This window comes from Castor canadensis, chromosome 10, assembly GCF_047511655.1.
Source record: "Castor canadensis chromosome 10, mCasCan1.hap1v2, whole genome shotgun sequence".
In the NCBI taxonomy this organism is placed as follows: Eukaryota; Metazoa; Chordata; class Mammalia; order Rodentia; family Castoridae; genus Castor; species Castor canadensis.
In genome coordinates, this window is record NC_133395.1 from 135,532,798 (window position 1) to 135,654,693 (window position 121,896).

Sequence of the window (121,896 nt, forward strand, 5' to 3'; positions counted from 1 at the left end):
GCACAGTGATATATTCCTATTCATACCCATTGTGACAACACAACCTGGTGGTAGCTCTATCTCCTTGTTTACTTCTTTCTGGTACATACTGCACACCATCATTGAATTAGGTGTTATACAGCACACCTCTGATTGACTCTACCTCCACAACCAGGCTAAGGCCCTTCAATGATTCCCCAATACATTAAGGACCCTTTCAAACTGTTAAGTGTCAACCCTTTAGCAGCTTGCCTGATCTTTAAGCTGTAACTCTCTGTGCTTGCCCTGTATGTTCCTTGTACCTTAGCCACCTGGCTCACTAGTTTACCCCTGCCTTCCCATCCCAACATTTTGCTAATTCCTGGTTTAGAATGAAGTCCTCTGATATTTAAGTCGGATGGATTTCCTCTTCTTTCAAATCCTTTGCATAACTTTTCTCAATACCACAACGCTGAACAGAAAGAATTTACCCCTCCCCTATTCCTATTGATTGTGTATTTTTCTTTTTTGGTATTTCTTCACTGTAATCGTTACAGTATTCTTTTTCCCAACTGTCTAGTGAGCTACTTGATTTTGGCACTGTGCCATCCACACTTGTATCCCACAGAGTAGGCCACAAAAGCAGATACTCAATTTGTTTATGGACTAAGAATAGTTAATTTTTGTTGCATATTATTTCCCAGTTCTATACTAAATATATAAATGCATCAGTTTATTTATTCCTCATGATAACTCTAAGAGATACTGTTTTAACACTGTTTTATGAATCAGGAAACTGAGGTTCTAAAAGGTTCTATACTAATTCGGGGTCACAGACACACAGCTAGTCACATGGCCAACCCAAGATTTGCACAGAAGTTTTCATGACTCTACACTCTCTACTGAATGATGTTGACTCATGGATATTTGGAAGTTTAGCAGAAAAGTTCTGAAAATGCTTGAAATTCTCTTCAATAAAAATGATAAAGACACTTCATTTATAATGAACTTAATTTTCTTTGAGGCAATCTCATACACTGCCAATGAGAATATCCCTGATACAACCCCTTTCCTAACATTTAGGTATTATTTCTGATTTTTTTCAAATCTGTATTCTATTTAATACATTGGAATTTCATTTGAAAGTATGTGGTGGGGAAAAAATTGTATAAGATAGAAACTTAGTTCTCCTTTTGTAAAACGAAATCCAGGGGAAAGTACTATGGCAGGTGTCAGGTGTCAGTTACCAGGATCCCAAGCTCCTTCCATTTTGTTGCTCCCCTGTGCTTTTAGCAGGTTGCCTAATGATCCAAGATGGCTTCTTAAGTTGAATAAGCATGAAAGAGGAAGATAGAAAGAAAAATTTTCCTTTCTCTTAGCAAGGAGACTTCTCAAAAGAATTGTATAATGATTGAGCTTGTATTTCCTTCGTTAAAGATAAACTACATGGCCACATCAACCTGTATTAGGAAGCTGGGAAAATTGTAGCCTTTTAGCTGGCTACACTGTTCCCTGGAATAAATATGAATCTATTGAAGAAGAAGGAAAAAATAGATATTGAGAGGCTACTTGGAATCTCTCCCTTGCATCTAACATAGGATCTCTACTTCTAGAAAAAAAGATATATTTGGAAAAGGTAATTATTGCCATACTACTTGAAACAACCAAACATAAGTAATTCCAAAATCTTTAAGGACTAGGATTAATCAATTATGGTATGCAAATAAAATACACAGTTAAGTGAAAAAACAACTTGGAAAACAGTAGAACTTAACCTAATTTTTAATAAATATATATGTGAATAAAAGTGGTTTGAGGTTTATGTACTTATGTACTGTTTTAAATATTTTTATCAATGAACAGGTTTTACCTTTAGCATGATTTATTTTTAAGTCACAGTTTTATTTAAAGAAGGAAAAAAGTATTCTCAGCTTAGTATGCTTAAATACAATTTTCTTTGGGATTCCTTTTACTTCTGCTTCATTCGTTAACTCAGAACAACAGTTTCATAAAGCTTGCCACCCAGGACTATGAAGGGATGGCTTTTTAATCTTTCCTGCCCCCAGGTGAGTTACTACCCAGGTTAGCCCTGGCCTGTCTCTTCCCATAGACAGCTCTCATCCTTCCCCCTCATTCATGCCAGTGCAGATCCAGGAACTCTTAGATTCACAGTCCCATACTGGAGTTTCATTATCAAAGTAGTTTGGAATGGATTTCCTTTCTAGAAATTTTATAGCCTTTAACAGTGAAAGACTGTTGTAAATCTTCAAGGAAGGAATGTGTACTAATATACAGTGTTCAGAAAGCACTCATCAGAAAGGATACTTTCTTCTTAAAAAAAGATTTCCACAATACATATTGTTCAGTTTTTTTAAATTTGGGCAAAGTACCCAATACACAGAGGCTCTTAATGACCCATTCCTGTCTTAGTCAGCATGAGCTGCTAAAACAAAACATCAAAGACTTTAAACAAAAGAAATTTATCTCTCAGCATTCTGGAAGCTCAGAAAGTCTAAGACAGGGTGGCTGCATGGTTGTTCTTTGGGCTTTAGTAAGGGCTCTCTTCCAGTGACAGACTGCCCCCTTCTGTGTCCTCACATGGTTGAAGGAGCTAACAATGTCCCACCTGGATCTCTTTTATAAGGGCACTTACTCCATCCATGAGGACTCCACCCTCATAACCTAATTACTCCTCAAAGCCCCATATCCTAACCCCATCAATTTGGATTTCAACATTTGAATGTGGAAGAGCAAGACATCCAGACTATGGTATCTATAGACAGCAGCCTTCATTCTGTGTGATTACATAGCCCTTTCTTGGCACACATGCTTGGAGGGAGAAAGGGAGAAAGAGAGAGAGACCAAAAGATAGAGACAGAGACAGTGGGAGAATGAGACAGAGAGAGAGAGCTTGCATGTCTCTTCCTCTTTTTATTATGGCATTAATTCCATCAAGAAAGTCTGACCTCATCACATAATCTAATCCTGTGTGCCTCTCTTAGCCCCACCTCCTTATACTATCTCACCAGGATTTAGGGCTTCATCACATGGACTTTGGTTATACAAAATTCAGTCCATAACACTTCCCCTTTTCCCCTCCCCATGTTTCTGTTACCTAATTCACTTCTTCACTGTTAGAATACAAATCCCTAAATGATAAGGGTTTGTGGATCATTTGCTTTTGACCATAGTCTTTCACTATTAAAACAATGCCTAGACTATAATAGATGGAGTAACACACAGTTTTGAATGAATAAACGGGTGAGATTGATAGTAAAAGTATGTGTTTCTTTAGGATAAGTTGCAAAGTAGAGAAATTCACCACTATTTTCCAAATAGTTGAAAAATTACTGCTTTAAAGTTAATAAATCTAAGAGTTCTTTATTATGAAAGAGGTTTCATAACCAAAAGCACACTTTCAGTAAGGTTTCAGAACCTCAAATGGCCATGATGAAATAAAAACTAGTATCTCCTGTTTGAGTTGAATGCTTATTTCTTATAAGTTCTGCTAAATTTTCACACTGAGATGTACAAAATGAATCACTTCCATTTATATAAAGGTCTTGTCAGAAAACATATATGCATGTTGTTATAGGTGGAACTGAGTGCCCAAAAAAGATAAGTTCATATCCTAACCTCCAATACCTGTAAATGTGACCTTACTTGGAAAAATGGTCTTCACAGATGTAATCAAATTAAGATGAGGTCATATTTGATCAGGGTGGGTCCTTATCCATATGACTGGTATCCTTCAATGAAAAAAGAGATGCAGAAACACAGAGAGAACAGCAGGCAGAGGTTGGGGTGATTCACCTACAAGGCAAGGGACATCAAAGGTTAGGCAGCAACACCACAAGCAAAGAGGATGGCTCTGTCCACAACTTGATTTCAAACTTCTGGTCTCAACTGACTGTAAGAAAATATATTGGGCTTTTTGTTGGGAGGGGTTGTATTTTTATTTTTAGTGGTACTGGGATTTTGGACTCAAGGCCTTATGCTTGCTAGATAGGCACTCTACAACTTGAGCCATGCAGCAGTTCCATATTGTTGTTTTAAGCCACCAAGTTTGTAGTTGTCAGTTAACACAATCCTTGGGAACTAATAAAGATATCTATTACCCCATATATTTTATTTAATTCAATGACTCTAAGACTTGTGACCCCAGGTTCCACTTCTGCAGAGCCTGATTGAGGCTCTGTAGGTAATTCCAATACTCATGGATCACAGAAAAAAATTTACAAAATGCTAATTTAAACTGTCAAGGTGCTTTGCTTTTCCCCTGACTTTAATCAAATCAAGATCTTTCTTTTGTGCTTTTCCCCTAGTAGACTGGGAAACAAAAAACAAGCATGTGTATTTGGTTCAACACTAACTTGAAATGGTCAACAATGATTTTAATGATAAAGCAATGCTAGTGAGTTGACATACTGTGTCCCAAATTGTAGACCAGAGGGATTAGAGTTAGCCAAATGACTTTCCCTTTGAATAGAGAGAATATGGAAATTCCGACAGACCTTTATCTTGTACCAAAACAAGCAGGTGTTGCAACAATACAAATGACATGAGCTGGCAGCAGCATTCCCTTGCCTTCTGTTGGCTCATTGTGAATATTTTAGTGTGTCCACTCAGCTCAGAACACACCTGCAGCACGGCCAGCCAGAGAATGGAGGGACTGGGGTGGGGAGTTGTACTTCTGGAGCAAATTCATCATTTGGAAGCTGGTGGGCTTTGAATGTGTCCTCTAAATTCATGTGTTGGAGACGTAATCTCCAATGCAACCGTGTTGAAAAGTGTGACCTTTAAAAGTTGGCTAGGTTATGAGGGCTATTCCCTTGGTTTTGTTACAGTGAGAGTGGATTTGTTATAGAAAAAAGTCCAGCCTCCTTTCAGTGTTTCTCATGTGTTTTCTTGCCATGTGATGACTTCTGCTGTGTAATGGTTCAATTACAAAGACACTCATCAGAAGAATAGAGATTAACCAGTTCAGGTTGTAATGCATCTATACAAGGAAATGTCACAATTAAATTCCCTTTATAGCTATCTTCTACAAACAAAAAGTGTCTTTTTCTCAAACATGAAAAACAGGAAGGTAAAACAGGTCTTGTCTGGGAGTTGGTCCTGGAGGGAGGAAGAGAATATAAGGAATATGGTAGAAATATTATATACTCATGTATGAAAATGGAAAATGAGACCTGTTGAAACTATTCCAGGAATGGGGGGAATAATGAGAATAAAGGAGAATGATGGAGGGGTGAATTCAAATATGATATATTATAAGAACTATGGTAAATGTCACAACGTACCCCCTGTACAACAATAAACAAAAAGGCCCTAATCAGATACAGTCCCTCTAACTTGGACTTACAAGCTTCCGGAACCATGAACCCAGTTTCAGATATTCTGTAATAGCAGCACAGAGGACTGTCCTCATTAAACTTCCCACTTGTAACTAATAAAATTAACGAAAATCCTAGGAATGTGAGAACCATGTTTAGGCATAACTGGCTAAAGCTCAGTACTGATGGCATCAGAACCTGGATCTGGTACTGAGTGGGTCAGTTAAGACTACCATCTGATCAACAGCCACATCAGTCTGATGGATGAATCACAGGATTTGGGTCAAGGACTCAACCTTAATCATGCCTATAATTGATATGCAACTGCACCCAAGTTATTTAACTTCTCCACACCTGAGCATCTATAAAACAGTGATAATAATTTCCTACTCCCGGGGGTTGTTGGGAGACTGAATAAAGAGTGAATGATGGGCTGGCCAAGTGGCTTAAGTGGTAGAGCACCTGCATGGCAAACACAAGTTTCTGAGTTCAAACCCCAGTATTGCCAAAAAAAGAGTAGATGAAAAATTATCCATAAATACTAGTTAAGATAGGAAGGCATTCATACATACTCTTTGGTCATAGGCTGCACCCTCAGTCCCAAGTGGTTGTTTCACAGTGTGAACTCAAAAGATACCAGGGGAGAGTTTGTGAGGCCTACCTCAACAACCCACCACCATTTCTAGTCAGAACCTAAATAGCTTGAGCTATGTGCACAGCAAGTACATCAGCTAATTTGAGAGTGGGTACCTTGGAAATGTTGTACCCTCATCCAGTGTGACAAAGGGGGTAAATGGTCAGTTAATGGGCACTATTGGTCAAATCGGGAACTCTTTAAAAACAAGGCATAAGTAACTAAAATTTTTATTGTAATTGAATTCTTATTATAACTAAAGATGTAGCAAGTGTTCCCTGGAGGAAACCTCCTTGTGTCAGGCCACAACTCACTCAAAACTCAGAAGCCTGACTAAACTCTTAGGATACCTTCTTCAACAAATGTCACCAACATTTTAAGTAAGACCAACAGCAACTAACAACTACAAAGTTCTTTCTTACGGCAGTCGCTGAACTAAGTGCAGAGTAGACAACACCTTACCTGTACATTTAAGCTTTACGATACCTTGAGAAAATGTCGTATTAGCTCCACTTCACAAATAAGAATGCTGAGGCTCATGAGCACACAGTCAGTGAATAGCAGAGCTTGGATTTAAACTCAAATCTGTCTGATAATGGGGCAAAATTGTTTAACCACAAAACAGAACAAAGAAAGGAAGGGGGGAGTCTCCCCCTTCCTTGGAAACTAATTTTAACAACTGTTGTAATTGTTTGTTTAAGTGACATGTCTGAAGACACAGAGGCACTTAAGTTTCTACTCAGCAGCACAGCAGAAGCAAAAAGACACTAGATTGTTTTGGGCAAGACAAGTGTCAGTGTCATTTTCCTGGTGAAGATATCTGTTAGGACTAGCCTGTTAGGAGGATGATAGCATGATCGGGGATGACAGAAAGAGAAGGAATCAAAAGGAGGGAGTCGTTACCAAATATTAAGCAAACAAGCAATGCTTCCAATCTATTACTTCCTAATATAATATCTGCCTGAGAAAACTTCATCGTGGAATACTGCTAAGACATCACATAGGTGGCAAGCCAAACCTGAGCATTAAGTATTTGATAACACGTGGTGTGCCTCTCCCAATAGAATCAAGTGGATTCTTAGCCCTGCACCACTCTAATAGGTTATACTACTTTGGAAAATATTTGGCTCCTTTAAAAGCAAATTCATATATATATATGATATATATATATATATATCACATGTATCATATCACTTCTTTTCTCCCACATACCAGTAGGATTTGGAGAGGAGATGTGAAGTTAGCATCTTGACTTTAGTAAAGACAGGTTCATTCAGGTCACAGAGCTACTTGTTGATATTAGACCCAGTTGCTTCCTATAAATACTCACCTTGTTAGAAATAAAAGGGTGCAGCAGGAAAAAACTGATCCAAACTAATTATTTTCCACTGATATCCCTCAAAATCAAAACTTCTCTTGAATAATGACCAGTTAGCCATATTTATATGTGGAGATCCTTACCTGAGAGCAAACTATAGAAACAGAAAGTCTCACTTCATTCATTCATTAAATATATGTGTATTGAACACTTGCCATTTCTAACCTATCCATTCTGCACTGTAAAGCATATACTGAGGACAAATTTTCTAAGCCAGGTCCACAACTGACCTATAAGACAGCTACTAACCTCCTGGAAGTACAGACAGACTTTGCGTCATGTGTGTATTTATTTTTTAAAGAATAGGCTCTTAACTTTTATTCATCCTCAAATTTTTACTTTAAAAGTTAATAGCCATGGTTGAAAAGAACCATGATTGAAATCAAAGAATAAACAAGGAGTTATTATCCATGAAGGCCAACCTCCTCCCTCTCCCATTTGTCACCCTGCCCCATCTCTGGTCACATTTTATGTGACAAGCCCCCAGTCACAGCTAGGGTGTAATGATGTGGTATTTGCCGAATACTCTCCAAAGGACTATCCATAAATAATAGTTAATGTTATGATCACTACTACTTAATTTTCAGGTTGCTTCTTCCAATAGTTTCAAAGAAAGACAAATATTTAATTACAAGTCACTGTGTTCCAGGAAAAGAACAGTGCAATGTAGGTCGTTGATTAAGTAGGGAAAGGACTCAGTGCACTGAAGCAACACACTGGCCAGTGAGTTTGAGCTATTATCTGCCTTCCATCTGTCTTTCCTTCTACTCTGTTTCCCTGGCTGCATTTCTTGTTTAGAAATAAAAAACACTCGAAGTTTTTAGTGTTTCTGAGAGCTTTTTAAATGATGATTAATTCTGTAAATTTAAAATGATATTAGCACACCCTGAGGCTAAATGGAACCAAGTGAGTTTTATGAATATAATAAATAAATGAAAATGCATTTTCCACAAAGCTGGGAATAAACACCTAGGAACTAAAACCCTTCTAGGAAATAAGGGAAATTAATGTTTTTCATCATAAGAACTGTGGGCACAATGGACAGATTGCATCCTGAATTGCACAATGCTTGGCTAGATTTTATTCTCCCCTCCATTTGATATACAGAGAGTGAAAAATCCTCTGAAGAATTTAAGCAAGTGCATTCTTTGAAGACTGACTCCAAACACACACACACACATTGTGCACATACACACACCCAATTCTTTTCGCCTTGCCTACACTTTCAGACTGCTTCTCCTAGAAAAGATAACTGATTTTTTTAAAAAATAAATAATTGCACTTATTTTGAGTAGCCTTTTAAAGACAATTTAGTTCTATTCAGTGCAAAAGTATTCGGAAATGGTCTATTTGTTTCCTTGATCCTAGCACACACACTATCAATTCATCTTGTAGTTATGAAAGAAATAAACACCCACAGGACTTCTCTGTTTTCAAAGTCAGGTAGGTGTGTAATAGCTCTAGGGTTTTTTTTTTAGGACATAAAGCGAAAGTGTATCTAGAGAAAGTGCTCCTGTCTTCTGCTGCTCTTACATTCAAAGGAGACACAGTTATTTGGCTTTCCACACATGAGCGTCTCCCTTTGCCCTGGCAGCTCTCTAATAGTGCCTGCAAGGTCCTCAAACATGAAACTCAAATTCTATATAATCCGCTTACAGGGGAAGCAAATTAAAAGCTATTTTCGTAAGTTTTTGAGCCCAACACCCGGTCTCTACCACAAATAGAGTTTGACATTCAGTCCCTCCCTACCCATGACCTGCAGGGACTGAAGCATTCAAGAAGCTTAAAGTTAGCTAAGATAGCCACTCAAGCAATGGACTATGCAGTCCAAATTTAAGACACATTTGCTTAAGTTTCTTAACAGAATCTCTTTTCTATCTTGTGTTGGTAAGTAATTTCCCTGAAAAATCATTAAAGCATTCCAGTTTACTGCATTATCTCAAAACCAGCATAACTTTCAACCTCCCCTCTCTCAGTCATAAAATATTACAAAGTCAAGTCTAAACCCAAAACTAAGCCTGTCTGGAAGCAGGTCTGTTGAGATGCCTTTTTTTTTTTTTTCCTATTGCTGTTAGCACCCGCTCTTTGGAGTAAGGGTGAAGGAAGCCTCACAATGACAGTCTGAAAAAGGTGCAAGTTGTGTTTCTATAAACCAGACCAACCACTCATAAATATGAAAGGAAAGGTATATTCTTTAAGCTTCAGATCCTTCCATTTCTGGCTTTTGTCCATAAAAAGTGGGATGCAGGAAGGGCTTCTTACACCCAGAGAAGCCATTAATCCAGGAATTTCCCTAAACAGAAGTGATTCTCTTCTGCTTTCACCAGGAATTTTGTTTTCATCTTTTATTAAATAATATAAATAAAACAATATAGGCAAATCAAGCACAGTGCATAGTCCATATTAAGTTTGTTACACACATGAACTAAATCTAAATCTTCAACTGCCTGCTGTGTGTCCTCAAATTCTTGGAGCAAAATCTTTTAGCTATTATTCCAAGAATAAGTTGGCTAGACTTACTCTTTCTTTGGGGGAGATGCTCTTTATACTTCCTTGGAAATTTCCCTCCTATAATATCTTTGTAAGATTTTGGGTTTTCTGTTTCCTGGAGCCTCTACTGTCAGGAATCATAGAAGCAGAGAAAAAGAGGAGAGGGCATGAGTAGAAGTTGAAGAATTTGCTCTGCTGATGGGCAGTGGGACACCCAGGTCAATGCGAGGTACTGATCCCAAGCAAAGTCAAGCAACTGCATCACCAGTAGTCTTGTCTTCTTTATAAAGAATAGGAGTCAGTATACTAACCCCCTGGATCATTTAGACAGCCTGATAGAGTCTCTCTTCCCCACAACCCAAAATACCACCTTACATGCTTCCCATTGGATGGAGCATTTCATCCTCACCTGCCTCTCACTTTCAGGGAGCAACAGGCCAAGATAGACATCTGTGATCAATCAGGTATTATCTTCCTCATAAGGCAGTAGGACACCATGCAGCTGTTCCCAGCTGTGGGCTTGCATCTGAGCAGAGAATGACAGTTTATATATCCTTTTTTGTGAGACACTATTTCTCAATCATGCCCCCATATGAAAACAAGCACCTAGTGGGAAAGTGTCAGGAACAAATACTGATAGGATCTATAGGGATGCCCCAACTTTTTGGAATAAGCGCTCATCAGTCCTAGTCTGCCTATGGTCTGAGTTACCTTAAAACACAGAGATCCCCACACCTGGATGACAGGGCTCCTACCCTATTTTTTGTTTGTTTGTTTGTTTATTTGTTTTGTTTTGTTTTTCAGTAGTGGGCCTTATACTTCCCTAGCAAGCTTGAGCCACTTGAGCCACACCTCCAGTCCTTTTTTGCTTCAGTTACTTTTCAGATAGGGTCTCACACTTTTTGCTTGGGCCAGCCTCAAACCATAATCCTCCTACTTCCGCCCCATACATAACTGGGAATACAGATGTGTGCCACCGTGCCCAGCTTGTTCTTTGACTAAGGTTTCGATAACATTGTTGCCCGGACTAACCTCAAACTGCAATCCTCCTATCTCTCCCTCCCAAGAAGCTTGGATTCCAGGCATAAGCCCCCATACCTGGCCTCTTCCCACCCTAGTCTTGCTAAATTATTGAGCCAATGGAGAAGTGGGCATGGCTTGACTCATCAACTCTTTGACCTCCTCAGCCATTAAGCACAGTTTTCTGACCTCTAACCAACAGCTATTTGTTAGTCTTCTCAAATCCCTGCTGAACCCCACAACCCACCTGCTTATTGTGAGGCACAGTTCATGGCTGTGAGGATATAGATTAACTACCTAAGGTCTTCCACTTCTCTCCTATCGACTAGCAGCTGCCTGATTCCATGTGGGTGCTCATTTATTTACACTTTGAGCCACTCATTATTCTTACAAGACTCATATGCTATAGATAATGACACCTTTCTTCTGATCCAGCTCTGAAACCTAGACCCAAAAGAACCTGAAATTTTCATGTTACTGTACTGACAATCAGAAGATCTAAGTTTTAGCCCTAGATTCATTCTTAAATGGTCTTGCCAAGAGTCTCTTGATATGAAATCATTTTCTAAAGTCTACAGCCATATTAGTTTTCTGGGACTGCCATAACCTAGGTAGCTTAGAAAACACAAATTTATTGTCTCTCAGTTGGAGAGGCTAGTAGTCCAAGATCAGGATGTTGACAGAATTGGTTCATTTTGAGTCCTGTGAGGGAAGAATCTGTCCCTAAAATCTCCCCTAACTTCTGGTAGCTTAAGACATTCCTTAGCTTATAGAACACCAACTTTTACCTACGTCTTTTGCCTCATCTTGGCTCTGTGTGTCTGTGTCCACATTTTCCATTTCTTTGAGGATGACAGTCATTCTAGGGTAGTTTGCCTCTACTCCAGTATGACCTCATCTTAAATAATTACAGCTGCAATGACCCTATTTACAAATGAAGTCACATTCTGCAAAACTGGGGGTTGGGATGTCAGCATGTGACTTTTGAGAAGAATACAATTCAATTTATAACAACTGGCATTCCTGTTGTATCTACTTACCAAGATGATGTAAGAGGGGATGGATGCAAAAGCATTTTGGAAACTGTAATGTACTATACCAGTACTAGCAATTATTAGGACTTAAGCACACTTACTTGCTGGAGACTATTTTTTGAGCCTCTCAGTAAATGACCATCATATTGATTTTCCTGCACATAAGAACTGGCTAGAAGTGGCCCTATTACAAATATAAAAGTGTACTTATTTTTCTGCTAGCGCTGGTTCCTTCTTATTTATTGATTTGCATAAAGTACCACTTAATGCTTAAATATTTATGTTATGTGGATTCAGTAATAGCTTAATTTCCACAAAATAAAAAGGTACACTATCTCTTACTGCAGAGTTCTCTTTTTTCCAAGCCATTTGCATTTCCATCTCCCCAAGACCAACCGTATGTGAACGGATTAGCAGCATAGAAACAAAATATACTGCTTGCAGGGAAAAATCTGACTGGTAAAAGAGCATGTACTCAGAAACTAAAACATTTCTGTTGTAGAAGTTTCTTCGAAGCTTAAGTTGGTAGGGGAGCAATTGAAAATCAAATTAGCTGAAATGATAAGGTATTATTTCCCCTAAGGAGGAAAGTGAGAAAGTTTTCTGATTCCATTTGGACGATTGTCCTAAATGTTAGTATTGAGTCTATTTTCTTCCCAGAGGAGGCTGACAATATTCAACAATGGCACTCAGAAAATAGCAACAAAAATTTTTAATACCTTGGAAAATTATTTTTTAATGACACGGTATATTTGTTTCCTTTGGCTGCTACAACAAATTACCATGGCTTAAAACAAGAGGAAATTCCCTCACAGTGCTAGAGCCAATTCTGGCAGATCCACAATCTCTCCTCTAGGGCTTCTAGGAAGAATCTGTTCCTTGTGTCTCCCAGCAACCTGTGACTGCCTCAGCACTCCTGGACGTGTGGCAGCCTCACTCCAGTGTCTGCCCTCTGTCCATCTGTGTCACCTCTTCTGTCTGCATCACTTTGTGACTCCCTCTTGTAAACACATATGATGGCAGCTAGGGCCACATAGAGTAAACCCAAGTAAGCTCCTCAACTCTAAACCCTTAATTTAACCACACCTGCAAACATGTTCCAGAAACTTCACGTGGAAACCTTTTAGGGGGCATTTTTCAACCTGCCACACGTGAGCAGAGAAAAGAAGTCTTCAAGACATATATTTTAGATCATTAGTTTTCAAACTATTTCCAAAAAGCCCCTGGGGCACTGGGGTGGAATAGAGGAGACTGTGGAGAGAGAGGATGTGACTGAGTCCTGAGGCCACGCCCCACCATCAAGAACAGCTCTGCTTTCCTCTATTTTGGAAAATAGGGTCCTGTGAGAAATGCCACTTTAAGGAAGGTTTAAAAACAAGGCTGAAAAGTACTGTTCAAAGTTGGTGATCATTTTTCTTTTTAAAAAATGATTTTTATGACATTATATTCAATTCATAGTGCATATGGGTTAACAGATTGACTTTTAAAGAAATTAGTTGACAAGACATTAAGACACTGATCATGAAACAAGCAACCTCATAAATGAGTCCTTACTTACATTGAGATGCCATTAAAAACACCGTGGAGTTGGTGGCTTTAAAAACAGACATTTATTTTCTTCCTGAGACCAGAGTGCCAGCATGGCTGCGTTTTGGTAAGGGCTCTCTTCCTGATTTGTCGACAGCCATCTTCTGGCTATGTCCTCACATGGAGGAGAAAGGGGGAGAAGCTCTCTGATGTCTCTTATGATAAGGACAGTATTCGTGAGGTGATTCTGAAAATGTTTTTCTGGCTATACATGAAAAAGAATTTTCTTTAAAAAAAAAAAATCAATTCCCATTGTGGGAGATTATGAGTCATAGGTCTGGAAGGAACCGTGGAATTGAGTGTTAAGAGGTCCCCATAATTAGATCTCATCATCAGGATTGGGTATCATATAGCTTCAGGGTCCTCTTTGGCCCCTTCTTGATCAGTTATTTGAAATTGTTGGTAAGAGTAAACGAGTCTTACAGAGACCATTTCTCTGATGGAAACACTTTTTAAGGGATTCTTGGCTGAATGAGTCCACCTACCTGAGGTTCCTAGAATAGTCAAATTCAAAGAGGCCACAGGTAGAATGGTGGCTATAGGAGCTGAGAGGAAGGGAGAATGGGAAGCTCATGTGTAATAGATGTGGAGTTCTGGCTTTGTAAGATGAAAGGAGTCTTGTGGTTAGATAGAGGTGAAGGTAGCACAACCATGTAAGTGTCTTTAATGCCATTAACTGTACAAGTTAAAATGGCCAAACAGTAAAGTTTATGTTATTGTAATTTGTTACAATTTTTAAAAATTTATAAAGCAGTTTCATGAACAGTTTGGTGTTCCACCTTTGAATTCCTACTTGACATTTTAGGATACCCCTTTCCTATACACTTTTGATTCTGACAACCAGCACCCATAGCTTATTTTTGGAGGATTTCCCTCACAAGACTTGAGCCAGTTTATGATCACAAATGCCCAAGAAGTTACCTGTGGACTCATGGTGAGTCCCAGCTCAGCATAGCTTTGGACATATCTTATATTCTATAGTTCCCATGAGAGGCAGGCTAAATGTAGCTTCTAAAAGATTTTATATACGATATCATTTTTTTCTTGGCTTCTGTTGATTTTCTGTTTCCCTGTCATGCTTACTAGTCTCTCCTGTGTGCCCTTCCTCTTAAAAAAGCACTTTCATATGCCCAAGTCAATGGTTCCCATTTGATTGAGTTGGTGAGGACAAATCTATAACAGGACTAAAAATATGATTTTTTACATCAAAAAATATAAAGAATTAGCTGACAGTGTGGTGCAAGCCTATAATCCCAGGACTCCAGAGGCTGAAGCAGGAGAATCATGAGTTTGAGGCCAGTCTGAGCTATACAATGAAATATTGTCTCAAAAAAAAAAAAAAAACCTATAATAATGAAGGCTGATGATGATGAATTGTGTTCTCCCTTCTGGAATTTTTTGAAACTCTTTTTTTACATATACATTAAAAAGCTTTAGGAAGTATATAAAGAAGGCCACAGTGCAGGAAGAAAATAATTCAAACTAGGACAGCCAGGGATAACTGCATGGAGGAAGGGGTTGAGTCTGAAAAGACAGGAAGGATTTGGATAAACAAATACTGGGAAATGACAGCTCAAGAAAAGGAGAAGATGATGCCATAAGTAAAGGCGGAAAAATGAAAAGTGTGTTATGAGAAGGGCTGGTAGGAAAACCATGGTGGTCCCCGTGTTTCCCTGGCCCCCAACCCACTGGCACTGCAGAACAGGGAGTGTGAGACCGAAGGAAGCCAAGGACTTCAGGAGTTAGAGTTAAAGGTGATGAAGTATGAGAGATAGAGAAACCAGACGCCAGAATCGGTAGAGCCAGACACAAAGCTATTTAAAGAGACTGAATTAATAACAGATAAGAAACAAAAGGAAGTCCTGAATATGAAGGGGTAATTTTTAGAAATCAGAAAAAATCATGCCTCTTCTAATATATGAAATTTACCTGTGTCAGTTACTCCAAAGGCACCTGCACACCCATGTTTATTGCAGCACTACTGTTATGGAAACAACCAAGATGCCCCACTACTGACAAATGGATTAAGACAATGTGGATGGAACTGGAGAACATCATTCTGAGCAAGGTTAGCCAGGCTCAGAAGACCAATAATCGTATATTCTCCCTCATATGCGGACTTTAGATCTAGGGCAAATACAGCAATGTGGTTGGACTTGGGTCATATGCTATGGGAGAGCACATATGAGAGGTAGGGAGAAAACTAAAAAACCCAAAACATGATAATATTTGATGTCCCCACTACAGAGGAACTAATACAGAAACCTTAAAGCGACAGAGGTCAATATGAGAAGGGGATCAGGAACTAATGAAAAGAATAGTAAGAGATGAATCAACTTGGGATGTAACACATTTGTACATGGAAACAATGCTAGGAATATTTCTGTATAGCTATCCTTAGCTCAACTAGCAAAAATGCTTTGTCTTCCTTATTATTGCTTATGTTTTCTCTTCAACAAAATTAGAAATAAGGGCAGAACAGGTTCTGCCTGGAAGTGAGGAGTGAGGGGGTAGAGGGAGGGGGCAGAGGATGGGGGGAGAAATGACCCAAACAATGTATGCACATGTGAATAAATGAATAAAAAAAATAAATTTACCTGTGTCAAAGATTTTATTTAGCTCAATAAATAATGCAGGAACAAGTAAAATGTAAACACACACACAAAGGACAAAGGGGAATCCAAAGAACTGACACATGTAAAAGCAACCAGGAGTGCTGAAATAAACTTGCTAACAGATCCTTCTGTGCAACTGCACCAGAAAAAAAAAAAAAGAGGCATCTGTGCTTCCAACAACAAGCATCAACTGCTTTATTATTAGTTTTCTACAATTTGCAGATCTGTAAAATAACCAAGTTATTTTAGAAATAATAAGTTGCCAAGACCCCTGTAAAATCAGATAACTCAAAAGGGTGAGGCAATGAATACTACAAGGTCAACTGAAAGGACATTCATTGTCTCTTTTGACTACTGCAAAATCTTTGGCTTTTCCTGGCAGTGGTCAAGTAATTTGAGAAACATCGGGTAAACTAAGTTATCAGTTATCTATTCTCAGAGTCTTAAGTGTGCAATAAACATTTAGAATCAATAAGAAAGGAAAATTGTAGTATGGACCATTCACCAAATTCTTTTGATCAAGGAACCCTTTTTCATGGAATTATTTTTAAGATCTTCTAAACCATTCCTATTCTGTAAAGGTCTGTTTGAGAACCCTATACTATAAACTTCTACAGGAAAAAAGGGTAAGAAGCATGGCTCTTCTTGCCTGAAGATCTTGGTGCCTTTAAGGTTTTCCTTCAGTCCTGAGTGAGCACACAGCTCCTGTAGGCTTCCTGTGACTTGACCTTTTCTTTTCTCTCATTTACACTCTGTCCTGCCCCACTAAATGGTATGCAACACACTTTCAAAACAGTATATGAAGGGTTGAAAGGATTAGAGGGTAAACTATTCTTGTCTCTTATATCTACATCTGTTATTTGTGTCTAGCATGCCTTGGAGTCGATTACAAACCAAAACATTTCTCAAGAGAAAGGAATTGTGGCTAAGATACACCTGCCACATTTATGTCTGTCAACCTAGCTATCTGTTAAGAGCATATAAGAGCCCTCACTAAGAATGAACAACTGTTCTAATCAGAGGTAGGCTGTTTGGAGACAAAGATACCTTCTTTGAAAACAAAGCCATCAAGTCACTGAAAGTAACTTTTTTCTGGGACAAATGGAACTTCTTGTCATTCTGTGGCCCAGCTGTCAAAACTTGGCATTTGAAATCAGATGATACAAATTCAAGTCTGAACCTTTACAGTCATGAATTGTATAACTTCAGGCAAGTGTTTACTCTCTGAACTTTCACTTTGTCATTTATAAAACAATGTAGAAGAAACACTGAGTTCGGAGGGTTAGCATGAGCACCAAACCATGCATTGAAATAACATCTGAAGCACCTGCTGTGCATCTGGCACATCCTAGTAGTTCAGTGAATATTAATATCTGTCTGAATTCACTTCATTTAATTTAATGCAATAAGGCAATATTATTTGTAGGTCAGGCATATAGTGTGCTGATGGCATATGAAATAATTTTATATGGCATTTTTATATGTATTATATTAAGAGAATACTTCCTCTTCATATCCAATATTTCTCAGATAATTTTGCTTAAGACAAAACTAAAGTATTTAAGTTTAATTTTAAAAAATGATTAATGGGAGGGGGATGAGGGAGAATGATGGAGGGGGGTACATCTAATTAAAATATATTATGACCGCATATGTAAATGTCATAATGAAACCCCCCCGTACAACTTGCATATGCTAATAAAAATGATTTAAAAGGTCAATTAAAAGAAAAAATAAGTGGATAATGTTATAAGTAGTATACAGATATAAGACAATTATAAAGATAGTACATGAATTACTGAATTTTGGGAACCACACAAATATATGTACAGAACCAAAGAGGTTCTAGAAATAAAAATGTGGACTTTTCCACTTTGCTATGGAAGACAACTAAACAAAGATAGACAGAAAAGTATTCCACTGCTGGAAACATTCAAGCAGAGACGAACAGACCTGCTTGCAGAAACCACACATTGGGTTGATGGTTCATTTTACACGTCAACTTGACTGGATAATGGGATGTCCTGGTAAAACATTGTCTCCGAGTGTGTCTGTAAAGGAATTTCTGGAAGACATCAGCAGGTGGATAGGAAGACTGAGTAAAGAAAATCTCCCTCACCCAATGTGGGCAGGTCATCCCAAAGCATTGAGAGTTCAGATAGAATAAAAGTCCAGAAGAAGAGAATATTCACTTTCTTTCCTCAAGCTTAAGCAGTGAATACTGTTGCTCCTTGTTTTCTGACTTTTGGACTCAAAGCCATATTTACACTGTTGCCCCAATCTCCACCCCAGGCTTCAGGCTGAATTGTATCACCAGCTTTCTTGGTTCTCCAGTTTGTAGATGGAAGATTGTAGAATCTGTGGAGATCCATAACCAAGCGAGCTAATTCCTATAATAAATCTCCTCTTTTATGTATTTATGTATATCCCATTGGTTCTGTTTCTCTGGAGAACACTACTACACTGGGGATTTGAACGTCAAATGGATGATTTGACCGGGTGCCCATTAAGGTCCCTCAGAAATATAAGCGGCTCTGCTCCTAGCATTAGAAGCATTTCTGTGGTGGAGCTTACAGATCAGAAGCAAAAAATCTTGAATAAGAGACTCCTGGGAAAAGATAGTGTCCTTCAGGACTCAAGAGCTTGTGGATTCTCTCTTGGGTCCTGCGATTCACCTGACCGAGTCTCCATGGCCTGCCTCCTGACATGACTGCATGACAGTTTCAATCACATTTCCAGGTTTTGCACTTTCTACTCAAATGAATGCTTCCTTGGAGAATATAGGCCAGATCCTCTGCTGCAGTGATTCCCTTTGGGTGTGAATGGTTGGAAGGCACGGGGTAATTAAAGCCCACACACACAAGCATGTCTGACTGACTGATGTGTATTCCACTCTGATTGGGGTCTGATTTGAATAAGAATGCCAAGCAGGCAGAGCCACAAGAAAGCACAAGCATAAGGAAGACTTTCTCTCTCATTAAAAGAAAATGTCAGGCCAGGGATGGGTTAGCATCTTTAGGAAAACTTCTCTACCTTCTTCACACACAAACAAACACACACACACACACACACACACACACTCAAATTGAAGACTGGTCTGTAGTTCTTGATATTCCACAGAGAACCTGTGCAAAAAAAAAAAAATCTGACTTCCCAGCTTAGCTACCTGGTTGTTCACACAAAGCACATCTTATAGTTTGCCAGTGTAGGCCAATGCCCAAGTGGCCTGATTTCCAGGGAGCATGGAAAGTCCCTCAAATGTTACCTTTTGACTGAAATCCTTTTAACAGGTAACAATGTCTATATAAAGCAACTGCCCCCAGGGAAAGGAGACACCATGATTGGAATTCAGACTTACTAAAAATGATCTACTTGATCTTAGGATTTTAGGCTAAAAATATTCCTGCTACCTGTGAGGGAGGAGACTTTCATTATTCCCATTTTGCAAGTGACAGACTGAAGGTTTAGGCAATGCAAAAGTGAGGTATTCTAATCCCAACTCTGACTCTGCATTTATATTGTAAACCGAGAAGTAATTTAAACCAAATCATCTAAACCAGCCTTTCTCTAAAAAATGAGAAATTGAGAAGCAGAAAGGAGATCAATCCAAAATGAAGCAGCTAGTTAGTGGCAGAGCTGGAAATCCAAGGATTTCCAGATTTCTGAGTACAAATTACAGACTCTTCCCCACCTCAATGCCCACCCACCCTTAACAGTACTGAGGTTTGTACTCAGGTCCTTGGGCTTGCACTCTATCACTTGAATCATGCCCCCAGCCTTTCAGATAGGATATTGCATTTTATGCACAGAGCTAGCCCTAGACATGACCCTTCTACCTACACTTCCCTCCACAGTTGGGATCACAGACACTTGCTATTAGTTAACTCAGCTTATTAATTGAGATGGGGGTCTTATCAACTTTTTGGCTAGGATAGCCTTAAACCATGATACTCCTAATCTAGGTTTCCCAAGTATCTGAGTTTACAGATGCGTACTACTACATCTGGCCTAAATTCAAAGAAGCAAGCATAATGGGGTGAGAAATAATTCTGGGTGCCTACATTTTGGGAGGACACTAAGACCAATGAACAAACACTTCATATCTCCTTCATAATTTCATCATGGGCCAGGGCAGCACACTATAGCTAAACTTACTGAGTAAATAATTAAATTTAGTTACTCTTTGCCAAGTCCCTACCTAAGAGGAAGCAAAGTGTATTTGTTGGGATGGGATAAAGCCTAAGCTGGTCCACATTAGCTGCAGGGCCTTAGATAAAGTACTCATGCCACCAGAGGTTGGGAGACGCAAGGTTACATGCCCAAAGCCATGCAGCCCTGACTGGTGGCATGGAACTTCCATACTAGGTTTCCTGTTCACAGTGATTGATCAAACACAATGGGATAATTTACCATGGCTTTGGTTGTAAAGATTTAGGGGGTTTGTTGTTTGTTTTTAAACTGGAAGGAGGGGAAAGCGAAACAGGCTGCTGATACTCTCAGTGTTGAATCCTTTTGGTGAGTGACACCTTGCCAAACACCAGCCGGGTGGCCCACAGCCCTCCCCCAGGGGCCCAGTGCTGCTCACCCAACAGGCCAGCTCTCAGTAGTGAGCTGTCTCTGTCTCTCTCTCTCTCTCTCTCTCTCTCTCTCTCTCTCTCTCTCTCTCTCTCTGGCTTCCTGTGGGGATGTGTGCCCCACTGATCCTGGATGTACAAAAAGGTCACTTGTAGAATGGAGAGATTAGCTGCCAATGATGAGCTGCTGTCATTAGTGAAGGCAAAAGAGCCCTGTCCCCATCCCTATACTACAGCAGAGAGCTGAGGGTCCTGCACACTTTAAGAGCAAACAGTCATAGCCACTGCTATTACCCAAGACACCATGCCCCACTGGCTCTGCTACATTAAACAACCCATGTGTTCTCAGGACCTAGCTGACATTTGAAGAAAACGGGTTTGCCGTAAGTAACCAGATGGCTTAAAAGGATGATGCCTCTGGCCTGGGGCACCTCTGGAATCAATCATGCCAGCATTCCACATGATCGATTATAATCATTAATTAGACACCTGAGCCATGTTTATGGTCTGTAACTTCAATCTCTGTTAAGGTTTTTTCAATATGTCAAAATACTTCTGAAACCAATTTCGGAAGAAGGAGAAAGAACTGAGAGGTGCGTATCTCAATGGCGGAGTTCTCACTCTGAAATCTTACAAACCTGGGTTTAATCCCCCAAGAGCTAACAGTTTGTATGGCCCCTGGGCCACCTTTACCCTTTTTAACCTTGGTTTCCTTATATGTAAAATGGGAATGGTAAAATTTCTTAGTTTTATTAAATTGTTTTGAATTTACACAATAAATGTTAACTCTTAATATAGTATTGTAATTACCCATGCACTGGCCTGAATTCCTTGCTAATGAGTAAGTCATGTAAGAACAGAACCCAAAATTTCCATACTTATTCTTGGCTTGTCCCAAAAGTAGTACCAGCAGTAGTGCCAGAGTCAAGGATTTGAAAGTCTACAGTTCATCTGGAGGTGATGGCAGGAAGCACAGGTAGGGGAGTAGGTCAGTCAGGAAAGGGGTGGGGAGTCAATTATCTTTGGGCAACTAAGGCCCCTCCCATTACGAATGCTTCTGGGCTGTCCCACCAGAAGAGTGGGGGGGCTGAGTTGCATATCTACCTGAGTTTGTCCATCACTGGATGATGGCTACAGAAGCTAGCTGTCTACCCACTAACTCCCATCCACTGTCAAGTGAACATTTTCACGGGCATCATTGACTTCTTGGCACCGCCACCTGCCCTGACAAAAAGCCTCTGCAGAACTTGCAGGAGCCTACCTGAACTATCATCCACATGCACTGAGTGAATGCTCAGAGGAAAATATGCAGGGCACCAGCAGTATCTACTCCTCCTCTATCCCTAGTTCTTCACACAATGCCTAGCACATGGTTGGTGTCCAATAAACTCTGAGTGAATAAATGACTTGAAGAAATATACATAGAAAGTGTTAGCTATAATATAAGATAGTAACTGCTCAGAACCATAAAGGAGGCAATTAAATTAGCAAGAGTTTTTTTTTTTAATTTCATTATTATTTAAATTTTTTTCTTTTATTTATATGTGCATACAATGTTTGGATCATTTCTCCCCCCTTCCCCTTGCCCCCTCCCTTATCCCCCACCCCTTCCTCTCCCACCCTACTATTTTGCCCTTATCAGCAAGAGACTTTAACAGGAAGTAAAGTTCACTTTTATCTAGAAGGTATCATGAAGGTTTTTGAAGAGGTAGCATTTGACCAGTCTTTAAGAATAGGTAGTCTCTAGGCTTCTGGAAAGCATAAACTATATCCATTTTATCTCTGTGCATACTTAGCACATTGTTAGAGGCTTAGATATTTTCTTTTTTTTTTTATTTTATTATTCATATGTGCATACAAGGCTTGGGTCATTTCTTCCCCTTGCCCCCACCCCTCCCTTACCACCCACTGCGCCCCCTCCCTCTCCCCCCACCCCCTCAATACCCAGCAGAAACTATTTTGCCCTTATTTCTAATTTTGTTGTAGAGAGAGTATAAGCAATAATAGGAAGGAACAAGGGTTTTTGCTGGTTGAGATAAGGATAGCTATACAGGGAGTTGACTCACATTAATTTCCTGTGCGTGTGTGTTACCGTCTAGGTTAATTCTTTTTGATCTCACCTTTTCTCTAGTTCCTGGTCCCCTTTTCCCTAGTTCCTGGTCCCCTTTTCCTATTGGCCTCAGTTGCTTTTAAGGTATCTGCTTTAGTTTCTCTGCGTTGAGGGCAACAAATGCTAGCTAATTTTTTAGGTGTCTTACCTATCCTCACCCCTCCCTTGTATGCTAAAGCTTTTATCATGTGCTCAAAGTCCAATCCCCTTGTTGTGTTTACCCTTGATCTAATGTCTGCATATGAGGAGGAACATACGATTTTTGGTCTTTTGGGCCAGACTAACCTCACTCAGAATGATGTTCTCCAATTCCATCCATTTACCAGCAAATGATAACATTTCGTTCTTCTTCATGGCTGCATAAAATTCCATTGTGTATAGATACCACATTTTCTTAATCCATTCATTAGTAGTGGAGCATCTTAGCTGTTTCCATAACTTGGCTATTGTGAATAGTGCCGCAATAAACATGGGTGTGCAGGTGCCTCTGGAGTAACCTGTGTCACAGCCTTTTGGCTATATCCCCAAGAGTGGTATTGCTGGATCAAATGGTAGATCAATGTCTAGCTTTTTAAGTAGCCTCCAAATTTTTTCCCAGAGTGGTTGTACTAGTCTACAGTCCCACCAACAATGTAAGAGGGTTCCTTTTTCCCTGCATCCTCGCCAACACCTGTTGTTGGTGGTGTTGCTGATGATGGCTATTCTAACAGGGGTGAGGTGGAATCTTAGTGTGGTTTTAATTTGCATTTTCATTATTGCTAGAGATTGTGAACATTTTTTCATGTGTTTTTTGGCCATTTGAATTTCTTCTTTTGAGAAAGTTCTGTTTAGTTCACTTGCCCATTTCTTTATTGGTTCATTAGTTTGGGGAGAATTTAGTTTTTTAAGTTCCCTATATATTCTGGTTATCAGTCCTTTGTCTGATGTATAGTTGGCAAATATTTTCTCCCACTCTGTGGGTGTTCTCTTCAGTTTAGAGACCATTTCTTTAGATGAACAGAAGCTTTTTAGCTTTATGAGGTCCCATTTATCTATGCTATCTGTTAGTTGCTGTGCTGCTGGGGTTTCATTGAGAAAGTTCTTACCTATACCTACTAACTCCAGAGTATTTCCTACTCTTTCCTGTATCAACTTTAGAGTTTGGGGTCTGATATTAAGATCCTTGATCCATTTTGAGTTAATCTTGGTATAGGGTGATATACATGGATCTAGTTTCAGTTTTTTGCAGACTGCTAACCAGTTTTCCCAGCAGTTTTGTTGAAGAGGCTGCTATTTCTCCATCGTATATTTTTAGCTCCTTTGTCAAAGACAAGTTGGTTATAGTTGTGTGGCTTCATATCTGGGTCCTCTATTCTGTTCCACTGGTCTTCATGTCTGTTTTTGTGCCATGCTGGTTTTATTGTTATTGCTTTGTAGTATAGTTTGAAGTCAGGTATTGTGATACCTCCTGCATTGTTCTTTTGACTGAGTATTGCCTTGGCTATTCGTGGCCTCTTGTGTTTCCATATAAATTTCACAGTAGATTTTTCAATCTCTTTAATGAATGTCATTGGAATTTTGATGGGAATTGCATTAAACATGTAGATTACTTTTGGGAGTATCGACATTTTTACTATGTGGATTCTACCAATTCATGAGCATGGGAGATCTCTCCACTTTCTATAGTCTTCCTCAATCTCTTTCTTCAGAAGTGTATAGTTTTCCTTGTAGAGGTCTTTCACATCTTTTGTTAGATTTACACCTAGGTATTTGATTTTTTTTGAGGCTATTGTAAATGGAATTGTTTTCATACATTCTTTTTCAGTTTGCTCATTGTTAGTGTATAGAAATGCTAATGATTTTTCTATGTTGATTTTATATCCTATCTTGCTATAGCTATTGATGATGTATAGAAGCTTCTGAGTAGAGTTTTTTGGGTCTTTAAGGTATAGGATCATGTCGTCTGCAAATAGGGATATTTTGACAGTTTCTTTACCTATTTGTATTCCTTTTATTCCTTCTTCTTGCCTAATTGCTCTGGCTAGGAATTCCAGTACTATGTTGAATAGGAGTGGAGATAGTGGGCATCCTTGTCTGGTTCCTGATTTTAGAGGGAATGGTTTCAGTTTTTCTCCATTAAGTATAATGCTGGCTGTAGGTTTGTCATATATAGCTTTTATAATGTTGAGGTACTTTCCTTCTATTCCTAGTTTTCTTAGAGCTTTTATCATGAAATGATGTTGGATCTTATCAAAGGCTTTTTCTGCATCTATTGAGATGATCAAGTGGTTTTTGTCTTTGCTTCTGTTAATGTGGTTTATTACGTTTATTGATTTTCGTATGTTGAACCACCCCTGCATCCCTGGGATAAAACCTACTTGGTCGTGGTGAATAATCTTTTTGATGTGTTGTTGAATTCGGTTTCCCATTATTTTGTTGAGGATTTATGCATCAATGTTCATTAAGGAGATTTGGAGGCTTAGATATTTTCTGTCTGGCCAAGTAGCAAGTAGAGGAAAAGGATTTCAGCAGAGAAAAGTGCATGAATAATGATATGGAGACCAGAAAGTGTGGTACCTACTAGAACACAAGACATTTAGTTTGGTCACAGCATAGGTACTAGGGGTGTCTAGTGCACCATAATGTTAGGATTGTAGACTATGGTTGGAATGAATTAATGCCACATTGAGGAGTTTGGACATTATTTTTTTTTTATTATTTTTCTTTTTTTCATTTTTCTTTTATTATTCATATGTGCATACAAGGCTTGGTTCATTTCTCCCCCCTGCCCCCGCCCCTCCCTTACCACCCACTCCACCCCCTCCCGCTCCCCCCCCTCAATACCCAGCAGAAACTATTTTGCCCTTATCTCTAATTTTGTTGTAGAGAGAGTATAAGCAATAATAGGAAGGAACAAGGGGTTTTGCTGGTTGAGAGAAGGATAGCTATACAGGGCATTGACTCACATTGATTTCCTGTGCGTGGGTGTTACCTTCTAGGTTAATTCTTTTTGATCTAACCTTTTCTCTAGTACCTGGTCCCCTTTTCCTATTGGCCTCAGTTGCTTTAAGGTACCTGCTTTAGTTTCTCTGCATTAAGGGCAACAAATGCTAGCTAGTTTTTTAGGTGTCTTACCTATCCTCATCCCTCCCTTGTGTGCTCTCGCTTTTACCATGTGCTCAAAGTCCAATCCCCTTGTTGTGTTTGCCCTTGATCTAATGTCCACATATGAGGGAGAACATACGATTTTTGGTTTTTTGAGCCAGGCTAACCTCACTCAGAATGATGTTCTCCAATTCCATCCATCTACCAGCGAATGATAACATTTCGTTCTTCTTCATGGCTGAATAAAATTCCATTGTGTATAGATACCACATTTTCTTAATCCATTCGTCAGTGCTGGGGCATCTTGGCTGTTTCCATAACTTGGCTATTGTGAATAGTGCCGCAATAAACATGGATGTGCAGGTGCCTCTGGAGTAACAGTCTTTTGGGTATATCCCCAAGAGTGGTATTGCTGGATCAAATGGTAGATCGATGTCTAGCTTTTTAAGTAGCCTCCAAATTTTTTTCCAGAGTGGTTGTACTAGTCTACATTCCCACCAACAGTGTAAGAGGGTTCCTTTTTTCCCCACATCCTCGCCAACACCTGTTGTTGGTGGTGTTGCTGATGATGGCTATTCTAACAGGGGTGAGGTGGAATCTTAGTGTGGTTTTAATTTGCATTTCCTTTATTGCTAGAGATGGTGAGCATTTTTTCATGTGTTTTCTGGCCATTTGAATTTCTTCTTTTGAGAAAGTTCTGTTTAGTTCACATGCCCATTTCTTTATTGGTTCATTAGTTTGGGGAGAATTTAGTTTTTTAAGTTCCCTGTATATTCTGGTTATCAGTCCTTTGTCTGATGTATAGTTGGCAAATATTATCTCCCACTCTGTAGGTGTTCTGTTCAGTTTAGAGACCATTTCTTTTGATGAACAGAAGCTTTTTAGTTTTATGAGGTCCCATTTATCTATGCTGTCTCTAAGTTGCTGTGCTGCTGGGGTTTCATTGAGAAAGTTCTTACCTATACCTACTAACTCCAGAGTATTTCCTACTCTTTCTTGTATCAACTTAAGAGTTTGGGGTCTGATATTAAGATCCTTGATCCATTTTGAGTTAATCTTGGTATAGGGTGATATACATGGATCTAGTTTCAGTTTTTTGCAGACTGCTAACCAGTTTTCCCAGCAGTTTTTGTTGAAGAGGCTGCTATCTCTCCATCGTATATTTTTAGTTCCTTTGTCAAAGATAAGTTGCTCATAGTTGTGTGGCTTCATATCTGGATCCTCTATTCTGTTCCACTGGTCTTCATGTCTGTTTTTGTGCCAGTACCATGCTGTTTTTATTGTTATTGCTTTGTAATATAGTTTGAAGTCAGGTATTGTGATACCTCCTGCATTGTTCTTTTGACTGAGTATTGCCTTGGCTATTCGTGGCCTCTTGTGTTTCCATATAAATTTAACAGTAGATTTTTCAATCTCTTTAATGAATGTCATTGGAATTTTGATGGGAATTGCATTAAACATGTAGATTACTTTTGGGAGTATCGACATTTTTACTATGTGGATTCTACCAATCCATGAGCATGGGAGATCTCTCCACTTTCTATAGTCTTCCTCAATCTCTTTCTTCAGAAGTGTATAGTTTTCCTTGTAGAGGTCTTTCACATCTTTTGTTAGGTTTACACCTAGGTATTTGATTTTGTTTGAGGCTATTGTAAATGGAATTGTTTTCATACATTCTTTTTCAGTTTGCTCATTGTTAGTGTATAGAAATGGTAATGATTTTTCTATGTTGATTTTATATCCTGCTACCTTGCTATAGCTATTGATGATGTCTAGAAGCTTCTGAGTAGAGTTTTTTGGGTCTTTAAGGTATAGAATCATGTCATCTGCAAATAGGGATATTTTGACAGTTTCCTTACCTATTTGTATTCCTTTTATTCCTTCTTCTTGCCTAATTGCTCTGGCTAGGAATTCCAGTACTATGTTGAATAGGAGTGGAGATAGTGGGCATCCTTGTCTGGTTCCTGATTTTAGAGGAAATGGTTTTAGTTTTTCTCCGTTAAGTATAATGCTGGCTGTAGGTTTGTCATATATAGCTTTTATAATGTTGAGGAACTTTCCTTCTATTCCTAGTTTTCTTAGAGCTTTTATCATGAAATGATGTTGGATCTTATCAAAGGCTTTCTCTGCATCTATTGAGATGATCAAGTGGTTTTTGTCTTTGCTTCTGTTAATGTGGTTTATTACGTTTATTGATTTTCGTATGTTGAACCACCCCTGCATCCCTGGGATGAAGCCTACCTGGTCGTGGTGAATAATCTTTTTGATGTGTTTCTGAATTCGGTTTGCCATTATTTTGTTGAGGATTTTTGCATCAATGTTCATTAAGGAGATTGGCCTATAGTTCTCCTTTTTGGAGGTGTCTTTGCCTGGTTTTGGGATAAGTGTAATACTGGCTTCATAAAATGTGTTTGGCAGTTTTCCTTCCCTTTCTATTTCATGGAACAGTTTAAGGAGGGTTGGTATCAGTTCTTCTTTAAAGGTATGATAGAGCAGAGAGTCCATCTGGTCCTGGACTTTTCTTTTTGGAGAGACTCTTGATTGCTGCTTCAATTTCATTTTGTGTTATAGGTCTATTCAGGTGATTAATTTCCTCTTGGTTCAGTTTTGGATGATCATATGTATCTAGAAATCTGTCCATTTCTTTTAGATTTTCAAATTTATTTGAATATAGATTCTCAAAGTAGTCTCTGATGATTTCCTGGACTTCCATGGTGTTTGTTGTTATCTCCCCTTTTGCATTCCTAATTCTACTAATTTGGGTTTTTTCTCTCCTCATTTTAGTCAGGTTTGCCAGGGGTCTATCGATCTTGTTTATTTTTTCAAAGAACCAACTTTTTGTTTCATTAATTCTTTGTATGGTTTTTTTGGTTTCTATTTCGTTGATTTCAGCTCTTATTTTTATTATTTCTCTCCTTCTATTTGTTTTGGGATTTGCTTGTTCTTGTTTTTCTAGGAGTTTGAGATGTATCATTAGGTCATTGATTTGGGATCTTTCAATCTTTTTAATATATGCACTCATGGCTATAAACTTTCCTCTCAAGACTGCCTTAGCTGTGTCCCATAGGTTCTGGTAGGTTGTGTTTTCATTTTCATTGACTTCCAGGAACTTTTTAATTTCCTCTTTTACTGCATCGATGATCCACTCTTCATTAAGTAATGAGTTATTTAGTTTCCAGCTGTTTGCATGTTTTTTGTCTTTACTTTTGTTGTTGAGTTCTACTTTTACTGCATTGTGGTCAGATAGTATGCACGGTATTATTTCTATTTTCTTATGTTTGCTGAGGCTTGCTTTGTGCCCTAGGATATGATCTATTTTGGAGAAGGTTCCATGTGCTGCTGAGAAGAATGTATATTGTGTAGAGGTTGGATGAAATGTTCTGTAGATATCTACTAGGTCCACTTGATCTATTGCATATTTTAGATCTTGGATTTCTTTATTGAGTTTTTGTTTGGATGACCTATCTATTGATGATAATGACCCCCTTCCCACAATAATCACAGCTCTCCATATCTTTGCTTTGATTCTGGTCTTGGCCAGAGGAAGCAAATGTGATAAAAGCATAGGCTTGAGTAGTACTTACGTATTGAGAGACTGCCTTCTCTTGCTGCTCTTAGGAACCCTGAGATCACATGTAAAGCAATCGAGGTTTGCCTACTGCAGGTTGGAAGACCAGGTGCTCCAAAATAAGTTATCCCCAAAAGGCTCCAAGACTGTCAGCCCAATTACCTACAAGCACATGAATGAAGAGGACCTGACATGCCAGCCCCAGCAGAGCCATCTTGGACTGGAGTGGTTCAGCAACACACTGACTGGTAAGAAATACCAAAGACTTATTGTTTTAGCCTACTAAGTTCTAGAGTGACTTGGAATGCAGTGAGAGCTAATTCATATGACAGGGGAGTCAGTGAGGATTTCTGAATATTTATGAATAATCTGGAAATAGTGCTCAGGATTTAGAGACAAAATGTCCCCTCCCTGGCACATGGAAACCAATCCTATGCTCTCCCTGCCTCTGAATTTCCACACCACTAAGACTGACATGGGACACCCACTGGTATTCATCATCTAAAGCTACTTCTTCAAGAAATGTGAGAGCTGCTTTTTTGCAAAAAGCAGAAGAGACGGGATTCCAGGTTAATAAGACAATCAAACTATTCTCAGGTGTCAAAACAAGAGGATCAAAACAAAATAATCTTAAATTTCAGGGTAGTTGTACAATTGGTTCAGAGCTAGAGTTCAGGTCAGGATAAAGGAATGATGCTCACAACTTCATGACAAAGTTCATGTGACAGTTGATTGTGGCTGGTTGTGTAATTCCCCTGCCCTGACTCTTCCACCCTTGGATACAGCCAGAGTCACTTAGCATAACTGGGATGTAATGAAGATTTGTGGTTATTTTGACATCAAAGCTATGATAAAAGCGTAGGTGAGAAAAGAGGTATAAATTGTTGCCTAACATTACTCCTCTTCCATCTATTCTAAGAATTGGATGTATTATGCCACACAAATTCAAGTTAGAAACAGTTTTCCATAACAGTATCCATCACAGTAATCCTTCCAAAAACTTCATGCCAGTTTTGAGCTCTGTGTGTCTGGTATTTCACAAGTAACCCAACGAAGGTCATGGTGGTCATGTGACTTACTAGAATTCTAAAGCAAGGCAGCCACAGGACCCAAGTTGGAAACTACACCAAATGCCCTATTGATGGCTTTATCCAGAAGGCTATGTCTGCCCTCACTTAGCTATTCACAATTTCCCCAAAAATGAGGGTGAGGATATTTTATGAAGCTAGAAACATCGTTTGCCTTGTTTTCCACTAAACTTTAATTTACTCCTTAGCATAAAAGTTACATGAGGATTTAGCTGAGGCAAGAAGAGGGTAAAGAACTGGGGTCTGATTCTGCTATATTTGCTATACCTTCAAAAGTCACAATTCACTGTCGTTATAATAAAGAACCCAGAAATGGTCTTCTGCTCACCCTACCCCCGGCACACCTACATTTTTCTAACTTCAAAGGATGCTAATACTCTGATTACTGGTAAGCAGCACTTCTGATGTCTGTGTTGAGAGCATGAGTCTTTGTGTCTCTATGGAGCCAATTATCTGAAGGTCTGGAAAATTAAGAAGTTGAATTATGTTTCTGTGGATGCATATTCAGATGCTCAGAGCTGGCACAAAGTTGAGAGTTAGAACAATCCTCTCCAGATAAATCCTCACAACAAACACAGGACTTCCACAGTCGACTCTCCACTTGACAGAGAACACAGGGCTTCATGTGTGGGTGGATATTGTGGACAGAGCGAATATTTACTGATCATTTCTCACAAGTTCTCTCACAAAGTCTCACGGATGTCTCACGCAGGCAGTCCCCTTTTAGTGGGGACTCTCTTATTTGAACTTGCTAAGCTGTTCAGGTATAAGTAACTGATTTCATATTTAGTGCTGAGGAATAATGATGGGTTTTTTGATGCATGATAACCACAATCCAATTAAAGCATAGTAACCAAATATAGTACAGGCTTAAGAGAAAGAAAGTAATAAGGTTTTATAATTAATAATAAAAACATTAAATATTACCAATAATAATATTATAAATAATAATAGCAGATGACATTTATTGAGCTCTCAATATCAACCCTACCACTTGCTGCCTGTCTGATTTTGAAAGTCACTGTATTAGTCTTGCACCATAACAAAGTACCCAAAACTGGGAGGCTTAAATAGCAGACATTTACTGTCTTACAGTCTGATAGCTGGAAGTATGAAATCAAGGTGTCATGGTTCCATGCCATCTCTGGATCCCCTAGGGAAGAAGCCTTCTAGCTTCTATCTTCCAGTGTTTGCTGACAATCCTTAGTACTCCTTGATCTGTAGATATCACTCTAGTCACATGATTATCTTCTCTAGTGGGTGTCTGGGTCCAAAATTCCTGTTTTTATAAGGACCTCAGTGATAATGAATAAAAGTCACCCTAATGACCTTGTTTATATAAGCTTGATTATATCTGTAAAGACCCTATTTCCAAATAAAGTCATATTTGAGAGACTGAGGTTTAAGACTTCAACAAATATTTTGTGGGAAATATGCTTCAATCCATGACAGTTACCTAACCTCTCTTAACTTCACCTCTCCTTTACAGAACAAAGACTTGAGTACTGACCTCACAGGACTGCTGAGAGAATTAAATTCCGTAATGTATGTAAAGGGCTTAGCACGGTGCCTGGCACATAGCTGGAAGGCAGTACCTGTTAGCTGTTATTCTCACTGAAGTGAGGATATACAGCCTTAAAGCTCAATTGGTTTTGCTTTGCTTCACAGGAAGAAGCTGATGTGGATATTTTCCCCTAAACTCTAAAGGGAATAATGGTTTCTCTTAACAGTGTAACTTGATGTTTACACTTCGTACTTTACCAAGGAACTATATGTTTGAGTAAAGTTTATTTTTTAATTTTAATATTGCCACCTACTCATACCATGATATAACCACTTTGAATAAATACCTTACTCCCAGCAAGTAAATAAACCCTAAAGGTTAAAAACCTGAACAATTTAAATAAGGTTAAGAAAAGCTCCTGTTAGATTAGTCCTAAAATAAAAGAAATAACAGCTCTAAAATGCAATAATAAGGACTTTTATCCCCCAACCATAATGGCGCAGATGAAAAATATTTCTGATTTTGGTAGACATCCTCAAACACTGAAAAGAGCATGACTTTTAGATTCAAATACATCTGGATTCAACTCCTAACTCTACCCCTTATGTGCTCTCTAACCAACAGGAAGTTATTTAATTTTTTTCAGTCAGTTTCCCCATGTGTTAAGTGAGGACAACAGTACTCCTTCAAAAGCAATATAGCCTAACTATCAACAGACGAGTAGGTAAGCTAAACGTGCCATGCACAGATGCCCTTCCATTTACAATGGGGTGATGTCCTGAAAACCCATCACAAGTTGAAAATGCACTTGATACTCTAAAGCTACTGAACACTGTACCTTACTCATCCTAGCCTACCTCGAATTTGCTCAGCACACTTATATTAGCCTGAAACTGTGTAAAATCATACAATAGTTCATAATATCACATAATACTTTTAATAAAGTATTGAATATCTCATGTAACTTATTGGATATTGTACTGAAAGTAAAAAACACAATGCTTGCATGGGTATGCTTTTGCACCACTGTAAAGTTGAAAATTTTTATATCAAATCATGAGTCAGTGACAGTCTGTTTATATATGCAATGGAATATGATACAGCCTTTAAAAGACAGGAAGTTTTGACATATGGATCAACCTTGAGGACATTATTCTAAATGAAATCAGCCAGTCACAAAAAAAGACATAAACTGATTCCACTTATATGAAGTAGCTAAGAGTAGTCAAATTCACAGAGACGAATTAGAATGGGGTTGCCAGGGCTAACTGAGTGGGAATGGGAGCAATTGTTCAGTGGATGCAGAGTTTCAGTTTTGCAATTTGAAGAGTCATAGACATGGATGTTGGTGATGGTTGCACGACATTGTAAAAGTATTTAATGCCACTTGCTACACTTTGGATTTGGTTTAAGTGTGACCCCCAAAACTTCCTGTTGAAATTCAGTCCCTATTGTGAGGTATTAAAAAGGATAGACACTTAATCTGACTACGGTGTTTGGAGGTGAGCCTTTGGGAGGTGATTAGAATTAGGTTAGGGAATAGGGTGAAGCCCCATGACTGGCTTCTGGCTTTATAAGAAGAGGGTGAGGAGCCAGGGAACCAGAAGATATACAAATACATAGGGTGTCCCCTGTCTCTTGCTGTGATCCTCCTGATAACAGTTCCAAGTAGCTGGAATTCAGGTGTGAGCCACCAGTGCCCAGCAAACCTTGTTTAGACAGTAGCTTATCTCAGGTATTTTGCTATAGACCACTAATGCACCATTGAACTATACACTTAAAAATGGTTAAGTTGGTAAATTTTACATTATGTGTATTTTACTTTGATAAAAATAGATTTTAAAAAACAAATACTCGAGTAAAAACAACAGCTGAAGTAAAGCCTCTAATGTAGCATGGCATACAGCAGGTAGCACATTCCATCATCTCCTTCCTCCCTACACCCAATAGCAGCAGCAAAAAGAATTGGCATATACAAGCAGCAAAGGACTCAACGTAAAAGACTGCAGATAATCCACTAACCTTGATTTCAGAATGAAGCTAAGTAGTGAGTCACATTGGGTCAGGAGATAAGAACGCTAGTCCACATGCTGCTACTAACTGGTTCTGTGACAGGAAGCAAGTCCCTTAGCTCCTTGGACCGATGTTCACATCTGTCAAATAAGAGGGGCTAAAGTATATGGTGTGCACATTAATTCTCAGTCCTGAGACTCTCCACATGTAACTAAAGTTCAGACAGTGTTGTCTCTTTATGCAGAAAACGGGAAAAAGGAAATAATATCTTTTATCATGTTAGCTTGATAAATCTGCCAAGGGAGGAGAGAAATAGAATAAAAGACAGGCAGAAAATGAGCAATTAATAGCAAAATGTCACACTATTCTGTCAAATATTACTGCATTTTTAAGTTATTTTTACAGAGTCTCCTGTAATGTACACTTAAAGATAATTAAGATAAGGTTGGAGGTATAGCTCAGTGGAAAAGTGTTTGCCTAATGAAAAGTGAGGACTTGGGTTGGATCCCTACACTGCAAAAAACAAAAATAAAAATGGTTAAGATGGTAAATTTTATACTATATGTTTTTTTTTACCATGACTAAAAACAACCAAAAGAATATGAAGACCTATTTTCTTTAACCTTCCCTAGTTCTCAAAAACAATACCAGTGGTTTTCAATCTTTTTTAAAAACAGAAAATCCATTCTCCTAAGAAAGTTTCATGGGAAAACAATTATAAAAATATGGAGGTGAACATGGACTATTAGATGGGAGTCCTAGGCCTTGCAGTCTGGCTTCTTCCCCTTGTCTCCTGTATCTGTCTCTGAGCCCTCTGCAGACTCCCTGCTGTTCCAGGAGGCTGGTGCAAAAATCAATACCGTGTACTTTATAAAGATATGTAAATGCTTTCTCACCGTGCGTTCAATTGGGAATTAATCAATAATGGTGGAGCTTTACTTGTCTAAGCCCAACAATCCAGTAACCATTTGTTGTAAATAATCTATAAGTGGACCGTAGAAGAAGTATTTCTATCTGCTTTTGTGAAGAAACTTTATAAATGCACTAGAGATGAAAAGATACATTCATCATCCCCAGAGTTCAGCACATGCTCACTAAGATCTCTATTAATAACTGAATTCATGATGGGACCCCAGCCCTAGGAAAAGCAAATTGGAAGCATTTTACTCATTCATTCATTTTTACACCCTTTTCCTTATCATTGACTAGATTCCAGACAATTGCTAAGCCCTGAGGATAAAAACATGAGTCAGTCACAATCTCTCCCCTCAAAGCGCTCACTGTCTGATTCAAGAGATGTTTCAACAGATCATTGTAAAAAAAAATGTGAGAAATGCAAACAGAGTTATGTAAGAGGCACACAAAAGTTCCAACCCAGCCCACAGGGAGCCAGAGAAGACTCCTTGAAGAAGGTAGTAAAAGCTGGCCAACCATAGCTGGGGAAAGTCCTACCTGGCATCCCCAAGGAATGGCATGGTATGTTGAAAACACAGAATACAGATAGAGGGAAGGGAAGAAATAAAGCTAGAGTATGGTCATGGAGTTATGTGTGTGAATAGCGCCTGTCTGCATTTGGCTTTTTTGGCTTTGCCTGTCTGCTTTCATCCCACCCTCAGAAACCTCCAAATGACATATTCATGGAGACCTGAATTGTCTGATCAATAATTTACTCTTAGTCCATGATGCAAGCATCAAGAAAAAGGAAAGGAGAAAAAGGAAGGACATTTAACTTCCATGATGGAAAACCATCATTACAAAATCTGAATGCAATGTTTACCCACAGAAGAAAACTATGATGCTGCTTGATGAGAAAAAAAAAAAAAGCACAAGAACTTGACTGGCTTAGCTTTTGAGAGGTACACATGCTCGACCAGAAAACATGGTGATATGCAGAAAGGGCCTGGTAGGACCTTTGCTCTGCCATCTCATCTGGATTAAGCGCCATACAGATGCTTGTAGTGATTTCCGTAGATTCAGGCAGGCCTGACCCCTGTACCCCAGACTGGGGCCCTCATGTACATTGAGCTCAAGACCTTTCCTTCTCAGGGCAATCTGCTTCCCAGCTTGATATGATGAAACTGTTCACTTCTGATCCATTTTTTTAACCAAATATTTAAAAACTCAGGCTTCGTTTCTCTTTATACCTGCATAAATATCTGAGCAACTCCCCTATTAGAATGCTCTTTAGGGTTTGAGTTAGAATGCTGATCATAACGAAGGGACTAGATATCAACTTTTCTTTCCTAGATGAACAGTCAATAGATAAACATTAAATAAGCACAGATAATGAAAATGCTGACCTGAGCCAGACTTGAATTCAATCCAATAGTAAAGACTTCAGAATCCCCACTACTATTTCTCAGAAAACATCTCTATCTCTATTTCTATACATTGCCTGAATTTTAAGTTTTTAAATCCTTTAGTTCATAAAAACCAAATCAGTGACTTGTTCTATGTGATATAGTCTATATATCTTAGTCTCACACCTCAAAAATCCAACAGCCCCATTGGGTAAATTCAGTCCACATGTCACTGGGAGAAGATGGAATTCAGTAGCAATGGCAATGAAAAGCAAATATTCTTTCAAAGCTTGTAAATCACTGTCCTAGAATATGAGTTACACTAGTGACTAGAGACAATGGGGCATTGCTCTTCACTGACCAAAGTACCACAACTTCTTTTGTGGGAGTCAACTCTCAATTTCCAATTATTATAGAAGGAAGAAAAACATGTTGAAATATTACATTCTCCTATTTTTTTGCCCTTTCCCACTGTCCTGATAAGCAAAGCTCCATATGATCTCTGATGACTTTTGTATACATGAACACATAAATCTAAAACATTTTTGTAATGAAATTTAGATTTTTGTATGATTGATGTTGGGGAAAAGGCTTAAGTGGCTTTGGTATAAAGACTTAAGACAGCATCTATATTTTCAGTAAAAATATGATAGACTTGTTTAATATTTGGTAAAAAGGGAAAGACATGGTCAATGTTTGAAAAAAGAAGTTCTAAGTTTCAAACTGAAAAATAAGATTGGACTATTTCCATGACTGGGTGCAACAACTTATTTTTTTAAGTGGAGTTTTTATAGCAGCTTTAGTTTCACAGCAAGATGAAGCAGAAAGTAGAGAGTTTGCATATTCCCCCTAAACTCACACACAGAGCTGCCCCACTATCAACATCCTCTAAAAGAGCAGTATCACTTTTAATCATCAATGAACCAACATGGACACAAAAGTATCACCCAAAGTCCAGATCTTACGTTGGGGTTCGTATCTGGTGTCATATACTATATGGGTTTTGATAAACGTGTAATGACATGTATCTACCATAATAATATTATATAGTGTTCTAAAAGTCCCCTGTTTTCTACCTCTTCATCCTTTCTTCTTCTACAACACCAAGCAATCGCTGATCTTTATACTTACTGCTCCATAGTCTTATCTTTCTCAGAATGTCACATAGTTCAAATCATACAGTATGCAATCTTTTCAGGTCAGCTTCTTTCACTCGATAACACACTTAACATTCATGTTTTTACATGAATGTTACATTTTATTTATCCATTCACCTACTGAAAGACATCTTGGCTGCCTCCAAGTTCAACAATTCATTATTGAACTCCATTTTCTAAAGAGTCATAACGTGAGATTAATTGTTGTCTTGATTTTCTCACTGAATGTCAGAGGCTACACATTGAAACTCATAACTGACGCATGAAATCCTCTCAACAACCATCCTGACAACCACTCAGACTGATGTTACTTATTTCTTCCTCAAACAAGTAATTTGCTATTTTCATAAGGCAGTGAATTTTATTACAGGTTGTCTCTAACTGTTATTGAACAGTTCTCCCTAATGGTGGCTTTATCTTGTACCTCTCAAAACAAATCTAGTCTCCTTCCATCTGTATCATTAAATACATTTTTTACATTAAAATCTCAGTAGTTTTCCTATTGTTTAAAAAAACAAAGTAATAAAATTATTGGTTTTATTTTTTCAAACACTTTTGAAGTTTGCTTTCTTTTTTCCCCTTTTTTAATTAACTTTATTTATTCTTATATCACAACACCTCTAGGACTGGAGATGTGGCTCAAGCAGTAGAGTGCCTGATTTACAAGCATGAAGTCCTGAGTTCAAATCCCAGTCCCACCAAAAAAAGAGACAGAGAGACAGAGAGAGAGAGAGAGACTGTAAAACACAACACCTAGACACTTTTAGACAACCAACATGATCCCTCACAGCCCCATCATCCCATGGAGCCAAGCTTTCCTCCCTCTAGATAAGCATTGCTAATTCCTTGAATTTTCTCTCTATTATGGCTTGAATGTGTTGCCCCAAAGTTCCTATATTGGAAACTTACTTCCCAGATGCATATGATAATGGAATTTGGAGGTAGGGTCTTTGGGAGGTAATGAGGATTATGAGGTTCTGATGGGGGAACACTCATGATGACATTAATGGCTTTATAAGAGGAGAGAGAGCAGAGCAGCACACATCCTTTGTCACACCTTGTGATGCCTTCTGCCATGATATGAAGTAGCAAGAAGCCCTATACCTCACCCCAAGTATTTGCCACAGTCATGCTCTTGGACCTCCCAGAGTCCCAAACAGTGAGCAAAAAAAACCCTCTATTTTTTATAAATTTTGGCAAGAGAAAATGGACTAAAAGTCTCCCAGTGCTGTTTTGAACCTCCTCCATTACTGTGACCATTCTCATGTAGACATGCTTCTTTCTAATCTATATTCTTCCTCTAGAATCGGGCACAATCTTCCACGAGTGCAGAAGAGAGGGAAACAATGGTCTCTCATGTGGAGTGTGTGCATTCCAATTGCTGTAGTTGGAGGCTGCATCAGCTTTTCTGCCACACCACTCCAAGACCACATTAAGCTAGCAGTTAATTAAGACTCATCCTCCATCTGCTCTGCTCTGCCTCCTTACTCCATCATATTTCCGCTCTTGAATTCCATCCTGTTACACAGGGCCCATCGTATTAATCAGTCAGGATAACTTTTTAAACAGTTTCTATTATTCGAAGTGTTAACTCACTCAGTTTTATATTTGTGGTTTTGATCAACTGCATTTCACTCATTCTTTCACTTATTCGTTCGACCAATGTTTTTTAAGTGTTATAGTATCAGATTCTCGGTTAGATTCTGAAGATTTTAGTAAACATTCATCCACATTCTTAGAAAACATAGCAGTCTGGTGGAAATGGCAAGTTATAACTGATCAGACTAATGATTGGGTAATTACAAGTGGGTATAACTGTCTTGATATTTAAAAATACAGTTGTGTTAGTGAGTTTAAACAAGTAATGTGATGTAGATTCGGGTGTGGAGTGGTAAGGAAAAGCTTCTCAAGAGATTTGATGGTTGAGCTGAGACCTGACAGACAAGTAGAAGCTGACTAGAGGAAGGGTTGGGGTGGAAGGTAAGGAGAGCATTCCAACCAGAGGAAGAGCCTGAAAATAGCCCTGGAGGAGAAGGAGCACTGCATGATTAGGGGATCAGCAATGGGACAAGGGTGTCTGGAAAGAGAGCAGAGGGCATGAATGGACTCATGCAAGATGATGCTATAACATAGGCAGGACCAGACCATGTAAGATCTTTGTAAGCAGGATTCATGATTTGAGTGTTCTCTAACAGCCCACAGAGTCTTTATGAAAGAGACTCCTCTGTTACAACCTTAAACCTCATTTCTCAAGGTCAGGCACAGTGATTCATGCCTGTAAATCCCAGCTACTTGGTAGGCAGAGATTAGGAGGATCACTGTTTGAGGCCAGCCCAGGCAAAAACTTAGTGAGATTCCATCTCAACAAATAAGCCAGATGTGTTGGCATGTGCCTATGATCTCAGCTGTGCAGGTGGCTAAAAGTAGGAGGATCACAAACTGAGGTCATTCCTGGGCAAAAACATGAGACCCTACCTAAAAAAAATTCTGGGGGCATGGCTCAGGTGGTAGAATGCCTGCCTAGAAAGCATGAAGCCCTAAATTCAAACTCTAGAACATTAATTAATCGATCAATTAAACTCATTTCTCTAAGTTTTCAGGGGTTCTCCATCCCCGTTATTCAAGTCAAGCCCTATTGGCTTGCCATTACAAGGCCCTCAAATTTTATTTTATTTATTTATTTTTGTGGTGTCAGGGTTTGAACTTAGGGCCTACACCCCACTCCACCGGCCATTTCTTTTTGTAAAAGGTTGTTTTGAGATAGATAGGGGCTTGCAAACTATTTGCCCAAGCTAGCTTTGAACCACGACCCTCCTGATCTCTGCCTCCTGAGTAGCTAGGATTACAGGTGTGAGCCACCGGTGCCTGGCAAGGCCCTCAGATTTTATTTGCCTTTTCAAATGTGTTTCCTATAACTTCTTGATGGCAGCCTTGTGTTCCTGTAAGAGGTGCCAATCAAGTAGTATATTTTCCAACCCCTCAGCTTTCACCTGCAATGTGCTGCCCTTCCACTCTATCCTCATCTATGGTCCATAAAATGGATACATGGTCAAATACATAATCACTCAGCCTATTTTCAGACAATGACTAGTTCTTCTCCATGAGTCTATAATTCCTCAATGGGCAAGAAACATTTTTTGTTACTGCTTTTGGATGCCCCACAGTTTCTGTATAATTTCTACACATAATCAATAACCAATTCACGTTTGTAGGTTATATTAGTAGCCTCCCCTACATGCTGCTTTCTATATAGTGGGCACAGCAATGATGCCTGACAATTATGAGAGTCGGTTTCCCTAAAATGGCCTGTAGAACCTTATGTGCCAGGAATGTTTGCACAATAAAAGAGGTCAGATTAGGGCATGCTCTCCCACCCCTTGCTCTAATGTTTGAGGGCAGCATTTTCCAAAACATGCTCATCGCTAGGTCTGAGTGATGTCAATACAAGTTACTTGAAAAGGGTCGTAAGCCATATATGTTCAGAATACCAAATTATGTATGAATTTAATTTGCAGAACTTCTCAGAGTATTAACCTATTGCTGAGTATTTTGATTGTCCAAGAGAAGAATATTGTATTTATTTGTTCATTCATTCACTTGGCAAATACTAAGAATCTACCATATGCCAGGCAATAAGTGAGATGGTAACAGAGGTGTATTGGTAAATGCTTAAAAATTAGCTAAGAAAAAAAAAAAGCCACCTCAATTTGTAGTGTTTGCCAATTTCTGTGGTGTGAATATTCCTACATGACTGATTTCAAGCTATCAATGTGATATCATTGAACTCAGAGTAGGAAAGGTATGTTCACAGTCAGTACATTCCTGCCAGTTCAAGCTGGCCTTTGCACACCACTGATTGTTAGCCAATAATGACCAAACCAATCATGGTTTCTACCCATGGAGAATCTACGGTCTAGTGCAAGCAGCAGGAAACAAGCAAGTTAATACACCAATAGATATAGCTGAATTGTGAAAAGAATGGCCAAGAGAAAAAAACAGAACATTGTGACATAGACAGCCACTGGGAACTAGGCAAAGTGGTCACAGGAGTCCTTCTGAAAGAAGAGCCATTGAAGCCAAGAACTAAGCTAGTCAAAAGGATCCCGTCAGAGGAGAAGGCAGGGGAAAAGTATTCCAGACAAGATGAAAAGCATATGCAAAACTTTGAACCTGGAAAGAATAAGATTATTAAAAGGACTAAAAAGCTCACTTGTTCACTTGTTTGGAGTGGAGTGAACAAGAGAATGAAAAGAGATAAAGCTAGATAAAAGGGCAGGATTTACGTTAATGGCTTTGGACTTCCAAGGAGGGAGTTTGTATTTTAAAATGCAAACGTAATCATTTGAAGGTCATTTGGTTGCTTTAGAAGGATGTGGGATATCCTCAGCAATTTTATAAGCTCACTCTGACTGCCATGTGAAAAACAGCCCAGAACATCTTTCATACTTATTTGACCATGGAACCCTACTTACATTCTCTAAAGATCTTTCTTTGGAGTGCCCCACACAGTGTAGGCATTATAAAAAGATGTGTAACTAGTTGTATTAGTCTACTAAAATGAAATATCTGAGGCAGGCTAACTTTTTAAAGAAAGGAGGTTTATTTAGCTCATAGTTTTGAAGGCTGAGAGTCCAAACAATATGGCACACACCCTGGCAAGACCCTGCTCCTTTGGCTGCATCATCGCACAGTGGATGGCAATGAAAGGATTATGTATGAGGAGAAGAGCAAAATCCAGAGAGAGTGGAGACCCAAAAGCTTTTTAGAGGGCATGCCTCACTAAGTACTTACCTACCTTTCAAAGGTCCCACCACCTCCCACTGTGAGACCACACCTCCAAGACACATTTGAGCCATGTGCAAACCACAGTAGTAATCAACAGTATTATTGCTCAATCTCTCAGCCAGCAAGAAATAAATACTTAAGTGTGATTAGGACGGTGTTTTCTTTGATTCTCTCTACCATACCATCCCAGGCTTCCCCAATAGGCTCAGTATAATCTACACTGTTCATAGAAATGATGAAAAATAAAAACTGCTTTAAAAAAAAATCTGAAGGGAAAAACCTAGAGGCATTGTGAGATCCAGGTAGGATGACATTGAGTGTTGGGGATTAGACCCAAAATGCGGCTATCTTCAAAAAGAGGTGAAGTCAGTTCCAGAGCAGTGCTGTACAAGAGAACTTTCTATATCTGTACTATCTTAGGATGGCAGTCACTAGCCACATGTAACTACTGAGCCCTTCAGAGGTGGCAATGTGACTCAAGCAATGAATTTTAAATTATATGGGATTTTTAATTTATTTCAATTAAATTAAATAGCCACATAGGGTTTTGTCTAGCATAATGGGTATTATAATCCTAGAGGATATTAATGGCAAAATAAAAAGTTGTGACTTTCCTCTTTTTTGTAACTAACTGCAACCCACATTCCCATGAGACCTAATCCCAGAGGAGGGACGTAATACTCAAGGTATTTCAGAGGTTGCCCTGCAGCTTAGTCTTTTGATGCTGTTTTCTGCCCATTTGACTTCCTGTTCAAAGCCATATATACACAAGAGCTCTTATTAATGTCTCTAAATAATACATTAGCATTATTTATTACTTGTGCTTCTATACTCATTTTCTTCTAAAAATATCACCACATTTAGACATAAAGTCATCCTCTTTGGTGGAAGAGAAAAGACCACAGAAAACAAAATAGTCTTGTGACTCTACATGAGTTTGTTTTGTCGATATGTAGCTGCAACCAACCAACACAGCAACTATAACCCAACTACTTTTTATGTCACAAATCAGAGTTCCTTTAAATCTGCTTTAAGCTCACCAAGCTTTTTAAAATTACATCATACTAGTCGATGGATGGGTAAAATGGCCAGGCATATATGGTCCATTAGAAATTCCCTACTGGCCTTCTATTACAAGGCATTTCTCAAAACGTTCTGGTATTTTGCAAGATAAATCTTCTTTATTGATTTCCTTCTCCAACACTTCGATCATGAAGGACCAATCTTGAAAGTGGCATAAAACGTGGAGTTGCAATTTTCTGTGTTCAAATGGTGCTGCCACATCTTTTTACATGTAGACTTGCTTTCCTTCCTTCTATTTTTCCTTCTCTCCTTTCTTCCTTCCCTCCACTGTTCAAGAAATCTTCCCTGAGAGCTAACTACGTGCCTGGTAGTATGGCAAGAAGGGTCTCCATGCTCAGAGAGCAGCAGAATGCTACCAGCATGCTGGGCAGCAGGAGAAGGTTGATAGACAGGAAAGTTTGGGAAACAGATCAAAATATTTATCTGCAGAAAGAAAGAAGTTAAGAGGCAAACTTAGAAAACCAACGCACTGAGCTCAAGTTTCATCTAGAAGTGTTGTCTTTGGAAAGGATGTGTATGGGACAGACCCTTACAAAGTATTTGAAAATCATTACATTATTTTCTAAATTATTGAAGGGTTTGGAAAGCAAGACCCTTGGTTCAAGTCTCCATACCACACCACATACACAAGACAAAGAAAATTATTGACAACCAAGGCAAATCTGATTCCATCATTGAATAAAGTAGTTGTCCACCTGTGGAAGAATGCTAAAAATATATGGTTCAGGAAACTAAGCATTTAAAACTCACATATGAGCTCTTAGAGTTTCCCCAATGCTGAACAGACAGTCTAAAATCCTTAGGCATTTGAGGCCCTCTAACTTTTACCTCCATCTTAGCTCATCAAGTTTATATCTTTGTCCCCCCTCAGTAACCTTCAGTTACAGTCAGACAGATTTATTGACCAAGTCCTGAAATGTTTCTTTCCCTCTGTTACTTTATGTTCTTCCCAAATTCTTAGTAATTTCTCAAAGCCTAACTTAAATCTTATCTCACATACATAGCTTTTCCCAACCACTCTAATTTCGAAAGCATTAACTCCTAAGACATCTTATGAAAATGATACTTTTTTGCAATGCTTTGCAAAATTTATCACTTTGCAGTTAGCAAACTTATTAGGTGTGTCTGTCTAAGTCATAAGAGCAAGGAACCACTACACTCACAAACATTTGTGTGATATACATACAAATATATGTATTACATACACATTTGTGTGTACCCATTTGTACACAGAGAGAGAGAGAGAGAGAGAGTGTATAAAGCATTTTGACAAAGGCTTATTTCATTCACGTTAATGCTTATTGTAATAAGGATTAGGTAGGTATTCTTTTTACCTGTGTGCAGAGAGGAAAACAGAGGATCAGAAAAGAGAACAAATTTACCTGAAGTTGAACAGATAGTAAGACAGAGCTGAGTTTAAAAATGAGGGTTTTCGACTCCCAAACTAGTACCCATTCTCCATACTATAAAGAGTTTCTGAATATAGGACCTTTGATACATAGCCCTCTGTGTGTCCAAGACAGTGTTGGCCAAATAGCAGGTATTTAGTGGATTGTATTGAAATACTGATTGATTGCAGCTTAATGAATAAAATGAGGCCTCCTTCAAAATCAGTGTTATCGATAGTACAAAAGAAGTGGGATAGGAATTCAACTTGTACAGTAAATTTGGGATTTAAGAAAACAGCTACAAAAAAGAACTATCTGTGATTGTGGTCATCGTTGCTCCAAATGCATCTGAGCCACCTATCCTTTGGATCTGTTTTTCCCTACTGGTTTGAGTCCAGGCCATCCAATTTTTTCTGGTATAACAGCTCACCCATAAATGGAGGCAGATTACAACAGACTATTATACCCAAGCAGATGCAGAAAAAAACCACAAAATAGGTTAGTCTAAGAAGGTAGTGTGTGTGTACATGTGTATGCATGTGTGTTTGCTTTCTGAATCAGTAAAGACCTTTATAGTCTCAGGAAGGCATTAATGTAAATTCTAGTATAATTTTATAATTATATTAAAACAAGTATGTTTTTAAATGCATACATAGAAATAAAATGTATAAAGAAATATTAAAACATGTATAGAAATAAATTTATTAAATCAGAGCACTGACAATTTTGAATAGTTTAATTGTAGTAATAAACTTAGTTAACATTAGATTGTAGTCTCACCCACTCTTTAAAGTATTTATAGCATTCAAAATTTTCAGTCACATTAAAATTTTAATTAAAAATTTCATATTCTATGAGTTTAATTAACTGTACTTGGAATACATTTTAAATGTTCAATTTGATGCTTGATGCTTCAAGTTTGTTTATTAGATATGTACATTTTTATTTAAGAAATTGAGCATTTTATGAAATACAGATAAAATTTTTTCTTCCTCTCTGTTAAATAAACTCCCAGGAAGTCAAAGAATCTTATTAGCTGAAACAATCTTGGAGAGGATAAATAATTTGTCCTAGGTCAGTTTGGTAATGATTAGTAGATCTAGGACTCAGACACTGATCTATGTGACTCCAATGCCTGTGTTTATATGTATTGCATCCCAACACTTTGCAGACATTTTTTGGAGTTGCTGTTTTGTTTTGTCGTTTTGAGACAGGTTCTCTCAATATAGCCTAGGCTGTCTTTGAATTCATGATTCTCCTGCCTTAGCCTCCCCAAGTGGTAGGATCACATGTGTGGGCCACCATGTTTGGCTATAGCAGGTTTTTCCACATATTTAGAACACTATTTTTTTTCACTTAGCAGAGAATGGTTTAGGGTTACAGAGATTCCCCCATAGGCTGAGTTCAGTCATTAGAACTATTTGTTTTGGACCACATAATTTTTTATAGAAAATGAATGAATTAATAATACTTTTAAATTGCACAATTTTCTATGGAAATGTGGGAAGTGGAGTATATGTGTAACTTCTCTTAAAAAGCTGGTGCTATTGGGCGCTCACTGGCAAGAATCAACAGGAATAGAGTAAGGGTTCCCTCTGGAGTGAGGGAACACATTTCTAGTTTGCCATGTCTACATCCCACCGGTTTCTCTGCTTTATGTCTGACCTCTGTGTACATGTAATCATGTTTCTACTGCACAGTGATGTACTGAAACAAACAGCACAAAGACCCTCAAGTCAATGTATGCCTGTAGAAGTCATTATCAAATGGGAATTTTAATAGTACAAGACACAAGGCAGAGATGGGACCCATTTTAAGGCCTCAAGGACTGTTTCTCCATTTCTGAGCTTCAAGAAAGGTTGTACTCCTGAATTGGGCATGTGGAGTAATCTGCCATTCACGATCCTAACTTTTATATCTAAAATACTCTATCCAATCAGACATTGAGCAAAGGAGAAAAAAGCCAGAAGGTGACACTGAAAAAAAGCAGCCAACAAAGTCAAATGAAAGGAGAATAATCATCCATCCATTATTCACAAAGGTGCTCTGCCAAGTGCATGGATTCCTCTACAGCTCTGTTGAATTTATCCATCCATTCATCAACTGGTTTTGAACACCCACTCTGTTGCAAGCACTGTGGAATATGAACTGGGTAGACAGCAGTGGATAAAATAGGAAGGGCATCTTCCACCAGTGTCACAACCTCAATGGATAATCACATAAGTAATATTTTAATTATGGTAAGTATAATATAGAAAAAGAAAGTATAGGATGCTATAATAGCACATACTGGAGCCTGCTTACCATAACTTAGAGATTCAAAATATATTTCCCTGAGGACATAGCATGAATTAGAGCCTACAGGTCACTAACCACCTCTTTCCAAACCCTGGTCAACTTCATTGTATGTTCACTTGGCAAGCGAATGAATAACAACTGTGAAACTGAATTATCATGTGCTCAGCTTTGTAATAAATGCTTTTACACACATCAGTTATTTAACCTTCATACTAACTCTATTTTAAGATTGCTGGTATGATTTCCCAGTTAGATGAGGAAGTAAACGCAAGCATACAGGAATTAAACTTGCCCAAATCTGGAAAACTAATCAAAATAAAATTCATATTTGTTATTCTTGATTTGCCACACCTAACCTTTGGTTTTCTTTTTTTGTTTCTTTCTTTCTTCCTTCCTTTTTTTCTTTCTTCCTTTCTTTCTCTTTTTGGTAGAACTGGGGTTTGAACTCAGGGCCTGGTGTTCTACTGCTTGAGCCACACTCTCTGACAACAATTGACTTTCTTATAAAGAAGGCATTCCTTTTCTGAAGAAGTCAATCTAAATAGTAAATAGCTACATATTAAATACAAACACACATACACACACCAGAGCAGCTTTTCTCCCAAAGAATAAATGTCAATATATATTAACCCACTTTTACAGTAAAGAGTTAATGCAGCAAGAACAAGGGCATTCTTCCTGTAATGCCTTTTTATTAAGGACAAATATGAGTTTGGATACGGGGAGCAGTATCCAATCTCAGAAAGCAATTTTCAAGGATTGAGTATCTCTGCTTTATGTTGCAAAATAATGAACACATGGACACCCTAGAGTACTTATCAACAAAGCTTGCCATGCTAGTATTTAAAATAGGCCAACATGTGCTGAGAGATAGAAAGAAATGTAACTATACAGATGATTTCTTCCCTACTTAGCTCAACATTGACCATTTGCTGTTAAGTAAACACTTTAAAGTAAAAAGAGTCAATGGGAATTGAATCTTTCAGAAGAAATTACACAGCAAAAGTTCACTGTGGAGAGGTGAGAAAAGAAAAGGCAAAAAGATCTCTAGTAGTGAAGGAACAGCTTAAAGGCTTATAACCTTGGCTGAGAAAAGCTTTTCAGAAGCAGCCATTTGCATATGCAAGAAAAATCACTTTTTATGTATTTGCTTTGTGAAATAAAGAGAAACACTTTTTCCTCCTTATCTAAGTGCAAGGAAAGTTATTTTCTGGATTAGGATTTAAAATAATTTTCTCCCAGGTTTCCTTCCAGCATCAAGAACTCATGAACTTTCTCAACCCTTTGACACACCTTTGTAAATGTTGCTTCCAAGGAAGGTTTGTGATGTAGCCTAATCCCAAGCCTTAGATATCTTTCAAGTAGGGTGAGCAGCAAGGCCAAAAAGCCTTAGGAAACTCCAAAAGTCTAGGCTCTGTTGTTGGAAGATAACAAAGCCCCATGGAAGCCTCCATTGCCTCTATGCTTTTCACTCTTGGAAAACTTGGGACTATTAACATGAGATAATATACATACACTCTCCTACATGTATTAAACACTTAAGGTTTTACAAAAAGCAGAAGCAATGTGACAAAACATTTTTTGCTTGTTTTTTGCTCTTTACTTATAACAAGAGGGTGGGGGAGAAAACAAGGTTTTCAAGTGATGTTGCATGATAAATTAGAGCAATAATTCTGAAGTGGAATTAATTAAAAATTGGTTTGAGCTTTCAAAAGGACAGGGCTTGCAAATAGATATGCCCCGAATATGAAACATTACCATACTAATGATGTATTAAATCATTATTACAAAACAGAACACCCACTGCCTCTGGAGCACTTAAAAAATGTCCAAAATTCTTGCCATATGTCATAGGAAGGTGAGGGGTTCTCAACTAATGTCAAACACTACTGAGCACAAGGGAAGGAGATCATCCTCTAAGGTCTATATCTTCATTCTCACAAGTATTTATCAAGGGCCTACTAGGGCAGGTCACTGTTCTAGATATGGAAGAAACTTACAGTGAATGAAACAAAATCTGTCTTCTGCAGGGGAAGATGCTATATTACAGTGAAACATGGCAAACAAATATACAATACAATGTTGAGTAGGGATACAGTCTCTGAAAATGAGTATAGCAGCCAAAGATAAGATAGAGAGTTGGGGGTGAGAGGGGTACATAAAGGAACAAGCTTAGGAAAATAGTTTGTCAATGACTTACCTTTTATCAAGGGAGCGGTAAAACCAAGCCAGAGTTAGGAGCCAGAAGATAAGGGCTGTAATTATACCCATCTCATTTAGGGCCTCAGTTCTGTTCATATTGAAGAACCTGGTCAAGTCCAGAGAAGATTTGAGAGACTGAGAAACTGGAAAGAAATTCCTCAGCACTGTTCAAAGGCCAGGTCTGTTGCTTTATGGGGAAGCAGAAAAGAACATGGACATTGGAAGCTGAGTAACCTAAGTTCAAATCCTAGTTCAACCTCTTCTTAGCTGTGTGACCTATAGCAAGTTGCTTCATCGCTCTGAGTTAATATTCTTATTGAATGAATAGAAATCTACACATACCTCAGAAATTTCCACAATGGTAAAATATTATTATATACGCAAAATTAGCTCCATATTTGGCACATGGTAAGCACCCAACAAATGAGGCATGATATTATTATAGTAGATAACAAATAACACAATGACTACTACCTTCAAGACAAAGCCAAAAAGGCTTTTCACCCTCTCTAGATAGCCTTTCTTTTTTCTAGGCAAAGTAACTTGATTATTGTAAATAGTTCTCTTTGGACTGATAAATGGTACTTGTCACATTACAGTTTGGTCTGCTAACAATTTTCATTTTTAAAATAATAGAATCTATTTGCAGGTATTCAGATACACAGAAGGGGGAAAATCTGCTGAAAATGAATGCAACTCGTTGTTACTGGGTACAAATAATTTGGGGGAAAAAATCAACTGAAAACTAATGCAAATCATTCAGGTTCTGAATACAAATCATTTACAATCACAGGGATGGGATTTCCTCAGGTTTGGACTCACACGCAGACTTGAGAGAGAAGCCCTGGGTACTGAGTGGGTGTGTTTGTGTTGTGCCTAAATGACTGTATCTTAAAAACAAATACAAAAATAAACTTTAACTTTGACTCCTTCATGGATTAGCTCTCTGCTAAAGTTGGCAAAAATATTTAAGTGTTGACTTAAAATATATTTCTGTCATTTATATTTACCCTGCTTAGAAACAAAAAAAAAATTTTTTTAAGCTTTACAAGAAAACAACATGCAGCAAAAAGAAGATTAGCCATTTGGCAACCAAAGGCTCAGCCAGAGGAAATCTTATGCCAGGAATGTAGACCAAATTCAGCAGACAGACAGAGTGTTATTGGCATAGAAGGAGTTCCCCAGAAGTACCTCTTCCATTTGATTCATGAAGCAACAGGTGTTCTTGGAAATAGGATCTTGGGTTTGGCTCAGACCATGAGCTCTGTCAAAACGAGAACAAAGGACTGGAAAAATAACCAACCACGCTGACATTTCCCATTAACCTCTGGCATGGAATAACATGCTCTTATCTGCCCACAACTGCTGCTCATTCTGTAACCTGTCTCTTATCTTCATTCACAGGCTGTGGCATTACCCTGGCCTCTGCAAATGCACCAAGAGCAAGTATTGCTGCAACTTGAATCTCATGGGTAATAATGGCCCTCCTAGGGTCCACAGAGGAGGGTTGCAGATAAATGTTTACCTTGATGTATGCACATCACACTGCCTGAGGTTTTAATCCAGGCCAGTATTTATTCCACTTCATTTGGAAAACTTACAGGGACCCATCTGGCTAAGGGAGTAGGGGAACAAGGAGTTAAAGAGCTTGAAGATAGAAGGTGTTACCACATGGTCAAGCCCACCCTACTGTCACAGCTGAGAATCTAAAGGAGTGACAACCTAGAAGAAGCCTCCAAAGAAGGAATAGACAATAGAGAACACTGCCTAATCCTTCACTCACAACAGAAATCTCAAACTGATGCAGCAGACTCTTTTTACTTAGTTGTCTATTAATAGCCAATCTCAGTGCAGTCACCCAGGCAGTCACTTCCAACTGATCAAATGTAGCACAAGAAAAGAAATGTGTTCATGCATTTTTATATAAGGGCATGGTATAATTGCACACCATTTCCCCTACAAGGGATGAAAACCTAAAACAACCTTAACAGCATTAATTCTTGACTACATTTTGACCCACCTGACACCATTCTAGAAACCACATACTTCATAAAGGAAAATGTTATCACAAAGTAGCAGATGTGAAACCTCGAAATGTCAAGTGGATTTAAAGAAAGACTGTACTTCTAAATGGCAACAGGTGGCCTTTACTTTTTCTGTTCAAGAGAGATCACAGAGGAGAACACATTCCTTCTGTCAAGGTGATGATGGATAATCAGGCAAGAGGTGAGAATGAGGTCTAACATAATGATGTTACAAGTCAAAACACTTGAAAAGGTTATAAAAATTTGTTTTCCATGACACTCTGTGGTTTGAATCCTTTCTGTGGAAGAAAGGGAAATGAGTGGGCATTGTGTGATTTCAACTATGATTCTAGTTTCAAGTAGAAAAAAAGTGGGTTTTGCAGAGAAGCACCAAGTTGTGTTTCATGAAGAAAATACAGATGGTAGAGAATGAATGACAAAGAAATACTCAAGTGACAAATAATGCATGCACTTCTCTATAGTCTAATCCATCCCTTAAGGCAAGTTTAGTCTATCTACATTTCAATAGAGGCACAGGTGACCTCTTGCCTGTAAGTAAACTAAGGCTGGCATCCATCCAGGGGCTAACTGTGAAACCAATGTCTTAATTTTGTGCACAAGCTGTAATCTTACAACTATTTTCTGGTTGTTTTAAATTGGTCTAATCTACCCAGTTTGCATAAACTGAGTATTATATTCCCAGAACACCAATGTACCAGTTGATAAACTAAAGTCTTGTACTACCAGAACAGAGAACATCACTCTACCAAGACATCTAACCCATCTTTCTGCCTGAATAGCACTCTTGCTTGATGTGTATTTTTGTACTATTTTATGTAATTTCATTTTAAATATATCAAGCAAAGAGCCTTTCACTGCCTGAGAATTCTCACTGTTCAAGAGATTTCCTTCTTACACTTTGAATGTATATTGGTCTAAATTCATCTCATTCTTTTTATTGCACTCCACCAGCACCCCATTTTGTCTTCAACAAAAGTATGCATGGAAGGGAAGAAAAAAGGAGAGGAAACAGAAAGAACTCATTGTCAGAAAGCTTCAAAAAGAAAACTCAAAGTGTTGAATAAATATCTATTAATTCTGCTACAAAATTAAGAATGCATAAAGTACTTCATATCATCAACTAGTTGATTCCCTGTAGTAGCAAATAAATTTCCTACCCAGAAGCCCTATTTTTAATGCTATTTTATGCTTTTCTTCACTTCCACATGTCACTCCACATCATGTCTAGTTTTACTACATCTGTTGATTACTACAACTGAGTCATCACTAGAGGAAAGAGTCTTAGGAATTCTGAAAGAAGAGTATCTATTACACTTACTTAACAGGTGGGAATAATTTTTTTCTGCCAAAAATTCCTAAAAGAATTATTCATTTCAATAAATATTTTCTATTGTTATATTTTATTTTATAACTAAATCCTATACAAAACCTATTAATATGAATTCACAATTTAGGCAAAACAATGCTTACATTTTGATATTTGTTGCATCCTTTCTATATTTAATTAATGACAGTGCAATGATAAATTGAGTGATAAAGTCACCAACTAGAGCCAAATGACATGATGATTTCTTTCTCTTTTTTGATCAGGGGAGCGCGAACACAGTTCCCCACTACCACAAATTACGCAATTTGTGAGTTTCCCAAGTTTGGGGAAATCACAGGAGTCAGCTCATCTTGGGTGCAATGGGTAATCCTCGCCCTGGGAAAGCCACCTTCACAAGCATGGTATCTCTCCCACCAGGTAAGTAGTGACATGTTTTCTAAAGCTCAGAAAGATCACTTAAAGTTCTAAGATAGTTTCAAAAAAATTTTGCCACAATTTTAAATTCAAAATAAAGAGGCATGAAGGGACTGACTGTCCAAAAGGTGAGTCCTCTCTTCTACAAATTAAAGAGAAGGTATAGTGGCCAAGGAGCCCTGTCTTTTATGGCGTTTAGGCATTTATGCCTTTAGACAGTCTCAGAATTTTTCATATTTCTCCTTTTCTTTGCATTTCATAAGTTTTCAGAAAGTCCTATTTCCATACTTTCTTTTAATAAAGTGTGTATAAATATGTGGAAAAATACAAAAACAATACTAACAATAAATAAATGACATTTTGTGGACATTTACTCCCATCCAACTATTAGTCTAATGTGAAGATACATTTCACTTTAACAGAATCTCTATAGGTTTTTTATTATGCCCATTTTACAAAAGAAGAAAGATAGGCAAAAAAGGGTAAGTAACTTCTCCAACCTTACCCAACTAAGAAATTACAGGTCCAGGATCTGACTCCAGAGCCTTTTGCTGCATCTCTCCAAAGAGCAAACTAATTCAATGCCATCTATTGCTCCTGGTTTTGTCTCTCTCTCTCTCTCTCTCAGCATTGATTGAACACTAAGAAGTAAACACTTGGTAGCAGTTGTTGGTCTTCACATGTTGCTTAGAACAAAAGTGGCTGAGGCCAGAAGACCATTTTAAATTGTATTGCCTAGTTTCACAACTCCTACCTTCACAATTCCTTACTCATTGATTATTTCACTCCAACTAAAATTATACACTGCCTCAAAATGGTGTTCATTTCTGAGATCAAAGTATAAATTAGTACTTCTGAATAAAGGCAAAAGAGTATTCCAAAGAGTGGTGGGCAAATAGATGATGCACTGATATTTGCCTTGGAGAGGATTAAGATGTCAACAAAATAAAACGATGACAACAATGATATAAAAAACCTCTGATATCAACCCTTTATGACCTATATCCACTGATATGGTTAGGTTTTGTCTTAATGCATTTTTTTTGCTGCTATAACACAGATTAGGTTATTTATTTATTCATTCATTCATTCATTCATTTTTTGCAGCACTGGGGTTTGAACTCAGGGCCTACAACTTGAGCCACTCCACCAGTCCTTTTTTTCAAACAAAAAACAGTGCTGGTAGAGTAGCTCAAGTGGTAGAGTGCCTGCCTAGCAAGTGGGAGGCCATGAGTTCAAACCCCAGTACCACTGAGAAAAAAAAAAAATCAAAATCAAGATAGGGTCTCATGAACTATTTGCCCAGGCTGGCTTTGAACCATGATCCTCCTGATCTCTGCCTCCTGAGTAGCTAGGATTACAAGCGTGAGCCACCAGCACACTGCTAGGTAATTTTTAATGAACAGAAATTTACTTGGTTCATGGTTCTGGAGGCTGGTAAGCCCAAGAGCATAGCACTAGCATCTGGTGAGGGTCTTGTTGCTCCATTGTCCCATGGTGAAAGGGCAAAGAGAGGGCAAGACAGAAAGTAAGATATCAAACTCAAAGCCTCAAGCCCTATTTTAATCAGCCTTAATCCATTTATGAGAGTGGAGCTCTCATGATCTAGACAGTTTCCAATACTGTTGTATTGGGGGTTAAGTTTCCAACACATGATTTTGGGAAACACATTCAAAGAATATCAGGCTTCATCCATAAAGTCTATTCTCAACAATATGACATCCATAGATCCCTCCCTTCTCTGAATTCCTATAGAGTTTATGAGCCACCTTTCTTTTCATGGTCATTGAATGAAATTTATGTAGCTAGTAAAAGGTTCTGTGCATTTGCCCATAGTAAACTCCTGTAAGGGTTTCTTGTACAGGTTCAATAAATTATTTATGGTCATGGAGGTCTAGAACAAGAAAAAACTCCTGGAAAGCATTCAGTAGAACCGAATTATTTTACGAAGGAATAAACTGATATTGAGAGGTTAGAAAGCACATTTCCAATCCCACAGGTAGTTAAGGGGGTAGTTAAGGTAATTAAGCAGCAGTAGCTAGAGGTTTCTATTCCTGATCCTGAGTTCTTAAACCTAAATGGAGTTTTTCAGCCAAAGAGAAGCTTTGCAGAAGAGAAATGACACAAAAATACCTGGCTACTTCTGAATCCACTTGCTCAAGCTAATTATATTCTAGAGGTCTGAAGATAAAAGGACAACCAAAGATATTTAAGAATTCAAATAAATAGAACTGGAGGTGTGGCTCAAGTTGTAGAGTGCTTGCCCAGCAAGCACAAGGCCCTGAATTCAAACCCCAGCACTTCAAAAACAAACAAAAAGAATTGAAATAGAGATTTTCCATAGGATTGGAGTCAGATATGTAGGATGACAACTTTCAGCCAAGAGTAGACTTCAGAAACCCCAGGGCAGTATATATAACATCAAACCCATGCACACCACAAGAACCAAGGATCAAAAATGATGAATGAACATTTAGAAAGAAGTTTCTTCTCTAATGAATGCCAATGCAAATTTATTCAGAATAAGTCTTCCTAAACTAATCTTATTCATTTCTTGATAATTTCATTACTGGTAATAATTAAAGCTACCATTTAGAGGGGAGTGACTATACATTTGCCATATTCTAATTGAACTCTCATTTCATTGGATCCTTATCACCTCACAGAGGTATAGTAAAGAATTTTACTAGGTGAAGTGGCAGACATAGAGTTTGGACCTATGTCTGTCTGAGTCCAAAAATTTCTCTTTTGACCTATTGTACTCAGACAGCCTGATGGGAAGTTCTTGGCTCCCAGAGCAGGGGAAGGGCTTAGATATAGTTTATTGTAACTTTAGCAAAACACTTGACTGTATTCTATAATCATGTGTTGTTATGGAGATCAGCAATTATTTGAACAAACCATTGACAATGAGTGCTGCTTAATGACCAATCAATATTGAATTGGAGAGAAGTCTCTAAGATAGTGCCACAAAGCTCTATCTGGGGTTGAATGCTCTTGAATATTTTGATCAATACATTAGATTAAAATGTAGAATGTGCCTCTGCAAAAAAAAAAAAAATCTTTAGAACACACAACTGGGAAAGAAAGCAATGCAATGGCCAATAAAATGAAGTTTCAAAACCATATCCACAAGCAACAATGCTGGCCTAAACCCAATCAGAACAAATTTAACAAGTATAAAAGTAGGTTCCTATACCTTAGCTTAAAATCCAAGGTTAAAAGCCATTCTTTAAAAAAATAAATAAATATGAGTGGCTTTTATCTCAATACTGTCCAAGTTCCCCTTCTAGACATAGAATATTTGGGATGACGAATTGGCAGGTAAGGCTGGAAATGGGCATAGGTGTAGCTAGCTCATGTGCTGTAGATCTGCCTTCAAAAGAACAAATCTGGGGTCATGTCAAATTTTGTATGATACCAGTTCCCCTTCTAGACATAGAATATTTGGGATGATGAATTGGCAGGTAAGGCTGGAAATGGGCATAGGTGTAGCTAGCTCATGTGCTGTAGATCTGCCTTCAAAAGAACAAATCTGGGGTCATGTCAGATTTTGTATGATACCAGAGTATCATACAAAAGGGGCTGAGAAGAGCAAAGGAAAATACATACAAAGCAATGGGCCATGACAGAAACAAGAGGTCTTAAGGAAGTGCTGGTGAATTTAGAGCTATGAGAAAAGTCCCATGAGAAGCCATACACAATATGTAAACCAATAAATGTGGCCCTGTTTGAATAAAACTTTATTTATAGACACTGAAACTTGAATTTCATGTAATATGTACCTGTCACAAAACATCTTGCTTCTTTTGAGTTTTTTAAAACATTTAAAAATATAAAAAGCTCTGTTAGTTCACATGCAGGAGTTAGGTTACCAATATCAATGGTAGATGACAGCCAAATAAATGAACAAATGCATGACAGTGATTCATTCAGTGTTTTAGGGAGCAGAGATAAATAACTCCAGAAGCAACATAAGAAGGATTTCAAAAGAGAACAATTCTATGATTATACAGCTATTTAAGAATAAATTTAGGAAAAAAGACTAAGCTATATCACAAAAAATCACTAAAAAAAAAAAAATCACAATGACACAGTAGTAACCTCAACCAAAAATTAACCAAGGAAATATGGAATTGTTCCCATTATAAAGAGAAGAATTTCATCATTTCATAGCTTAGGACATTCCTTAAAGCTGAGGTCAGAAGGGATACATGAGCATTCAACATGACAGCTTTTCCATGATAGGGTTGGACTCCCAGGTACATTACTTCTGACTGTAATGCAAAACTTACTTGTTTCAGAAGGAAATCTTAAAAAAAAAATAAGTGAAAATTAAGTTCTTTTCTAGAATACTTTGGGTGGCCATAAGGTTAATTTTTAGTTTCAACTCCAACTAATTTGACTATTTCAAATTCTAGTCTTCTTACATTTAGAAATAGAATGAAACATAGCAACAGAAGCAGCAGCAGCCCCTTTCTTGAAAGAGAAAGATGAGAACAAAGATGATGGGGTTCCTTATTAGATATGTGCCTTACATGAAAGAATGGGCTTCTGAGTTTAGTAACAGAGATGAAAATCTTCCCATGACTCATGTACTGCAATTAAACCTTTGAATGCTCTTTCCAACAAATATTGCTTTTATGTCAAATGTCATGTTTGTAAATTTGGGGTGTTGCTTACTAATTCCTAAATGAGCAATGTCAAGGCAATTCTAAATGAAAAAGAGTGACAGCCTGGTTGTGCATTATACCACACAGTTTGCCTTCATCCTCTTTACATTAAAAAGTAATGAGTCTCATCTCATTTGCCAGTTCCTAAAAACCAGAGCATCACTTGATCATATGACCACATGAAAATATAGCTCATAAATAGTAAATGCAAACAGGGTTTTCCTTTTAACCTTTCTGAACAAGAATAGTTGAAAGCTTTCTGGTCCTCCTGGGACCAAAACTTCTTTACAAAAAAAGTTTGGAAGTTCAGGAGGAAAATAAAATAATAAAATAAGTCTCTTAGGCATATAGCAGACCAAGGATTCATTTATCTCTTTCCCCCAAAAGTCAACCAGTTGTTCTCTAGTTATAATTATTTTTAGGATGGAAAAAAATCCAGCATCTGTGGAAAACCTCAATTTCCTCATTTTTATGAGTAACACAAATATTCCCTTTTGTCTAGAGTAACTTTTGGAAGTCATTAAGGTTAGCATAGTACACGTATTGATTTCCTAGGGTTGCTGTAACAGAGTACTGCAAACAGTTTAAAATTTATATTCTCACCGTTCCATAGGCAAGAAGTCCAAAATCAAGAGTAAGAACAGGGTTATGCTTCCTCTGACACTCTGGGAAGAATCCTTCTTTGCTTCTTCCTAGCTTCTAGTGGTAAGCAGCAGTCCTTGGTATTTCTTGGATTACATCTATCTGCTCCACTCCAATCTCCACCTCCATCATCACATGACCATCTCATCAGGTTTTTCTCTCCTTTTCTTATAAGGCATCAGTTACGCTGGACTGATGGTCCACCTTATTTCAATATGACTTCATTTTAACTAATTATACTTGTAATAGTCTTATTTCCAAAAAGATCACATTCTGAGTTTGGGGGGTTAGAATTTCAACATATCTTCTTGAGGCACAAAACCACAATAATACTTAAAAACAAATGTGATCTTAAAGACTTTAAGCCATGTAAATAAAGAATACTGAACAGAAGCAAAGAACAAATCAATAAACATTCATGTTGAATATCTTTCCATGCAGTAATAAGCATACGAACATCTTTCTTAACATCTTTTCCATCTCAGGCTCTGTAAAACATGTACTTCATACAATACTGCTTGTCCTATACTACTCTTCAAGGTAGGTTAATCTTCTCAGTTTTGTAGACAGAAAAATCAGGATCTAAGAGGTACAATGACTTACTCAGTGCTACTCAGAGAACAAGAGAAGCAAGTAAGATTCCAATCCAGGTTTGTCTAGGAATCAAAGCAGTGGGCAGACTTACTAGGCCATATGGGTAAATAACAAAGCATCATGCACATGGATTATAACTGCTCAGATAAATCAGTGTGTGCGCTGGAGGTTCTTTATGATGTTTTATTCTGAACCCTTTCACAGATTAATATTAAGAATTGCGTTTTTTAAGCACTTACTTTTGGTAGGTCTTGCAGTAGGCACTTGAGATAGAAGATTGAACAAGAAAAACACAAGAAGATTGAATAAGATACAATGTCTGCTTTTAAGATGCTCATAGCCTATTAGAGGAGAAGACAAGGAAGTGGGCAATTAAAATTTGGTATAATAAGATAATAACAGCTAACATTTATGGGCCTTTATTCTCTTCCTGGCTCTATTCTAAATGTTTAATGTGCATTTACACATTGATCCTCACATCAAGCCCTAAGAAGAGATGCTATTTTCGGTCTCCGTTTCACAAATTAAGAAATTGGTTCATAGCAAGTTTAGCTTGCTCACAGCAGCATTGCCAGAAAGTGGCAGAACTGGGGTTTAAACCCACAGAGTCTGGCTCCAGAATCTACACTTAGTTATGAAACTGTATTGTCTTCCCAATAATATATGGAAGAATAGAAGTAAGCACAGATGTGGCAAAAGCTCAAAGGAAAAGCATAGATCCAAGGCTGTAGATTAGGCAAAGCTGCCTCACCTGCAAGCAATACCTGCACCAAAAGCTAGAAAAGAGTGAGTCCACAACAAATTGAAGAACTTGAGGGGAAATGTGTACGATAATCTCTTCTCTTGAGAAGATATATAGTCACAGACCACATGACATTTTGGTCAATGACAGACAGAATGTATGACTGTGGTCCCATACAACGATAATGACACTAAAAAACTTCTATCACCTAGTGATGTCACAGCCATCCTAACATCATATTAGAACACATTCCTTGGGTGATACTGGCATAAACAATTCTACTGTGCTGCCAGGTGTATGACAGAAGAGCACATACAGCTATGTGCATCACTGTTTTATGTAGTTACTATATGATGCACTTTACCATTATTTTAGAGTGTATTTTTATTCATAAAAAAGGTTTTTGTACAACAGTATGTTGTCATGCTACAGTGGTAGCATCACAAATTTCATTTTCACCACCTCTCTGTATCACATCATTTTCTTTTGTGCCTGATTTAATATCATGTTGTTTTATTCATCACGTCTCGAGGAGCTATAATACATATGAACATATTCTGGAGCTAAAATTGTGTGTGTGTGTGTGTGTGTGTGTGTGTGTAATATGGTGACTCTAGAATTTGCACAGAAACAAAAACCCAAAACAAGCAAACAAAGATGCTATGTATCATGTAGCCTATTTGTAAAAGTAGGCTATAACATCTGGGTTCATGTAAATATACTCTGTGATGTTCATACAACAAGGAAGTTGCCTAACACATTTCTCAGAATATTAAACCAGTATGATGTATATATAAGAGGGATAATTAGGTAATGCCCTTAGCTCAGTGTCTGACTATCAGTAAACAGTATATTTGAACTTCCTTTACCAATTATCCCTGGGCTGACCACTAAGAGCTGTGTTTTCTTCTTTCTTTTTTTCTTTTTACTTTTCTCTCTCTCTCTCTCTCTCTCTCTTTCTCTGTGTGTGTGTGTGTGTGTGTGTGTGTGTGTGTGTGCGTGCGAACACAGATTCTGGGGCTACACAGCAAGTGAATAAATGAGAACCTCTGAGGAATAGAATGCAAGAATATGTATTTTGAAAGAGCAGCCCAAGTATGGGATTTGGAAACTGCTAAAGCCCATGACCTTTAAGGTTCTTCCAAACCTGACATCTATGAATCCAACCTGATCTTAGATCTGGTATATAAAAAGTGGAAAAACTGAAATAAGGGGGGAAAAAAGAGAGACAAGAACGTCAGAGTTTATCAAAGGCAGAGTGAACAACATTCTGTTGGGGCCAAAACTAATGAACCAATAAAGAAATGGGCATGTGAACTAAACAGAACTTTCTCAAAAGAAGAAATTCAAATGGCCAGAAAACACATGAAAAAATGCTCACCATCTCTAGCAATAAAGGAAATGCAAATTAAAACCACACTAAGATTCCACCTCACCCCTGTTAGAATAGCCATCAGAAGCAACACCACCAACAACAGGTGTTGGCGAGGATGCGGGGAAAAAGGAACCCTCTTACACTGTTGGTGGGAATGTAGACTAGTACAACCACTCTGGAAAAAATTTTGGAGGCTCCTTAAAAAGCTAGACATTGATCTACCATTTGATCCAGCAATACCACTCTTGGGAATATACCCAAAAGACTGTTACTCCAGAGGCACCTGCACATCCATGTTTATTGTGGCACTATTCACAATAGCCAAGTTATGGCCCCAGCACTGATGAATGGATTAAGAAAATGTGGTATCTATACACAATGGAATTTTATGCAGCCATGAAGAAGAACGAAATGTTATCATTCGCTGGTAAATGGATGGAATTGGAGAACATCATTCTGAGTGAGGTTAGCCTGGCCCAAAAGACCAAAAATCGTATGTTCTCCCTCATATGTGGACATTAGATCAAGGGCAAACACAACAAGGGGATTGGACTATGAGCACATGATAAAAGCGAGAGCACACAAGGGAGGGGTGAGGATAGGTAAGACACCTAAAAAACTAGCTAGCATTTGTTGCCCTTAATGCAGAGAAACTAAAGCAGATACCTTAAAGCAACTGAGGCCAATAGGAAAAGGGGACCAGGAACTAGAGAAAAGGTTAGATCAAAAAGAATTAACCTAGAAGGTAACACCCACGCACAGGAAATCAATGTGAGTCAATGCCCTGCATAGCTATCCTTATCTCAACCAGCAAAACCCCTTGTTCCTTCCTATTATTGCTTATACTCTCTCTACAACAAAATTAGAGATAAGGGCAAAATAGTTTCTGCTGGGTATTGAGGGGGGGAGCGGGAGGGGGTGGAGTGGGTGGTAAGGGAGGGGGTGGGGGCAGGGGGGAGAAATGAACCAAGCCTTGTATGCACATATGAATAATAAAAGAAAAATGAAAAAAAAAAACATTCTGTTGGGGCAAGGGGTTATTTTGATGCTGCCTAAAACAGAAGTCATCAAATGTTATTTTAAAATGACACAAAAAACAATACTGTCATATTTTAACCCAGGCCTTATACTCAGACCCTGTCAATTTTGCCTCCCCTCTCATCACATACTTGAATCTCTCACCATTTTTTACTTCCTTATTGATCCTGAACTCGTTATGATTCAAATACCTTAGCCATTGTAAGGTTCGAGGGAGACTCAGGATGATAGAGTGTGTCTAGATGCATCCACTGTGCATCGTCCTTAGTACATTTAGTATTTTTATGTGAAACAGTGAAAAAATAAGTAAGTACAAATTTTCCCAGTCTTGAATCTCTAAAACAAATTCTGATAGTTGATAGTTTGGTTCCTGGGATTTTCTAATAGAGAACCTGGACAATGGAATAGATGGAGCCAGTGTTTTAAGAAATAATAATAGGTAAAAAACAAAGGCCACAATTTACTAATGGAAGAGAAGAAACAAGTGGTAGAAGAAAAAGGGATCAGGTATTAAAAATAAGAATTTGCTTAAGCTATAAAAGAGAAAAGTCAAAGGGAGCTTCAACAGTGAGGATAGCAGATATTTTAGGGTCAGTTACTGTTCTGAGTGGTATTGTATTTGAGAGAACTCAGGAAAGATGACTACAACAAAGGTTGATGGGAGTTTCAGGTTGTATCTGCTTTGACATTATTCAAGAGACCTCAATAAAGATCTGAATTATCTAAACTGCTTTTAATAGATGGATTGTGTTTTTTCCTCTAAGATAATGCTAAGCAAGTACTGGAATAAGAAGAGCACCAGCTTTTATTTGGGTTCCATACATTTTGATTTGGCCATGTTGATAAGATCATATCTAAATGAATTGCCTAAAAGTTCTCTAAGACCACATGACTGGGATAGTTCTTTATTCAAGTCTCAAACTAGATGTTCAAAAATGGAAGAGTACAGATCCAACTAGCATATTTCCACAAGAAGATGCAATTTCTACCTAGGTATGTTAATTCATTTTCCTAAAGACACAGGCATCAACTCTATTCCTGCTTAATTTCAAATTTAATGGGAACCTGGGTTTTGTGCCATCTCCTTGTGTTAACTCCCCAGTTTAAATGTATTTGCTAAAAGTATCTGGCTTCAAATTATCTATGTTCTTGGTGAAAGTTTATATAAATAATATAAAAGTGATTATGCTGAGAGGTAAACAGACTACATGGATATTCCACAGCTGGCAATGAAATTGTCATGAGAAGAAGACAGAGCTGAGTTCAAATCCTGATCAAGTTATTAACTGCAAGATTTTAGAAAGTTTCTTCTTTACTCCAAATTTCAGTCCCTAAAATGTAAAGCAAGATAATAATATCTTCCTTGTGAAACTTCTGGGATTAATAATGACTTGATTTTGGTAAAGTCCTTAGTTTAGCACAGAAATCCCACATACACACAAAACAAGATTGGGAAATACACTGTGCATAAACAAGAACAAAGAAGGCACCAAAACCTCAATCTCCCATTAGAAGAAAATGGTAAGTGTTAAAAATGTGGTAGGCTTGTCAAAAGTACATGCACCAATAATTCCAAAACATAATTCCTGTTTTTTTGTTGCGTAAAAAAAATCACAAAATTTTCATAGGGAAAATAAAAAACCAAAAGTTCAAAGGCAGATGAGGCTTCCACTGTGTGACTCACTCCATTCATCCCTTCCCGAAGCACATCCATCGTGTTTTACCTCTGCTAATGTGGGACAGCCTAGCTAAAAAGACTGTCTAACTCAGGTGAACCATGGTTAAAATAATTAATGTCAGTTTCTGTGTGGGGCTCAGGCTGTGCCTGAGTTCTAGCTTTCCCACTCTAGGAAAGGCAAATCTGAATAAATTTTGCAGTCACATTTTTATTTAACAATTAGTTAAATTTTATTAATTTTATTAATTTTTATTAAATTTATTAATTTTATTAAATTTTATTAATTAATTTTATTGAGAATGTTGTCATTTTACTTTTTTAAAAGTACAATGGAGTGTGCACCTTCCCTATTCCATCATAAGGAACAGAGTAGTAACCACTACCAGATCTGGTACTGGAAATAAAATGTGCACAATTATTAACTGATGGGAAAATGCCCCATTGTTCCCTTGATGATGGGGCCGTGTGTGCACATGGTTTCATTGGAGCATTTCTTTATTTGGCATCGAGCAGGCAGCAGGTAAAGACATGGAACTTTATTGTGTTCTGTAAGAAACAGGGGTTCAACTGGGCAATTCCAGAAGTTACTCAAGAGCCACCAACCCAGTAACTGACCATATATGCATTTCTTTTGCCAGACACAGAGAAAGTAAGTTCCTATGTATTGGATAAGAAGGTCTGAACATAATTTCAAAGCATTGACAGAGAATTTGGCCTGATCCCACCATAAGTTCATCCTGTGGAGTTTCCAAAGAAATAGTTTTAGTTATCAAAAAATTAGAGTCCAGAGAATGTTATTCCTCTTACCTATTCTATCCCACGGAATGAAACATTTCCAGTTCAGGTGCAGCTGATGAGACACCAAAATCACATGTCATTATGTCACTCACTTATCTTCATGTACATTAGGTAAAATGAGTCATTCTTATTACTAGCAATTGATACCGGTTGGTTATTGAAATGAAAGTTCCACTCAAAGAGCAATTCTAAATATCGGTGATATATTTTGATTGGATAAGCAGTACTTATTAGAGCAGAATTTATAAAAGAGAAGCCCAAAAGCAGGACTCAGCCCAAAGAAATATAGAGTTGTTTGAGGAGCTTTCAAGAACTTATTATTATTATTATTACTGTAGTACTGTGGTTTGAACTCAGGGCATACACCTTGAGCCACTCCACTAGTCCTTTTTGTATGTGTGCCTGATGGGTTTTTTCGAGATAAGGTCTCACTACTTGAACAGGCTGGCTTTGAATCACGATCCTCCTGATCTCTGTCTCCTGAGTAGCTAGGACTACAGGTGTGAACACCGGAGCCTGGCAGCTTTTAAAAATTTAAATTTGCTGCAATCTTTCCCCCTCCTAACAAGATGACTTACTTATTAACATTTTTATCCATTCATTTAAATAAATAATTGTTATTATATGTGTTTAAGGTATACCACACAAGATACATATACAGTAAAATGGTTATTATAGTGAAACAAATTAACATATCCATCATTTCACACAGTCATTCATTTGACAAGAAATATAATCTGAATAGATTTACCAAAAATCCTGAATACAATACAGTTTTTAACGATAAACCTTTATATTGTACACTAGCTCTTTCTACTTGTTCGTCCTACATATTTGCTATTTTGTATCCTTTGACCTATGTTCACCATTTCTCCCCTTCTATATAATAAAATATTGTCAAGCTGCTATCTTGACAATACAGATAGTCCTTAATGTATGATGTCTTGACTTAAACATTTTCAACTTTGCACTGGTGCAAAAAGCAATATTCATTCAGAAACCATACTTCCCATTTTGAATTTTAATCTTTCCCCAGGCTAGCGATGTGCACTAAAATATTTCTCATGATGCAGACAGTAGCAGTGAGCGACAGTTCCCAGACGGTCATTCAATCATGAGAGTAAACAGCCAATACAACAGTGTACTGTATAGTGAGGCTATTATGGTTCACAGTTTATGCGTATTCAATGCATTTTCAACATGATATTTTTAACTTACAATGAGTTTATCAGGATGTAACCTCATCATAAGTTAAGGAGCATTTTTATGTTAAAATAAAATATCTACCTGGGTTTCCAGTTTCTTTTGACAAAACCAAATCCACATTCTTGCAAAATGACAATCTAAAAGAACTGAACAGCAGCTGCCCACTTTAAACAAAGCAAGTACATCCTTTGCAACTTGGCACCATCCATACCAAGCCAGTGTCCTTACATATCTGCCAGTCCCTTGCAGACATGTGGGTTTGTGACCATTCTACTAAAGATAATGACAGTTTCATAAGCCAAACCAGAACAGCAGCAATGCCCCCACTGAACTCTCATTTAATATGATTTATATCTGCCTTGGTGTGCTACTTATTATTTTTGTATCTCTCACAGCATAGTGCTTCTCACAGAATAGGTGTCACACATTTTAGTTGAATAAATGAATAATTTAGTTTAAAGACAGCTGCTCATGTTCAGCTAGAACTCCCCCACCCCTTTTGCAAGCACAATGCTTCTTCTAATAAAACCTGAGGTCACATTAACACTTTAGGCAAGTATAAACATTCAGTCATCCTCAGCTTTTTCCACCTTAAGAGAAAAATGCTGGGAATCACCCCTTGCACACTCAGGAACATCCTGCAAGCATCAGAAGGGATATTTCTAATTCTGCAGCTTTAGCAGAACTCTCCAATCTGGTTTAGGGCTGATCCCAATATTCCAGTAATAAGCCAGCTCTCAGAATCTGCAGTCTTTAGCCACAAAAGCATCTAGCTCAGCTGCTTCAATTGTCAAAAGAAGAGACCTAACAGGAAGCCCAATGCAGCCATCGTCCAGTCCAACAACACATCAAAGATATCAGGTGAACATTTGGTATGAAGGCAGTCTTAGAAGCTGCCTAAAGGGGAAGAGGGAGTAAGAGGCAGGAAAGGGAGTGACGAGGAATTACTACTCAAAGAGTGAAGGTCGGCACTAATGGGAATATTTTCTTTCCCAACTTGTACTTTTAAAGAAAGCCCTTTAGGATTTCCAAATGAGCAGACCCAGACTGTCATTATGTAAACAGAAAATTCGAATTTACAAAGAAGTTTACCTCTATTTTGGATAATTTGGAGTCGCATGTGGATGGATTGTTGTTAGCTTTGACATTTCAACTGTCTTTCTCAGGCTCCTGGGCATAGAAGGATTTCTAGCCACTTAGCCTGGCAAGGTGTACATCTGTCTTATCTCTGCCACCTTCTCCTGCCATTGAATTTGCACATGGCAAGGAATCCCACAGATAAAAGGTTTTAAATGTAATAATTTAGGCAAAGGAGGGGCTTCAAAAGGGTATGATCTGAGCTGGCTCCTTTTATCTGTATAAAGTTAACATTCATGGTGGTAGACTTGTGGTTTAAAATGCAGATAAAAACATTTTATTCCTCGGGTATTAAAAAACCAAACTCAGCAATTTGAATTCCCAGGATTTGACTATGCTAAATTCCAAAAGCCTTTAGATGTCACTCCAGACATAAAAAGATCATGTTTGCTCTCCATCCAATTGAAGATTACAAATAGCATTTCCAGAGTAATATAGCACATGCAATGGGAGGTAGATGCAGGCAGATATGTGTATAGGAAACTTCTTACTTTGAAGCCAGTATAATGTTTTCTTATACAAAAAGTAGAAAACTAAAAGCTGATTCCCTTCTCTGTTCCAGGCACTTGTACACATATTATCTTATTTACAGTGTTCAGATTCTCAAGGGTTGGGTATCCCTGTTTCTGTAGATGGGAGTACTGAAGCTCAGAGAGGTAATCAGTTTGTCAAAGGTAGTCACAACAGAAAGGACTACAGCCAGGGTCTGAGTTCTAGTCTAATTCTACTGCATACCTCTTTGCACCATGTCACCACTCTGTCCCAGTTCAAAGCTCTTCATTTGTGAATGCAGGGAATTATATCCCCCAAAGGTAGAGAAGGGAGGCTGTCCAATTGGGGATATAACATCTGCTAGTATGACCAATTCATCCTAGTTAAGCAGGAACTTTCCTGATTTTAACACCAAAATATCTTATCCTGGGAAATCACTCAGTCCTGGTTTAAAAGAACTTTTAAGTCTCAGACAAACTGGGACAGTGAGTCACCCCATCTGTAGTTTCCCCATTTATTTATGGACAGAGTCAATCTAACTATGTGCTTCCTTAACATCATTCCCCATGTCAACACTGCCTACATATTAGCCTCTAGGAGATAGCTACGGCTCAGAGCCAAAAATAGATGTCAGAACCCAATAGAAACTCCTGAATTGGTGTCTATGTGCTGTTCATAGGCCATAGTGCTTTGCAGGTAGTTGATGCTCATTTATTCTTACTAAATTAAATACAGTAGATAAACTCAGTCCATAATAAACAGCAAAGGTGACGATCTTACAAAATGGAAGATTCAAAAGGAGAACAATGACCTGTCTCTATGTCTTGATGATAGTGGAGAACGGCAGCTGAGACCAATGATGAAAACCACATCTCTCTCCTCTAGAAGGACAATGGCGGGAGCTACTTCTCTTTTCCCAAGCAGCAGCTTTATACAATTTGGGAGCTGAGTACCATTTGGGCTCCCAAAGGACCAAAGGCCAGGGTAGGTGACTTTTATAATTTGGATCTGGAATGTCCCCTGAAGGTCCATGTAGTAAAAGTTTGGTCCCCAAATGAGTGCTAATGAGAAGTGGAAGAACCTGTTAAGAGGTGGTACCTAGTGGAAGGTCTTCAGGCCACTGAGAGAATGCCCCGGAAGGGGATAGTGGGACCCCAGGCCCTTCCTCTCTGTCTTTTGTTTCATGGCCATATGGTGAGGGATTTTGCTCTGCTGTGTACTCTCACCAGGAAGTGCTGCCCCTCACCAGGCAAAAACCAACAGGGTCAACCACTTGTGAACTGGAACTTTAAAACTGTGAGCCAAAATAACCCTTTTCGCTTTGTAAGTTGATTATCTTAGGTATTTATTACAGCAACTCCAAGCTGACTAACACAGTGCCCCAGTGACTATGCTGGGCAGCACTTATTAAGTCTTGGGCAATGTGCTAATGATTTTTTAAACGTTAGCTCAGTTGATCCTTGCAACAACGTGATTCAGGCAGTTACTATTGTTGTTTCTATTGTATGGCTAAATTAACCAAAGAGGTTGAATCCAGGGCCCAAACTTATGGGCTCAGTGATAATGTATATCTCAAGTTACACGAGTGATGAACAAATTGTGCCTACTAAGGGTACCTCACAGATTTCTGATGTTTCTGATGCCTTGATAATAGCGAAGTTATTTTCTGATAATCGACAGACACTACAGCGGTAAAGACTATGCAAGAGATCTCCATAATAACTGACAGCTTAAGTTAGCCTGTTCTTTCTTTTGATTTTGGAGTTTTATGCGTGGGGCTTGTAAATCTGAACCTGTGCCAAACCCTGTAAGCAGTTTTCCTATAACTGCATCTGCAAGTACTCTCAATTTTAAAATGCTTCCCTTGAAAGACCCAAAATATACCCTTCTGAAAAGAAATCCCATACAACATCTTTGTCAAATGTTCCTCCTTTCTTTCCCTTACCCTCCCTTTCCTTTCCTGTGTGTGAATTGGATGTTCTTGCACTGAGATACCTAAATGAGAATTCAACTAAAATGTAAATGTAGATAAAGCCATGTTCCTTGCATATAATATTCTTAAGTACTGATAATTACAGAGAATATACTGGAATTAGCCATGACCTACAGGAAAATACTCATTTAACCATCTCAACTTTTTAATCTTGGAAATGCGTAGAATCAAGGAAGTTTAGCATTAGAGAAGGATTTAGAATTTATCTAGTTTGACAGTTTTCTAATTTGATTTGCAGAGTTTTAGGGGCTTGTTCAGGGAGTGATCAATCAACAATGTACCATCATCACCTGGGCAGTGTCAGGGAAGACGACCTCTACTCTGGCCATGTTCAGTGAGCACAGATGGCTGTTATAGTGAGTCAGACCATGAAGCATCCAGTCTTCTCCTTTCTAGCTGGCTTCCTGCTCTGTACAGGCCTAGGTTTAGTCAAGAAATACAGAGAGATAAGTGAGCTATGTGGAGAGGCAGCCACAAGCTAGGGGCTCATGTACTCTGGCAAGGACATTGGCAGAATCATTTGGGAGAGGTGTTCAGAGTTTCTGACTGGCAGACCACAGTTTGATAGGCATCTAGTGATGGACAACATTGCTTCCACCACAGGAGGCACATGGTGTGGCAAGGTGTTTTCTCCAGTTATTTGATTCTTGGCCAGGCAACATCCACCCCAAGCTCTGCTTTCATGTCTTGATACGGCATTGCCGTAAGACTTAATTTAACCAAAGAATTCTAAAGGAAAGAAAATATGAATACCACAGATTATATCAGTTGCCTTACTTAGAGAAATGAAGCTATTAGCCATAAACTTGAGTCTAAAATCCAGTTCTTATTGCAAGTACAGCAGGTGACATTTCAGGAAATGGCCTTGGCAAAGTACAGCCCATATTACTGCTCAGCTCTTAAGAATCAACTAGGTTGTCCTTCATATGCACTGAAGTTACAAATGGAAAATTCACTGCCTTTACATTTAAAAACTGTTCAAACCCCCAGATGCAGACTTTCAAATCTTATCATTTTTGTGAACATCACTGTTATTTTGATAAAATATGAACAATATTTCTCAAATTCCTTTTAGAAATAATTCAGTTATCTGGGGCCAGCTCCTTGGACACTACTTCAATTTGTTTTGGTTTTAGAATTTTTAATGTTTTTCCCAATAGGTATGATATCTATGTCAGCATGGTGAAAATAATTCCAGCCTTTCAGATTATAGCATCAAAGACCACAGATCATATCTTTGTTAAGAACATGAGCTCTTATATGACTGGTGATCTAGGTCAAGTTATCTAATCTCATTAAGTTTTTAATTACCTCATCTGAAAAATGAGAATGATAATAATACCTAGCTCTCTTGTAGTATTATTGTAAGAATTAGATGGAATTCATGCAAAAACCATACCATGCTTAGCACACAGTAAATGCTTCGCCATTATTGCTATTACTGTTATTATTCAAACAAAACCTTAACTATGTTGGGGAGACTTACACAGAAAATTGCTTCCTGACCTCCATCTCCACACTCCTTTCAGACTTCAGAAGGAAGTCTGAAGTTAGGGAACATTTAGGACATTTGTCCCAAGTTCCATTGGTATTGTTTTCTGCCCAGGAACTCAACTAACAAGAGCCAGTGCAGTCAGCAGGGCACTCTCCATTCCACATCATCCCCATCCTGCAGGCTGCCGCAGCAGGAGGGAACCTCATTGTGGAAGTCCACCTTCTCAGAAAGCTTTGCATCATTCTGACATCATGAAAAATTTTCTACACATTCTACCATTTGAAAAGGGCTTCCTCTGACTGGTTGAGGAACCAGTCCCACAATCTCCTTCGAGGGTATACCCTCAATAACCTGAAGACTTCTCACTAGGTCCCATGTCTTAAAGCTTAAAGTACCTCTGAATAGCATCAAGCTGGAGTCCCCTTTGGGGGAACAATTAAGATTCAAATTTTAGCAGTAACATATTTGGATAGTAACTTCTGAACAACTTGCAAATCAGAGGTTGCATACTCAAACCCATATGAGTGGGTAACATAAATATGTGCAGGAAGCCTAGTGTACGGTGCTATACCCAGGGTGGTGACTGAGACCATCAAAGAGGTCTACCTATCTAAAGGCATTCACCTTCAAGGGTTTTTAGCGTTCAAGCCAAATGGTACTTTCTCACACCCCTGGGGAAAATGAAAAATGGTACTTTTACAAAGTTTAGAAGCTTTTTAAAAAGTGAAGTACACCTATCATATGATCCAATCATTTCATGTTTGGGTATTTACCAAAGAAAAATGAAAGCATAAATACAACGTCTAAACACAAGAGAAGTGTTATAGGCAAGAACGGGAAGCATTTCAGATGTCCACTGTGGCATATGCATATAATGAAGTTTTACCCAGCAATAAAAGTAAACTATGGATGAATTTCAAAACAATTATTATGCTGAAGGAACAAACGTTATGCTAGAAAATACAAATTAGGGGTCAGGCACAGTTGCTCACACCTGTACTCCCAGCTATGCAGGAGGCAAAGACGAGAGGATCACAGTTTGAGGTCAGCTTAGACAAAAAAAAAAAAAAAAAGTTAGACTCTCAAAAAACAAGCTGTGCAAGGTGGTACATGCCTGCAATCCTAGCTACACAGGAGGCAGAGGTAGGAGGACTGTAGTCTGAGACTGGCCTTGGGCACAATGCAAAACAATATCTGAAAAATAAATAAGAGTAAAATGTGCTGGGGGCCTGGCTCAAGTGGTAGAGCACTTGCCTAACAAGTGTAAGGTCTTGAATTCAAACTGTATTACTGCCAAAAAAAAAAAAAAACCCACAAATTAGCCTATAGTGAAGCTGGAGGTGAGTTTACTGAGTCTAGGAGTAGGTATCAAGCAAAAAGACATGAAAACTAGAAGAACCAATCACAAAAGGGCACAAAGAAGCATTTGAGGGTGTCAGATATTTTGGCCTTAATTATGATGATGGCTTGGGTCAAAATTGCAAACTTTGAATATATGCAATTTATTAAATGGCAATTGTGTCAGATTCCTAGTGCTGCCATAACAAAGTATCCACAAGCTAAGTAGTTTAAACACCAGAAATGTATTTCCTCACTGTTCTGAAAGTTCGAAGTCTGAGCTCAAGGTGTTGGCAGGCTCGGTTCCTTCTGAGGCCGTGAGAAAGTGTTTGTCTCATGGCTCCCTTCTACCTTCTGGCGGTTTGCTGGCAATTTTGCTGTTCCTTGTAGAAGCATCACCTTGATCTCTGCCTTCATCTTCACATGCCATCTTCCTGTGTGTGTGTGCCTGGATCCAATTTTCCCTTTTTCATCAGGACACTAGTCATATTGGATTAGAGGCCCATCTTACTCCAATGTGCCTCATATTAGCTAATTATGCCTACAGACCCTGCTTCCAAATCTGCTTACCTTCTGAAGTCCAGGTGGTTAGGAATGCAACATATGAACTTATGGGGGGCATAATTCAATTCGTAACAGCAATTATTACCAAACAAAATGGTTTAGCATCAAACCCCCAGAACTACCAAATTAGTTAAACTCAAATTCAATAATCAATTTTATGTAATGGATGATGAATTTTTTCCCATTTTCTCTAAGACTAAGTTAATCTCTCTCTCTCTCTCCTCTACCTCCCTTCTCTCTCCACCTCTTCCCATGCTTGCTTAAGCTACTCAGTTCTCTCATCCCTTTCCCTGCTCCCATGACTTTTAACTCTTGAACTCTCTATAGAATTTTCTTCTTAGAATGTGTTGAGACACCATGTGGCTTTTACCTGATAAGAAAACACCATTTATACATTAAAACCACCCTGTTTTTTCTCATTTGCTCAAATACCTTATGTGGTACTCCTTCACAATGAAATGATTACAAATACAGACACTGACACCAGACATCATTTATGTGCACTGAATGCTAAGACCACCCTATGATTCAGAATAGGTCCATATTAATTTTTTAGCTTGTAATTGGAATTACAACAGATAACAATTTTCTCTTTATAGCCCCAGCAGTGGGATTGCTGGTAGTTCTATTTTTAATATTTTGAGGAACCTCCATGTTATTTTCCTTGTACATTCCCATCAACCATGTACAAGTGTTCCCTTTCTCCATGTCCTCATTAACACTTGTTATCTTCAGTCCATCTTAGAATGGTCATTCTAACAGGTAGGAGGTGATGTATCATTGTGGTTATCTGATAGCAATTAGTAGCAATTTTTCACATGCTTATTGGCCATTTGTATATCTTCTGAAAAATGTGTATTCAGATCCTTTGCTCACTTTTTAATCAGGCTATCCATTTTCTTACTATTGCATTATGTGAGTTCTTTATACATTTGGATATTAACCCATTTCAGATGTATGGTGTGTGTTAGATATATATTTTCTCCCATTCTTTCTGGTGTCTACTTTGTTGATTGTCTCCTTAACTGTACAGTTTTTTAGTTTGATATAGTCCCATTTTTGCTTTTGTTGTCTATGCTTTTCAGCAGCCTAGCAAACCCTTAAGAGTGTCTACACAAATTCTAGAAGGTTTGAGGATCTCAATTAAAGTTACAATAACATATGAGGAAGAACTCTGGTTTGAGGCTTGTTATGGTGGCTCACACTTGTAATCCCAGCTACTCAAGATACAGAGAGTGGGAGGATTGCACTTCAAGGTGAGTCTGGGCAAAAAGTTAGTGAGATTCCCCCATCTCAACCAATAGCTGGGCATAGTGGTTAGTACCTGTCATCTCAGCTATATGGGAAGCATAGGTAGGAAGATCATGGTCCAGGATGGCCTGGGCCAAAACATGAGATCTATCCCCCCCAAAAAAAAAAAAAAAAAAAAACCTAAAGCAAGAAGGGCTGAGTGCATGGCTCAGTGGCAGAGTGCCTGACTAACAAGTACAAGGGTCTGAGTTCAACCCCCAGTATGGAGGAAAAACAAAAACTCAGGTCTGACAATGAAGAGAACTAGGTTTTTGGTCTGGCTTTGCTATTAACTAGCAAGAGGAACTTTAATAAAGGTTGAATTCCATCAGGTTTCCCAGATGCTCCAAGGTTCACGGAAATGTTAGCATTCTTGTGACTTCAGTTTGCTTATCTGTAAAATAAAAGGTTTGAGGCAGATCATGCTTAAGGTTTTTTTCAGCTCTAAAATCCTATAGTACTGCTGAATTGAATTGCAATGACCTTGCTTTTAAAAACTACAGAAGTCACCATTTATACATCACTATCTATCTGCAGCTCTTTTCCTTCAAACTCAAAAAACTCTAACACTAAGTCTCTTTTCCAAAAGATAGTTTGGATGTAAATGGAAGGTATGTGCAAGGATACAGACTGAAGGGGACAATGTGAATCAACTTCAGGAGAGTTAGGGATTTCAACAGATGATTATTCTGGCAGATGAGTACTTACTTATCCATGAAAATGGAATATGGGCAGTGTTTTACTCAGAGGACACTGTTCACATGCTCAGAGGTAAAAAGCAGAGGAGTCCTCTGTTATAAAAAGAAAATGAAGGCAAAATGGAGACAAACTTGACAGACAAAGGTACTGAGTAAAATGTGGAGGAAATTCTGTGAGCTTCAGTGTCTGTAAAATGTGTATAACCAGTTTGTCTATCTGCCAATCTTTCTTTTATAGCCTCATAGGCCCCTAGGACTAAAAGTAAGTGTGGATATTAAATTTATGATAATGGTGCACTGAATTCCAGTGCAACAGTCTCTCAGCATTTTCTTACGAGGAATGATTTTGAACTTCCTTAAAGTTTTATGGTTATTGAGAAAAAAGGTAGCTACTGGAAGAAAAAAAGGGTAGAATGGTATAATCTAGTGTTGAGGCTAGTTGACAGTCCCCTTCTTCCTGCTTGACATCTCTAGCTACTTTGGGAAGGCAATGTGTTGATACTAATTAGGTTAGCACTCAACCAAGATTTTTTTTGTTGGTGGTGGTACTAGGGATCAAACCCAGGCAAACACAAAACTACTGAACCACATCCCCAGCTCAACTAAGAATAGTTTAAAGAGTAAGGACAATTGGAAAGCCTTGCTCTAGAGGTTGTTCTATACACATATTGTTTGCTGTAATCATACCTTTTTGCTATATGACTCTGAGCTAGTCATTTCCTCTCTCCTACCTTATCAAACTTGTTATGGGGACTAGGTAAGATAACAGCCAACAGTAGAAGAGATGGTTAAAAAGTAAGCCTGCCTTATTTGCAGATTTAATACAGGTGGTTTTGACCACGCATGGTCAAGGAAAACAAATCCTGCAGCTCAATTGAGGAGAAGTTCTCATTGTCAGTTGTGCTTAGACTCTATGCATTTTGAGCATTCACAGTTTTTCCTCAGCAGCGGTCTACTTGGAATATTATATCCACAAATGCCAAGAGACTACTACATTTCCAATATATTTTGCTATATTTTCCTGTCCTCTGTGTAAAGGGAAAGGAGTCTGCACACATACAAGAGGAAGTAAAAGATGAAAGTCACGTGTGCCTGGAATGATCATGTGGAAGCCACTTAGCCAGGAACACACTGTTACATGAGTGTGAAATAAACATGCATTTTTTTTTTTATATGGAGAGATAAGTTTATTACTAGGATTGGCCTCTCCTCTCTGCAGAGCAATCGTCTGTCTTCCCTTCATCAACAGACCTTTCTTTTTTATTATTATTATTTTTATCCATATGTGCATACAATGCTTGGGTCATATTTCTCCCCCTCCCCTGCCCGCCCCCGCCCCCTCACAAACAGGCAGAAACTATTTTGCCCTTATCTCTAATTTTGTTGAAGAGATAAGAGTTGAGATAAGGATAGCCATACAGGGAGTTGACTCACACTGCTTTCCTGTACATATGTATTACATTCTTTTTTTTTTTCCTTTCTTGATAATTATTCTTTTTTTAATTTTTATTGTTTTATTATTCATATGTGCATACAATGCTTGGGTCATTTCTCTCCCCTGCCCCCACCCCCTCCCTTACCACCCACTCACCCCCTCCCTCTCCTCCCCACCTCCTCGATACCAGGCAGAAACTATTTTGCCCTTATCTCTAATTTTGTTGAAGACAGAGTATAAGCAATAATAGGAAGGAACAAGGGTTTTTGCTGGTTGAGATAAGGATAGCTATACAGGGAGTTGACTCACATTAATTTCCTGTATATGTGTGTTACCTTCTAGGTTAATTCTTTTTGATCTCACCTTTTCTCTAGTTCCTGGTCCCCTTCTCCTATTGGCCTCCGTTGCTTTAAAGTTTCTGCATTAGCTCCTTTGCACTGAGGACATCAAATGCTATCTTATTTGGGGGGTGGGGTTCTTGCCTATCCTCATACCTCCCTTGTGTGCTCTTGCCTTATCATGTAATCAAAGTCCAATCCCCTTGTTGTGTTTGCCCTTGATCTAATGTCCACATATGAGGGAGAACATACGATTTTTGGTCTTCTGAGCCTGGCTAACCTCGCTCAGGATGATGTTCTCCAGTTCCATCCATTTACCTGCAAATGATAAGATTTCATTCTTCTTCATGGTTGAGTAAAATTCCATTGTGTATAAATACCACATTTTCTTAATCCATTCATTGATAGTGGAGCATCTTGGCTGTTTCCATAACTTGGCTATTGTGAATAGTGCTGCAATAAACATGGGTGTGCAGGTGCCTCTGGAGTAACCTGTGTCACAGTCTTTTGGGTATATCCCCAAGAGTGGTATTGCTGGATCATATGGCAGATCTATGTTTAGATTTTTAAGAAGCCTCCAAATTTTTTTCCAGAGTGGTTGTATTTGTTTGCATTCCCACCAGCAGTGTAAAAGGGTTCCTTTTTCCCCACATCCTCACCAGCACCTGTTGTTGGTGATGTTTTTGATGATGGCTATTCTAACAGGGGTGAGGTGGAATCTTAGTGTGGTTTTGATTTGCAGTTCCTTAATGGCTAGAGATGGTGCATGTGTTTTTTGGCCATCTGAATTTCTTCTTTTGAGAAAGTTCTGTTTACTTCACTTGCCCATTTCTTTATTGGTTCATTAATTTTGGGAGAATTTAATTTTTTGAGTTCCCTATATATTCTGGTTATCAGTCCTTTGTCTGATGTGTAGCTGGCAAATATTTTCTCCCACTCTGTGGGTGTTCTCTTCAGTTTAGAGACCATTTCTTTTGTTGAGCAGAAGTTTTTAGTTTTATGAGGTCCCATTTATCTGTGCTATCTCTTAGTTGCTGTGCTGCTGGGGTTTCGTTGAGAAAGTTCTTACCTATACCTACTAACTCCAGAGTATTTCCTACTCTTTCCTGTATCAACTTTAGAGTTTGGGGTCTGATATTAAGATCCTTGATCCATTTTGAGTTAATATTGGTATAGGGTGATACACATGGATCTAGTTTTAGTTTTTTGCAGACTGCTAACCAGTTTTCCCAACAGTTTTGTTGAAGAGGCTGCTATTTCTCCATCGTGTATTTTTAGCTCCTTTGTCAAAGACAAGTTAGTTATAGTTGTGTGGCTTCATATCTGGATCCTCTATTCTGTTCCACTGGTCTTTATGTCTGTTTTTGTGCCAGTACCATGCTGTTTTTATTGTTATTGCTTTGTAATATAGTTTGAAGTCAGGTATTGTGATACCTCCTGCATTGTTCTTTTGACTGAGTATTGCCTTGGCTATTTGTGGCCTCTTGTGTTTCCATATAAATTTCACAGTAGATTTTTCAATCTCTTTAATGAATGTCATTGGGATTTTGATGGGAATTGCATTAAACATGTAGATTGCTTTTGGGAGTATTGACATTTTTACTATGTTGATTTTCCCAATTCATGAGCATGGGAGATCTCTCCACTTTTTATAGTCTTCCTCAATCTCTTTATTCAGGAGTGTATAGTTTTCCTTGTGGAGGTCATTCACATCCTTTGTTAGGTTTACACCTAGGTGTTTGATTTTTTTTTTGAGGCTATTTTAAATGGTATTGTTTTCATATATTCTTTCTCAGTTATAACATGCATTATTGAAGACACTGAGGTTATTTGGCTCATTTGTTCTAACAGCATTATATTAACTAATATGTTGATATTTAGTGAATGCTTGCTATATGCTAGACACATACACACCTCTTTAGTCCTCATAAAATCCCATGATATAGGTACTATTAAGGGTATAGAGACCTTAAATAACTTGCTGAACTCCACACAGCTGTGCTAAGCTGGAGTATAAACCCAAGGAGCTCAAATCAAGAGCACTGGCTCTTAACCATTACACTCTGCTGCTTCTTTCAATATGGGAAACATTTCTGCTGTAGAATCTGACACAGCATTACTTTTCAATTTATGTTAGCTATTATTACACAGACAATAGGGAAATCAGAATGGAGAGAAAATAGTTAAAAACAGAGAAACTTGATTCTAAAATTCTCTTAACTAAAATCTTTACAATATAAAAGCAAACAACCTTTTATTTTTTTTAGTAAGATATATGGGCTACAGGTAAAAACAATAATGAAAGTAAAAAAGTTGAATATGTTTACTTGGGAAGCAGAGATAGGAAGATTGTGGTTCAAAGCCAGCTGGGCAAAAACTAGTGATCCTGTCTCAAAAATAAATTAGGTGTCACAGGATATGTCTGCAATTCCAGCTACGCACGAGGCAGAAGTAGGTGGTCCAAGGCCAACCTGGGCCAACTCAGCTCTGGACCCTAACTGAAAAACAAACTAAAGTCAAAGAACTGGGAGCATAGCTCAAGTGGTAGAGCGCTTGCCTAGCAAGCGTGAGGCCCTGAGTTCCATCCCCAGTCATGCAAAAAAAAAAAAAAAGCTGAATATGTTAATTTCATAATCCATACTATAATTTACGCCTATAGCTCAATAACCAAATTGGAATTTCCAATCAAATATGTTTATTATAATATACATTATAACAAATAATTAATGAACCCCTTATTTCTCATCAAGGAAGATGGGTGGAATTATGCAGTTACTAAGCATTATAGGATCAAAGACTTTCTAATAACATGAAGGAAATGCTGATGATGTAATGTGATTCAATTACATAAAGGCATCCATTTATTAATCCAATTCACTCATTCAAAAAATGTTTAGTGAGTACCAATTACATGCTGGATGCAGGACTAGGAGTTGGCCATATGGTTCCTGACTTCAAACACTAATGCTATATGGTCTCAACAGACTGGCAGAGTTCCTTTTCTGCAGTTTATTTTCCTTAGCTACACAATAAGAAGGTTAGATTAGACCATTAGTAAGGTCTCTACAACAATTAAATTCTGCAAGTAGAAACAGGATCCTTTATTCAGTCAGGCATAAGACCTTATTTGGTATGTCAGCAAGGTTGTGACTCAATTAAAACTGTAATAGTACTATAAACCTACTAATGTTACTTTCATTTGCAGTGACCAACAACCTTCATTTTCCCAAGGCTGAAGGATGTGGGAGCCTTAGGTCTAAAACCCAGAGTCCCAGGCAAACCTGAGATGGTTGGCCACCTTAGTTGCATGCTAAGTTAATAGACTTCAGTGCTAAAACTAATTTGAATCACAGAAACCTCAATTAATGGTTTGAATTGTAATGACTTCATAGCTGTACAAAACTGGAAGAATAGGAAATCCGTGCATGTGATAAAACCCGCTCACCTGTCAAAAACCACGAGAGAAGCAACACATTTGCCATGAAAGTTAACAAAGATCACAGCAGTCACCTCTAAGAGCTTGGTGGTAGTTTATTTTTCATTTTTATTTATTTATCTTTTGGTGGGGCTGGGGTTTGAATTCAGGGCTTTGTAGCAGTAGTTGTTGTAAAACTAGAATGTTAGTTCAGAGATTAGAAGGAATCCTGACAATCAGCACTGTTAATATTTCAATTAGAGGGAGACATTTTTTCAACTCTAAAAATTGTGATTTAAAATGGCATATTATAATTTTGTTCTCAAATTACAGTGTTCTATTCAAATATGATCGTCCTCTAAAGTTTTATCTTTTTTTTCCTCCTCATTTACCACATGGATCAGTATAATTGGGCTCATACCAATTACATTGTTCTTTCAAAGCAAAGCAAAAGAACCTCAAGAGGAGTGGAGGGAATCCAGAGGGGTTTACCTGTCTCAACACAGCCAACTCCAATTCCAGAGGTGAAAACTTCTCCTTACACCAGTGGTAAAACCCGGCTCTCCTGGGGGAACTCAGGCTCTTCTCTCCAATTCCATTCCACTCCAAGGTCCTCTAAAACTTCCCCCCCCCAAAAAAATAAATGGTTAAGAAAAAGTCCTTTTTTCTTAACTAATAGATTCAGGACCCCAGGACTGGGTAGACTCACTAGGAATAATTCAGATGGATTTGAGGACTTTAAACAAGAAACGAGTGAATTTGACTTAGTTATGTTGTGTCATTTGGTGTTTCTCTCATCCTAATGACTAAAGACTTTTAAATGGCAGTTAATAAAATATTCCTGAAACTTTTTTGCAAAGTTATAAGATGGCAGCTCCTAAAACTTGGACCAATTAACCATTTAGGCAATTCATCAAATCTCTAATAACTGAACCAAATTTCAGACTTTTATCACTCTGCTTCATCTGACTCCTGCAATCTTTTCCAACACACAGCAATCCCCACCCTCCTGCCCAAGCCTCTTGTCCTAGCTCTGAGGCACACGTATATCTTCCTAAGGTTCCTTCTGTCTGGAGCCACATAAATGCTGTGATCAAGTAGAAATAAGCAGAGCTTCCTTTCTCATTCTTCCTTTGGGGAAGATGGAAAATAGTTTAAATAAAAAAAATGCTGATTTAAAAAGCAATGACTTGAACAGCAGGGAGACAGAGTCCATTTCTTTCACTGGAGTTCCTTTAAGACATTCTCTCACATGGGCCAGTTGTACAATCATCATCCCCCCTGTCTTCAAAACCTGGTTAACAATGCCTAGGGCTTATGTTTGTCTGTACACCGAGCACTGCCATAAGCCCTTTACTTGCTTACTCTCACTTAGCCAGCACAATCCTTTGGATAGGTACTGCTGTTAATCCCACTTCAGAGCCAAGGAAACTCAGGCTTTAAGAGGTAAAGCGACTTTCCCATAGGGACACAGCTCTTAAATTGCAGTGCTGGGATTTACAACAGCGTGGGCTTGGTTTCAAAGCTCATATGTTGGTGCCTGACTCATGGAATTCTCATGAAGTTTCTTCCCAAACCTGGAGGCTGTCACAGAGCTTGTCTTTAGGAGTAATTCCTCGCCATAATGCATGGCTTCCGACTGACCTCACCAAGTCCCACCTCTGCAAAACTCCACCTGGGCAAGGCATCATCTCTCTTCCACTTCCAGGAAGATAAGCTCTCTCCAAGTTTTCTTGAATGATCAGATTCAGGTGCTGTATTTCCACCACTGGTCCACCTTTCAGACAAACTCCATGCTGCATCCAGTCTACAGGAAAAAGGAAGAGAGAGACAAAAACAGGTTATAAAACTTGGGTCGTGTGCTAGATTCAACTTGCTTTGAAAATTCTTAAATCTTACCCATTTATAGGCAGCAGTGGACTTTTTTCTGGGGGTTGGGGGAGCTGTCTTTTTACCTTCTAACCTGAATCCTAGCATTCTTTCCCTAATAGAGCCTTCTAAGGCTCACTTCTAAGGGTCACTGTGTGACCCACTGAAATCTACATGACTGTTTCAGGATAACATGAAGTAGATGGACAAGAAAGGCATCAGATATCTATGCAAGATACCAACAAATGCTACAGGAGTCAAGAATTATTGTCATTGAATTTATCACCTAGCTTCAAAGAATACAAAAGTAGATTGGGTAACAATGCATCCTTCCAAATTTTCCCCAGATGTTCTGAACTCCCATGTCCTGAGGAAACGCAATCAGTACGCCCAAAGTTGTTCAATATGACAGGCTAATGATGCTCTAGCTTAAAGGTGATTCTCCCAGTAATGTATATCTAGGGCTTCTCTTGAGCCTTGCTCTAGGATGCCACTTTGAAGTCGAGACTCAGGTTCATGTTCACTTTCCAAAGACCCATTTCCATCCCTTCCTCCCACCCTAGCTCTAGACACCCTCCGCTGCAAACAGACTGCATTCGCAATACACCGCGAACGGTGAGCACCACTTTTACACCTAACAAATCAGAAAGCTGTAATTTCAAAGTTTCAGAAACGTTTTCTAAAAGCCTCCCGAAATCGGAAGTGGCTTTGCCATTCAGTAAAGGGTCCGAAGACTACTTCCCGAGACAAGGGCGCGGACTAGTTCCAAGGCCACGCGTGTACACCCACACGAGGGTGCTGCCCAAGGAACGCCGGATATTTTAAGACGAAGAGGTCACATCTCATAATGAAACGTGACTCTGCCGGGTTGAAATTTGATTCTTAGCCCCTGAGCCGGAGTTCTACGTTGCTCGGAAATGTAGCCCCATTGTGCCTAACCGGCATTATCACGCGGGTTTGGTTTTGAGGGACTGGGGCGACTTTTCGCTACGAAACGGCAGTGTGCCTTGCCTCCCTAACCCAGCCGCAGCCTGTCGTCCCCAGACAAAAAGCGGCTGCCCGCTGCTCCCGGCAGCAGCAGTGGCGGTGGCGGCGCAGCGCGACCCGGCCACCTAAGGCCAACCGCGCTGCGCCTTTGTTGGGCGGGCTACAGATGGTCCCCCAGCACGGGGCTGAGTCGAGGGCGGGTGTGGAGGCGGGAGGACGGGAGGGGGAGGCCGGGAGGGGAGGCTGGGGAGGGGGAGGCCGAGGAGGGGGGTCGGGGAGGAGGGGAGGAGACGGCGGAGCAGCCAATCCGCGCGCAGCCCATCAGCTGACCGCTTTTGCTTACACCAGGTGCACGCCGGCTGCGCTGAGCACAAAGCGGGGCTCACCGAGGGCGCCGGCTGCGAGCTGGGGAGCGAGGCGAGGCCGGTGCGCCCGTGGCTGCAGCGCCTGCCGCGCGCAAAGAGGGGTCGGCGGCGTCAGCCCGGGCGGCGGCATCCGCGCAGCGACACCCCAAGGCGCCTGGGGTGCTGTCTTCGTTTGCTGCCCCGCCCTCTGCACCCCAGTTCTCCTACCCTCCTTCCCAATCCTGCCTGCCTCTTCCCCGGCCCCCAAGAGCCAGATTTAGCCCAGCCCCGCGCAGCAGCTGTTGCTCGTGTCGCCGCCTCGCCTCCCGTCTTGGTGCTGTGCCGGGGTCCCCCAAGGAGCCAGTGCGCGCTGCGGGCTGGGAGGGAGGCGCCGCTCAGCCGGTCCTCCTGCAGCTGCTGCTGCTGCTGCTGCCGTCGCCGGTGACCGGTCGGTGCGCACCCCAACACCCCGCCGGCCGGGCCTCGGGGTAAGTGCGCTGGCCAACTGGGCCGCGGCGGGAGGTGTGGGTGGCAGCTTAGGGAAGTCGAGGCAAACTTAGCGGCGTGGCAAACCCTACAGGGTCTGCAAAGGGCCATGGGATAAGATCGCGGGCCTAAGGGGAAGGAGGGGGCGCGGCTCATGGAGCTAGGGAAAACGACGAAGTCTGGAAACGAGAATTTATTTATTCCCCCTCCTCCAAAATACAGGATGGGGGAGAGCGATAGTTGAGAAAGCAGGCCAGACAGAAATGGGCAAAAGGCAGCGGCTGGAGCAGAGTCCGCTTCATTTCAAGGACCGACCAGGGGGAAGGTGGTGCCGAGGATAAGAAGGAAGGATTGGATTGGGATATGATCTGGGGAGGCCACCGGGGCCAAAGAGGAGCTCGGAAGGGGTACCTAGGGAGTTGGAAAAGGGGGCAAGAGAAGGAAAAGGAAGGTTGTGAAGAGAGTAAAGAGGTCTTGGCGATGGCCTTGTCTGCAAGAGAAAGGGGCGTAATTAACAAAGCCCTGAGAGTATTGAGAAGAATCTACTCAACTATTGTGTGTTCTAAAAAGGGAATAGAAAACCCACCCTGCGTTTTGAATCCCGAAGGGGTAGCCCCCTAGGGAGGCTTGCCAAGGACGCTGAAACCTCAGGGAAGCCCTGGTCCTCTCCAGGAAAGGAGCCGGCGCGGAGTTCCCCGGCTCGCCGGGGTCAGGAGCTAGGAAAGTTTGCCAGCGAGTGTCCTTTGCTGTGTGGATAGGGGTGTGGGCTGCAAACGACTCGTTCGCGCTTCCTAAGTTCCCGCTGTCACACACTCCTGCAGAGGAAGCCCCTGGCAAAGTGGGGTTGGGTAGAAAAGCCCAGCAGCTAGCTGGAGAGGCGCTGTGCAACCTGGGCAGGTGGGAAAGTTCGTCCCGGGACGGTTGCGGGACCGATGGCCCAGATATGCAGACCGGAAGATTCAACGGAGGTACTTTTGCTCTAAGAGAAACCATATTCACCTTTCTAGCCCCCAGAGCCAAGAACAGTGCAGTAATGAATGAATGATCGCAGTGTAAATGGTTGAGTGTTTGAACCACGTAGGCAAAGGCCAAGAATCCAGAATATAGAGCCCTCTGCATCTCAACCCACCATTAGTATTTTCATTCTCAGGAACAAATAATAAAGGAAAAGAGGAATTCGAATTCAGCGAGGGAACAGGTACTGCCGATTTGCTTTTTTGTGAAGAATTTTTCTGAGACAATATGTTGTTTTGTAGTTTGCTTTGTCACAACAGCCTATGTAATTAATATTACTCAAATACGATCAATAGTTCATTTTTAAAAGCTAGAACTGGAGGAGTGGAAAGTTCAGGAAGATTTATATTTGATCAGTATAAATCTGGAGTAAAAGTGGTGTTACTGGCACGAAGGCCATGTGTATCCCTATGTCTCTGATTTGCATGCAAATGTGAGCAGATCCTGGCAGATGTCTGGCCTCATCCATTCACATGAAGGAATTTGAAAAGACAAGGAGTCTTCAGTTAACAATAGACCTTAAGAAAATGGAATAAAGGCGCAGTGTGAGTTTTTCTGTTTGGGAATTCCAAGGCTTGCTGACACCTTTATTCAAGAGACAAATTCTTAGAGTAGTATTATGTTGAAAGTTCAAAGTCCTCTTGCTCTTTACCTGGCCATACACCATTCAAGCCAGATATTCTGAGCAAGTTAGTGAAGAGTTTTTATGAAGCAGACAGTAACTTTAATCCACTTCTGGTGAATTCCACTTGAAGTCATTTCTTAATTGACTTCTCAACTTCTGTAGTTTTTTTCTTTGAATAACTCTACCTCTTGCTCACATTTACTCCCCATTCTCATTCTCGGAGATGAGTAATATAGACGAAGATAGATGATGCTCTCAATAGAATATTTACTAGCTAGCCATAATCATTCGGGTTCTTAGCTTAAGCACCAGACTTGTGGAACTGCAGGCAATGAACTACCCCTTTCCTTGTAATGGCAGTGGCTTTTGGGTCAGAATATAGAACTATGAAGAGGAGGCAGTCATTCAGTTGCCCCCCCCACCCCCACCGCAGGTACAAGGACCTTTTTGCCTTTTCTAAGGTTAGCTGATCACTAACTGCAGTGTTCACCTCCTGGCATTGTGCTGACTGCTGAAGAAAAGCTGGGCACATGGGCCACCCGTGAGGCCTGGACTATACCTTCTGACAAACCAGCACCAGTGGGCTCTTCTTTTGTCAGTCCCAAACATTGGCAGGAAGAAAGAACCTATTCACTGAGCAGCATTTGCCCTGTATTCTGTATATTCACGGAAAGAGACACTAAAATACAACAACAGACAATATTGTTTTGGAGGGCTCAGTGTTTAGTGGGAGGGGTGGGCAGCAGATGTTAGTCTGCTATTTTACATGTTTCCTGAAGTTGTTTTAGCTGGTTCAGTGCCTTTTATACATAAAGCAGTAGATCCCCACAAGGGGAAAAATGAATCAAGTCCAATTTCGGTAAGAAAATGTTACAGCCAAGTTTGCATTTTCTGTCTTAGAGCAACATAGAAGTCAGAAAGTAACAAATCATTGTAATAAAGTCTTAGGTGACTCTTAAACCTGCGATTCTGTTTTCCTGATGGAGTTGAGGGATAACTGTAAAATAAAGGTGACATTTCTAAATTAAGACTACATACCATTTTGTTGTAAAGTTATCATCTCTATTATTTTTCAATCAAAACTAAAATACAAAAGCCTCACATTTGTGAAACTTCCTCTTTGCTATTAACCTGCCCATGTGAGATTTTTATTCTGCAAATCTAATGAAAGGAAAGATTAGCAAGAGCTCCTTCCTTGGTAAATAAAAGTAATAAAGCACCTACTTATTAGAAAAGATCACCCTGATAAATAAAACAATCTCAGATCAGAGCCAGCTGCAGACTGTGGTTCTGAAAAATAATCGTAGGTTGCTGTGATTAGTACCTGAAATTCTATTAAAAAAAGAAAAACAAGGGAATGCCGGACCATTGATCCTTCTGTACTGAGACTCTGCTAATCCTAGATTCTTGACCTGAGCTGCCAAAGCCATTGCCAAATATTCTGTAGCACTGACCCTCCAGGATTTTAAAACTCTACTCCTACTAGTTACATTGCTATTTCCCAAGCTAGTTGACTATAAATAATTATAGATAATCAGAATTATAGGCTTTTTATGCTGCTTTAAATAAGCCATAAATAAAATATGATAAATTATAGGACTGTGTCCTATAATTAAAAAAAATTAGTAGATTTTCACAATGCTTTCTTAAAACTTATTTTAAGCCCAAAGTAACTGAATGACTCATTTGAGCACTAATGTAAGGTTGCTCAAATACTTTATTTAATTTTTAAAAATTATTATGCTGAATATCTATTCTGGGTTTAGCCAATCTGGAGATAAAGCAAATTCCATTTTAGAATCATATTTTGGTTTCTGGGAACAATGGAAGTATCTTTAACTCATGAATAGGGCTTTGCTTAATATTTTATTCAGGGTGAAATTATAATTATAGATGAAGTCAGAAAAATACGTATTCTCTCTTATTTTTGCTCAAAGTACAGAATAGAGACAAAAGTTAAAACTGTGTAAAACTCAGTGTTTTAATGACCATTGGAAATATTTGTTCTAAGTCTTAAATGAAGTTTTCTTTTAAATTTTTCTTGTTTTACCATCTTGCCATTCACCTACTCGATGGGTTTGTTACATGCATGTAGCTTCCACATCTCAAAAATACATAGTGTATAATAAGTTGTTTATTGACACTGTATTATAATCCATGATAAAATGAAATACTTTTCCAAATTTAATGGCCAGCATGTACAACCATTAAGCACACTATTTAATAAGTAAAATAGATACCATTTTATGTTATAGTGTTTTTTAAAAGAAATAATCTACAGGGTTATACACTACTAGATTTTTAAGTTTTTTAATGTTTTCAAAAGCTCCAGTAGCCAGGCATTGGTGGCCCATACCTAAATCCTATCTACTTGCAAGGCTGAGATTGGGAGGATTGTGGTTCAAGAGCAGCCCAGGCAAAAACTTCACAACACCCCATCTTAACCAATAAGTGAGTTCAGTGGTGTGCGCCTGTCATTCTAGCAACAGTAGAAAGCATAAAACAGCAGGATCATGGTCCAGACTGACCTGAGCAAAAGGAAAGACCGATCTCAAAAAAATAACCAGAGCAAAAAGGGCTGAGGTTGTGACTCAAGCGGTAGCACACCTGCCTGGCAGAATGAAGTCATGAGTTTGATCCCTAGTTCCACCAAAAGAAAAAAAAATCCCCAAAAACAATTTTAACAAGCTCTAATAAAATATTAGCAATTTTACCAGTTATTTGATTGGTAAGTGAGCCATTGCCATTCATAGCTAGGTGCTTTCTTAACCTACCTCAGTTGTAATATGACACTGTTGGGCCGGGGCTAGAAGGCCTGACTGTGTTAATCAGTTAGATTGCTGAAAGGTTTATAGAAACTGTGCTTCTAATACCACAGCTAACATAGACATTTAACCTGAATGGAACCATTACATATAATGCCCTGAAAAAAAGAAAAAAATCACCTGAGATGCAAAGAAACTACGCTTAAGCTTGCACACCAAAGGTCCTGTTCACCCTGACTTTAGAGGACCCGCTAAAGATGCCTCTACATTAGCTTAAGACACTTAGTTTTGAAAGCTGTGAAGTAAAAACTGCTTTTACAGTGGCTTATTGTCTTCCACTTACACTCTTTATAGCTCAGAGATTGGACTGTTATTTGGAAGCTCTGATTAATATAAATGAGTTGTAGTTTTCTGACCCAGGCTGTCTTAGCTCACATCTATTATACCACTGGCAGACATGTGGACTCCACAGCTGTCCCCTCATTTGTGTATGAAACAGACACACTGGTGGCATTTTTTAGTTACCATAGTTACATTAACAATATACATGTGACATGACATCTTTCTATGTGGAAGGATTTTGTGGCAGATATTTTGTAGACCTGGGAGTAAAGTACAATTATTTAAAGTTTGGGAACACATAAATTAGTCTGCCTTTGTTTTCTGAAGCCACCTTTTCAATCATGAAAGGAGAGCTATCCTACAGTATTGTCCAGGAAAGGACCATCAGAAGCCTTTGCTTAAAAAGATTTCCAGGGGAGGCATCTCCAACAATGCCTGGCTTCTGCAGGGGAATGTCTATTAAATATTCATTTGAAAATATTTACTCTTCCTATTTATGATTGCCCTTTCTGAGATAGTGTTATTAGCACAGACATTTTCAATTTGTGAGGGGAAACCTGGATAGCCCCAAAATCTTGGTATGACTTAGACGACAAAAAAAAAATCAGTTTGTACTATTAAGCAGTAAACACAATGAGAGAATCTTCATTTAGAAAAATCGAAAAAGCTTTACAAAGAAAGAAAGGTGGCTTAATTAGTTTCGTGCCTATAGTTTTCCCCTCTAGAAAAAGAAATGTTAGTATGGCAATAGAGCATATCATTAACCTGCATTGTTATTTCACAATAGTAATAAGTCTTAATTTGCATCCATAATAATCAGTATAATCAAGTACTGTACAGAGAGTCTGGAAAGCTAAGGCTCAATTCCCAGCTATGACACTAATGACTAAATGTGTGACCTTCTGGTTGTCCTGCAACCCTCTCGATGCTTCCTGTCTGGATTGGAGTGGTTTTAAAGGATCCAGGAAAGCTGGTAGATGTTTCCAGTGTTAACCACTGAAAAAAATTCGATTTCTGCTCCAATGCAGATTCTACGGAGAGCTACAGGTCTGTGAGACAATCCTCACCTTTTCTGCAAGGTGATTTTTCTGGTCCCTAACTCCAAAGCTAAGAGATTTTATTTTTTCTTTTTAAATTTAAACTCTCCCCGAATATTGACAGTTCTTTAGTACTTCACCTGCATCCTTTGGGGGGAAGAATTTTACCAGGGGTACAGGAAGCTGGTTAAGATAATCAAACATTTGTACACCTAATATGTTTTGAACACCATCTGAATGCCAAGCATGCCAGGAGGCACTAAAACCAAGAGAAGTTAGCTTTTTTTTTTTTTTTTTTTGCAGCTTATACATTAAATCCATCATAAGCATTTTATTTCCTCAATCCTTGTAGACTTCTACAAATATTTATTGAGTGACTAGGGTGAGCAAGACACTGTGAACAGAAAATTTCCACCAGGGGTAATTCATCTCCCCTCCACACCCACACCCCACCCCCACACACACACACTTGGAAACACTTGGCAATATTTATTGTTGTCGCTGTTCAATCACAACTAAGAAGAGGGGAGGGTGCTACTGGCATCTGGTGGGTAGAAGCCAGGCATGATGCTAAGCATCCTAAAGGACCATCTTCCTCAACAAAGAGTTATCTGTGAGAGTGAGTGCCGACATGAGAAACCCGACTTCATAGGCATTGCCTCTTCCCTCAGTGATCTTAAACCTAGTAGGGGTTATAAAAAGGACACCAACAGGTACAATAAAGTGTGCTGGGGTTGGGGGTCTAAATTCAGATGGTAGCTGTCAAAAAGGCTTTAAGAAACACACTGTTAGTACACAGAACAGTCTATCAACAGGAACACAAGTGTTCAGAAGACAAATTTAGATTTAGTTTCATTGAACAGAAATGGTTGCTTGATTGCTTAGAGAAAAGGTAGTAGACTTCTTAAGTTTGGCTAAAACTCTAAACTGAGAACAGAGTGCTTCATTCCTTGTAGGACTCAGTCACAATTCAGTGTGCCTTGAGTAAACAGAAAGTCAGCAGCAATAAATAGGACATCACAAACTGCAAAAAGGATGGATGCAACTAAGATGACCCCAAAAAAACTAAAAATGCCTCGTGTTAGAACGTCACACTTTACAGAATCATTAAGTAAGTATATCATTTCACTTGCAGCGGTTTGAGATACCAAGTATTACCATTTCTTTCTTTTTGTTTTTTTTTCTTCTAACTAAGGGACCAGAGCCATGGAGAGGTTCATTGTGACCATGGACAAGTCACTTAACAAATCTCTACAGGGGTTGCAAGGTTCTTCTTTCTAGCACACAGTTGAATTTGCCTAAGTTCACACAGCTAGTGAAAGAATGAAGCTAAGAAGGCTAGAATAAGACCAGACCCTCTGCTTCTCTCAGGCCCACTGATTTTTCCACTTGGACTGTGGCTGCTTCATGATGTGGAGTCAGAGCAGGTAACAAGATGTCAGTGACTCAGCATTGTAGCTCTTGGGTTACTGATGACAGCACAAACCTGAGATGCATCAATTAAAAAGTAAAAAGTATCATGCAGGGAAATTTGAGTTTTTCATATACCTAAGGACTAGTTAGGCCCTCTCTCTGATGTCTGAGGCTGACTTTAGCAGCTTAAAAATAAAAAATTTTAACAAGCTGGGAAGAAAGGTTCTTAGGAGAGTGATGCTGAGGTTAGAAAATGAGGTAACCCCAAACATATAGAAAAATAATGCAATTGCATTATTTTCTGCTTGTGATTTTTGCTTTTTTGTGGGGCACAGGCAGGGGTATTTCAACTTTTCTACTAGAAAATGATGACCAGTATATACATGTATGCACACATGTGTCCATATGCACAATAGAGGAAAGAAATTCCATACTGAGACATTTGTGATTATTTGTTTCTAGTAAGACTTGCACATCAAAATGAATTTTGAAGATAGCCTTCTTTCAAGATTTTAAAGGTCTTCTTTGGGATAGTGTAATGTTTTCTTAAGGAAGTAAGACAGAAGCTGCATGACCACTTAAGGTTTTTCTCTTTTCATTCTCTGTGATATCCAAGACCGTGAGTGAGAGTTACGCAGGACTTCTACCATATTGTGAGGCTTTCCAGGACGCTAATGGAATCTATGTTAACTCAACAGGCCAGCACAGAACCACTGAGGAGAGGAGAGTGCAGTGGCAATTATTGGATTTCTGTGGCTTTTTATTGCAACTGAATGGGCTTCTGAGCAGTGAGGATGACTTTAATGCCCCAAAGGACCAGTTAGTTTTGCTGTGCTCTTTGGGGACACAGCCAATCTCCTCACGTACTTAGAAACTCATCATTTTTCACCCAGGAGGCCACATGAAATCCAAAGACATCTGAAGGGAAAACATAAAAAGTATGTGAACAAATGCTGTTGGGATATTTTTTCTTCATGTGTGAAGGATAGCGCTGTCAAAATGGAAGTGTAGTGAGGATGTTTCCAAATGGCGATTAGCTGTATGCAAATAATGTGCTTTAGTAATTGGAAGGAAAATATTACATAGGGCTCCTAAATTATATCCCCAGAGCCCATCATTTTTCCTAACATAGCATAGCAGTAGCAGTAGGAGAATGACAATAATCTGCAACAGTAGTTTGCAGCCTTTCCAGTATGCCGGGGACCATCACCAGCACTTTTCATGCATTAACTCATTTAGTCTTTTTAAACAACTCTTATGTAGATTCCAACTTTACAGCTTAGGAAACTAAGGCAGAAAGCAGATAAGTAACTTGCCTTGACAGAGGTCATACAACTAATGTGTACTTAATAAATATTTGTCAAATGAATGAATGAATGGATATGTTTTACAGGACAGAGTCCTTTATTCCACTTCTCTGTTTATTGCATTCCTGCTTTGTTGGCAGGGCACTGATGAGAACTGCCTCTATGACTTGTAAATGTTAGGTAAAGAGCCAGCAAGAGGCAGAGCAGGTAGATGAACTTGGGTGTGTCTGACTCTAAACCTTAAAGCCCCTTTCTCTGTAATTGCAGTTATAGAACAAAAGGACTAGACTAGATTCGCTCTCATAGACCACCTATACTCAAAAACGTCTACAATTCCAAAGAAGTAATATTTATGTAAAATAAAACATCTTTTATTACTTTTAATTTTGAAATCTAGTTTAGTATTTCTATTTAACTAATCATCAGTGTATTGTGCTTTAAAATTATATTGGAATTATTAACAGCAAATTTTAAACCATATTTGAGATAAGCAATTTTAAATGGATGAAAATGCATACTTGAAGATTACAGTCTCCTAATCATCACCATCACATCACTTATTAAGTTTTATTATCATTGGCTAAGTACAGGTCTCCAAAAATTAAAAAGCATCCTTCTGTTACACAGGGAAAACAGGGTAAAATGATTAATTTTGAAAAAAAATCATCTTTAATATTTGTAGAGATGAGTAGATTGCAAAATCTTATTTTTATCAGATTTTCAAGTTACCAGTAGTGTTAAAAACTACTACTTGAGACTTGTTTCTTGTTTTGCTTTAAGGTATCTTTCTGACATGCAAGTGAGGTGTCAGAACTATGTGTCAGTCACTGCCTTAGAGTTACAGATGTACAGCCCAAGGCAGGGGAACAAGAGTGGATAACAAGGCAGATCTTCAATTTGGGAAGAATTAGTTTCAAAAGTGCACCTCGGCTCTGTGATCTAGAGTGATTTCCCTGAGCCTCCATATCCCCATCTGCAAAATGGGGCCAGTAAGGAGAAGCTACTTCATGGACTCATTGGAGTCACTCCAAGACAATATGCACAGAAAGCCCTTAGCATAGCTTTAGCACTGTAAATACAGTAAACAGAGGCAATGGGTATAAGTGGTATTATGGACATCTGACATTTCCACCTGCTACTACTGTGTCTGCATTCTGAGGATGCTAATTCTGAGGCAAGAGGAAAAAGTTTAAGGGACAAGATGATTCAGACCAGATGTTTTATGGAGTCAGTAGTTGTCACTTTTTGTGGCAGACCCCAGGAGAGCTTCATACTTATTCAGACATGCAAAAAATTCTTGAGTTAGGTGTTGTGCTTTGAAAGGACTGGCAGACAGATGAATACATTAGAGCCTTTCTTTGGTTTCCTAATTCTGTTCTGTATCTCTGTGCTCTTTTCTCTCAGAAAATATTATAATGATCTTGTCCTATGCTGTTTCCTGTTGCTATAACAAAATACCCAAGGCTGTGTACTCTACAAAGAAAAGAGGTTTACTTGATTCATCATTCCGGTAGCTAGACAGTCCAAACTGGCCAGGGCCCACCCCTTCACTGTGTTACACCATGCTGGAAGAGCCAGAGAACCAGTTGTATGCAGAAGGGACACGTGTGAGCAAAATAAAAGAGTAAGTCAAGAAAGCTGAACCCGTTCTCACAGGAACTACTCAGTTAGTTACATCAGTCTTTTCCATTTGTGGAAGACACCTAATCACCTTCCTTTAGGCCCCATCTCTTAAAGGTTCTACCACCTTACCACCACCACACTGGGGACTAAGCTTTTCCAGCAGAGAAACAATATTTAAACTGTAGCAACACCTAAGTTGTAATTTATAGAAAAACATTTTCTAACAGAGAGAAAAGGTTAGATTCAGAGCTGTCCTTTCATAAAGAGGATCTGAATTCAAGACATTATAACTAACAGACCCAAGAGCTTCACCTGACTGTATGCATTGTGATAATAAATTGTGAGGAAATGTAGAACCCTTAAAACAACACTAAGCATCCTAGAAGTGTTCAACAAGCAATGCTTCTCCCATTGTTTTGTTAGTTCTTAGTATCATTGTCATACAACATCATCTTGCTTCTTGACTATGTTGCAAGTCTCCTGGTTAAATTAGAAAACTCCAGGAACAGTCAGTCATGAAGGAGGTGACAGTCACCAGACAAGCTACATCAGATGTGATCCCCAGGGAGATTCCTGGTGAACTCACAGAGGGCCAGGTTGCTATAACTTAGCCTCTTTATGTCCCCTATCCTGTTTCAGCTGGGGTATTTTCATTTGCACATGAAAGGGTGAGTCAAGAGCATCTTGGAGCTCTTTGCTTGATGGAAATAATGAAAATTTACAGAGAACTTCATCTTATCTTGTTTATGCCTCAGAAGCAGTCCTTCCCATTTGATAGGTGACTACATTTATTTGAATTGGAGATAGGGACACTCTTAGGTATTACTCTTAACTACCCAACTGGTCACCAGGCTATCCTTGCAGCCCAGTGAATATAATTTTCTAAGTGTGCTGAGAGGAGCACACAGGACCCCTGAGCATTAAGTATTTTCCCCATTGTAAAGATATGAGTGGAAAAAACCTGAGAAAAGAAACTGGCCTAGTGTTTTTCAGTTAGTAAATATAAAAATATGTAGGAACAGGAACTCCTGTGTCTGGATTTCTTCCTCCAGACTGAATCATGATGTTCTTAATTTTCCCACATCTTGTCCTGGTCTCAAGTATAGAATGTGCTATCTTAATTTAGAATTATTTATTTATATTATTATAATTCCATCACCACCACACAGCTCCTTGAGGGGAAGACTACAATTTAGTCTTTGGTCCCTGGCATCTATGAAAGTACTTGGCACATGGAAAATGCACTTAACAAATACTCAGGGAATGAAAGAAGAAAAAGATTTCCTTATTATGTCTGTTTCACTTTACCAATACTGCATCTTTTAAATAATTTTTACAGAGTTATTTCCTCTGTAGTTGGGAAGAAAATGAGTCTTTCATAAATACATATTTACTCAGATGTTAGTGTGTTACTATTTTAGGAAGGTTATTATTAAAAAGTTTAACTTGGTTTGGGGATGCTTTTTATGATATTGCCAAGGAAGTGTTAGTAATCAAAAAGTATTGATTATATGCATGCAGAATATCAGGTGCTCTTAGAAGAGTGACATGGTGGGGAATGGGTTGACAAAAATGTACATGATTTTTTTTTCCACCTCAAATGAGCTTCCAGACTCATTTGGGAGACAGAGTGAAGTAAGACAAAATAATTAAATGATCATCTGTAGAAATTCCATAACCAAGCAGAAAAAAACAGGCTCAGCCCAGATGATTCTGAGTTTGAGTCTCTATTACATGTTAGCTAACTTGGTTAAAAGACTCAACTTATTGACCCTGGACTCTCTCACCTCTAAATTAGAGAAATAATATCTAATCAAAGACCTGATAGGAGGATCATTGAGAAAGCACTTAGTGCAATTCTTGGATCATGACAATCATCTAGTTCAGTCACTTGGTAAATATTGACAGCACCACTCTGTGCAGTTTTCTTTATGAGCTGGAGATACAGAGGTAACAAAAGTATTGGATATGTACTATCCATGTGGAGTTTGCCATCTGGTGGGAGATTAAAACAAAAATTAAATTATGTAAATGTGAAATATGACTTTATTAAGTTCAGTGAAAGAGAAATACATGAGTCTAGCAGACTACAGTGTGGAGGCTCCTAACACAAGACCTCTCTGAAGGAGTGATATTTAACCCAAAATCTAAAGGACAAGCAAGAGTTAGCCAGGAAAAGGATGTGGAGAGGAGACAGCCTTGTAAACCAAAGTCTAGAGGTTGGAAGAAGATGGTGAGTTTGAGGAACAGAGTGAAGACCAGTGTGGCTTAGAATAGGAAAAAGAGAGAGAGAGAGAAAGAGAGAGAGAGAGAATGAGACTTTCTTTCCCCTACTTCCAAAGTACACTTGGAGCCCAGAGAAGTCAGAACTTACAGGAAGTTCAGAAAAATGAGACTTTGAGTTATATACAGAGAAATGTGTTACATGCTGTGTTGGGAGGCAAAAGATAGCAGAAAGCTTGAATTCCTGGAGTGGGAAGTCACATGAGGAATGAATTCCATTGAGTCTTGGCAGGTGGGGTGGCATGCCCATGTCTAATATGTTTGAGAAAAAGTAGTATCACAGGATTGTGATAATGGGAGAATAGAAAAATACAAACTATGTGAAAATGGAGTGTCTAGTGATTTAGCTAACTTCTTTTTGTGCCTGCTTTTTGATTGCCTTCTTTCTTCTGTAATGCACTTTCCTTTTATTTAGCTGAACCTCTGATTAAGACACTAGTTGACTGTCAACCATCACCTGGGTTGCCCATAGGTCTTTGGGTTTTTCTTTGGACTGGGGTTTGAACTCAGGCCTTGTGTTGCTAGGCAGGTACTCTACCACTTGAGCAACATGCCCCTTCCTTGCTTTTTTTGTTTTATTTACTTGTCAGATAGGTTCTTGCAGTTTTGCCTAGGACTGGCCTCAGACCATAATCCTCCTATCTACCATTTCCTATGTAACTGGGACCTCAGATGTGCACCACCATTCCCAGCTTATTGAGATGGGGGTCTCACTAACTTTCGGCCCAGGCTAGTCTCAAACCACGAATCTCCCAATCTGTGTCTCCTGAATAGTTGAGATTTCAGGCATGAACCACCACTTATGGCAGATAAAAAAATTTATGCTAATTTAGGGATATCTTAAAAATCTCTTTAGCTTGGCATGCACATGTTACGTGTGTGGACTGGTCTTCCTCACGACCATCATTGTGTGAAAGGCCCTTGGCCACATGTAAGAGGACAGTGATTCTGAGTGTGTATGATCCTCCATGAGATCACTCACTGAGGAATTCCATCAGGGCCCTAGCAGCTGTAAGTTGGTTGTTAGTGATTTGGCCTCAATGGAAAGATCTCAATCATTATAGTTCATAATACAGAGGTCATTTCAACACTGAGTTAGTATTTTGTTAAATGCACAAACAGAATGGTGGAGAAAGGGAGGGAGAAGGGCCTGAAATTTCATCCAAATTGTATTTTATTAAGAAAGAGCTTTTATTTGGCCAGTTTTTCTAAGAGATAACTTTAATTTTGCTTTATTTAAAAAAATGACTCCTATATTTGAAGTTCAAAATGTAACTACAGTATCTGTTAGAAAACTGAGAGGTAAGTATGTAATGAGGATAATCTTAAAATAGTGTTGGATTATTTTATAGTTTAATGATTATGAATGGCACTATGGATATTCAACTGAAATCATTCTTTATACTCTGAACTTAAACATGAATTAAAGAGAAACTATAAAAAGCACTATGATTTATAATACATGCTGGCATTTTAATGTTACCAGCCATTACCTTGCACCATTTGATTACACAAGACCTAAACTATGTAATTAAGGACCATCCCACTAATGTGTGCTGGTGGATTTATGGTGTCCGGGTCATTGTTGCTCTGAGCACTTTTGAGTATTGGACCATTAGTTTCAAATGCATACTAAGATAGGGGAACACATGGGTATCAAGGAGACTCTATAATAAGAAACTATTTCAAATTAAGGGAGGTAGTTTTCACCTGATTGTAATTTACCAAAACAGTTTAAAAACTTGATTAACAGAAATCCTAATAAACTAAATTCCCCCCTCTCCCCAGCCCACTTTTAGGAGGAAAGGGATACTTGGAAGAAAATAAGTTCGTAACGAGGGCTTTAGATTTAAGAAAAATAGTAATAATAACATTTCCAATATGAGTTCATCATCGGGATCTTGAAGAAAAACCTGCCCAATCAAAGTGGGTATTAAGTTTGAAAATAAAGCTTTCTAGGAGACCTTCAGCTAACCGGAAAATTGAATTTGTAAATTTCATAAGCCTATTTTTCTGCTTAAGCAAGTTTTACCCTACAAGTTAGGTTTCTTCTCTATATCTAAGAAAATGCTACCGTGTACTCAATACCTACTGGAGGTCCAAATAGATAACTGAGGCAAGTGGTTTTGGCCCAGACTTCAGAATCCAACAAACTAGGCTTAAATCTCAGGTCTTTTGCCTACTAGTTACAATAATTCTGACAAGTCACTCATATTAATCAAGGCTCTCCAAAGAAAGAGAGCCAATAGCGAAGACAGTCAGACAGACAGACAGATGACAAAGTGGAGATTTATTACGGAAATTGCCTCACATGAAGCAAAGTATTTCTGCCATATGCAAGCTGGAAAACCTGGAAAGCTATGTTCAGTCCCACTGCTGCAAGAGTGAAAATAAAGCACCTTCCACAGTTTAATTTGTTTGGTTTTTCATATCCTGTTCCCTGCCCTAGTCTTTGACTGTTGAGATATGCTCTTCCTCAGAGAGCTACTGTGGCCTCCAAGCCTTCAGGGGAAAGGTTTGAACTGGTAGGCATACTTTGTACTTCAGTCTCTTATAATAATTTAAAAAATTAAATTATTTTTAAATTATTTTTATTTCAGGGCCTTATGCTTGCTTGCCTCTACCACTTGAGCCATGTCTCCATCCCTTTTTGGCTTTTGTTGTTTTTCAGAAAAGATCTTGAGGTTTTTTTTCCCTCCAGCCATGATTCTCCTAGCTATGCTCCCAGTAGCTGGCACCACACCTGGACCAGAAAATCAAGTTCTTTAAGTCCTTGTTAGGATAAGGAGTAATATAAAAATAGTTTTGAAAAGGAATTTGAAACCAAATTTATTTTAAGAGTTCAGGGACAGATGGCTTTATTTTGCTTCTTTTAAATATGCAGCATTCAGTGAGCTTGATTTCTATTAAGTCAAAGGACTTTCTTCTGAGACTGGTGTCTTCAACCTTGACTAGCAGGGAATTTTATGCTGAAGGTATGTACACTTCAGATATCTGTCTTCAAATTTTAAAGGAACATTTTTAATATGGAAGGGATATGTTCTTGACATTTTCTTAGTTCAAAGTTTAAACAGCACTTCATTCTTCTAATTGGCAAACTCTTAAGTTGTCAGACTCTATAGAGAAATATCAATAGATCAGAGCTATAGGCTCCATCTTAAAGATATTGGATTTTTTAAAATACATTTTGTAAAAATTTCAGGTAATTAATGGGTATTAATGCTGGATTAAAATTACCACAAAAGATGGCAGAGAGCCCTGAAGTAAAGAAAAATGCAGTGTTCTCAAATAGATGTGAAAATGTTTGGCATACTTTATTGATGAGAGTTATTTTCACTATTGCAAACTAAACTTTAATTCTGTCTGGGATCAAAATCAAATCTGGTGCAGCCTAATGGAATTGCTTAGCTTGGGAGCATCCAAAACTCTATGGCTTTGTATTAGCAGCCTACACATGGCATTTTTCGTTCCAACAATGATGAGTCAGTTCTTTCATTGGAACATGTGTAGCGTTGAGTGTACAATCCAGAGCTACTGTAGCAATGTAACATTTATTAACATAGGATGGTGAAATCTATCTCCAAAGTAAAAATACTATGCAATATGCTGGGGAGTATTGAAAAAGAAGTAATGAAACTGGGCCTTTCAGGCATATTAAGGCTGCCACACGAAAAATTTAGCATTTATTTAGCATTTAATCATGCTACTAATTACAAAGCAATTATTTCATATAGACATAAGAAGAGAATTAAAATAATCTGTAAAAGACTAAAACAAATTGATTTCATGATAGTTTTTATATCACTGCTATTGCTGGTGCTGAAAAGGAGCAATAAAAACAGCCCAGTTGTGGGATGATGTTTTGTTCTGTTTAGCCTCCTGTCAGTTTCTCAATTCAATAATGCTAATTTATGATTCCAGCTATGCACATAGCCCATTTCTTTTAAGAAATATAACTTCCTTGCTCCCATAAGTAATTTAAACAGAAGGAAAAATTTTTCTTGTTCTATTTATTTTATTTTTTTTCCCCATCATAGAATCTCAGGTTTAAAAGGGATTTGAAAGACTAAAGGTTCAAGAATTCTTCAAATTATATTTGGTGCATGACTTTCCAAAACATTGAGGGAAAATGATTTTGGTATAGACAACAGAGTTCAAGAATTAGTCTAACCTAGCAGGCTAGAAGTTGCAAAGATTAGGTTTACTGCAGCTTTTGTGTATCTTTATCTCTGTACCTGTATGATTTGCAGGCAACGGTAGAAAACAACTTCCTTTCACAATCAGTTGTATGTATTAGAAGTGCAGTAAGGAAAGGGAGGTAAGGACAGTATTTAATATTAATAATTTAGTATTTAATAAAATAAGCATTCATAGAAAATAATTTACATGGTTTATAGTTAATTAAATAAGTAATTAAGTAAAGTAGTTAAATAATCAAATCCATATATTTTACTGGTTTCCTAAGGCTCCTATGCATCACAAATTAGGTGGCTTAAAACAACAGAAATGTATTGTTTCACAGTTTTGGAGGCCTGAAGTCTAAGGTGAAGTTATCAAAGTGTCAGAGGTTCATGCTCCCTTGCACACTCCTAGCTTCTGGGGGTGCTAGCAACTCCATGCTCCTTGGCTGACAGCTGCCTAAGTCTCTGTCTTCATTGTCACAGGGGTTCTCCCTGTGTCTCTGTCTTCACGTCATCTTCCCTCTTTTTAAGAATATCAGTTATATTGGGTTAGGGGTCCTACCTACTCTAGTATGACTGCATCTTAACTATATGCAACAACCCTGTTGCCAAAAATAGTCACCATCTGAGGCTCTTGAGATTGGGATTTCAATACATCTTTTTTGGGGAGAACACAATTTGATTCAAATTAAGAGACTCATGGTACAGATCTTAGGCATTTTACATATATTAATTCATTTCATCCTTTTAACAATCCCACGGGAAAAGGGCACTGACTCCATTCTCAAAGTCAGGGAGCCTAGAAAAGTAGTGCTTGTGCAGAGCTGGATTTTAATATCAATCTGTTGACTCTAAAGCCTGTGCTCATTCTCATATTCTGAACAGCTGCCTTCTTGGGTACCATGTTTTTCCATCACAATTTTTCTATTAGGAAATTTCCTGAGTTCTCAAAAACTATTTTTACCTTTCCCAAAGTAGGATGAACATGCTTTGCTATTTTTGAGAATTACTTTTATCTTGTTAGCTGGCCCAAGCAGAAATGGCAAATGTTTTTGATGGGAGGTAACTAAAATGTCTGATATACAAAACAAGTAGGTGTGTGATTACCTAAAAAGATTTACTTGTCCATTCAAAAGCATTTCTGAGTACACACTCTGCACAGCATTCTGCCAGGCCCTCTGTAGAAGACTTCTCATCAAAAACTCTTGATTTCTGTTCTGTTGGAAATATGATAAGTCATGGCATTCAGTACAGTATCACACATACTTAGTTAAGGTTATTTTCTATGCATGTGTTCTTCACCAATTAGTACTTTCAAATACAGTAGCAAGAAGAGCAGGGTGCTCTTGACACTTGACAATGGGAGCTCTGTTCTGATGAAGATTGTTTTCCTCATCTGGAAAGTCTAGACAAGAGAATTCTTTCCTTGTGAGTTTTCTTCTAACTCAAATCATCAACTTCTTTAGTGCATTATTTTTTCTGCTTTTTTTTTGTGCTCCCATTGCCTGTATACCTGTTTCAAATGGCCTTTGCTCTATCCAGTTTAGCAGAGAGAAGCCCAACAATTGGCTGACTATCTAAATGTATCTGTGTGACATGTCTTGCTTGTTTCAGCTAACACTTACTGACTACTTACAGGCAAGTCACTATGTTAAGTGCCGTGCCTACCATGATAAATAAAACATACCTTGGACCTCAGTCATTGTATATGAGCGTAGAGTTTGGGTCATCTCTGAGTGTTGGGAGGCTTGAAACAAACTTAGAGCAAAGCCAAGTCTGGCTAGTCTTTGTAGCTATCAGGTCTCAGCCAACACACCTGCTAGACCCGTTGAGCCTGTGAGTGATTGCAAGGCACAGTTGAACCAGGATGGAATATTTAAACTTAATCTGCATTACAACCCTCTGGAACTTTTAAAATATATACATATATTCCCAGTCCTCATCCCAAACCTACTTCATTGAAATCTCCATGAGATACAAGAATCTGGAGTTTTGAAAAGATTCCTCAGTTAATGAAGAGCTGAATTTGGAGATCTATGGCAGTGCTGCCTGCTACAGTAGCTGTTGGTCACATCTGGCTATTTAAATTTAATTGAAATAAAATTAAAGTGTAAAAATTCCATTTCTCGTTTCCCACCAGCCACATTTCAAGTATGAAATAGCCACTCAAGAGCCACAATTCCAGGCAGTGAAGATATAGAGTGTTCCTGTCATTGCTGGAAGTTGTACTGATAGCAAGCACTGATGGAGCAGGGCAGTCACAGGCTGGCAACTCTCATGTCCTTCCAAGAACCCATGTATCTCTTCTTTCCTCCCTTTTGACATGTGTCATCTTTTACAGAGTTATTTGTGTACTTGTCTTATTCACTTCCCAAAAGATTATAAGCTCTTTAAGGGCATGGTCTGGTTTCCCTTACCCTGTGACATGGTAAACAATGAGTATCTTTTGGTTGGGGTAGTACTGGGGCTGAAACTCAGGGCTTTGTGCTTGCTACAGCTTGAGCCACACCTCAAGCTCTTTAAGTTAATTAAATCAGTCTTATTCAGTCAGCACCATCTTATTGGATCTCTTGCATATAGACTAGCACACCAGATTTCAGTGGACTCTAGAGAAAAAGGTGGATCAGAGAGTTGGTTTCTCTCAGTCACAAACATTAGTATAGATGAGGGCAGATTTGTGTTAAATTCCAAGTTCTTTTTTGTTTGTTCATTTTCTTTTGTTTTGTTTTATTTTGTTTTTGTAAGAGAAGGCTTATAAGAGCTCAGGGTTTATATCATCCCAAATGTAGAAGAGACCCAGTAAGACTAAACATTTGTAAGCTCAAAACTTTTCATATTTGGGCATGTGGAAGCACTTTTGAATTGGCTTAGTTATTTGATTTATTTATTGAGTGCCCACTAGTAGATGCCAGGGCAGTACTGGCCCTAGGGTGATTTCATTGTGAACAAGGTGATTTCATGGTTCTTTGTTCCATGAAACTCAACACTCATATACAACAAATTGAAATACTTGGTAAGGACTCTCTGCCTAGACAGGATGGGATGGAAGAGGGATATGATTTGTGCTCTGGCCTCAAATGCCTGGATTCACATAGAACTTCCACCATTCTGCTATACTAGTTTTTTACCTTGGCTAGATTATTTCACTTCTCTATTTTTGTCATCCATAAAATTAGGAAACATAATGGTATCCACCTAATATAGTTGTGAGCATTAAAGGAAATAATTTTTATGACATTCAATGTAGTACAGTTGCATAGTAAGAGCTTCATAAGTACAATCTGCTATTGTTCTTGTAACTATTACTCAGCCCAAATTACCATGCAATAAATACTAACATATGGAACATGGGAAGTGTCTACAAGGTTAGAAAATACTGCATTATTTCAAAAGGATTTGTCCCATCTTTCTCAAGCTAACAGTTTACTTCCCTTAGTTTACTGTTTACATCAGAATAATTAATCAATATAAAAATGTTTTGATAGTATATTCATGTACAGAAATGTCATGATGAAGCACCTTCCTATGTACAAAAATAGTATATGCCAAAAAGAAGTAAATGAACAAAAAAAAGTTTTGGTAGATCCCCATCTCTTGATTTTTTTTGTTCATGGTGTGGTTTGGTTTTGTGTTTGTTCTGTTTTTCTTTGGTTTGTTGAAGAATTTAACTCTTTTGGAATACTACTTTTCAAGATAATCAGGAACATAGAAATACTGTGTGTGTCATTCAACCTCTTGGTATAGAAAGGTGCATACATTTTAACATACTGCAGGGAAAGGAGTACCATTTAAAGAGATTTACCATCTAACTGTAAAGTTGAAATCCTAAGTAATAGATTACAAAAAATGTAATATTTTATCACTAAAATGAATATGTGACTTCTTTCTTACCTTCAAAAACAATATTGCATTTGCAAATATATTCTGAAAATGAATTGGGAAGAGAAGGGTTGGGTTTTGAAGGCCATCATGTGACTCTTAATGTGTTTATATGTTGAATCAAAACCTGCCTAAGAAGATACCTGCTTGTACCTATACAATGAAATGGATTAGAAATCTGAGCCCTGCTATATCCTTAGCTAGGGTTTCATGAAAACTAAATTGCCTTTGTTCTAAAATCTTTCTAGTATTCTAGAAATCTGTTCTAAGCATAGAGGGTATCTCTGTGGTACCCAAACTATTTGGTAAACAGATGAACCATTCCTAGGTCTTCACTATGATTTGTTGAGGTGAAATCATTGGGAAAGAATCTGTGTTGACTTCCAGGCAGCTGATCTATACTTCTGATAGTTTATGATAGTCTCATTCATCTGGCTCAAAACTGAGGGTACTTTGGGAGAGTATCATGTGACATGCAGAAGGTGATGGTTAGGTCAAGGGCTTTAGAACTAGGATGACTCAGTTTGAATCCTGCCTCCATTAGCCATGTCCCTTGGGCAAATTACTTAATATTTCCATGCATCAATTTCTTCACCATAGAACTTATGCCTACCTCCAGGGATATTGTAAGGAAAAAATAAGGCACTAAGTAAGTGTTAGGTTGAAAAAGAAGAAACACTTTCAGATCATTTAAAGGAGACACATTAATACTCTTTTTGGAAGAGTAAATACTGACTTAGGTTTTCAGCACCTGAGTCTAATTTTCTAAGATGGGCCTGCAAAGGAAATTGTATTTATTGAAATCTGTGGTGTACCAGACACCTTTCAAGGCATGTGCTTTCATTTAATTCTCACATCATGCATGGGAAGTACAGTAAGTTGTCTTAGGGACGATTGGAAGTACCAGAATACAGACCCAGCTTTGTCTGCTACTTGAGACTGCCTTTCCTTTATTTATTTTTTTAATTTCTTTTATTCATATGTGCATACAATGTTTGGGTCATTTCTCCCCATTTCCCCCATCCCCTTCCTTTCTCTCCCCTCCCCCACCCCCTCGCTACCAGGCAGAAACTATTTTGCCCTTATCTCTAATTTTGTTGAAGAGAGAGTATAAGCAATAATAGGAAGGACCAAGGGTTTTTGCTAGTTGAGATAAGGATAGCTATACAGGGAGTTGACTCACATTGCTTTCCTGTACATATGTGTTACTTTCTAAATTAATTCTTCTCCAACTAACCTTTTCTCTAGTTCCTGGTCCCCTTCTCCTATTGGCCTCTGTCACTTTAAAGTATCTGCATTAGTTCTTTTGCATTGAAGACATGAAATGCTATCTTGTTTTTTTTGTGTTTCTTGCCTATCCTCATACCTCCCTTGTGTGCTCTCGCCTTATCATGTGATCAGAGACCAATCCCCTTGTTGTGTTTTCCCTTGATCTAAAGTCCACATATGAGGGAGCACATATGATTTTTGGTCTTCTGGGCATGGCTAACCTCACTCAGGATGATGTTCTCTAGTTCCATCCATTTACCGATAAGATTTCATTCTTCTTCATGGCTGAGTAGTATTCCATTGTATATAAATACCACATTTTCTTAATCCATTCATCAATAGTGGGGCATCTTGGCTGTTTCCATAACTTGGCTATTGTGAATAGAACTGCAATAAACATAGGTGTGCAAGTGCCTTTGGAGTAATCTGTGTCGCATTCCTTTGGGTATATCCCCAAGAGTGGTATTGCTGGATCATATCTGCCTTTCCTTTAAAATAAAATAAAAACTAAACACAATTTCTCTTAAGATCACAGGATCAAGAGTCTTGTTCCCAGTTAAAAATAGTGCTGCTTACATGGCTTTTACCTGACTATCTTTAAGAGTAGAGCCTGAAAAAGAAGCTTCAACTATCTAGAATTCTAGAGCTAAAAATATCCTTCTACATCATCAAATTTCAGCCCAATCTCTTCATTTACAGATAGGAAAAATGCCTCAGGTGGAGGCAAAATCAGAGGTAAGGATTTGGTACTATTCTCCAGTCTCTGTACCACACTGCTTCTCAAACTACCTCAGATCAGAAAGGATTCAGAGCTAGATAGCATTAATTAGGACATGGGCCCTGTGTTTTATGATTTGCTGATTCACTTACTGACTTGACCTCTCTGTGAAAAATTAAAGTGATCATAATATATTTGTCTGTGTTTTTGTTGCTGTAATAAAAACTCCTTTACAAGGAAAAAGAGGTTTATTTAGTTTATAATTATGGAGGCCACAGGTCCGAGATTGGGTGGCCCCATTAGCTCAGGCTGAATGAAGACCTCATGGCAGATCACAATGGTGGGAGCACATTCAGAAGGAAGAGATCACATGAAAGACAGAAAATAGAGTCAGCGGTCAAGGCTGAGCTTTTATAATGACTCCAGGAGCCCAGTGTTCCTTCTGAAGTCAGTGCCTCCAGTGACCTAAGAACTTCTCACTAGGCCCTACCTCTTAAAAGTTCTACATCATCTCCAGTATCATCACCCTGGGACCAAGCTACCAATAGATGATCCTTTGAGGGAACAAAGAACCTCCAAACTATAACAAATGCTTTGTACTGTATGCACATAAGTCACTCAGAGTGGCCAGCACATAGTAAGTCTTTTTTATTTAAGTCAGTTAGTAAAATTAGCTACATAATGTTATTCATGAGGCCTCTCCTGTCTTCAATGCCTGCTTCCAACTTCTACTCATTTCTCTCATCTTGTTTACATTTCTTTCATTTGAATTTCCAGGTCCTTATACAGTTTGCAATACATGCCTATACCCAAATTAAAAGAAATTATTAATTTTGCAAATTAAAGTTACACTTTGGCTCTGCTTATATAGAACAGACTAAGCATTGTGATCAATTCACTGCTAGTTTTAAAAAATCAATGAACATTGTTTAGCTGACTTGATTAATTTTTGGAATGAATTGATCATCAGTGTGATTGATTGAGTTATCTGCCCTACTCCTGATTTCCCTAAGCAAAGGTCAAGAGGCAGGTTATTAAAGAAAAGAAGCTGGAGACATGGTAGAGTGCCTGCCTAGCAAGTGTGAGGCCCTGAGAACTTACACCAGAAGTGTCAAAAAAAAAAAAAAAGAAAGAAAAAACAAGCCACTGCACAATCTCTAAATGAATATTTTCCTACGCCACTAATAAATGGTTGCTTAATGAAACACTAAAGGTCAGTGCCCTTCAAAGTGTTTTCAACGTTGTCTAAGTAACTGATGGGTAAGTGAAGCAATGTGGGAGTCTGATAGTGTGGCTGGAGATTGGGAATGGAGTCGATTGTCCTCCAAATGTGTGATCTCAAAATGAGCCATTGTTTAAGATGTGCTGAGCAGTCTCTAGAGCCTTCTCTAACTTCATACTTCTGCGTATTTCTCAGGGAGGCTATCCTGCTTGACTTTGATCAGCTGGAGCCCATTCAGAATCTGAGGTCAATGTTATGCCTGGCTCTCCCGTAAGCACCTTTCCAACCATGCCAAACCACCTACTTGGATTGGATTCATGCCAGCTGGCACTGGACTTATGGCTTTTCAATTTTTCTTTTGTTTTTAAATTCTTCTTCAGCAATTCTTCAGTCTACCCAGTAGAGTCCTGCCCTGTTTACCATGCCTGGCCAACCCTCCTGAAAGGGTAATGTGCTGGCCATGCCCAGCTCCTCTTAGAAGCTGAATGAATTGTGACCCCAGCTTTTATGCTCAGCTTGGAGACCAGCTGCGCCTTTGGGCTTTTCCCAGAGATGTTGGCTGAGGCTGCACCTGCAGTGTGATGGATTTGCCCTGGCTTAAAAGAGGAAGGAGAATGAAGGGGAATCAAAAGACCACTTGTGTCCATCCTCTTTGCACACTAGTACATTTATACCACCCAAACACACCAGAGAATTTTGAAGTCTCTATTAAATAACAACAACAAAAACAACAACAAATACAATAGGAAGAAAATTAACAAGGAAGAGAACAATCAGTTTTTCTTTTGGAAGGAGAAAAACCACCACAGAAATTTAAAATTGGATTAGGAAATGCTAAATTGGGAGTCAAAACACTTGGAATTTGTTTTGTTTCTCTACCAACTAACTGGGTCAGTTTGGATCACCGAGGGAATCTCTATGGTTCTGTCTGTTAAAAAAAAAAAAGAGGTCTTCCAAAAGAAAGTAAAATGATTTTTTGTAAACATAATGCCTTCTGAAGCAAGTACTAATGATGCTACCTTCAGCACAAAGATTCGCACCTTAATGAAACCAAGTCCACAGTTGTAGGCTTTCATGCATGTAATATTTGCCTATAATATTTAAATATATATATCACATTTTCTCTTTAACTCAGGTAATCATGGTATTATAGTTTTATAATGCAGCGGTTGCAAACTGGCCACAGACTATAAAAGTTCTCCTAAAGAAGACAGATTTTATTTAACCTGCAATGCTAAAACATTTTTGGATGTCTTACTCTCCAGCTTTTTACATGGCCACTGCTCCCTAGTGTGTTAGATTCAACTGCCTTAACCTACCTGGCCCTAGAAGGCACTGAGTCTGAGATTCTCATCAAACTCTATCATAATGTGGAAGTGCTTATTTTTGTTTTGTTTTGTTTGTTGTTTGGCAGTACTGGGGTTTGAACTCAGGACCTCATGCTTGCAAGGCAGGCTCTCTACCATTTGATCCAAGTCTCTAGCCCTCCTCTATCATAATGTAGTAACAAAAAAGAAGGAAGAAAGGAAGGACAGGGGAAGAAACAAACAGTTGTTTCTCTAAAAATGGCTGGAAGTGAACTTTTCCATGACATAAGGGGAATGCATGGATAACATGACTTCTTGAGGTTCTTTTTGGCCCGAGAAGCTATGACTGTGTTTCCTCTCAACCGACTTACTATACGATAAATAAAATTGGATGCGAAGTTACATGACTTGTCAAGGTCACCCAGAAAGTTGTGGTGAAGCCAAAATTAAGAATCCCTTCCCTAGTGGACATCCTCATTCCGCTGCTTGGCCCTCAGTCATGCTGCTTCACTGCTGGCTGGTGAATTATGTGGGCTCTGAGGAACAGTTCCTTATGTCAAAGAGCCTCAGTGAGCTGAGGGATATACTTTATTGTTTCCTAATGCATTATGGAGACTATTATATCTCTTCCTTCCATACAGACCTTCCATCTGTGATCACTAACACACAACAGGGTGTTCAGCTTTGGATAATGGATGAGCCAGGAACATAATTTTGGAAAATGGTTGAACAAAAAAATATCTAAGAATCAGAAAGGGTCAGGGCCAGATAAAAGTTGAAGAAACTAATGTCTTTTAGAAGAGTCTATGCAGATTTAGTGTTCAGAAGGCCCTCTTCCTTCTCGAATGGAAATAAAATACGCCCTACATAAAGAAATTGCTTTAGTCTCTTTCTCTGACTCCACCTGCAACAGCCATCTAAGTTTCAGAACTTGTAGATGATTATACTACAAAAGACACTCTGCTGATTTTAGCAACTTAGTACTCCCTTTTATCTTCAACACGCATACAAAAAAAAAAAGATTCAGATTCAATATGAGACTTCAAACCTGTAAATAATAATAGCTAACATCTACTGGGCACTTGAACTATGCCAGGCTCTCTGCCAAAAGCTTTACATTTAATATCTCACTCTAATTCTCTCACCACTCTTGCAAAGCAGGTTTTATGATCTCCATTTTCTTAAAAATGGAAACTGAGACAGAAAATATCAGTAACTTGCCCAAGGTCACAGAGCAGAATTTGAAACCAGGTCTGCTTCTCCAAAAGGCACATTCTTAACCCTAAGCTATGCTCCTGTATATAAAAAGCTTGAAACTCTCAGGAGTGTTAACAATCAACACTTACCCCTGCAGCAGCAGACAAGGTAGCCCTCAGCACAGGGTGATCCTTCTGGATGACCAATCCACAGGAGGAGCCTGGCTCCACAATACCCTCTGGGAGTAACTACAGGAAGAGTTCTTATTAAGGCATGCATTTTTTTAATGCTGTATGGCCAGAAGGAAAGCTAGATTAAACAAGATCCTACTCCATTTTTGAAGTCATTCCCAAAAGAAAATAAGCAAATTTGAATGCAGCAGTAGCCCTGGATCTATTTAGAGACTGATGGAGATAAAAGAATGATTTTTTGGGGAACATTTTCAATACAGTATGCACTTGTCCAACAAATGTCTTCATTGTGTCTTTCGTTTAATTGTTATGCTGGGTGGGGGCACATTGTGGCATTTACAAAATTTCTTACAATATACCAAATATATCCTTTATCTCTACCTCCCCCCCCCCCAACACACACCATTCCTGGACACCAGATGTCTTAAGAAGATACTGGTCTTCATTTTGGGATCAAAAATTTAGTTCTTCCTTGTAGGAAGATGGCATAACAAAACCCACTCAAAAGCTGTTGAATAATAAGGGTTAGGGGAAAAGGGTAACGGAGAGTAATAAAGGGGGCTAATCTGAGAAAAAGTACAGTATATTCACAGGGGGAATTACCATCATGAAACCCCTTTGAGCATGAATATGGACTTAAAATTAAGGACAGGATTGTAAAACAGGTCCTGTTAGGAGGTGGGTACTTATTGGAGGGAGGAGGGTGAATATGATCCTTGTACTTTATATACTTATGAAATAGAACAATGAAACCTGTTGTAATCATTTTAAGTGGGGAGGGGGATGAGGGAGTGAGATGATGAGAATGAACTTAACCTAGGTACATTGTAAGCAATACGGAAATGTCACAATGAAATCCCCCCTATGCAACCAATATATGCTAATAAAAATTTTTAAAAAAGGACCTAAAATTATAAGACCCTTTGGTCAGGAAAAGTAGATAGTTGATTTAGAATAAATTCAATGTATTACATTAAAAATAGTTCTTTATTGCTGTGACTATACTGTCTAGGAGATGATATTAATTTCCAGATTGGAGGTTTGTGAGGATTGTTTCATTTTGTTGTGTTTTGCAGTGCTGAGGATCAAACCCAGGGCTGCCCACATGTGTAAGGCAAGCACTCTACTGCTGAGCTCCATCCCCAGCCAGAGGTTTACATTTTATAATTTGTTTTAATTTGTTTCTGATGCAATATTTGGTCTCTGGATTTCTCACCCTATTAATTAATGATAGAAATGATAAATAATAGCAAGGACACTCCCAAACACCTGCCATGCCCAAGTTCCTTAAAGAGTTTTGCTTATGCATTACCTCCCAATAGCAGGGTGAGAATGGGATGTAATGACAAAGTTGATGAAGTTCCAAGATTCAAATAAGCCCCAAGTGATGGTGGCATTAGTTGAATATTTTCATATAGATTACTTTATTTAGTTATCTTAATTTTTTATGTATGAACAATGCATAATTAGCCTTAATTTTAGCTGTGGAAACTGAGGCACAAAGTATTTAGTCATGTGTACAAGGTAATGCATATAAAAAGTAGAGAAGTCAGAATTGGAATCCAGACCACTTGATTCCCCAGGAGAGTTCTTCCTACAATGCCATAGCTAGCTGCCTGATTTTTTTTTTTACAATAGTATGGATGTACTGTGTACATTTGCACATTTGCTCAACTCCAGAAGAGCTTAATCCATACGATCCCCCAGCCTTCAATCCTACCACATATTGTCCATCCCCTCTAAAACAATTCCATGGGAGAGATGCGAGCCAGAACTAAATTCACAAATGGTGAGGTCCGATTTCATTTCCTTTGGAGTTTTATATTCAGAGCAGAATGTCCCAAGCATATCATGTTGGGGGAAGTATCGAATACGGTTATCTAATTGTTTATGGGCCTTTTTGTGAAATGTGTCCCTTGCCAACTCTGAACCTTTAAAGCCATGGTTTGTTGTTTTTTTTTCAAAGAATTATTTCTTTAAACTGCCAGACTTTGTGGAACATCAATCTGGTAATTAGCAAGACATTTTCTTCTCACCTTTGACAAATTTAGCCAGTTACTCCTAGAATAAAGCCATTTTACATTTTACAAAAGGTATGCCAACCATTTTTCATTTGTTACAGAATTTAAGATAATTTGTATAATAAAAGTTGATCTCAGTTATAGTGCATTTATGTCTTCTGCTGTAGTAAAAAAAAACAACAGCATATTTACCATCTCGTGTGTAAGTGTACAGTTCAGTTGTGTTAAGTACATTGACACTCCTAGGGAACACATCTCTAAAACTTTTTCATCTTCGGTGAAACTCTGTGCTTCTCAGATACTAACTCTCTCTGCCCAGCTCTTGACAATCACCTCTCTGTTCCATTGGTCTGTATGTCCTTTTGTGTTATAGAAGTTTCATTCTCTGTTTTCAAAGGAGTCAAATTCAGGTTTGGGAGAAGAAATGCCTTTCTTCTATATTTGATGTGATATCAGACAGTTCTGAATTATTGTGGTGTGTGTGTGTAAGACAAGTTTGAACATTTCAATATAATTATCTCATCGTTTAATTTAAACTAAGATGGAGCATTTCTCATGATAACCTTCAATCTATGGCCCCAAAAACTATTTATTTATTAATAATAAACTATTTGGGGAGTCTCTCATGCAAATTTTAATACATATTTTACTTCTCGATACATCTCTTTAAATTCAATGAAACATAAAAAATAGTTGCAATTTAATCTAGTTATGATTTCTATTTTGTATTAAGATTGAGGAATAACCTATGCCAGAAACTTTGTTAATTTTGCTGTGGCCCGTGCACTTGTATTGGTGGAAACAGAAACAAGAGTGGAATAAATTTATGGAGTTAATGATATTTGGAAAATGTTATTCTCTGAGGTATGTTTTCATTTTATAGAATTTCCTGATAAAAGTCAGAGTCGGGTAGTTTTATAATATTGAAAAGTTTTGCAGATACATAATAAATGGCAAAGTAACCAGATTTGGGGATGAAGGGAAGGGAGAGGAATGCCAAATGTTTCTTCCACACAGACTAGCCAGCTTTCAGCATCATGCAACACATTCATTTTATCTCCAACTTGCCAGAATCTGGAGTGGATGATTTTATCTTCTTATACCAATGACATGATTTGTGTACTTTGTAAAACAACTGAAAAGTTGTAGGATGTCTTTTATTTCTACTGAAATATGACTTAACTATAACTTTTAGTCCTGGCTCTTTGCATTATTATACTTTTTGGTCAATCACGGGATAACTATGCTTTGCAAAGTAAAAAGATAACATGAAGTGCTAACGGGAAGTGAGAGCTTGTTATATGCTAATCACTGAGCACCAGGCTATAAAACTCATTATGTGCACTGTTTTAATGAATCTTTCTAAAAAGCACTAGCCTCCAAAGTCCCTTCAGTACTCAAAGCTGAAGTGCATTATAACAGGAAAAATTACTTTTATTAATTAGCAAGTGACTGACCCATTCTTGGGAAAGCAAGACCAACACTAGATCCATAATGGCTTTTTATACCTGATTGGAATCTAGAAAACTAGAACCAGTAACCACTAATATTATCTTTATTAGCCTATGAACAATACATACCTGACCTCAGAAGTTTTTACTAAAACCAATAAATAATGATCAATAAAATCAAATAGCCTCAGTTTTTCCCCTTTTACTTGTCCTTTGACAACCACTATTTAGCTAAGACTAAAATGGATGAGAGACACAATGACATAATAAGTATAATTAAGTTTTGTGAGCATTTAATATTTAAAATATATGCTAGTCACCACACTAAGAGCTGTGAGACCAGCTCTGTTTTATAAATTGAAGAAACTGAGAGATTAAATAACATATCCATGGTCTATAGCTGTTAAGTAGCCAGTGGTCACTCCCATGAGATTCTTGCAACCTTGTATGTGAGATACGTATTTTTTTTTTCAGTACTGAGGATTGAACCCAAGGCCTCATGCATGGTAGTAAAGTGTTCTACCACTGAGCTGTATACCCAATCTGAGGTATTTTTTTATATACACATATATTGAGTACATTTGTGATTCTTTAATGAAGACCTGTGATATGCTGTTTTGATTTATTCAATCAAGATCATTTGTGGCTATTAGAATATAGGAAAACCTGATGTCTTCCTTTCATGGTTGTATTAAGTTAACTTTTAACATAAAAATAATTGAGCTAAAAAGGGTTTGACATGGCATACACCTGCATACACAGCTACTTGAGGCAGAGATCCAGTAACTGAAGACCAATGCAGGCAAAAAGTCAGTGGGTCCCCCAGATCCCTAAGGAGAGCATGGTAGTACACATTTGTAAGCCTAGCTGTGAGGGAAGGACATGTAGGAGGATCTTAGTTCAAGGCTGGCCTGGGCAAAAACATGAGACAAAATCCAGAAAGGAACTAAAGCAAAAAAAAAAAAAAGGTCTAGGGTGTAGTTCAAGTGTACAAGGCCCTCAGTTTTCAAACCTAGTGTGCCCAAAAACAATAATGATAATAATTAAGCTAGAAACATTTTGCTGCATATTTCTACAAAATGTAACATTTGGGAAAGAAAGAATTCTGATAAACAAATGAGGTATTGATAAAATGTAAATAATTTAAAATGCACTAAGTCTTTAATCAACTATCTTCCATCTTTGGCTTTTACTAGGAATAAACTTTTAACTTTTTTGGATATATTAAATATCCAAAAAATATATATTAAAAAAATATATATATCCATTAAATATGTGTAGTTTCTAAAATAATCTTTGTTTTTTAAAGAAATGACATCTGTAAACTGTTCTGGGTATTCCTAGTAAGAGTGGGTATTTGTGTATATATGTGTGTGTTTAATGACTTTGTCCAGAAGTACATGCAGTTTAATTGAGAAGTGAAAGAACACTAATTAGTTTTAGTGTAGTAAGTGGGATACGGTAAGAGTGTGCTGCAGTTTAAAGACTTGTGTAGTTATTTTATAAGCACTTTGAACATGTCTTTTATTAGACTTGTGAGTGACTATATCCTTTAAGTCAACAAAAGAAAGGTTATAATGTAGAAATTATGTGGAATAAGCATAACATCTTTGCTAATCTAATTTTCAGACACATCTCCAGACTTCAGTTTGGGCGAAGTGACTCACACGAAGAGCTCTGCATATGCCTGGAATTGAGACACACATTTAAAAGACATCAACTTGCCTTTTGAAAAGTCCAAAACAAACATTCCTTCAGACTCTGGAATTCTGTACATTTCAACCGATACTTGCTTGAATGTTACATTTTCCGCTTGCTGTCCTCCTTACTGCTATATAGTGTTTGCATTTTGTTAAAACTGAGCATTGTCAGGAGTTGAGCTCATTCAGCAAGCCAGCATGGCTAGGATGAGTGTTGTAGGAGCAGCTTGCCGGATGGTGCTGGGCTTGCTAATGACTTCATTTGCTGAGTCTTCCATCCTGAATACCGAGTGTCCACAGCTTTGCGTTTGTGAAATTCGTCCCTGGTTTACCCCACAATCCACGTACAGAGAAGCCACCACTGTTGATTGTAATGATCTCCGCCTAACAAGGATTCCCAGCAACCTTTCCAGTGACACACAAGTGCTTCTCTTACAGAGCAATAACATTGCAAAGACAGTGGATGAACTTCAGCAGCTTTTCAACTTGACTGAGCTAGACTTCTCCCAAAACAACTTTACAAATATTAAGGAGGTAGGGCTGGCAAACTTGACCCAGCTCACTACTCTGCATTTGGAGGAAAATCAGATTACGGAGATGACTGATTACTGTTTGCAAGACCTCAGCAACCTTCAAGAACTCTATATCAACCACAACCAGATTAGCACTATTTCTGCTAATGCCTTCTCTGGCTTAAAAAATCTTTTAAGGCTCCACTTGAATTCCAACAAATTGAAAGTGATTGATAGTCGTTGGTTTGATTCTACACCCAACCTGGAAATTCTCATGATTGGGGAAAACCCTGTGATTGGAATCCTGGATATGAACTTCAAACCCCTCTCAAATTTGAGAAGCTTAGTTTTGGCAGGAATGTATCTCACTGATATTCCTGGAAATGCCTTGGTGGGCTTGGATAGCCTTGAGAGCCTATCGTTTTATGATAACAAATTGGTCAAAGTCCCTCAACTTGCCCTGCAAAAAGTTCCAAATTTGAAATTTTTAGACCTCAACAAAAATCCCATTCACAAAATACAAGAAGGAGACTTTAAAAATATGCTTCGTTTAAAAGAACTAGGAATCAACAATATGGGGGAACTTGTTTCTGTGGACCGCTATGCCCTGGATAACTTGCCTGAACTGACAAAGCTAGAAGCAACCAATAACCCCAAACTATCTTATATCCACCGCTTGGCTTTTCGAAGCGTTCCTGCCCTAGAAAGCTTGATGTTGAACAACAATGCCTTGAACGCCGTTTATCAAAAGACAGTGGAATCCCTTCCCAATTTGCGTGAAATCAGTATCCACAGCAATCCTCTGAGGTGTGACTGTGTCATCCACTGGATTAACTCCAACAAAACAAACTTCCGCTTCATGGAGCCCTTATCCATGTTCTGTGCCATGCCACCCGAATACAGAGGGCAACAGGTGAAGGAAGTCTTAATCCAGGATTCAAGTGAACAGTGCCTCCCAATGATATCACATGACACATTCCCAAATCATTTAAACATGGACATCGGCACAACACTTTTCCTAGATTGTCGGGCTATGGCTGAGCCAGAACCTGAAATTTACTGGGTCACTCCCATTGGAAATAAAATAACTGTGGAAACCCTTTCAGATAAATACAAGCTAAGTAGTGAAGGTACCTTGGAAATATCTAACATACAGATTGAAGACTCAGGAAGATATACATGTGTTGCCCAGAATGTCCAAGGGGCGGACACTAGAGTGGCAACAATTAAGGTTAATGGAACCCTTCTAGAAGGTACCCAGGTGCTGAAAATATATGTGAAGCAGACAGAATCTCATTCCATTTTAGTGTCCTGGAAAGTCAATTCCAACGTCATGACATCAAACTTAAAATGGTCATCCGCCACTATGAAGATTGACAATCCCCACATTACATATACAGCCAGGGTCCCAGTAGATGTTCATGAATACAACCTAACACACCTGCAGCCTTCTACAGATTATGAAGTGTGTCTCACAGTGTCCAATATTCATCAGCAGACTCAAAAGTCATGTGTAAATGTCACAACCAAAACTGCTGCCTTTGCACTGGACATCTCTGATCAAGAAACCAGCACAGCCCTTGCTGCAGTAATGGGGTCCATGTTTGCTGTTATTAGCCTTGCATCCATTGCCGTATACATTGCTAAAAGATTTAAGAGAAAAAACTACCACCATTCACTTAAAAAGTATATGCAAAAAACCTCTTCAATCCCACTAAATGAGCTGTACCCACCACTCATTAACCTCTGGGAAGGCGATAGCGAGAAAGACAAAGATGGTTCTGCAGATACCAAGCCGACCCAAGTTGACACATCCAGAAGCTATTACATGTGGTAACTAGTAGATATTTTGCTTCTGGTAGTAAGGAGCACAAAGACGTTTTTGCTTTATTCTGCAAAAGTAACAAGTTGAAGACTTTTGTATTTTTGACTTTGCTAGTTTGTGGCAGAGTGGAGAGGACGGATGGATATTTCAAATTTTTTTAGTATAGCGTATCGCGAGGGTTTGGACACAGCTGGCAGTGACTCTAGGCTTCCAGCTTGTGTTTGGTTTTTATTCTTATCATTATTATGATTATTATTATATCATTATTATTATTATTTTATTTTAGTTATGCTAAACTCAATAATGCTGTCTAAACTACAATGCTGAATAAAATGATTAATGACAGGTTGGGGTTCCCCTGTGCTTTTACCAGTAGCCTGACCCCTTCTGAAGCCATGAGTAGAAAGTACCATGTCCTCCAAAAAGATAACGTGCAGTTTTGAAGCAGCATTAAACCTTTTGTAGCAATCTGGTCTACAGACTTTTAACTTCAGAAGCTAAGGCTAGACTTGCTACCTTCACTGAATGATGTTAGTTGACTGTACTGTAATGTTGTATCAACTGAATTGAATGTTTGCCTTACAGCAACTTTTCTTTCCTTCTTCCTCTTTCTTTTTCTTTCTTTTTTTTCTTTTAGTAATAGTCTTAGAACAAGCTAACAGGCAATAGAAGTATGTAAGTCAGATTTTTTTTAATGTAACAAACTACATGTTAATTGTTACTGTATTCTTTTTATCTTTAGTAGACACTTTTAAAAGAAAAGATAATTTTGTTGTGTTTAACTCACCAACATGTGGTGTATAATGAAGACAGACTATAATAAATTAGTTTTGTTCTGATTTTTTTAGAACATTTGCAATAATGTATCATTTATAGTTCTTGGTAGTTGCAGTGACATTTTCACATCCATGGAAATAACAATCAAAATAAATCAGCTATAGCAAGTTGTCTTTTAAAGATAGGCCCTAAAATGTTTTGAATTCTTTTTCTAATGAAAGAAATATCTATTTTAATTAAAACATTCTAATGAGCAGGATTTCTATATTTTAAATATTACTGTCCAGAACCTAATGGGGGGCTGTTCATATAATGAAAAAGAAAGGTGTTTTACTATATCCCATGCATGACTAAACACAGTCATATATTTATGAATACATTGAATATGTCATTCTTTTTTCTCTAATGGTTAGGACCTGATTTATTTTACAGGATATCCATCCAAGTATAAAATTTAGAACTTTGGAGTATTTCAAAATGTATGATGGTACTTTTTAACAGTAGTCTATATGCTTAGACTCATATTAGTCTGTATTTCAGTGTGGAGATATCTGCTGAGACAAGTCTATGATTAATAGAAGACAGAACAACTTCTGTACAGTTGGCATTTTTCATCCAAATAATATATACATAGTTTAGCAGAATTAAATATTTCAATATTCCATGTGAAATACTTGTATAAAGTTTAGAACAGAGGAAGCTAGGTTTACATAGAACTAGTTCCACAGAGGGTAGAGGAAGGTGATTTAAAAGTATAGGTAGAGGACAAAAGACCCATTTGAAAATTCAAATTGATAAGCCAGGGAAATAAAGAAAAGCTGTTCCAGATGGCAGCTGCTGTGGACACACTGTCATGCCAGGAATGATGAGATTGTAAAAAGGGACTGAGGAAACAGGTGCCAGATGAGCAAAAGCAAGGACAAGGGAAGGAAAAAAAGTCCAAATGAGGTGGGCTGAGAGATTTCTTTCATTGTCAGACAATATGTTTTGTAAAACACTTAAAAGATTGTCACTTTCCTTCCCATTCTAAAGGGAGTGGGGAGAGAATTTCAGGTGCTAAAACAAGTAAGGTGCAACAGAACAATGAAGTATCTGAGCTAGAAGCATTTTTCCCACTGCCTTCACTTGTTGAGAAAAACCTAGGCTCAGGGAGGGCTTTCCTGCCCATTCAGAACTTCACACTCCATGGATCTCTCCAGGCCTGGCAGCCTGCTAGACTACCATGCAGGGCTCCTCTTTTATATTTCTAACCAGTCTCTGATGACCCTGCTTCAAAAATGCAGCATTATCTTTAAGGTCCCATTTACTCAGAATACATATTAGCACAAGATCAGAGAATCAGGAAAATGTCTGCATTGTTATTTCTGCCAGGTCCATGTGGGAAACAACTGGAGATGCTTTGGAGGCAACTGTGGGGCAAGCCCTACTGGACAGTTCTTGTCTTCAAACATCTGCAGGGTAGAAGACCACCTAACAATCTCTCGTAAATCTGCAAACCATGAAAAGGCAGCACTGAGGCATTAGACCCAGGCAGCTTGCCGATGTGCAAGGAGGCTTCAGTTATCCCATAAGGCAATGATTCGAACCTAGCACAGAATGAGGGCTTAAATATTAGTAAAAATAAATGAAGGAAAGAAACAATCATTCTTTTCCATTCTGAATACATAGCAAATACAGGGAAATCCAAGTGTTTTTGTCAATGATATCTTTTGCCAGGTCAGTTTAGGGGATTTTTTTTTCCTTTACTTTAAAAAAGAACTACCAGGGCTGGTGGGGGTGACTCAAGTGTCAAGAGCACCTGCCTAGCAAGCGTGAGGCCCTGAGTTCAAACCCCAGTGCTGCCAAAAAAAAAAAAAAAAAAAAACAATGTAGAGAGAAAGAAGTACTACCCTGACAATGTTAATATGTTGGTTTTCACTTGATGGAAAGTAAGATGATGGAGTAGTTTTCACCAGCCAAGTACTTCCTCATTTGTACTTAATTTAATTTGGTAAGTTAGACAGCCAGTGAAATTAGACATCAAACTAGGTCCTGATTGATAATGAAGGTTCATCACCTTTATCAGTGAAGTGATTATTCTGGGTCACATTCTAATTTCACATTTTCCCTTTTGCTTGTTGCTGTCCCCCAGGCATACAGTATATCTCTAACCTGATTTTACAAGGTTATTTTTGGAGCAGTTTCTTAAAACAGGCACTCCCTAATTTGCTCACTTAATTAATGACAAAGCAAACTGATGCCGTGAATATAAAAAGAAATGCAATGTTTGATTATCAATATTCCTAATTTGGCTGCATGATTAGCAAAAAGAAGTCATATCCTTTCTTTAGCAGATAATACAAAAGTCCATGTTTTCTCACATTTGGTTTTTATTCATGCAGTCATTCATTCATTCATTTGCTAAGGACACCAGTCAACCCTTTACCTGATGTTGCTTTCTGTCTCCCTATTCATTTCCAAAGCATTTTCTTGTCTTCATTATGGTTTTTCCCATTAGGGGGAAAAAAGCCTTTAATATTTCTAACACTTTGCTGGGAAAAACCATGCTTTCTGCCTTTCTATTCACTGAGAAGTTAACTTAACTGTTTCTGATGCATTCTAAGTACAACTGAAAATGCTTTTTTCACCTCAGTTCTTTTCACGCTCACCGTGCTTGCAAACAGACTTTTTTTTTTAACTCAAAAGGGATTAGTTGGGGAAAAAATGTTTCTTTAAAGCTAAATTTTAATGTCACCATTTGGAGTTCTCAAGTGATTTGAGCCTAGAAACTTTCAGGACTTGATCTAATCTGGTAAGGACTAGCTGCCTTCCCCTTTATAGGCACACACTGATAGCTCCTCTCAGAACTTGAAATGAGGAGCTTAAAGAACAAGGAGATGGTGTAAAAACTAATGATTCTTACCCTTGCTGGTTCATCATTGTCTAGCACAGGTTAACAGAACTAAATAGGTACAAACTTGATAGTACTAATGCAAAGTATACAACATTTCACTACTGGTGCATCTTAGGGTACCTTTCTGTACTTAGATCCTGAGAAGTTGAAGATTTCATTTAATCCTAAGAATAGTCTGCTAAATTAGATGTTATTCTTTCCAATTTACAGAAAAATTCTTTCCAATTTACAGAAAAAACTCACAGGGGAAGCATTTGCCTGATATCATACAGCTGTATAAGAGGATGACCATGATGGAGTCCCCTTCCTTCCAGTTTTCTCACCTTCCATCCTGTACCCCTTTAAGGTAGAGAGAGGAACATCTTTCAAAAGACAGGTGCTGGAGGACCCGGACACATAGGTAAAGGCAGAGGAAGTACACAAAGAAAAGCTAATAGGAGAGGACATAAAAGGTGTTTATGTGTTAAAATTTATTTCTTTAAGAAGCCTTATATGCTGGGGACCTTGGAAACTATGTTTATATCCGGCAAATTTTTAATTCTGATTTCCATACTATTTCCCTACTACACATTCATAAAATTTAGACACTTTGTTGGGGGGATCCAAAGCTCATTTTTTTTTTAGGAGTAAACCATGGAAAACTTTATGAAACTAATGAACTCTAAAATTTCAGTGGGAGAATGTGAAGTTCATACAATTAAGCAGTTCCAAGGGTGGTATCTGCC

General features: G+C 38.5%; 2 protein-coding genes and 1 non-coding gene across 3 annotated transcripts; 2 read left to right on the forward strand and 1 right to left on the reverse strand.

Annotated features, from left to right (window-relative positions):
• Window positions 1-52,838: 52,838 nt before the first annotated feature.
• LOC141413052 (U1 spliceosomal RNA) lies at window positions 52,839-53,003 on the reverse strand. Its single transcript, XR_012437888.1, has one exon. It is a non-coding gene; the product is annotated as a U1 spliceosomal RNA (small nuclear RNA).
• Window positions 53,004-82,719: 29,716 nt separating this feature from the next.
• Window positions 82,720-115,232, forward strand: LOC141411564 (uncharacterized). The gene is made up of 4 exons (XM_074044607.1): window positions 82,720-82,724; window positions 82,827-83,059; window positions 83,159-83,621; window positions 115,094-115,232. Exons 1-4 carry the CDS (start codon window positions 82,720-82,722, stop codon window positions 115,194-115,196), a joined length of 804 nt encoding a protein of 267 aa, XP_073900708.1. The 3' UTR covers window positions 115,197-115,232.
• On the forward strand, window positions 115,216-118,340 carry Lrrn1 (leucine rich repeat neuronal 1). Its single transcript, XM_020184580.2, has one exon. It carries the CDS (start codon window positions 115,363-115,365, stop codon window positions 117,511-117,513), a length of 2,151 nt encoding a protein of 716 aa, XP_020040169.2. The 5' UTR covers window positions 115,216-115,362; the 3' UTR covers window positions 117,514-118,340.
• The last annotated feature ends 3,556 nt before the right edge of the window (window positions 118,341-121,896 follow it).

Coding starts and splice junctions, on each gene's coding strand:
- Lrrn1 (XM_020184580.2), top strand. CDS start 115,363: ATGGCTAGGATGAGTGTTGTAGGAGCAGCTTGCCGGATGGTGCTGGGC.
- LOC141411564 (XM_074044607.1), top strand. Junction 83,060..83,158: donor GGGGGAGGCCGAGGAGGGGG/GTCGGGGAGGAG, acceptor GGCTGCGCTGAG/CACAAAGCGGGGCTCACCGA. Junction 83,622..115,093: donor CCCGCCGGCCGGGCCTCGGG/GTAAGTGCGCTG, acceptor TCTAATTTTCAG/ACACATCTCCAGACTTCAGT.